The following is a 144179-nucleotide window of genomic DNA, read 5'->3' as shown; positions in this document are numbered from 1 at the left end:
CTCCCATGGAATGTTGCGGGTTTTGCCATCTAGGACTTTCCGCGTCTGCCACGTAACGGAAGTGTCCTGGCCGTTTCCCACTTAGGATCGACCGGAATTGTTTGGTCATTTACTAGCAACAACTAGCGTCAGACCCGAGCGAACTACTTTACGCAGAAACGCCAGGTCTGAAGCGGATTCATGCTGCACTTGGTTCAAGGAGAATGGGAAACGAGAGGGATGCAAGGCTCGACCTCTCTGCCATAAGGCATAGTCCCATTCCGTTCCCCTAAAACAGCGTGAATCGGGTAATAGTTAATTCCAAGTCATCGTTCTCCTTACTTGCTTTAGGGATGACGATCGTTCTCTGTTCGTCGAAGACTTTGAGAAAAGTTCCCGGCTAACCGGGACCACCCATCCGTAGGACGGACCCATGGTCCATCCTCCGCACTTTCCTCGGTTTGTTTTAGTTATGTAATTACCTACCACATTAGTTTGACATATAACAAACAGCTTCCTTGATTAACCCTGTTAAGCACTGGTTCCTTCACGTAATCTTATCACAGGACATAAAGAAAACAATGCCAAACAACTTCTTTATTATCATTTTATCCTTTTATCTTTGCAATACAAGGAGTTCCCGCCCGTAGGCGTATTCATAATCCGCCCGAAGGCTATCCAGTAATCCACCAGGGATCACTAATCCAAGTTTCCGCCCGTAGACTAGTATGCGGGCCTCGAGATCCAATCCCGAGTCACGTTAGTCTCTTGTGCAGGGCCCGGAAGGCGAGGGATTTACAGCCAGAGCCCCCCCTGGCACCCAAGCGTCCTCCTGATCCAAGTAGAACTCAACGGAGAGACCTCTCGCGGCGGGTTCGGTCCACGTTCCCGGTGCGGCTAACAACCCCCTTGGTTAGGGTCAGGCAGGCAGTTGGGGGTAACTGAAGCTGCCTCTCCCTTTAGGCTTCAACCTGAAGTATTTAGATATGTTTTTGCCCTTTAGTTCATTGAGCAAACAATGCAAATAGTGCTTCCTAAACTGTTACAAGCACAATCAAATTCCAGTGGTCGTTTAGCTGGCAAACTGTTAAGGAGTGACTCCTTTTCTCCGAATGCAACCCGCATTCGATCCGGAATCAATTGCAACTTGGCAAGATTCCAAGTATTCTTGGGTTAGGGTCATACCCTACCAATACTTTAGGTTTTGTTGTGATAGGTTCCAGCGACCGTGTCGCTTTAGTTTATTGTCTGGTCATTTGCTCCAAGGCAAATACCTAACCTTCCTTTTCCTTGGTAATTATCCCCCAAGAAAAGTGAGTAACAGGATGATTACTCATCCTCTTGTAAGTTAAATTCTTTCAATAACTTGCCAACCTCATTTCGAGAGATGATAAAACTCTCTTGTGGACAAATCTTAAGTCTATACAATATTGCAGCTTTTTGCACATGTATTGCATCTATTCCACGGGATCATTCTACCCATTGCTTAGCGTTTTCCGGTCACGGAATTTACCTCCAGCCGAATAGCAGGGTTTTAGGGTATCCTCCAATCCATTCCTAATTATGTTGGCCCATGGTCTTAGAAGTTTGCAACTCCGTCGGAGTTTCGACATTTTGAACGAATGATCCTTAGGATAAAACCTTAGATCATTTCATGCATGAACATCCAATTGATTCGACATTTCGTGAATAAGTGTAAGATCTTTGGGTTTGCGGGTTTTGACTTGGCAACAAGTGTAAAACTAGGTCGAATTCTTATTGCACTTGGCACTTGGGATACCTATCATATCGACTGAGCCATGCCCATATGAATCCCTTGTGTTTTAGGTTACTTAGACAACTCAATAGACTTGTCTTGCATCAAGGATGATCCTTTCCTCAAGGTAATAAACTAAATCTAATGGAGAACAATGGTTACAACTACACCAATACACGTAAACATGCGATTTATTGCTTCTATGCAACACATGATTCACGATAACTTTATCTTTCCTTGGTGCGTGATAATCTGGATACTAACTTTTCCTAGGACCTACTAGGCCTTACATCAATAATCATACCTACAACCTTGTTATCTACACTTTGGCATCTTATGCTTTGATTCCTAAATGCGGCTCTTAATGAATGACATTTTTCGCATGACGACTACGCAATACACAACATTCTCCTAGCTACGAAGTAGTCAATGAAACTCATACAAGGCTAGTGTTAACTTATTCCATCTTACATGCTATTTGCAAGTCCATAAGATCATTTTCGTACTCTATTATTACTTTTCGGATAATATCTTATGGTGTTAACCTTGCCTCATGAAATCATTACGAGAAGGATGTTGCCTAACATGCGGCACACGCTTATTCCTACCATGTCTAAGACGAAAGAGAATGCACTTATGAATTCCATTTCTTTGCCTAAGTTTAGACTCATTACTTTGATAATGTACCAAAAAAACTACATGCGACTAGTCTTCTAAGGTGGATAACTCGTTCAAATTCATGATATATTTCCAATCTTGCCTAATGTTTCAAGAGATGCTTTATCAAATGTATTTTTTTCCAATTTCCATATGCATTAAGCGTAAAATGCAATTCCCTTCATGAACTAAGCGCGCCTAATCATTTCTTTATGCGGAAATAACTCGAAAGAACCTGGACTTGAGGGCTCGGGGAGATGTCCACTTGTATATTCGGAGATGAGCCTCCCGCGGTCGCACCTTGTGATCTTTTGGGGGCCATCGTAGGCGTAGATTCGGCTTCTGATTTGCCTTTGTGGTTTACGGATTGTCTTGCCTTGGCATGCAACCTTCCGACCTTTGCCTTTCCTCGTATGCGGAAGACTTCTTTGCGGGATGGCGCTTGCGGAAAAGGCTTTAGAAGATCTTTAGGGAAAACCCCGGGTTGGCACGGAGTTGATTCTTGGATGGCTTGCGTCTTTAATGTCTTTTTACGAAAGCCTTTTCACTAGGTCTAGTGGGGGTCTTTACGGCTTCACCTTCCCCTCTTCAAAGTCCCGGGGAGGGTATGAATGGGCCTTTGGGAAATGTGGTGGGAAGGGGCCTTAAGGAAGCCCCCTCCTTAGAAGCTTCTAAAGAAGCTTGTGAGAAGCTTCTGCTTCTACAGAACACGTGGGGGGGGGTCGTGATCAGCGTGGCGGCGGACTGAAGGCCTGGTGACTGGCGGACTGGGCGGCTGCAGCGGACTGGGCGGCAGAGCGACCGGTGGACTGGGCGGCAGCGCGGCGCTCCACGGCGACCTCCTTCTCCTCTCAACCGGCCTCCTCCCTTCACGTCGGCACCTCCTCCAGCTCCTCTAGCTCTCCCTCTCTCTGCACGGCCCGTCCTCCTCCCAGCTCCTCTAGCTCTCCCTCTCTCTGCACGGCCCGTCCTCCTCCCAGCTCCTCCAACTCTCCCTCTCTCTGCACGGCCCGTCCTCCTCCCAGCTCCTCTAGCTCTCCCTCTCTCTGCACGGCCCGTCCTCCTCCCAGCTCCTCTAGCACACCCCCTTGCTAGGGGGTGTTTATATAGGTATGGGGGGTGGGGAAGAGGGCCTCCACACACGTGGAGGACTCCCCCTCATGCAGACCTGACATCACTTCCCCTTGGCCATTTCCCCCCACACTCCCTCTCCTCCAGCCATGCATCGGCTGGGGGAAGGGATAATAATAAAAAAATTTGCCTTGAATTTATCCATTTGCCCTTCCCAAGCGGTCGTTTCCTCGCGGTTTTACGGTCTTTAACCCCGGCCTTTAATTCTCGACGTGGAGACCTCATTTTCGAGCGTGCATGGTGTGGATTAGGTTACCAATAATCTCGAAGTAGGGAATACTCTTGCACAGGGTTTACACGGCGTGCGGGAAGTTAATATTTGCGGTACGGGGTACGCGGAAATATTACACACAGAGAGCGGATGAGACTAAGATTGGGCTCTACTTCAACTTCAACAACTCCATTGATGGAGATTGTTCCACCTTCAAAATCCCCTATTCCTTTGACTAATCAACCAACTCTTTCTTCTTCTGTTCCTTCTAAAAATGATGTCATGGATGAACTCATTTAAAGCATGCGTGACCTTCATCTGAATCTTACAGAAATTATTGATGGAGCTACTTATGGGCTACAAATTGAGCTAACTAAATCAAATTTGAAAGCATGTAAAGCTAATGTGCAATCTAAAGTATGAATGCATGCATTAGATCAAATGGAACGCGGAAAAGTAGCCAAAGATGATTTGACTAACGCCAGTCAGAGCATTCGAGGAATAACTAGTTGAAAAGAACGGGTAGATTCTTTTGCTTCCTTTGCACATTTGACTGACGTCAATCATAAAGAAGTCTTGATTGAAAAAAAGAGAAGATGAACTAAGGCCTTCCTCTTCTAGCCCTCCAAAACGGGTAACTAGAAGAACACCTGAACAACCAAAGCTTGCTAAAAATATAACCCCAAATTAAGACATGGAAGATGCACCACAAACAAAGAAGACCGAAGGAAACAAGAAAGGCAAGCAGCCAAGCTACAAATTGCACTCTGACATAGAATGTGCAACCGATCTCAAACGAGTTCTAGAAGAATGAACTCTAGGAAGTAAAATTGAGTTCACCTTAGGTGAAATTCTCAGAATAGCCAAACATGAATTTCATGATGTAATTATTAATGTAATCAAAAGAAAAAGACAATATGTTGGTGATGATGCTGAAGAAATAGTGCATGCTTTTTTACAAGCTCTTTGAGTTTTTGTGCAAGATGAAGAGAAGCTGACTGCATAAGGAATTCAGCTTGAAGTAGCTAAAGAGTTAATTGCAGCAATTGAAGCTGAAGATAAAGAAATCATGGATGCAAAAATTAAAGAAGTGAAGGCTGAAAATGTAATGGTTGGCTAGTCCAAACCAATTGGGCAACCCACCTCTAAAAAAGAAGGTCGTCTACAACACATGCATGATGAGGAAGAAGCCCGATTCATTCCAAGCAGTCACTACTCCCGTACACATTGGGCAAGAGCAACAACAAAGACAGTCGTAAAAATTGGAGAAAAAGAAACACCATGTATTGCACTCTTAAACTATGGTTCTGAGATAAACGTCATGGCAAGGAGTCTCTATAAAAGCGGCGGATGACCCATAGATGTTGATCCAGGTTGGCGAATGAGAGCTGTGAACAACTCTTCTGGAGAGTTATATGCTATATGTTGTCCTAATGTGTAGGTAACTATTGGAGATATAAAATTGGCACATGCCAGGGGATGTGCAGGTTAAGAGGGGGTGGATGTCGTACCGCTATGCACACATCATGTGAAAAACTCTAGAGTGTGGCTTCCTTATAAATCTAGAGAGCCAATGCCACTTTAGGCATTAGTATTAGTGTCCATGGTTCAAAAATATTAGATTTTTGGACAAGTTTTAGGCATTTTTGATATTTTAGATATTATCTCTTGTAAAAATTCATAAAACTATAGATAACTTCTAGATTAGGATGACATGCAAAAGAAAGCATGTAGATTTCAGCCAATTTGAGAGGATTTTATGTAAAAAGAGAGATTGATGAGATCGTGTCGTTGTTTTCAAGTAGTGAACAACACTTCAAAGTGGGAGATGAAGGCGTGATCTGGCAGAATTCTGGTTAGGTGTCCTAGTGTTTAACCCCCCTTTCAAAGCCAATGGAAGCAGCAGATTGGCGATATCTGAGCAACATAGAGAAAGGTATTATTTAATACACATTTTTGTCTACAAGAGTTTTATCTTCTCATAATGGAGGACTAAACTAACAGGCTTCATCTCTGTTAGTATTCTTCTACTTTTTTTTTTGGAGTATTCTTCTACGTCTTCTATTTCTTCGAACCCCTTCTACGTCTTCTACTCCTCTCCCTAAATCTCCCTTCACCCTGATGTCTCTTATCCCCATGGTAGACTTTCGACACCAAACGCGCCGACATCGTGTTAGGGGAAGTTTATGCTATCATTAGAGGTGAATTTTGGAAGATATTTGGGCTGATTTGGGGCTCATATCTTTAGCCATATTTAGAGAATTAGCTAGAATAGTGTTCTTTTAATTCATTTCTTACTCTACAGAAGACATATTGTCAAAATATGCATTTATTATGTGTCCCTATGGTAGAGCAATGTTTGTAGATCATTCATAGATGCTTGTGTCAAAATAAGAGGAGATTTTTCTATTATTTCTTGGCTATGGTAACTTATCCTTATCAGGAACTCAATTTGAAGCTCTCTTGAAGCAAGTCTCTTTGCCCTACAAGCCTTGTAATTAACTCATAAGCTTTTGTCCCTAACAGTCTACATTGAATGTAGTCATGCAAAGTTGATTCATGCTATGGCATCATGTATGAATGATGGGATGCACAGTTGTTTATGATACATGCTAGCATATTGTACTTGATTTTATAATTTGTGATTGCTCTTATAGTCAAGAAAACAAGCTTGATTTGAGTTAGAACTTATGAGATAATACTCTTGTGATCTTTGCTAAGAATATGCAATTGGAATCTCTATTAACATTTTCAAGAACTTGGCTTGAAACCTTCAACCCTTCTCTTATCTCTTCCATTTCTAGAGTCTAAGCTCTTGAACCCCCATACATTCTTCTCTCTCAAACCCTGTGATTGACTGTGAAGTACCTCTCGAACCTTTAAAAATTCATTGTAATCTACTTATCTCTTGAAGACACATCTCTATCTATCTTGTCCAATTTTCTTGCCAAACCCCTATGGTGACCTTTAACCCTATGAACTGCAACACCGTCTAACCTAGCCTAGAGAAAATTCCACACTAGGCGGTGAAGCTGAACTATAGAGGACGAGGAGAAGTACCAACACAAGGCGATGTACCAAGCCGTTGCTAGAAGGACCTGGTTGACCACCAGGGATCGGGCCACTAGGGAAAGGCGGCCAATAGGTCAGCTTCAGTCTGATAGAGTCAAGGACTGAAAGAAACTGCTGGGGGAGGAGTGATGTCAAGTCCAACCTGGAACCCTAGGTAATGAATGGTCTATTCTCTGCATACCCATTTGAATCCCAAGTGAATGCCCAACCCCATGCTAGAGTTAGGTTCCGTAAGGAAACCAACTGACTTTTACCGAGTGGATTTTTGCTCCTAGTGTAGTGCGCAAATCACCTCCAGAGCTAGTCTCACTCTCACCAACATCAACTCATCGTCCTCTATATAAAGTGTAATATCATCTGCATACTTTGAGTCTAACAGCGTCTCCTCTTTCATCGGAAGTTAGACTCAGATACGGACTTCTCTCCAGCCAAAACTCCTCCCCCCTGCTACCACCTATGAGAACCATGCTAGTAGTTGATCTGTAAAGTGTAGAGACCCCACGGATCCATGCCTAGGGGAAGCCCAACCTCACCATGGCGCCCTCTAAGAAGTCCCAGTCAACCTTATCATAGGCTTTCTCAAAGCCCAATAGAAGTACAGCCATTCCCTGACCACTGTGCTAGGCCCACTCAGTCACCTCTAAGAAGGTGAAGACATTGTCTAGGATGCTCCTATCCTGGACAAAACCTATTTGTGTGTCATGAATGATGTCTGGAAGCACCGAGAAAAGATGCCTACCAATCATCTTTGCCATTGCCTTATAGGCCACTGACAACAAGGTGATCAATCTCCATTGGGATAGCTCCATTGGGATAGCTCCAATCATCTTTGCCATTGCCTTATAGGCCACTGACAATAGGGTGATCAATCTCCATTAGGATAGCTCCAACCAGTCTCTCCCTTTTGGGAGGAGATTGATAAGACCTGCTAATAGGCTCCTTGGCATCCGTCTGGAGCTAAAAAACTCCTAAAAGGCCACAACAATAGAGAGTCCTTCACCACCTCCCAATAGGTAGTGAAGAAGGCCTTAGAAAGACCGTCCTCTCTTGGGCATTTTTGCATGTCCTGTGCATGGAAAGCCTCCTCTAGTCTCTTCTTTGTGAAGGGGTCTAGGAGGGAGCATCCCATCTCCTCTATGACAAGGGACAGGATGTGGTCCCAGACCTACTGTCTACAGTGATGTCCTCTGGTTGAGACTGTCTGCTACTGGAAAAAATGTCTATAATAGTTAGTGGCAATCTCCATCACCTCATCTAAGCTAGAGTGAATCCTCCCATACTAATCCCAGAGACTGCATATTTGCTCTCCTAAGCTGCGAGGTTGATGCACCTTGAAAAACTCCCTACACATCGTGTCCCCCTTTTGCTCTCAAAAGGCTGTTGAGGTGCGGAAGGAAAACTATGAGCGCCTATCCTCACGGCTCACAAGTGCTGCCCATGCACGCACCTCCAGTGCATGGAGAGTGGGATCCCCTAGTGCCTCTTGGAGTAGTCTCTGTGTGACTGCTAGGTCTCTCCGTTGGAGTGCTCTATCCTCCTCCTAGCTTTTCTACCTCACCTGTAGGGTTGCCTCCCGACAAATACTGCTCGACTTGGCTATAGGACCTCTGCAACCTCCTCTGCGATCAGGTCCCTCCTATCCCACTCGCTAGTCCAAAGCTGTTCAATCAATCTCTTAACCTCCTCCCTCCTCTAGATCGAGTCAATGATCCAACAAGATTGTGTGTCTAGGGGGTAGAGGCTAGGGCATCAAGTGTCAGAAGAAGTGGATGGTGATCAACAAACAAAGTGGTACCCGCCAACTGCCCTACCTAGCCTTCGCAAGAGCATCCCCACTCTCCCACATAAAACATGTTCAACTTCTCTAGCAAAACTCTACCCAACCACTTGTATCCCTAAGAGAAGTTCAATGACATCTCCCTCCCATGGAAACGTGGGTGTCTCCAAGTGTCCCGTACTCATACTACAAGGAGGAAGACCTCCCATGCCTCGTACTCCTCCCCACCCATACCCTGGTAGTTTTTTCCTTTGCCCTACTAGTCCTCTACAACCTCCAAGGTGTTGAAGTCGCGTCCAACAATCTAGAAGTCCACCTCTGGGAGTCTTGCTATCACCTCCACCCAAAACCTACTACGTGCCCTAACCTCAGAAGGGGCATAGACATTAAGGACTCCAAGGAACAAGTCCCCAATATCAAATCTAATCCATAGAACCCTCCCTGCCACAATCGTCCCATGGTCACGTACATAGGCGGTGAGGCTTGGGCCAATAGAGGTTCATACACCTCCACTCCTACCGTGGGCACCGATGGCGTACTCACAGTAAGTGTGTGAACTGCGTGCGAGTACCTTCCCTACCCGATGGGCCTAGGCGGTGGTGAGCTTGTGCTCCTATAGAAGTAAGATGTTGATCTGTCTTGTGAGGGTAGGCTGCAACTCCTACCGAAAAATCAACTTCATGGAACCAAGCGCCCCACTATAGTGGAGGCTATTCACGTTCCAAGATGCAAGATGTAAACTCATGATAGAGAAACTTGTGATGACTGACCAAACATGCATCTATTTAGTGTGGAAGTTGTTGATGAAGAAGAAGAGTTATGGGGCATGTGAATCCACTTTGCTGTAGGCATGCATAGTGAACTCCATTTTCCATGGTACCATGGGGGTGATAGATGCCCCTGGTGGTACCACCACGGCATCTATTAGCTAGGTTGAGAGGCATGACTCTGTACACTGGTAGAAATGGGTTGCCTATGCCAGAGGAAACTTGATCACATCCATCGATGCAATCCACTATGGAGGGGCTCGAAAGATAATGCATAGATGTGGGACCTCGACATCAGCCCACCAGTTAATATCCATCATGCAAGGTAGCCACTGTTGGGAAAAGAGTGCTAGTTCTCCTTCTCGTATCCACTAGGAGATGTGGTCTGCCACCTAACTCTTCACCTCCTCCTCTATCTATGTCATCATCTAGTCTCCTGTGTGAGAGGTTTGAGGGAAGAAAGCATAGTTTGGTCCATCTGGTGGTGCTAGTAGATGGAATTTACTGCTCCTTGACTTGCATACCATGAAGATCCCCACCTCCAAAGGTAGTGGGAATCCTCTATGCTTTGCAACTCTCAAGTAGGACCATACTGCCAAAGAGCTCTTGTGGTAGCAGCTACGCCTATCTTGGGAAAGTGTGACAAGTGGTAGGGACATATGAGCTGGTGGCTATGTGGGGAAGGGGGGCAAGTCTACTCATGAGTGGAGGATGTCATCGTATGGAGCTCCTCATCTCCTATGGGAAGGAGGGGATGGGTGGGGTCACCTCTACTAGCTAGGTGGGGGTCAGGGGGACTAATCAGCGAGGGAGATGGTGGGGGGAGGAAGATTGAGGGATGATGGTTGGATGCAAGAGGTAGGTGTGGGGATAGGGGGCACTTGGGTGAGGTATCCTATGATGCCTACATGGATAGTGGATATGGAGGCCTGTGGTCTTGCCAAGTGGGACAAGGAGGGGGGCTGCGAGGTGCTCTATGGAGGGGATGAACGCTCGCCCTCCTACTCCTTATTGTCATGGCTGTGTTTGAGGGGTTGATTGTGGCCCTCCTTGCTATCTCCCTCTCTCTCGCCCTTTGGATCCATGTAAAACCATCAACATCCACTTGCGGGCTTGTTGAAAGAGCTTTCTTTCTACTAGCTGATGCCCAAAGTCATGGCAATGCAAGCATTGCCTAGCTGCCCAGTCACAATAAACTACTACTTGAAAGAGTGTATGCCTACCTCAATCTCTAGAAACTTTGCTATATTCTTTGTATCTTTCACTACCACCAGTACCTTTGGGACTCCTACGGCTATCACTGTGTCCATGAAGGAGGTGGGAAGGACTGTGCCATGAACAGCTGTCCAAAGTCCTCCACTAACTGGCAATACTCTACCACAAATTTGAGGAAGAGTAAGGTGACCGGATATCTAAGAAATGTGTTATGGAGTGCAAATGCCTCCACTGTGAAGCCAGTGTACTAGGGAACCATGTAGATGACCACCTTTGTGGAAGCATAGGGTGAGCTATCCACTAGCTCACAGGCTACGTTGTAGAGGTGAGTCAAACCATGAAGTTCCTAAAGGGATTTCCCTACGACCTACTAACCAAAGATTGTTGATTTAGCTCCAGCTTTGTGGCACAGACGGCTAAGGCATTTTCCTCAGAGAGAACAATGCGCAAGGTGTTTGACTAGGGGGCACTCATCACAGAATGCAGTAGCATCTAGTAAGAGGTTTCCATTGTGTGTCCATGCTGAGAACTTACCAATCATGCCACTATGCTACCGGGGGGAGTTTTTGTAGAGGGAGGGAGCAACTGGAGGGGAGAAAGGGGGGGCCAATGGCAAGGAGGGGGGGAAATGCTATTTTTTGATGATGGGGGAGGTGTTGGACACCACTGAAGGCAGGCTCGCCACAGGCACAGCACGGGTGGTGGGTCTGTCGGACGGGGCCGAGACTGCAAGGAGCAAAAGGCAAGATCAAGCAAGGGGGTCAGGCAGAGGAGGCAAGGGATCAAAGCAAGGGACAGAGCTAGCGAGGGATTAGGGAGGGGGGATCAGGCGGGGGAGACTGGTAGAGGGGATAGCAGGTAGGGGTGGATGAGGCGGGGCAGCACAAGGGGTGGCGCTCAAGAGCAATGCTCCACAAGGGGTAGGTGCACCATGGGGGAGGGGGAAACTAGGCATGGGAGCAGCATGCCACAGGACAATAAGTAAGGCGTGCTGGTTTGATGGTGGGGGAGCAGCGCAGTGCTATGATAGGAGCTCTTTTATTTTGTTCAATCTTTGTTAATATGGGTTTACTTTATGCATGAGAAAAGAAGGTGTTCACTCACTTTAAAATCTTTAATGCTTTGGTTGAGAAGAAGACAAGTTTGCATATTAAATGCCTAAGATTGGATGGAGGTGAAGAATATCTCTCCAATGAGTTTTCTACTTTTTTACATTAAAAAGGTATATAGAGGTGAAATACATGTAGATATACTCTGGATCAAAATGGAGTTGCTAGTGAAAATACAAGCATATTGCAAAGGTGGCTCATGCATTAATGTCAAAACAAAACTTGCCTCATTACTATTGGACTAAAGAAATTGCTACTATTGTATACATTATGAATAAGACATCCACTAGTATTGTACATCATAAGATACCCGAAGAGAAGTTTATAGGTAAAAAGCCAAATCTATTCCATCTAAAAGTATTTGGATGTATTTCTAATGTGCATATTCTTGATGAGATGCATAATAAATTGGATCCCAAAGCAAAAAATTGTATATTTGTTTATATTCTCTTCAGCAAGAGCCATATATATGTTATAACCATGTTATACATGAGCTAAGAATTAGCATGGTTGTTGTTTTTTATGAAATAAGTAGGTGATACAGTAATGTGCAAAATGCAAAGGGGGTTGATGAGCATGAGAGTGTGACTTTGAAAAAAACATATCAATAGTCACAAACATTGAGTGGACCACAAGAGTCTCCTAGCCATGATTTTTTTGTTGATAGACCTTGGAGTGGCTAATTGAGATCAAAGGTCACTCCGCCAAGTACATCACTGATGTCAAGAAAAGGTAAAGAGAAAGTTGGGGACTCACCTATTATGATAAATATATCATCAAGTTTCTCTCATGTTGATACTGATTCAAATGGCTCTGAGAAAAGCTTTGATGAGGAGTTTGGGATTCCATCTATTAAAATGCATGGTATGCAGAAGGCACAAGAGGATACTAAAACACCTGGTAGTGATCCAAATCCATCCAAGTCAAGTAGAATAAGAAAGCCAAGATAGTGATTAACATATGATAGCTATAAAGCTCAACACTATGCATACATAGGTAAAGTTATGTAGGATGTGAAACCCACTTATTTTGAGGATGCCGTGAGGGGTAATTAAGAGTATTGGGATCATGCTATGGATGAAAAAAGGGTTGCACTTATGGATAATGGCACATGGGAGTTGGTGTCTTTACCTAAATGCAAGAAATCTATTGGCTGCAAATTGATGGCTCTATTGAGCATTATAAGGCACGACTTGTTGCTAAAGGATATGTGCAGACTCATGGCATTGATTATGAGGAGACTTTTTCTCTAGTGGCTAAAATGACCACTATAAGGAATGTCATAGAAGTGGCTACATCAAAAGGTTGGATCATCCATCAAATAGATGTTAAGAATGCCTTCTTGCAAGGGGAGTTAAAAGAGGAAGTTATGTGGAGCAACCACCTGGTTATATGGATAAGAATTATGCATGTTATGTATGCCGACTTTAGAAGTCCTTGTATAGCTTGAAGAAATCACCTAGGGCATGGAGCTATAGGATTGCAAAATACCTTGTCAGCATTGGATTTCCAGAGCAGCACGAGTTGATCAGTCACTTTGTGTATATGAGAGTGATGCAAGTATTATGGTTATTATTATATATATGGATGATTTGATAACATGGATGATAGTGAGACAGAGATTCAGGATGTAAAGGGTCTTCTCAAGACTAAAATTGAGATTAATGATTTGGGAGAGCTATGCTATTTTCTCGACATAGAGATAATTAGGACTCCATAGGGTATATGGTTGTCATAGAGACAATATGCATTCGGTATATTGAAGAAGTATGTTATGGCTAATTGAAAGCCTATTTCTATACCTTTGGATGTTAATGCTAAGCTTAGTACACATTAGGGTGACTTGATTTAGGATGTTACTTTATCAAAAGATTATGGGCAGCCTTATCTATTTGATGATCACTAGGCCAAACCTAGACTACATAGTTGGTTTGGAGATTTAGTTTATGGAGCTTCCACAAAAGCCACATTTGGATATAGTGTGGTGCACATTTCACTATATCAAGTCCACATTGGATTATACCTTATTATATGATGTGGGTTTATCATTGGACTTACATGGCTACACAGATACATATTGGACTAGTAGCATTTCAGATTGGAGGTCTAGCAATGGTTTTATATTTTCCTTTGGGAGTGTTGATGTTACTTGGAGCAGTAGAAACAGCCAACAATTGCATTGTCTAGTATAAAAGGTAGAGTACAAAAGTGCTACAATTACAACATGTGAGGTAGCTTGGTTATGCAAGCTACTTGGTGATTTGGGGATATAGGTGGACAAGAAGACTACACCTATTGTGATGACTTTATTAGGATTCAATTGGCTAGAAACTTGGTGTATCATGCCCAAACCAAACACATAGAGGTCCATTACTATTTCATTTGGAAGCCAATTCTGGTAGAGGTGATATTGATTTTGTTTATGTTAGCATAGAGGATTGAGCTACTAACATTTTTACCAAGGCCTTCGGAGTTGAGAAACTTCAATACTTCAGAACTATGCTTGGAATTCATGATCTCATGCTGAGTTATGTTAGAATATCAAGCTCCAATTACTCTGCAGTCAATCTATCTTTATGTGTGACAGAAATTACCTGGATACAATTGTACATGTGTGTGACATTTAATGAGTTGGTGTAGTCAGTGACTTAACCACAGTTAGTCTTGGTTGGTCATACCTATGTGTGTAAGTCTCTTTTAGTTTGTATGATGGAAGAATAATGGAAGAAGAACAACAATAAGCTGAGGCTCATCTTCTGCTCCACTGTGTCTCTCTCCCTCTCTTCCAACATGGTATCAGAGCTTGAATGCCTAAAGCCTGAAGTCTTGGCAGTGGCCATTTGATATCAAGGCATAAGATCTAAAGAAAACGTCATCAAAGAAGATTGTGCCTACCGCCCCTTTTTTTGTAGAAGCTATATCTTGCTATAGAAATGGTTTTTGGAGAAACAACCCTCTACTCTTGACCATTTTGACATGATCTACAACTTTGCAAAAGAGAGCTTTTTCAAATTCCTCACAAATTTTGAGATATTTAGCACAGACCTCTGCACACTGGCTGTTTACTATAATAAACAGTAGGTGATTCCAAGCACTGGTGGCTTTCATCCTAACAATGTATATGCCCTTATTATCATGCATTTGAATATGATATTGGAGTGTTAAATGCTCATTTTTGGAGCTTATTTGCAGGCTAGAGCTGGTTGTTGTCCTGAATTTGGAAACAATATACCTACAGTGATGAAGTATCTGTGATGCTTATTTGCTAATGACAAATGCTTGGATCATACCACTTGAGTGGTAGATGCTTTTTGGGATATTATGAGTGCTGAAAGTCCAAAGTTTGGACTGATTTTTTGCTGGTTATACCAGGGTATTGACTAGTTATTGTCTGCAGGAAGGATACCTATCATCTTCACTTGACATACATGCAATATATTCTGACCGGTTGGACATGTATCAACTCCTGCATAGAGTGGCAACTGAATGAGATGTTTTGGGACTGTTTTGAGGTCTGAATACTCTTGTTTTAACAGATAAAATATTGCTAGTTATAGTACTGGGCTGGCTATATTTGGTATTGCTACTTGCATACAGTACAAACATTGATACGTGTATGGACATAGTTTGTTCCTGGGATGTTTTGCCACTACCATACAATGTTTTGAACTCATTTGAGCTTGGTTTATGCTCAATTAACTTTGTTTTTTCATTGTTGGAATATAGTTTACAACAAGTAGGTTGTCAAGAAAATTGTCCTGAATAGCAGGAAACTGGTCTTGAACTGTAGGAAAAGGAGTCAGATACTGACAGGTTGTATACATCACTGAATACCTAAGCTGCAACTATGGCAAATGCTCAAGGCACTGACAATATCACTCAAATTGTGGGAGAAAAGTTGGACAACAAAAATTTTTCTTTATGGAAGTTGCATATGAAGAATTTTTTGGTTGGCATAGGTTATTGGGACTTATGTACAGGTGATGAGGTTGAACCTGAAATATATGAAAGGAATCCAAAAAATGATCAGAAAAGGGCTCATAAGCCATGGATTGAGAGAGCATGCAAGGTGTTACATTGATTTTCCTTATGTATATCAGATGATATGGTTATACAAATTATTGGATGCAGTACTCCAAAGGATGCATGGGACATACTCATGAAGAATTATGGAAATGTAACATATGCAAGAAAGATTTAGCTAAAGCAACAGTTCAAAAACATGTCTAGGAATGCAAAAAGGTCTACACTACAGAGATCAAGAACATAGCGGATCAGCTTGCTACCATTGGATCTTCAGTGTCTAAGGATGATATGATTGCAGTGACATTGAATGGACTTGGTAAGGAGTATAAAGCATTTGATACATCTATTTATATGAGAGTTGAATCCCCTGATTTGGATGAGTTGATTACTTTGCTACTTCATGAGGAAGTTAAGCTTGGGCTGAATACGGTTCTAGTACATCTCAAAGTAGAGACACTAATCTTTACTCTAGCTAGCATGGTAGAGGCAGCAGAGGCAGTGGCTCTTTTTGAGGTCAATGAGACACCCAAAACACTTATGGACAACATCAATAGAGTGCTTGGCATGGCACAAATACATAGGGCCAGCATGGATCTAGCGGCTTTAGAGGCAGGGGAGATCACCCCATTGTAGAGGTGGTGGATCTAGTTTATGGCAATCAAATGATTAGTCAAACAGAGATAAAAACTGTTACTACTATGGTAGATATGGACACATTGCAAAGGATTGTTACAAGAAGCATGGAGATATGAAGGCAAAGGGAAAACAGCATGGGCACTATGCATCTTCTAGCGATGCTTATGATGAGCAGGTTGACAGATTGTTTGCCATGCAACACGTGTCTATGAATACATCTAGGCAGAACAGAGATGAGAGATGGTACATTGATTCAGGGGCTTCAAATCATATGACACCCCATGGATAATGGCTTGATGAGATGGTTCCAAGTTCACATGGCTATGTGTGTACTGGGTATAACACCCAACATGACATTCAGCACATAGAAATTATTCCGTTGTTGATGTGTGATGGCAAGAAAAAGAGCCTACATGATGTACTACATGTACCTACAATAACCAAGAATCTTTTGTAAGTTGGAAAGACAGCAAAATAGAATCTGTAGGTGAGATTTAATAGAGATGGATGCTTTGTTGAAGAATATGATAATGGCTACAAATTGATTGCTAGAGGCCGAAGAGATGGAAGAATTTTACTCTTGATGCGTCAATTCCAGAATTGAAAGTAGCCATGTTTGCACATGATGATGGTGCTATACAAGATGTTGAGATATGGCATAAGTGGATTGGCCATGTGAATGTACAAAAGATAAAATCTGGGCAACAGAAGGAGATTGTGCTTGGACTATGTAAGTTCAAGTATCATGACTTTGGACATGTATGTGATGCATGTCAGTTTGGAAAGCAAGCACGGTTTCCATTTATGAGACATATATGGAATAGCTCACGATCCTTGCAATTGGTACATTCAGATGTATAGAGTCTGTCTCATAATGCTTCGTTTGGTGGTGCTCGTTACTATGTATCATTCATTGATGATTTCAGTTAGGTATACTTGGCTTTACATACTGAAACATAAGAATGATGTGTTTGATGCATTCAAGGACTTCAATAAGCATGCTGAAAATGAGTTGAGCTGTAAAATTTCATGTCTTAGATCAGATAGAGGTGGAGAATATGCCTCTAATTACTCTGACATGTACCTTACTAAACATGGGATCAGAAGACATTTAACTTACAACTATACACCGCAGCAAAATGGTGTAGCAGTAGAAAGGAAAAATAGGGTACTAATGGAATTGGCAAGAGCTATGCTGAATGAGAAGAGTTTGCCAGATGGTTATTGGACTGAAGCAGTAGTGACTATTGTCTATGTGCTGAATAGAACCCCTACATCAGGGATTCATGATGTAACTCCATATGACAAGTTGTATAGTCATAAGCCTGATATTTCACACTCGAAGGTATTTGGCAGCATTGCATATGTGCATGTTCCTGATGAAAAGAGAAAGAAATTGGATCCTAAAGCAATCAAGAGTGTCTTTCTTGGTTATGCACAAGACCTGAAAGCTTACAAGCGTTATGTACCATCTATACATTGTTAGCTATATATAGTCTGTCTATATATAGCGCCCCAGGTCCCCTCTATACATTCCTATCATGTGTGCTCAGTTGACACACTTCTGGGGTTCCACTTCCGGTGTCTCATATCTCTCTTCTCTCCTCTCTTCCTTTTGTCTCTTGTCTTCCTCGTAGTTTCCAACATGGTATCAGAGCGAGGTTCTACAGCATCACAAAGATAAGTTTTCTTTATTGTTTTATTTCTTTGCTCATGTTTCTACTCCAGGTGACTTGGATCTCTGCAATTTGCACCTCTGCCTGCGTCTGCGAGAAACCCTAATTTGGAATCAGGCTCACGCTCACCCTTTCCTGGACCGCGCACCACTGCCCACGGGAGAGTCGGAGCGAATTGTGCATACAGGGGACGCCACAGATTTTTTTAATTTTTTTTTCCTCTTTTCCTACTTTGTGCGGCCGATGAGGGAGATTTGTGGTGTCCATAAACAGAGCAACGAGCAGCAACACAGCTTTGGATCTGCGCCTGAACATTCCTATGTTCTGTCAAAATTCTGTCTTTTCATCTTCCAGAAAAGCATCGTCACTAGAAGGCCTCAAAATTTTGTGCAATTGTAGCGAACAGCAAGTGCCATTTCAGTGCAAAGCCTCAATTACAAGCCTTTGGAGCATCAAACAACATTGTTTAACTCGAGCTGGAACAGAGTGTGCTCTTTCAAAGGATGTTCTAGACTACTTGCAAATGCTTTTGGATGAGCTTTCACAACATGGATCAGTAGCTTTTACTTCTTTCCCAAGGGAGAGTTCTTCGTTGTTGCCACATGTTAGTGCCAACCAACAAGTTGGGGATTTTACACAGTCTGGCCTTGACAGTGAAGACCCTCCACTTAAAAAGAAATGGCAGTACATGTCTCGGCTTGTGCAGCTTCACTTCTCAAAGGGTCTACTTCACAGGCAGCAAGTTGTGGAATGGCTTATCAAGCAGTTACAGGAAAGAGATGCTCTAGATGCTATGGAGGCACTTTTCCCTCGTGTCCTAGATCTTATAGATGAGATTTCAACCTGCCAAACCCACATTCACATGCTTGTAGATGTCTTTCTTCATAAGCTTGGAAAGCTTTGTCCAACTGGACAGATGCCAGATGTCACACAGCAACCTCGGCATAATTATGTTGCAGCATCCTTTGTTGAACTGCTCTATTATCTTTTGACAATAGTTCCGAATAGTTTTGTGGCCTTAGATTGATTTCCTCTTCCACTTTATGTATATGGATGCATCAACAATAGAAACTCCCCTTTGAGTGGAAACAATGAAGTCGGAGTACAAGTTGTTGCAAGAGAGGGGATTCCCTGTTCAGGTGATCAGGGTTCTAGCCATCTTAGAAATCTTGGAGAATATTCTCGCAGTGTCACAGTCAAGCATGTGGCTGCTGTTATACAAAAGCGTGCTGCCTCACTTGCGAAGGCAATCAATCCAGCAAGCCTGCAGAAAAATGAGGGAAGTGTGATTCAAAACTTGGACAAGGCTCTGTTAATAGGGGATATTCGTGCAGCTTATGATTGCATCTTTGTTGAAGTTCATTCAATGCTTTGGTATGTTGGTATTGCAATGCTTCATGATGCCTTCCCTCATTCATTATTCCATTGATGCTTCATTCCCTAATTTTGGATGTTGATATTGCCATGCTTCATGATCATCATCCTCATTTGTTATTCCATTGATGAGTGTCTATATTCTAGCTGATGATACATTGTTTCATTTATATTCTTTCTAGCTGATGAGGGTCTATATTCCAGCTGATGACACATTGTTTCGTTTATATTATTTCCTAATGAGCATCTAAATTCCAACTGATGACATATTATTTCGTTTATATTCTTTCCAGCTAATGAGCATCTATATTCCAGCTAATGACAAATTGTTTTATTTGTATTCTATTCATGGGGCCCCACATGTGTTATGTTGTCTATAGAGCAGCGTCGCGAACCGTCTCTATAGACCTTGTGTTGTTCTAATGTCACTGTAACGTTTTTTTTTAACTTTTGATGTGATAGATATACTGCTTACATCCCAAGTTCAGTTGAAGGAATTTCTTGGAGATTTTATCTTTTGCAGTGATGTCGCTTATCCTTATTTTACATGTTGTATATTTAGGAGTGATAAAACTCTTTTGATGCCTCTGAATAAGCTGTTGTAATTCAGGAGTGATGTAGCTCCTTCTCCGTTGATGTTGTAATTCACGAGTGATGTAGCTCCTTTGATGCCTATGAATAGGCTCTTGTAAGTTCAACTTTGTAATTTTATATTTTGAATATTAATATAACGGTAGGCCTATATAGAGCTGTGGGTTTTTCCCTTGAGCCCCCAAGGGTTTTTTCATCCATAGTAAGGGACCTTTATTTGAGCGGGGGATGTTAGCTATATATAGTCTGTCTATATATAGCGCCCCAGGTCCCCTCTATATATTCCTATCATGTGTGCTCAGTTGACACACTTCTGGGGTTCCACTTCCGGTGTCTCATATCTCTCTTCTCTCCTCTCTTCCTTTCGTCTCTCGTCTTCCTCGTAGTCTCCAACACACATGAGACATTGATAAAGCAGAGATGTTGTTTTTTATGAGCTGGCATCATGGTATGGTAATCCTATTGCACTGGCTACTAATGGATCAGCCAGCACTAGTAATGCTGAAAATACACCTATAGTGAGTACATCTATGAGTGGTCCTATAGGTGATGGGTCACCTACAGTAAGTCCTTGGTCAGGATGCTTGCGGAGTCGTACTCCTACGTCCACTAACACGGATATGTCAGTGAGGGGGAGATTGGATAAGGGAAAAGAAAAGATACTTGAGGATGTGATACATCCACTTACAGTAGGTTATGAGTCATCCAACTGTGATAGTTTGGATAGTGAGTTGGGCATTCCATCTGTTATGACGCCTGGAGCAAGGCAGAGTCGTTATGTACTGCCTCATGAGAGGCAAGCTCAAAGTAAGCCACAGTTATACGGAGATCTGAGAGAGTCAGAAAACCAACTGATAGGTTTACATACACTGGTTATTCAACCTACCATTATGCATATATGGCTAGTGTGACACGTTACAAAGAACCTACAAAGTTTGATGATGCAGTTACAGTTGATAACAGGCATGCTACCATGGATGAGGAGTATGCAACCCTGGCTAAAAATGAGACATGGAAATTGGTTCAGTTAGCTAAAGACAAAGTCCCCATTGGCTACAAATGGGTGTACAAGGTCAAGTGCAAGTCAAATGGTTTGTTAAAATGCTATAAGGCTAGGCTGGTTGCAAAAGGTTATGCACAGCAATATGGCCTTGACTATGAGGAGAATTTTATTCTGGTGGCTAAAATAGCAACAGTCAGAACTATCATTTCTTTGGCAGCATGCAAAGGCTAGAAATTATGGAAAATGGACGTCAAGAATGCTTTCTTGAACAGTGATTTGATTGAGGAAGTATATATGGAGCAGCTTGAAGGATATGTTCACCTAGAATTTCCTACACATGTATGTAAGCTGAAAAAGGCTTTATATGGACTGAAACAGGCACCTAGAGCATGGAATGCTCAGATTAGTAGTTATTTACAACAACAAAGATTTAGATTGGGCGATGCAGATCACAGTCTGTTCATGAAGAAGACAAATCATGGATATGTGTTTCTAATGGTTTATGTAGATGATGAAGAGGGCATTGCTAAAATGAAATCATGTTTACAGGCTGAATTCAAAGTCAAAGACCTTAGTGAACTAAAGTATTTTCTTGGGATTGAGGTAGTCTCTAAGCTTCAAGGTATATAGCTGCTATAGAAGCAGTATGCTCATGACATGTTACAAAAGTATGGTATGGCTAAATGCAAGCCTATGGAGACCCCTCTTAATTAGAATGTCAAGCTGTAGATTGATGTTGGGAATGACACAGAGAATGTGACCATGTATCGACAAATGGTGGGCAACTTGATATACTTGACTGTTGCCCATCCTAACTTATGTTATGCAGTGGGGTTGATTAGTTAGTTCATATGCAGAAGCCTCGCAAACCACATTTAGATGTAGTCAGGAGGATCATGAGATATGTAAAGGGTACTATAGATTATGGGTTGTTTTATGCATATGGAAAATCTCTTAACTTCACAGGATTTACTGATGCTGATCGGGCTGGTTGTGCCTACGACAGGAGGTCAACCAGTGGTTATGCATTTGGATTGGGCAGCAGTATGATCAATTGGTAGAGTAAGAAATAGCCAACTATTGCATTGTCTAGTATAGAAGTTGAGTATAGAGGAGCTGCCTTAGTAGCTTGCGAAGCAGTTTGGTTGATGAAATTGCTAAAAGACTTGGGAATACAACTGGAAAGCAAAGTGAGATTGCATTGTGATAACCTCAACATTGTTATGTTGGCTAGCAATCCTGTCTACCATTCTAGTGACTTGGTCTTGGTTAGTCATACCTATGTGTGTAAGTCTCTTTCAGTTTGTATGATGGAAGAATAATTGAAGAAGAACAACAATGAGCTGAGGCTCATCTTTCACTCCACTCTGTCTCTCTCCCTCTCTTCCAACAAGTTCAAGGCGGAGTGTTAATATGTCAAGAATACATGAGTTGGTATCCACTGTGTGTCTTACTGATGAGGCAAGATATTATTTGCTAGCATGTTAGGTGACTAACATGAGAATTGCTAGTGATTCTACTGCTAGACTACATCCACATAGTCCACCACCCTTGGTTATAGCACATTCATTATGCCACCTCTTCTTTCCTTAACCAGTTCACACTTAGTGACCACATATGCATATATTGTAGTGCTTTTATATTAGTCTTTTATCATGTTGTAGACTTAGTTCTTTTGTATGGAAGAAGAAGAAGATTTTATCCCTATCTCTCTATGTGCTCAAGTTTCCATTGCTTTTGTATGTGTACTTTTGGTCTCTTCATCTCTTTTCCCTCTTGTCTATTTTCATGGTATTAGAGCCATCCCACGGTTGCATGGAGCTTGATTGAAGGTTGAGGTAAAGGTATTGGAGCATGAGAGTAAGAAAACAAGCAATGGGTAAGAAGCTCTTCCACCTTGCTCAATTAACCTTGGGTTATAGTTGCAAGAGGCTCTTGAGGCCAGCAAGGTTGCAATCTCTGATTGCAATAAAACTTGGTAAGCATCAGGCATGGTGAAGCTCTTCTCTCTCTTCTTTCTCTCATTCTTTCCCTCTATCTTCTTCTCTCATTGTAGGCATACTTAGTGGTGGATGTGAAGGAGCGATGACATCAAATTTTGTTGCTTGAGTCATGCAACCATCTTTGAGCCTTCAAGATTTCATACTTCAATGCAATAAGATAAGTTGGTGAGTTTACTACACCTCAATGCTAGTCTTATATTCTTTCTTTCTTAAGTTAGAGAAAAGGATTCATGGTTAGAGCAGACAAAGTGAGAGATTGTATGTCTTGACTTCTATGAGTTTAGCCTAATATCTTGTTTCCATTATTGGTGGGATAAAGAATCATCCATTTGCTGAGTTTCTCACATTCCTACTATGTTGCAAAATATGAGGCTTATTCATGAGAGTTATAGATTCTAAAGAAATAGATGTCCATACAATGTCGCAAGTGTTATGTGTTTAGTCCAACATTGAGCCTATCCATCTTCTACTTCTGCTTTGATACAACTTGACGAAGGAAATTCGGTATGGCAGCCTCTATACTATGCCAAACTCCCTTCTGCCACAAAGTGAATGAGATAAGGACACCACCTTGTCATGGAAGAGCGGACTAGGACGCTATGCAAGAGGGAGAGGAGATTGTAAGGGAGAAGAGATGAAAACTAAGAGAGGAAGAGAAAGAGAGAGTGAGTGAGAATGAGAGAACTACGAAAAAATAGATGAATCAATAAACTTAAGAGATGGAGAACCCTCGGGACATAACCAATATACACAATATGGACACCAATATCCTGGGTTTATTACATTGTAGAGCATACATAAGCTATAGTAAGAGAAGGAATTCCATAAGCTCATGAAGGAGAATGGGGAAGGCTCAATAAGGCTGAAGGAGGCCTCTTTGCTCTCTCTCCTCTTACAAATTACAAAGGAGAAGGCCTCTTTATATAGGCCTTGAGGGTGTTTAGGGAGGAGGTTAAGATGTAATAGGAATTAACACCACCAAAGCTGCATTAAGGCAGTTCCACCAATATGGAAGCTCCATCTAGATGTTTTGTTGACCAATTTGTACTTAATCAAGCTCCATCATAGGTGAGTTGTCTCCATTCTCCCCCCCATAGCTTGAGTCCAAGAGCTCTCCTATAAAAAAATATAGAGAATCTTCATAAAATAAGATCATATCTAGCAATAATAGAGAGAGAGTAATGAGAGTTCATACATTACTACTACAACTAAGGATGATTTGAGGGTGATTTAGGAGGGGAGATCTAATGGTTTATCAGCTTGAGAGAGAGGATAAGAGAGGGGAAAGGGTTGGGGGTCTAATGAATGATGTTTTATGGAAGTGTTAAGTGTGGGGAAGAAAGTATGGATGTGTATTAAATTGGGAGGTGGTCTCCACTGCAGTTGGAAAAAGTTGGCATCCACCATTTTGGCCATATCTCCCGACTCGTAGCTCCAAAAAATTATAAAAAAATACCAGCCAAAACTTCAGCTCACGCGCTACAACTTTCATGTTGAAAAGTTTTTTTGGATCGGAGTGGAAGTATTTTTAAAAAATCTTACAAAATCATGTGCCTGATTTTTCTTCCACTAATGCTTCCAAGAAGGGTCCCATTTGGTTGAATTGTCATAAGGCTCCAAAGTCATGACATTATGAGCCTCACATGCCCTTTCGATGGATCCAAATCCATTTTATATCTTTCCTTTTCACATTATAAATTTTCCCTTCACCTTCCTCCATTGATCTTTACTCTTCACCCCCCCTTGGTAAACCGGTCCATGAAATATTTTCATCCAGTGATTTCTTGGATTTCCCAAGAGGTTGTTCCCACCCTCTTCTTTATTTCAAAGCTCCAAATGTACAAAAAATCAACAAAATGTTAGACAAATATTTTTTGTGATTTTCTCGGATCATATAGCCCCCCCCCAACCTGGCTAGAGGTATTTATGCCTCTAGACACTCTTTAGTATCTTGAGCTAACCCCACCCTGATGTGATAGGGTTTTAAGCGCCATCCATTTACACTGGTCTTGTGAACTTTTCCCTCAATGTCTTGAAGTTTGTAGGAGCCATTGTTGAATTTTTTTGTGACCCAAAATGGTCCCTCCCACCGGTAGAGAAACTTGCCATCCTTTCTTTTATCAAAGCGATTGTCATATCGAAGCACTAAAGATCCCTCCTTGATGTTTTTATCTGTTAGCTTCTTGTTGAAATTTTTTCTACGCTTCTCAGCTTCCTGGGAGTAGTGGTTGATGGCTTCTTCACGATCCAATTGTAGCCTCTCTAGGTCCAGTAATCTTTGATGTAACTTCTCCTTTTGAGAGCCTACTGTGCCACCTAATACTCGAAGGCTAGCTAATTTTACCTCAATAGGCAAAAGAGACTCTTGTCCATAAACTAGATGAAAAGGTGTGAACCCTAACATGGTTTTGAAGGAGGTTCTGTAAGCCCATAGAGCTCCACTAAGGTGCTTGTCCCAATCCCGGGGCCTTGAATGTACCTGTTTGCTGATGATTTTACAAATCATTCCATTTACCTTTTCGACCAATCCATTGCATTGAGGGTAGTAAGGGGTAGAGTGTCGTCGTTGAATATTTAGCTTTTGCATGAGTTCACCCACCACATTAGCTCTAAACCCTGGTCCTCTATCTGATAGTATTTCAAGAGGGGTACCAAACCTACAACAAATGTGGTCAAAGATGAATTTATTCACTTCCTTAGCAGTGATTCTTCTAGTTGGCATAGCCTCGGCCCATCTAGTCATGTAATCTACCCCCATGATAATATACTCTTTTCTTGATGGAGTGCGTGGTAGAGGCCCTATGGCATCAATTCCCCACTTCTCAAAGGGTCCATAGACCTTGATTGGGGTTTGGGGTTCTGCTATGAGCCGTCGTGGTCCTGATTTCTGACATTCTTCACATGTTTGACACCAATATTTGACATCTCGGTGTAGACTGGGCCAAGTAAAGCCGGCTTGTAGAACCTTTCTACTTGTGATGTCGTGTGCAAAGTGGCCTCCACACACATCATCATGGAAAGCTTTTAAGATTTCTTCAATTTCCCATTTTGACGGCACTTTCCTAAGCACACCATCCTTACCAAGACAATACAAACTGTCATTTACTATGCGATATCTTGTAGCCTTCCGAGCTATCCACTGTCTTTCTCCCTTAGTCAGGTGTTTGGGAGCTTCTCCTTGTTCTAAGAGATGTAGAATATCTTCTAAGTCTTCCTTGCCTTGTCGAAGTGGGGGTTTGATAGCCACTGCTCCCACCATTGACTCATTCAGCTTTGATGATGCTAGATGGTCGGCATCTTTGTTCTGGTCTCTTGGCACATGATGTACTTGTGCCTCCCTAAATCTTCTCATAAGAGATTTGGCCTCTCTCATTTTACTAGAGAGGTTTGTATTTTTGCATGCCCATGTACCTTGCATCTGCCTTACCAATAGCATGGAGTCTCCAAAAGCATTCAATCTCTCGATTGAATTACTAAGACACCAACAAAGACCATGAATTAAAGCTTGATATTCTGCCTCATTGTTAGAGTGGACACCTTCCAAGATGATTCCTTCACAATAGATTTTCTCTCCTAAAGGAGAGAAAACAACGATGCCTGCGGCTGCCTTATCCTTAGTTCTCTTGTATGCACCATCAAAGTAGAGGCTATAAGCATCTACAAGAGTTTTTATGGATGGGGGTGGTGGAAGGTTCTTTCTTTTCACCACGAGATTTTTCTCATAGCACCTATTTGTCAAAATATCAGCCAAGCATGCCCGAGTTGTTTTTTCAACCTGCACTGTATAGTCAAACTCTTGAAGTTGGACCACCCACTTTGCTATTTTGTCAGAGATTTCCATATGTTGTAGTGCGTAGGGAAACATATCCTCCACAGTGATGATCACAAACCTCTTTGGAAGTAAATATGGCCGAAATTTGGTTACTGCAAACATGAGGGCCAACACTAGTTTTTCCATGGAGGTGTAAGCCTTCTCTGAGGCTTTCATGAGGCGGCTGGCAAAATACACAGGCCTCATGAAGGATGTTTTTGGATCTTTTTGTAGTAGAGCAGCACCAATGGCCTCTTCTCCCACACTAGGGTTTACAAAGAATGTTTCTTCCCAACAAGGCTGGAGGATTATAGGAAGTGACCCCAACATTTTCTTTATCTCCTTAAAATGTCCTTCACTTTGTTCACTCCATACAAGTGTTTCTTGGCGTGTCAGTTGCTGTAGGGGGTATATGGCCTGAGAGAGTAAGTGTATAAATCTACCCAAATATCTTAGCTTTTGTAAGAAGGAGACCAATTGTTTGATGGAGGTTGGGGAAGGTAGAGCTAGCAATGTTTCTACCTTATTTGGATCTACCTCAATTCCTTCAATTGACACTACATGCCCTAGTAGTGTAACCTTGCTTTCCCCAATGTGACATTTATCCTTATTTAGTTGTCCACCCAACCTAGCTAAGCGAGTAAATCCTTCATCAACCTTGCGTAGATGTATGTTCCTTGAGCTGTAAATACAAAAGTCATCTATGAAAACCCTTATGGACTTACCAAAGTAAGGTTGGAAAACCATATTCATGAATCGTTGAAAGGTTGCTGGGGCATTTGTGAGACCAAAGGGCATGACCCGAAAGGCAAAACAGCCCCATGGTGTGATGAAAGTGGTCTTCTTTTGATCCTCCTCTGCAATGCGAATCTGGAAGTAGCCAGAGTAGCCATCACACACCGTATACCGCTCATGTCCCGCTACTTCATTCAAGATTTCATCCTGAAATGGGAGAGGGAAGTGGTCCCTCTTTGTTGCAGCATTTAGTGGCTTGTAATCTATGCATACTCACCACTTACCATTTTTCTTTGGCCTCACTACTACTTGGGAGACCCATTCTGAATCTTCCACTGGGTATATGAATCCTGCATTCAAGAGTCTCTTCAACTCCATCAACAGTGTATCCTGTTGCACAACTCCCAGTCTTCTCAATCTTTGTACTATAGGTTTGCTTCCTTCTTTGAGTTGGATGTGATGCTTCACTGCAGTGACACCTGTAATGTGAGTATAATCAGAAATAAACAATGATGCATGCTTCTTGAGAACATTCACATAACCCTCCCTTTCTTCATCCTTTATATCCTTGGATATCATCTTCTCTAGGCTAGCATCCCACACATCTTCTCCTTGGATTCTTGGGTTGTCTTCTGATAAGGTAGGTTCTTTTAAGGTGACGCCCATAACTTCGAGAGTGCTATCACTCTCTCCACTTGAACTCTCTTCCTCTTCTACTGATGAGGAACATCCACTTGAGCTCCACTCATCGACAGACGTTTCTAGTTCAAGGTTCTCTTGACGCCCACTCTTCAAGTTGTAAACCACCTTTTGATCGTGGCCACCCACTTTACGTGGCCTCAACTCCAGATTTCCTGTTGCCCAATCTTGCCTAGCTCCGATGCCCATAAGCCAAGGTCTCCCTAGGATGAGGGGATATCCTTCCCCCTTTACTGGCATCACATAAACATCCACTGCTGCAGTGATTCCAAAAACAGATACTCTCAAAGCTTTCACTACACCCACACATGTGACCGCATCATTGTTGGCCATCTTTGCCCTGAAGGTTGAGGATTCCATTACTTCTAAACCTAATTGATGCATAAGTTTTTCTGTCATGACACAAACCTCTGCTCCACTATCAATGTATGTTTTTCGAATCCGTTGACCTTTAATTTGAGCCTCCACTATAGGCACTATATCTTTGAGTCCATATGCCTTGATTGCACTAACCATTTTACCTTGCCTTGCCCTTGTGCTTACCATTTTTTACCATTGTCGTCATAGCTTTGGAGAGGCATGAAGTAGTTGTGGCCAAGTAATTTTTGGCCCTTGAGAGCTCACGTCTGCTACCAGATCATAAGGTTGTGTCCGAGAACCCAAAGGGAAATCAGAGATATCAGTTTTAGACCTAGTTCGAGTCTTTCTCTTCTTCCCTTCATCTCCAGGTGCCCGTGATGTACTTGCCTCATTGGTTGCTTCCTTACTTGCCTCAGTCTGGACACGTACCCGCTTGATAGGAATGGTCTCTACTACATCTACCTTCATCTTACCTCTTGCTATTTCTTCTTGGAGCCTTCTATCCCTGACCACCTCCTCTATTTTTATGACATTAACATTTGGTTGAACAACAGGGGTTTCAGCTTGAACATAAGGTGGTTGTAAAATTGCAGGTCGTGACTGCTCTTGCTCTTGAGTCCTAGCACGAGGAGGGCTTACTTGTTGTCGAGGACCTCTGGCAGGGTGATCATATCTTCTAGGGTGAGGACAATTGTATATGCCATGTCCATTTTCTCCACAGTTGTAACACAACATCTCCCTTGCTTGTCGCCGCATTTGTGGTCGATTCCCACCATTCCCCTCGATAGGTCTTCTTGCACCTTGCACAAGATTCACTCTCAAACCCTCTAGTTGATTAGTAAGATTGTTTATTTGTTGGATCATGTCTTCTTGACCTCTAACAAGGCCTGGTGCATTAGATACATTTGGGGAAACTTGAGAGGCCTCCATAGTTGTGATGTTGTTTCCCAAACCTGTTTGGCTAGCTTGGGCTTGGTATAGAATCTTTCGATTCTTTTCCCTAGTGATTCTCAAAGCATCTTCAAAAGTGTTTGGAAATTTCACCTTTACCTTCTCCCTAAGCAAGGAATACAAACCTGAAATAAATCGATCCTTTTGAAGGCAGTTTGGAGCTCTCTCTCCAGGGTTTAGTGAGTCTGACCACTGCCCCCAAAGCTTCAAAAACCCTTCCTCATAAGTTGCATAACCATAAGGATCACTTTGATGGAGGGCCAAAAGCCGTTGCCATAACTCTTCAGCTGAGTTAGTTTGTTGAAATCTCTGCAAGAAAGCTGCCTTCAATCCTTCCCATTCAGCTCTTTGGGCCGGATTTAGAGTTTGGAACCACATTCTAGCTTCTTCCTTGAGCACCAAAGGAAAAGCCCTCAACTTTAATGCTTCATCATCCCTCCCAGAGACAAGGAAGGCCATCTCAAGGTTGTCCAAAAAATCCAATGCATTTTCTCCATTGCGCCCAAAGAAGCTTGGAAATGCCATGTTGCCTTAGTAGAGTACAAAGATGAACACGTCTAGACTTAAGTTGTATTTTATGAGGGGAAGGATGAATGGGTTTACAGATGCATTGATTTCAGTAAGACGTCTAGGCCCCAATATGCTTCTAATAATGCCTTGGAATCTAAGCTTTGTGCTAGCTACAATATGCACAGTTTGCATAGCAAGTGGACGGATAGGTCCATACAACTCGTTGTGATTCATGAGAAACTATTATAATAGGATAAAGACATGTACATTGAAGGATGCATTGTAGTCTAGCATTGGGAAGATTATAGGTTCTGGTGATACAAGAATCTCCCTTAATCTTTCAGATCCAAAGTACATGACAAGACGTTGTTGGAAGAAAATCTTCCTACTGATGCATACATTAACTTGGATGTTTTGTACAGAGTGGAAGGTGTAGAAATTCGGGCCATTATTATTATTCATGAGTAGAAACTACTTAAGGGAGTAGAGGGAATGCACTTTCTTGAATTATGAAGGATTTTTCCCAGAATGTTTCTTTTTGGATCCCACCAACTTTGCTATACGGAGAATTTGCTCACCAGTGATTATTCTTGCCTTAGTGTGTCCATCCTCGGCGACATATATTTCATAAGGTGTGATGGCCACCTTTTCAACCACACCCAACCTTCGAGCTAACAACAGTTGAAGGTAGTCTTCATACTTTGCACTTCTACAAAACTCCACACCGTTCATGCATAATTGTCCTCCTTTGATGTGGATTAGGCCAGAGAGAGAGAGGGATTTGATGATTTGGAGACGAGGACCTTCCGGAAGAGCCTTTACTTTGTTTGCAAAACACTCACCACAATTATGAGAACCTAGCAATTGATGGCAACATGATTTTTTCCATTGTGAGAGAATGGAATTTCTAAGGTGAACACCTTTTACCCGCATACGTGCCGTCATCCGATAGGCATACTTCCTTTCTTGGGCTTCCTTGGGAGACCATTGTGGGAGTCGTGGACTTCGATCATCTTCAAAAAGAGTTGGTGAAGGCGTTGGAGAAGAGCCACTTGGAGTACTTGTTTTAGAGGATGCACCACCATGTATTGTATCGTCCCGCATGGATGAGAATGTCCTCAGCGGGGGCACCAATTTATGACGAAGGAAATTCGGTATGGCAGCCTCTATACTATACCAAACTCCCTTCTGCCACAAAGTGAATGAGATAAGGGCACCACCTAGTCATGGAAGAGCGGACTAGGATGCTATGCAAGAGGGAGAGGAGATTGTAAGGGAGAAGAGATGAAAACTAAGAGAGGAAGAGAAAGAGAGAGTGAGTGAGAATGAGAGAACTACAAAAAAATAGATGAATCAATAAACTTAAGAGATGGAGAACCCTCGGGACATAACCAATATACACAATATGGACACCAATATCCTGGGTTTATTACATTGTAGAGCATACATAAGCTATAGTAAGAGAAGGAATTCCATAAGCTCATGAAGGAGAATGGGGAAGGCTCAATAGGGCTGAAGGAGGCCTCTTTGCTCTCTCTCCTCTTACAAATTACAAAGGAGAAGGCCTCTTTATATAGGCCTTGAGGGTGTTTAGGGAGGAGGTTAAGATGTAATAGGAATTAACACCACCAAAGCTGCATTAAGGCGGTTCCACCAATATGGAAGCTCCATCTAGATGTTTTGTTGACCAATTTGTACTTAATCAATCTCCATCATAGGTGAGTTGTCTCCATTCTCCCCCCCATAGCTTGAGTCCAAGAGCTCTCCTATAAAAAAATATAGAGAATCTTCATAAAATAAGATCATATCTAGCAATAATAGAGAGAGAGTAATGAGAGTTCATACATTACTACTACAACTAAGGATGATTTGAGGGTGATTTAGGAGGGGAGATCTAATGGTTTATTAGCTTGAGAGAGAGGATAAGAGAGGGGAAAGGGTTGGGGGTCTAATGAATGATGTTTTATGGAAGTGTTAAGTGTGGGGAAGAAAGTATGGATGTGTATTAAATTGGGAGGTGGTCTCCACTGCAGTTGGAAAAAGTTGGCATCCACCATTTTGGCCATATCTCCCGACTCGTAGCTCCAAAAAATTATAAAAAAATACCAGCCAAAACTTCAGCTCACGCGCTACAACTTTCATGTTGAAAAGTTTTTTTGGATCGGAGTGGAAGTATTTTTAAAAAATCTTACAAAATCATGTGCCTGATTTTTCTTCCACTAATGCTTCCAAGAAGGGTCCCATTTGGTTGAATTGTCATAAGGCTCCAAAGTCATGACATTATGAGCCTCACATGCCCTTTGGATGGATCCAAATCCATTTCATATCTTTCCTTTTCACATTATACATTTTCCCTTCACCTTCCTCCATTGATCTTTACTCTTCACCCCCCCTTGGTAAACCGGTCCATGAAATATTTTCATCCAGTGATTTCTTGGATTTCCCAAGAGGTTGTTCCCACCCTCTTCTTTATTTCAAAGCTCCAAATGTACAAAAAATCAACAAAATGTTAGACAAATATTTTTTGTGATTTTCTCGGATCACAACTCACATCCCCATCTAGTGATGCAAAGTGTAGTGATTTATCCAAAACCTCTCCTCACATGGAAATAGGAAAATATGTGAGTTACTATCTATTGAGTTAATGGAATTTCTTATTTTAGAGCTCTCATTAGGAAATGTTGTATAAAACTCACATCCCTAATAGTAACTCACATTATGACATGTTGTATACAAGTCCTACGTGCATTATTTGTAGCCCGCATCATCCATCCATGCTCCATATCTGTTAACCATTTTTTTCTTTCATAAAGACTCCTAACCACAACATTGATTCAAGGAGATACCCATCTCCTAGATAGCCACTTATGTATATCCCCACTTGTGGAAATTCCCCTCTTCTTCATAGTCGCTCAAGGGAGATATACATATCCTTGAGAGCCACTCAAGCAAATCCACCACCTTGATTGCCACTCAAGGAGATCCATCTCCTTAACAATCACTCAAGGAGATCCATCTCCCTTAACAATCACTCAGGGAAATCCATGTCATTCACCACTTCTCTACCCCTCAAAGTGACCTAGATATATTCCACATATAGCATTTAGACATAGACAATCCACTCAAGGTGGCCAAAATACCTTGGTTGACCCTCCAAAACTATCTTAGGATCCCACTCAAGGTTCAGCTCATCTCCTTGATTGCAACATCTCAATTGCAAACGCACACTAATCTCTACAAGCAACATATGTAAGAAAGTACTTGAATCTATGTTGTGTATTGACTTAGTCTTTCTACCTAGCCATGGCATTTGGAAGGAGCATCTATTCGAGTCCTTCCAAACATTGAGCAAGATTTTTCCAATGACCTATAAACTTTGAGTGAAACACTAAAACTTGTGATTAATCATATCCAAATAAATGGAATCAAGGAAGAAATTACTGCAAATATAAGTATAGTTTGGATCAACTAATGAAAGAGTATCTCTACATTAATAGAGTTCAAAACAATAAATGTGATTAAGTAGAACTAAAAATACAAGGATGTTACTATTTCAACCCTATGATGTGAATAATTTTGACAACTCATCCATGCAAAAAAAAATTTAAGACAAGTGAAAAGGATTTCAAGGAGTTCACTAGTTAATCAATGAAGAAATTTTCAAGTTCACCAAGCTCACTATTTATCAAATCAAGAGATCCTCTATATCACCTAAATGTCAATCTATGTAGGCTATGTTGTAACTGTAGCCTACTTACTCTTAGCCTATGTTGGGACAAATTATGTAGTAATTTGTGTGTCAAAAACTTTTAATTTTTTCAATTAGTACCTTACCTTACTTGATTTTAGAAGGATTTTGACTCAGAAGCTCTTCTAATATCCAATTATCCTATCTATTGTGACATGGAATTGTGCTTCCTCATCACAATGTTGGGTCATGACACTCACGATCCTCGATTGCATATGTTGCATCTACACCCCTTAAGCAATGCATCCCATCAATGGAAAGTTATATACAGCTCATAATATTTGGCATGTACTAGTAAGTGTTAGTAGCTTCATTGTCAGAATTCTTATAATTTCCAATGGTCAAGTAGTAGCACAATCTAGGCTATAGATTAAACTCTTACTTCTTATTTATTGTTGTTGGTAGTAGAATTCACATACTCATGTACCCTTTGCAAAAGTGCAACACTATACTCATCGTAAAACCTAGCTAGAATGCACCACACTAAATTGCATCATATGAACAAGATATTATGGTTTGGATAGTGCTTCATGTGACACATAGTGAGGAAATATCAATCACTCAATGATTCTCTCACTCTCTCTCTCTCTTTCTCTCTATATATATATATATGCACTAAAACCTAGCTAGAATGCACCACACTAAATTTCATCATATGAACAAGATATTATGGTTTGGATAAAACCTAGCTAGAATGCACCATACTAAATTGCATCATATGAACAAGATATTATGGTTTGGATAGTGCTTCATGTGACACATAGTGAGGAAATATCAATCACTCAATGATTCTCTCTCTCTCTCTCTCTCTCTCTGTCTCTCTCTCTCTCTCTCTCTCTCTATGTGTGTGTGTGTGTGTGTGTGTGTGTATGTGATGCTAATATAAGGTAACACTCCTAAACCAACCATAATCAAGTAAGGTAAGGTACTAGTATGAGGACATTCACTTTAAAATATATGCCCATCTTGAGTCAAAATCCTCCTAATCAAGTAAGATAAGGTAGATTCTCCTCTAAAACAGGGCACAATGCCATGCACTATTTGAGAGAGAGAGAGAGAGAGAGAGAGAGAGAGTAAAGACTACCTCACAAAACAAGTGTTGAAGGTGCCAAATGAAGAGAATCTTGTCATACAATGATATTTGCAATTGCAATTTCTATTGAACTGAGTTTGTAAAGATGATACCTTTAAACCCAAAAAAATGTACCTTACAAAACATTTGAGAGGGCCATTTGCTCAATTGCTACATCAATTTTAGACATCATTTAGTGATGGTTGGAAACCATGTCATTATGCCTCTCCATGTGACAAATCTCACATATAAGTTGCAAGAAATTTTTAGAGAATGACATTAGTGGGTACTAAATTAGTGGTGGATGAGTTCTGAGGAGAGACAGAGACAACAAACTGAAGCTTGAGATCAATGTGCAAGGGAACGAGCAGCTCGATAGGAGGCTTGGCTTGCTGCTAGAGAGACTAGAAAGGGTGAATGCTTTGCCAAATTTGGGAATAGACATTGCGTCAAAATCTCAAATGTGGAGATGCTTGGTCCTAACATACCGTTGGATAGAAGCCCATCACAAGAAAGTGAAGAAGATTTATATCAACAAAACTAAGCAGTTTCAAGTATTGGTAGTCCCGCTAGAGAAAGGAGTAGACAAAGTAGCAAAAGTATAAAAAGTGAAGCTAATGCTACAGTAGGAAGTCATGAACCATCCATTGATTGTGGGACTTAGAGTCATATTTTGGATTTTGCCAATTATTTAGAGGGCTAATGGAGGCTTCGTGGATACAGCGAGTAGCAAATTTTGGATTACGATTCTTATTTAGGATTCCTCACCAAGAAGATTCATTTCAAGGCATACCTAATCTAGGGTTGAGATCCGTATTTAGGGAGTCTAAGGAAATTGCATGGGTTGACTCTACTCAAGATTTCAGGCTAAGGGAACCATTTAAAGAGACAATGGCTCGTAGTCCTAAAAGGCTAGCTAGTTTTACCCCATTGAGGGGATTGTGGGATGAAGATCCTGATGCTTACATACAAAGGTTTGAGGTGACTTGCGTAGTGAATGGGATAGTAGATGATGATCAAAAGTTGCATATTTTTCCAGTTACGCTAAAAGATGAAGTAGCTACATGGTATGATAACCTCAATGCTCAAAATAAAGAGACCTATGATGCCTTATCAAGAGCTATCTTAGAAAAGTATTGATGGCAAGGTTTCCAAGATTGGTTAGCTCTTCAATTGGACTATTTGTCCCAAGGGGTAGCCAAAAGCGTTAAGCATTACATTGAGCATATGGAAACAATTATCCAAAAGATGAATTCAGCCCCTGATGAGCTTAGACAAAAGCATAAATTTATCGACGAGCTAAATCCCGAAGTCCATCAGTATGTTAGCCTACAAAGGCCAACTACACTAGCGGATGCTAAAACACATGCTAGATGGTGGGAAGAAGTGCAACTCAGTCACCAACAATGGCTGAAGAATCTATTCAAAGAACCTCGAATGGGATACCCTGCTACCAATATCTCAAGCAGGGTGCCTAAGAATGTGTCTTATGTGACCATTCCCTTGAATCCATCCACAATGACAAGTTCAAATGTGGCAAGTCTGCCTTTAAATCCATATACCTCAATTCCAACTTACATGATGCAAACAAGCATTCCTTTTATGCATCAGACTCAATCCAATTTAGATGAGAGCAAAGTAGCAAAAACTATTGCAAAGTCTCTAGGAAAATTAAAAAAGGAAATCATGGGTGTGGTCCAAGCACCCTTAAAAGAAATTTATTCAATAACAACACAAGCTACTAATGCACAAACGCCTTCAAGCAACTTGACCTCAAACCCACCTAGATCAAATATCTCATGTGGTAAGTGCCATGGTTATGGCCATGTGGCTATTGAATGTGCAAGACGCCTTCATGATTAATTACCTATCATTCTATACTTTTTGTCTTCAAACATGGCATTTAGACACAAATTGTTGGAAAAAGATCGGCCAAAAACAACAACAAGATCATGCGATCCAAACAAGTTATAATTATATGGATCATAATAATATTACTTACAAGATTGGGCCACCCACTCACCTCTTTAGGCCACGTGAATTTCCTACCCAAGGCAAACCTCCGCTGCCATGAAACAATTACAATAGTAATGGAAATCAAGGAAGAAATTCTCCTTTTAGAAGAAACAATGGTAATTTTTGTAATCTAATGGGGCAAGGTGGACAACAGAGGCCTAGAGGACCAGTAATTTGCTATTGATGTCAACAAGAAGGTCATATAGATACATACTATACAAACACCTGTAAAAATCTACACTCTACCCCTCTTTGTAGGAGGTACTGTAGTGGCAAAGGGCATTACAAAGAGAACTGTCCTAATGAGAGGAAAACAAAACTGATGACAAAGGTAAACAAGTCTCCAATGAACCTTCAACATCTGCTACAAATTTAGTTGAAGTAGATACGAAAGAGCAAGAGAGTAACGTTAAGTCAAAAATTTTGCCCCATAGGGTGACTTTTAAGACTAGCCCCATGATTGGTATGGTTACTAGAGCACAAAAGTAGCAACAAAAGGAGCAAGGTATAAAGGAAGAGAATTCACAATCAAAAGAAGCCGTGAAGGATAAATCTAAGGACATAGATCCTAACATAGAGCTACTTGAGTCGGATTCTCCTCAACACTCTTCTAATCATCCATTATTTCCCGTGCCCTTGGCAAATCCTAAGATTTAGGTGGGGATAGCTCATTTTCCTAAACGACTCCAAAAGAAAATAGCAAAGAGCAAGTGGAAGCAGTGAATAAGGCCTATAATACTTGGGAAACATTAGAGGAAATAAACTTAAAAATTAACCTGAGGCAACTACTTCAAATAGCTCCTATATGTCGAAGGTAGATTTATCATAAGCTAGTTCGACATAGGAGGAAAAGGATCGAGACTAACACTCCTAAAGTAATTGCAAATGCATCCAAAAAGGAAAAAAACTAAGGAAGTAAAAATTGTATATTTATTTGTGGATCTAGGAGCACTAGTTATAGACACTACCATCAATGGGAATTTGTTGAATGAAGTACAATTGGATGGTGGTTCATCAGTCAATATAACGACAAACCAAATGATGCAAGAATTAGGGTTGAAGAATCTAGAACCTACCCATATATGTTTGTGTGTGGCTGATCAAAGGAAAGTGACACCTTTGAGGTTACTTTGCAATATTGTAAAATCTATAATTGATGGGCTAAAATTTCATGTGAAGTACCTAGTAGTTCACTCATTGTCAAATATCTCTTCATATTCTATGTGTTTCTAGCTCGATCTTGGTTATATCAACCTAGGTGCACTCAGGATTGGTATAAAGGTTCAATTGTGATTGGTTCTCAAAACGATAGGGTCAAGATTCAAGTTATTGCAAAAGGGTTTTTCAGTGAGTCAGGAGATGTAGTTAGTGGGATGGATGAAAAATCCAATAGTGAATTTTATGATTCAGAAGTAGAGAGGACCAATAACAAAGGGCCTTACGCATGGTTATTTAAAGCACAATGACCAGTAAGAGCAAAAAAAGTAGAGGTGAATATTGTGCATCAACCTAAAAAAGTAGAACAAGTGGATATTGGTGAATATGTTGTTAATTTCTCATCAAATAATGACTATGATAGCAATAGTACTCACTGGTAATCCACTTCAGAAGATACCACAGTAGACTGTTTAATGGTTTTAACAGAGGATAAATATCTTGAGGATGTAATCCATGAATTCAATAATTCTTTTTTCAAAGCAACATGTCCTAGATTTTGTAAAGATGAGGAAGAAGGTGACCTTGGGGATGCATTTTTAGCATATAACAAGTCAGAAATGTTTTCCCATAATGACTTAGAAGAGGAGGAGGATGAAGGAGGATATCAAACCTAGATAAAATTTCAATAAACTCCTCCATAACTATGGAGGAAGTCGATACTATTGAGAATGATCATGATGAACCTAAGGAGAGTTTATTTACAACATTTCCTTATGAGGTAGATATTCTGCCTTTTGGGTTTGAACAACTTCCACTTACTGCTAAAAGATCTTACTATTGTTAGCTACAAAAGAAAGAAAGAGAGAGAAGAAATAGGGATAGTTGCAAACCTTTACAACAGCCGATATTACATGATGATAAAGATGACTCATCTCTGGCTTTTAATAGATTTGCACAGACTTTTAATGAATGTCATGGTAATTATGCTAGGATAATCAGACAATTAAACGAGGCTTTGGAAATAGAACATGAGGCAACAGTGACAAATGTGAATGAAGCAATGAAGAAAATTGCCGAGTTACAAAAGGAAAAGTCAGAATTCCAATTTAGGGAGAGGCACTATCTAGAAGAAATTTCACTTCTAGAGATTTAGAAGAGCAAGAATCTAAATTAAATAATGATGTGCAACAAATGGAACAAATATCACATATTCCTAGGAAATTCTCAATTGAATGTGAGCAAACAAATGAATTTTATAAAAGAAGTAAATCTCTGTCTACTTTTGGAATTGAATTGCAAGAGAAAAACTCTACTACCACTCCTTGGCTATATCATTCCCTTAAGCATTCTATGAGCAGTAGGTAAAATCTGTATTATTATTCTAAAGGGCAGTTAGGGGGATATCATAGAAGGAAATTCAAATCAAGAAAAGATTGCCTACAAAGTATATGTGAGGTAGTATTACCCCATCCCAAAGAAAGAGTAATGGATTTTATTGTCTATGGGGATGGAGTTGAACCAAAGCTTAGATGGTTTGAACCTTTGGCACCTAAGAACTTTCTAGAGTTAAAACGGGTTACACACTATTTAGGGTGTCAGATCCAAGGTGAGAAAGATGAAGATTTACACTCATTAATCCTTAATCTTAGCAGTACTCAATGGTCTTGGGATTTGAATGACCAACAATGTTTGGAAAAGCAAAATAGAATTTTATGTCATTATCGTCGAACATTACATGCTCAATTTCCATGTGATCAAGAGAAGATTTCTCATATAATAGGTTCTATAAATAGCTTATTCACAATAAAGTATAACAAAAATTTGAAGCCTATTTTGCATGGCTTAAGCAAAAGACAAGTGATACTGGTAAGTTATTATGTGATATACTGGATCTCTATATGATAGAAATGGTTGATGATATTCGGGATAATCTAGCTATTCTCCCTTATAGGGCTTTACCCTTGGTACACTCTATGAATGCAACCAGAACCTAGTACCATGCATAGTCTACTTGAAAATGTGTCAATGGAAATATCAAAAGATGTGCCTATGGTCAAGCCTCGGAAAATAGCCTTTTTGTTTATTGAAGCCTGAAATGGAGGTAGTTAAAATAGAAATGGTAGAAGGGAAAGATATAAATATAGGATCTTAATTGGAATCCCAAGATCGAGAGAGGTTTGAAAAAGCATTTCAAGTGTATCTTGGGGGATTTGGTTGGTCTTATACTAACCTTAGAGGTATTAAAGCTAAACTTTTTCAGCATTATATTGATTTGGAACCCAATACAAAACCCGTATGCCAACGTTAATGAAGAAAAAATCCTGTGTATGAAAAACTTGTCAAAGCTGAGAATACTAAGCTTCTTGATACAGGATTTATATATCTTGACACATATGCTGAATGGGTATCTCCTATTGTGGTAGTACCAAATAGGAATAGTGGGAAAATTTGCATTCGTGTTGATTATAGTAAGCTTAATAGTAAGAAAGATCATTTTCCTTTGCCATTTACAGATCAAGTACTGGATAACATTGCAAGCTATGAGCTATATTCTTTTATGGACGGGTTCAATGGCTACAATCAAGTGTTAATTCATCATGAAGATCAATCTAAAACTACTTTTACTACAGAATGGGGTACATTCGCTTATAAAGTAATGCCTTTTGGCTTGTGCAATGTACCCACAACATTCCAAAGGGTTATGATTGTAGCTCACCAAGACTTTCTTCAATAGTGGTGGATGGAAGTTTCTCTAGATGACTTTTGTGTCTATATGGGATAGCAAAAGAAATTATTGGTCAATTGGCACAAGCGTTTGAATGTAGTGATGAGGTAGGTATATTGTAAGATTTTGATAAACATGTGTTTGGAGTTCCAAAAGGAGCATTGTTGGGGCATATAGTTTCTAAGGAAGGATTTGCTATGGATTTGGCTAAAATTGCCAAGATTTCTACACTTCGTCCACCAACAAATATTAAGCAATTACATGGATTTTTAGAACATCTAAATTATTCTCGATGGTTTATTTCAAATTTTGCTAAGGTGGCATCACCTTTAACAAATTTGCTACGAAAGGATACTCCTTTCAATTAGAAATATGTCTGCCAGAAAGCATTTGAATTTCTTAAGAAGAAAATTAATTCAAGAGCCAGTATTGGCACTCCCAAATTGGAAGAAGGAATTCCATATACATGCAGATGCATCTATGTATGATGTGGGAGTTGTTTTATGTCAAGCATATGACAATAAGGTGGATCATCTGATTTATTACGCAAGTCGTAACCTAAGTGATACAAAAAGAAATTATACCACCACTAAGAAAGAATGCTTATCAATGGTTTTGGCAGTGGAGAAATTTTGACATTATTTATTAGGGAATAAATTTTCCATTTATGTTGGTCATGAAGCATTAAAGTACTTGCTTAATAAAGCAAAACTTTCAAGATGATGCATAATTCATTGGATGTTATTATTTCAAGAGTTTGTTTTTCAAATAGCTACTTGTCCTGATAGAGCTCATATTTTAGTAGCTCATCTTTCTCGATTATTAGCAGTAGGAGGAAGGTGTGGAAGATGATTTGTTGGATGCATCACTTTTTATTGTCGAGACACAAGTTCTATTGTTTGTTGATATTGTAAATTTTTGCTACACCTTTGATCCCTGTCTTGGCATAAGCACCTTTTGAGAAATGCGGAATTGATTTTGTGGGCCCAATTGATCCTCCCACACAGTATCAATCTAATCGATATATTTTAGTTTGTACTGATTATATCACCAAGTGGGTGGAAGTAAGAGTGCTTAACACAGATAAAGCCATTGAGGTAGCTAAGTTTATGTATGAGAACATCATAAAACATTTTGGTTGCTCACTTGAATAAGTGATCGAGGTTTCCATTTCTTGAATGGTTTAATTAGCGAGTTAACAGAACTATATCAGATCAAGCATCGCAAATCAACACCTTATTACCCCAGAGCTAATGAGCATCTGTATAAGAGGCATTATGGGCCTACAGAACTACCTACAAGGTGACAATGCAAAATACACCATTCAACTTAGTTTATGAAACTAATACTATATTCCCTATTGAGAAATATTTGCCTACTCTACAAGTAGCTCTATCATTACAATTAGGGGAAGCCGAATTGTTGAAGCAAAGGATTTTATAATTAGTGAAGTTAGATAAGGAATGATTGTTAGCTTTACAAAGTTTAGAAGCAATGCAAAAACGATGAAAAGCTTGGCATGATCAAAATATCAAAGGATGAGAGTTTAAGGAGAATGATTTAGTTTTACTTTATGTCTGTCGTTATTATAAATTTTTGAGGAAGCTTTAAATTTGCTAGTTAGGACCTTTTAAGGTTATTAAAGTTTATGATAATGGTTCTCTAGATGTACAAGATATTACTGCTAAAGATGAGATATTTAGGGTCAATGGCCTCTGCCTTAAACATTTTGTGATTTATGATAGCTAGTTATAGTTAGGTTAGTGGTTAGAATGACCCCTGACTAGTCTCCATTTGGGTTTCTTTTCTTTTGGGGAGGGGGGTTTAATGGGATGTAGGTATGGCTTTTCTGTGGATGGATGCGCTTTACCCTTGTCTTGATACTGATAGTTCTAATCCTATTCATGTCGGTCCTTATAGTATTCCGCGTTTTTAGAACCATGCCAGGTTTTTATATGCATCCCGGGAAGAGGCCTATTGTGGTTCTTCTTTTGTGATCATTTTTGTTAGCAATACCATCTACCCTTTGGTTGTAGACAGTTTCACAGCATCTTTATGTGCATGCATAGCTCCTATGTTGGCAATATTGCACTTACTTTCGACGTTATGGTACCATTGTTATGCAAGATGCTATTGGTTACACGTATCACTACCATGATTATGATAGTATATTCTCACTTGAGCATGGTGTTGCTCAGTATAGGGTGGGTAAAGAGCAGAAAGATTTTTCATGATATCAAGGTATTGTTTGCTATCTTACTCCATCATATCTTGATGATCAAGTAAATGTCTATTGTCCCTATTGGGATTATATATGTTGGTATATGGATGCGACCAAGGGCTAATCTTTAGGTTATTTACCATGGCACCTATGCCTTATTATGATGATGCAGCCGCAGCTTCGCTCCATGATGTGATGGAGGTTTTTAGCGATGCACCTCATAGTGAGTCACTAACCTCTAATGTCCCTATGCTAGAGGCTATTCATGAGCATCCTATATCTGATAGTTTAGTTGATAGGTTTGACTTAGATAGTGTAGATGATTTTGGGTTGACTTTATTGTTTGTGTTTGAATATTTTCAAGAGTGTGAGGATTTTAGTTTAGATCTTTTGTTTTCTTAGCTTCTTTTGTGTTTATTTTATCCTATCTCAACAAAAAAAACTAGATAAACCCTTTGAAAAAAAACATCAAGACTTGTTTTTGCCTTTTTTAGGTTCTAGCGCACTTTATTTTAGTTAATTTCCACATAACTAGGTAGTTAGTTGCACTCATGATTAGGGTATTCCTTTCTGTGCTAGGAGTTAGTGATACCTAAGTTTAGCTAGGTGGACGGTTCTATATGGGGGAATAGTTATCAAGTGGAGATATGCAATGCTATTAACAAATAGACAGTGGAAGAATTAGGATAAATCCATTAATCGAGATTGTGACATGAGCATATGAAGAGTATTTTGTGCATGGGAGTCTCAATACTTATTTATCTAACCATTTAATAGTGTATTGGTTAATGTACCATTTATTTGTAGATTTGGTTATCGTTTTTATTTAAATTTTGTTGCATACTTATATTGACAAATATTAGAGTTGCAATATCCACATACATAACAGGTTATTTCATATCTAATCTATCTATATGTATTCATTTGAAATAAAGGAAAGTAACAAATATAAATTGATTGAAATAATTTAGAGATTCAAAAGCCTAAGTAATTATATAAGTAACACAAAACAAAACTTTTAAACCAAAAATAAACAAAAGAAACATAAAAAATTCAGTCTATATGAAAGTCCACCCACATGGGATGGGACATTAGCACTAGGAAGTGATTTCAAGGGATGGTGTGTGTGTGCATGAATGGTGAATCTCAATGTATGTGGTGACTACCTTGGAATCCAATAGAGTTTACTCACATAAATCTGTCACTTTCTTAGTGATGTAGGGTAGTTGAGTAACAAGGTTCTCTCCACAAAATTTTGACTAGGGGTAGTGTTGATGAGAGATGTTGAGCTGGTGGGTATCGTTGTCTTTTCATTTGCCTAGGCAAGGTGACTGATATTATGTGCTAGATTAGATTTCTCGAGCAAAGATGTTGAGCTGAAATATTTGAAAGTTCAATTTAGTGATGAATTCCTAGCCTTTTGGTCATTCCTATAAGTTAAGAGACTCAAAACTAAAATAACAATAAATTAAGTTCAAGAGAGTATATCTATTTATTCTTCTAGGAAGAAAAAGAAAAAGAAAACCTAGAGACTACAGGGGACCAAATGAAAAAAATAATAAAACAAAACCAAAATAAGATTACCATCACCTCTGAGGTCTTGGTAGGTTGTAGGGATTTCCTTGATGGGTATCATGCATCCGATACCTTGCATCTCTTTGGGGTGGGACCTTTTGGGAAAGAACAATAAATATATATATACTCTTTTAACTAAAAGTTATAAAGGAAAAGCTTCTCCAAAAAAAAAAGGAAAGTTGGGAGTTATGGACCATTGACTGGTTATTCTAGTAGAACTTGAAGGGTTAGCAATTAAACTATATGAGTCCTATTTGGTATTGTAGTATTAGATTGCCTTATAAGGGTTCCTTGATAGGCATGGACCTTATCACTATCGCTATTTCAAGAAGCAATATTTCTAGTAGGGAAGTAGTGTTGCATTTTGTTGCCTAGAGAGATTATTGTTGCTTAACGACTCTAGAATACTTCCTAGTTTTGGTATGCTCCATGCATTGGATGCAACTATGTTATGCACTTAAGTCGGGAGAGTGAGTAAGGTGAAATGCTAGTTTGCACAAGTTTTTATACAACTTACCTGCAAGATTTTTCTTGTTTAATTTATAATAAGACACAAGTCAGTATTTTTATATCTTTTTAGTGTGTACTAGTCTTCTATGTGCAATTTTGCAAATCGTGTAGCTGTGCTCTGAGGACGCTTCCCAATTAAGTAGGGGAGAATATATTTTCTTTTTTGAAGATGTGTACGGGTGCTTGTGATAGTTATGATGTTGATGTCCATGGTGTTCTTGTAGCTATGCTTATTGTGAGGACACTTTGCAATTAAGTGGGGGAGAATGACAACACATAGAAACATGCTAAAAATTGCCCAAAATTTTCAATAAAATTGTATACATTTGATACACTATTACCATATTTTTATATTAATTCAATGCAAATGCAGTCATAGTTATTGTCTTCAGAGGACCGATTCAGTAGTCCAATGTAATATTTCCACTCAAAAAAAAAATATTATTAAACCTGACTCCCCACACGCCGCGTAAAACCTGTGCAAGGTTATCTCCCGCATCATAATTACCAGCAGCTTAATCCGTACCCCGCATGCGCAAAAATTAGGCCTCCGCGTTGTGAAATCAAGGCTAGGGTTTAAGACCGTGAAAGCCGCGGGGAAACACCCTTTTTGAAGGGGGCAAAATAGATAATGATGCAAATTAAGCACATTTTTTTAATTCCCCCAGCCGATGCATGGCTGGAGGAGAGGGAGTGTGGGAAGGAATGGGAGCTTGTAGAGGTGGAGATGCATGGGAGAAGAGGGAAGCATGGGGGGATTCACGTGGTGGAGCTTCCCTTTCCCCTCTAAGGCTATAAGAACACCCCTTAGTAGGGGATAAGGAGGGGATGAACGGCTGCCACCACAAAACGCCACCGCCTGCCAGAGCTGCTGCACTGCCTGTAAACGGTGTTGCTGCAGCTCCATGATCGTGGAGAGGAGGGATTGTTGCCATTGCCAACGCTATTCCACCGCCACCTCTCGCCTACAGCCGCCGTCGCTGCGTTGCTGCCGCCCGTGGCTCCATGTTTGCCACAGCAAGTCAATCTTCCCCCATTCATCGTCATCCTTCCACCTTTTTATTACCCCCCAATCATTACCTTTTCCTCACCTGGTTCTTGGGGAAGCAGAAGCTTCTTAGAAGCTTCTAAAGGCAAGGCCTTAAGGCCTTGTGCACACGGATTGACCCCGAGGAAAAAAAATCGCAGCCTCCTTAGGCCTTGTGCATACATCTCATTCCTCCCAGGGTTGAAGATCCAAGCTTCCAAGGGTCTGAATCCGCACAGGAGAGAAAATTTGCAGACCGTAAGTCTTCAGGACACGCATATAACTGAAGGGAAGCCGCTGCAACAAAAGTACGCTGCATAACGATGGCTCCCAAGAATACGCAAGGTGCACTTGCAGGAGGTTCTTCCCCGAACTTACACGTGGATATCACCGCGGATCCACAAACCCAAGTTCCACGAATTTATTTTCCACATAAAGAAATGCTTTAAAGCACTTATGCATGTTTCTAATTCACCTAGCATAGGGATAATGCATTTCTCGCTTATCGTTAGTTCAAGTAATAGTGATAAAAGTACATTCGATAAATTATCTCTTTGAACGATAGATAAGGATTGGTGCATGTCATGAAATTGGATCGTTTGCATTTCCAGAGTTGTCCGTCTTAAGAGATTAGCTGCATGTTGCTATTTTGGTGCATTTCCAAAGTAATGAGTCTAAACGCCTATTGCTTAGGGCAAAGGGATGAAATTGTTAAGTGCATTTTTTATTGGACATGGAAAGAATAAGCGTATGTTGCATTTTAGGAAATATCTTCCTTGTAATGATTCGCATGAGGAAAAGTCGTTAACACCCGTAGGATGTTATCCGAAAAGGAATTACAGAGCATGAAAACGAATCTATGGATTTGCGTGTGGCATATGCTTGTAAAATGGAATAAGTTAACACTAGCCTTAGTTTTGCATGAACTTCATTAACTACATTGTAACTAGGAGAAGGTTGCTTGTTGCATATTCGTCATGTGAAAAATTCATTCATCAAGAGTTGCATTTAGGAAAGGTTGCATGGTTTATCAAAACATGAGATTATAAAGCGTAGATAAAAGGGTTGTAGGCATGATTCTTTGATGTAAATCCTAGTAGGTCCTAGGTAAGTTTTCTTCAAATTATCATGTGTTTTGACTTTACCAAGGAAAAGATAGGGTTATTGCGAACCTTGTAGTGCGTGAAAGCAATGATTCGCATGTTTACATGTATTGTGACGTCTTGCAAACTAGTTTAGCATCTCTAGGAGAGAATCGTCCTTGACGCAAGACAAGTAGGTCAATCTACCCAAATCACTTGTAATATTATAACTAGTTGACACGATAAACACCTCAAGTACTAGCTAGGGCTTGTCACGTCAGAAATACAGCCTAGTATCGTACTTGGACGACAAGTGGAATCCCTCAAACCCAAAGGTCCTACCCACATTCACGGAATGTTTGGGTCAATTGGACACTCATGCAAACAACGATCTAGGGTTTCTACCCTAAGGATCGTTCAACCCAATGCTAAAACTTGGATTGAGTTTGGAAACCCTAGGACCGAACATTGTCGGCCTAGTACCATTAGGGTTGGGCAAGAAGACACCCCAAACCCTGCATCTTGTCTAAACAAAATTCCTTGACCAAGAAACGCCGCTCAATGGGTGAAATGATCCCATGGGTAGATGCGATACTTGTGCAACAAGTTGCAACGTCGCACGGCTTTGTGTTTTATTCACAAGATGGATTCGCCATTCCTTGGAATGAGGTTGGCAGGTTCTAGCACAAGTATAACTTGCAAGAGGATGAGTAGTCATCCTGTTACATCACCTTCTTAGTGTAATTTGCCAAGATAAGGGAAGTTATGTATTGCTTGGTAAGCAAATGATCAATCAAGTTAGAGCGACATGGTCGCCATGACTTACTGTTAATTTATGAAACGTGAGGTGTTGGTTAAGTTGGGTTAACAGGGTATGGCCCTAACCCAAGGACAAAGGGTGAACAAACAAACCCTTGGTGGATCTTGCCAAGTCACAATTGATCCCGGATCGAATAATGGTTGCATTTGAAGAGAAGGATTCACTCCTTAGCAGTTGGCCAAATAAACGACCACTGGATTGATTGTGCTTGTAACAGTTTAGGAGCACTGTTTTCATTGTTTGCTTAAAGAACTAAAAGATGGAAAGTTAATTAATGCTTCAGGTTGAAGGCCTGAAGGGAGAGGCAGCATCAGTTACCCCCGACTGTCTGCCTGACCCTAACCAAGGGGGTTGTTAGCCGCGCCGGGAACGTGGACCGAACCTGCCGCGAGAGGTCTCTCCGTTGGGCACTACTTGGAGCAAGAGGATGCTTGGGTACCAAGGGGGGATCTGGCTGTAAATCCCTTGCCCTCCAGGCCCTGCTTGCACAAGAGGCCAATGCGACTCGAGATTGGATCTCAAGGCCCGCATACTAGTCTATGAATGGAATCTTGGAATAGCGATCCTTGAGGATTGCTGGATTGCCTTCGGACGGATTATGGATTGCCTTCAGGCAGATTATGGAATAGCCTTCAGGCTGGATTATATGTTGTATTCCAAAGATAAATAAGATCAATTATTGAAAAGGAACTTGCTTGACATTGTTTTTCTATCTCAGTGCTTAAGTTACGTGAAGGAAATGGCGACTAATTGGCTAATTAAGGAAGTTGTTTTTGCGTGTCAAACTAAATGTGGTATGTAATTAGACAACTAAAGCAACCCTGAGGAAAGTGCGGTGGATGTGGCCATGGGTCCCGTCCTACGGATGGGTAGTCCCGATTGGCCGGGAACTTTTCTCAAATGAAATCGACAGCAGCCAGCAGGAAACTTCTCTTGAAGGAAATGAACCACAAGGAACGTTGACCTAGAATCTAGGTTACTAGAACCCCGATTTATGTTGTTTTAGGGGAACAGAATGGGACTATGTCTTATGGGCAAAGAGGTCAAGCTGCATCCCTCTCGTTTCCCATTCTCCTTAAACCAAGTGCAGCATGAATCCGCTTCGATCCTGGCATTTCTGCGTAAAGTAGTTCGCATGGGTTCGACGCTAGCTACCGTTCTAGGAGTTTGGCCACTTGAAAAACCCTGATTCAGGTCGGTCCTAAGTGTGAACGGCCGGAATACTTCCGCTATGTGGCAGGCTTGGAAAGACCTAGATTGCAAACCCCGTAACATTCCATGGGAGTGCCGCACGGAGCTTTCTAGACCCTCTTCCTGATGGGCTACTAAGACGTGTCTCGCAAGGAAACAGGTGGACACGTTACATCCAACAAGATGGAAAAGAAGGATGCTACATCAAGCATAGTGTTCTAGGACTTCTTCGTAGAAGTGATAAGCGGCAAGGCAAGTTACAGGTGGAGAGAGGGATTAAAGCTTTGCTAGGGATAGTAAGGTCAAGACATTCAGAGGCCTTGCCTCAAATAGCTAGGGGTGTAGCAAGTTTTGCAAGATGGGAGTCCAAAGCGGTACATTGGGAGGGGAAAGTATTGACAATTAGTTGCCACATAAAGATTGCTCTTTGTCATCTTACTCATCATGAAGAAGTAAATGTTAAAAATATGGTTGTTTGTTTGAAGTAATTTTATATTATAGTCATGTTGAGCTCATTGCTTGTAATCTTATTAACAAAGCTGCCAATGCACAACAACAAGAAAGACATGGATTTTGGGAATATTTGAGAAGATTTTATGCGTGTCTTGGAATGCTTGCCATCACATGTGTACCATCGTCGAATTACTGTATGTTGCCTCGTAACTCTGGGATTAATCATAGGAAGAGTTTAACCTTAAATGGTTTAAAGGAAATAAAAAGAAATGGATAATGGAAAGAAAAAAGGAAAAAAATGGTTGCAACCATGATAGAGATGGCATGCCTTCTTGGCAAGGGATTTATAGGGGAGAGAGGGAGAGACAACAATGATGATCAGATTTAACAAAAACAACCTGCTCAATGTTTGAAATCAATCAATGACATCATCCTGTTCATCAATCTGGTGATTTTTTCCTTTATGATTATCACCATGATCTTGGTTTGGATCTTGTTTAGAGAGAAAATATCAAACAGAATTATCAGCACATGAAGAGAAAAGGGCGCCTTCTGGAAGTGTTTATCAAAGAGCAAGGGAGAAAGGGTGCCATCAAGGGAATCAATGATTTGAACAGGGAAGGAAAAATAGAGTTTTAGAGAACATGGATAATACATAGGGACACTACTAGAACCAAATCCAATGCTAATTTCTCATTTTATTCTCCATCACTCTCTCTTTTCTATAATTGTCAACTTGGAGCTGCAATGTACTTGGGTAAACTGAAGCTGCAAACCTGTAGAAGAATTTTCTAGCTTCTAATCGCCTGGCTTTGCACATGATTCCGTACACAGATGGCTCAGATCTTGAAACAGTCTCATCTCCCTTCATTCATCGTCGCCTATCTTCTAAGAGAAGCCATGGTTTATTTCTTCCATCAAGTTTTTACTTAAAGCTTAAGTTTTAGTTCATAAGGGATATTCTCAGTATGACGAGTCAATTAGCAAGTGGGGAGTCTCACGGAAGGGGAAAGTGGAGAGCTTGTTGTTTGAAACGACTGGGTGGACAAAATCTCTTAGCTAGATTGTGGGACACACGCTTCCACCAAGGACGTGATTACGACCTGCATGTTACCACAAGTAAGTGCTTCATTTCGTTTAACAAAAATTAGTATAATGTTCCAATTTTCTCATGTTGGAATTTTTATATAATGTCTTAGAGCCTGACTTCTCAATTTGAATGGTTGCTAATGTTTGTTGATGTTTGGTTTAATTTTTAAAAATCAAAAAATACTAAAAATGTTTTAAAAATACTCTAAAACTGCATGTGAAATTTTTTATAGAACTTTTGAGTGAATATTTATCAAATATGATATTTTTAGAATAAATTTTAAACCATGTCAAGTTTAGTAAATATTTTTAGAATTTTCAAAGATGGTTTAGTATGCTTTAAAATTCAAAAAATAACTTTTTAAAGTAAAAATAAGAGTTTTTATTGATAAAAATTTATGTTTTTATTGATTTTAAAAAAAATATCAAAAAAGCATGATATTATATGGAAAAGTTAAAAATACTCTTTTTTATGTTTAGTGAATTTTGTAAAATTTTAAAGAAATAAAAAAAATTAATGATATTTTCTAAAAAATACTCACATGAAACATTATGTTTATGAATTTATACAAAACAAGAATATATGAATTACATAGATTTGTGCCACATGGGGACAAGAAAAGTGTATGGTATTCTTGGTCAACATTACTATTGGAAAATTTGCTATGATTTATCAAAAATAATTAATAGGGAATAAATTACTATTGAAGGATTAAATATAAAAATTCTTAAACAACAGTAAAATTCACAGTAGTTGGTCAACTTGATGGCATGAGGGAAAGCCTCAGCATAATATCATAATTTTGTACATGAAAGTGAGTGGAGATAGTTGATGAAGGTTTCCTATGTGTGCATGAATATGCTCCTAAGAAGATGTGTGTGTGCTTGGGTGAATTAAGGTGACTACGTGTAGTGGACTGCAACTGGGTTATGTATGGGTAAGTTCCCTAAGATAACCTAAGGTGGGGTGTACTACTGTACATGTGCATTAGCTGTCGTGCACTATGTACATGCACTATCCATGAGTATAAGGGTTACTCTATTATAGTGCATTAGGGTGTAGTGACTCTAATTGGGTGATAGAATATGTGTATGTACTAGTGTGTATGTACTAGGTAGGTTGGTGTGAGGTGTATACCTATGCACTATGCACCTGTGTGTACATGTGCACTATGCACTGTGCATTGTGCACTATGCCCTAGTTCATGTACTAATGCACTATGTAATACATTGTGATGGTACACGTACAAGATGTTCTAATCATGGTTTATATTAACCTAGATGCAATGCAAAAGAATTAATGAGTTGTTTATGTTGATGGATGCTTGTGCATTGTACACTATGTGATGTGCACTAGGCAACACTGGCCCATGCACTATGGTTGTATACCTATAGTGTGTCCTAATTGTGGTGTGGATTAGCCTATGTACAAGGTGGGTTAATTATTTGGCCTAACACAATGATCGGTGCTAGTTCGCTCTACACGTATGCATTGTGTCATTATGTAGGATGCTTGTGCACAAAGTTTATATACAAATAAGAAAATATTCTAATGAGCTATAGTGCAGGTGTAGTGTTCTAGGAAGGAGATAAGCACATGCACTAGTGGTTACTTGTGAGTTGGTGCACTAGTGCACGTATATACTAATCTATGTGTATTGTGCACCATATATTGTGTGTTATACATGTGCATCATGCACTGTACAAGGGTATAGTGCAATAGGATAGGGGTGGACAAGTGCACAAATGGTTGCTTGAGGGTGTGTTTGCTATGTCCACTAGTGCATGTGTGCTAGTCTTTGTGCACTATGTCTTGTGTACCATGCACTAGTATGTGTGCATTGTGTACCATGCACCATGTGTGTGTGTGTGTGTGTGTGTGTGTGTGTGTGTGTGTGTGTGTGTGTGTGTGTGTGTGTGTGTGTGTGTGCACGCGTGTGTGTGCGTACTCACTCCAAGGTATCACCTTCTTGCCTCCTTCTCCCTCCCCTTGCAAATAGGGTGGATGTCACAAAATTGAGCAAGTAAAGAAAGAGAAACCCAAAGAACACACAAATGCGTTGTTGCTCTAGATGCAAGGTGTTATGTATGAAATGTAAGAGAGGGTCAATATATGGTGGTGTATACTAAAGTGCATGTAAGATATGGAATGTGCATTGTGTAGTACTATACTAGTGTGCATGTACGAGTGCCTTGCCGAGGGGGGGAGATTGTGTCAAGCCATACTCGCGGCGGTTCTCAAGAATAAACAAGGTGGAAGACAAGTTATGACAAATAAAAATCCAATATATTTATACTAAATAAATAAAGCATGTATAATCTTCATACATTGTGAAATACTTCTTGGAAATCATGAACCTATCTCAAATTATTAGCTTGAGCTCAACTCTCAATGACCCATCCCCTTTGTGAATCCGAATATACAACCAAACTCAAACAAAATAATCCAATTTAAGTCACTATCGAGAAAGCCTTTCTAATCCAAGGCACCCAACTATTGCTTATTCAATTCTGATGATCAATTCTCGATTTGCCGAGTTCTCTTATTTTCCCAAACCTTCTCTTTCATCCAAGCTTATTCATACAACTCTATCCCTTGTTTATGAACTCAAAATCTTGCATCCCAAACAAATAAGTTTTATTTTGTCTTCCTTGCCTTTGTTTTTTGCTTTTGCTATTTTTATTTTTATGCAAGCCCTAAGTCTAATTATAATTTGATTCAATCATAAAGTATGGTATTTTCAAGTGGTAATATATATGATACTTTAGCAACTTGAAAAAAAAATCATAAAATACCTTGAAAATGCACAATTATTTTTTATAATGAAGCCAAAAAAATATATGGAGCGTACGTAGAATGTACGTGAACAACTCGGTCACACTTGCATTGCTCCACCCGTATTTTGCATGCACACTTAGGAGTGCAAGAAACATCTTCAGGTGAGATACTTAGCACCCATCATATAATGGTATGGATGCTTCCTCTCTTAGTGGATCAAATGACTTAGCATCCATGGGCATCAATGCATCAATGCATCAATGCATCAATCATTGCCTCCATCTCAAGCTCCAAGATTGGAGGAAGGTTTAAAAGGATGCATGTCTCCTCTGGTATTGAGGGTATAGACTAACTCGTGCCTTCTAAGTGGTAGATTGGCTCAAGCACTCCATCCATCATACGCCCACAAACTCTTCTAATTAGCCGCAATAGGTGCATTCCTCCTTGGGGTGAGATGTCAACTCCCTATATAAATTTTAAGGTCACGTCTAATATTTTTGTATATGATATTCAATTAGTTTGTGAATCTAAGGCATGATTGATACACACTTTTCTTACCATTCCCTCAAAGTCTAAGATCACTTGATCAATGATCTCCGATTGGAACTTGCTGAAGTATCATATGTATTCTATAGACAAGCGACACTTTCGTCTGATTGCCATCTTGCATTGAGAGCAAAGACATGGGACATGCTAATTAAGATACACCTCCCGATCTTGGACATCACAACCATCATCGTTTTTCATTTTTTCTACATTACAACAAACAATAGGTTTTTGTTCTCATTCTCTTTTTCTTTTTTTATTTGAGTCCCTTTGTCCTTCTTTGCTTCTTTCTCCCCCTCTATTTCTATAAATGTTTCTTTATCCCCCATCTTCCCTCTCCACTCTCACTTCTTCTCTCTTTTCCTTTCCCTCCCTTCTTTTCTCTATGTCTTTCTCTTGTTTCTTCTTCATTCGCACTCAATGCATCTTGCTACAATCAAAATCAAATATCAAAAATAAAAAACTCATAAAACAAGGCATTGAAAGACTCTCTCTCCCCGCCCCTCTTTGTGCCTCTCTTCCCCCTCAACCATTCTCTTTCTATAATTTTTTCTCTCTAATTCTCTCGTTGTTTCTATTTTTCTCTCTCTTTCTCTCGTTCTCTATTTATTGTTTTTTCTATCACTCTTTTTGTCTCCTTTTTTCCAATTCTCTTTCTAGCTTTCTTCTTTTTCTCACCACTGTCCTTCCTCTCATTACTTCACCCTTTTATCCACCTCTCCCTTCAATACTCATGGTTTCATGTTCTCTCCCTCCTCTCTTTCTTTCTCTCTTTCTCTTTTTTTGTTGCCCCTCTCTTTGTTTCTCTTTACCCCCTCGTTTTTTTCTCACTTATTCTCCTCCCTCCATCCCTTTCTCTCTCTCTTTCTCTCTCTCTCTCTCTCTCTCTCTCTCTCTCTCTCTCTCTCTCTTTCACTATCATTCTCTTTATTTCACCCTTTTATCCACCTCTCCCTTCACTCTCCATTTTGTCTTCTCTCCCCCCTCTCTTTGTTTTTCTCTGCCCCCTCGTTGTTTTCTCACTCATACTCCTCTCTCCCTCCCTTTCTCTCTCTCTTTCTCTCTTTCTTTGTTATCTTTCATCTTTATTCTCTCTCTCTCATTCTCTCTATCTTTTCCCTTCTTCTTCTCCCTCTCTCATTTCCTCTCTTTCTCTCTCAATGCATTTCATTCTAAAAAAAAACAAACAAAAGAAAATAATAAAGCACAAGAGCAAACCAAGGGGAGGCAATGTACTTACCACAAAGGCCCGAGGATGGATTCTTCATCTCCTCTTCGCAACATCCCCACTTTCTTCTTCGTGCACTTCTTCCTCTTCTTTGCATACAGCGATGGCAGAAGTGGCGATGAGTATCTCTCTTTCTCTCTTTTTCTCTTCCTCTCCATCTCCCTCCCAAAGCCACAATCTCTTTCGCTCTCTCTCAAACTCTTTGTGGCAAAATGACGTGCTCGAGTTTTCACTACTTTTTTTTCTCAAAGAGACGTTGCTATTGGTGTCGCTATTTGCATCATATTTGCGATGCAAATAGTGACGCCACTATTTTGCATCAAAAACGACCGTCGCTATACCCCCATTCCCTTGTAATGAATGTCATATTTGGTCTAAATGTCATAAAATGTGTGATGTCAAGTGCAAAAGAAAGGAAAAATGTAAAGTGTAAGGAAAAGAATGGTGATCGCATCATTGCCCCTACCAAGTTCAGTGTTAAGATTGAACAGATTAATGTCATGCAGACTAATTCTAATTATTATTACACACTTGCAATTTCTTCTCATAATGTTTCATAGTTGATCGATGCTCCATCTATGCTTAGTCTTGGGCTCATTGATACAGGGGCTTCATTTCATATTATCTCTCATTCAGAGTGGTTCCACTACTATCATAGCATGACAAGATTTATTAGATTGGATAATGACTTGGCATTGGATATTGTTGGCATTAGAGATATCCAACTATAGTTTCCTTCAAATAGTATGTTTATTTTGCATAATATATACTATGTTTTGGCTTTGACTAAAAGCCTCCTTTTGGCTAGACAGTTGGATGATGCAAGTTATGTTGTATCTTTTGGTGATTCCTCATGGAAGCTTACCCATGGGAATCTTAACCTGGCACAAGGTGCCAAGTCTAGCACTCTTTATCCCTTACTTGTATCTGGGTCTATCAACCATGTTTTGGCAATGGTTGTGGTATCACATGTATTTTTATGGCATTGTTACCTTAGACACATGTTGTGAAAGGAAACGTAAATACTTAATTGTTTATAGTATCTTCCACCACTTCACTACAAGTGTTTTGATTCTTGTAATCGTTATTTTTATGGTAGGCAGAGACTCGTACTTTGCATAAGAATTTTGGCATTACATGCATGGATGAGCCCTTGAATTCTAATGTTTGTGGACCTATGCCTTGAAAATCATTAGGTGGCATAAAGTATTTTGTTACTTTCATTGATGATTACTCACATAAGCTCTAGGCATACCCTATCAAGTAGAAGTTAGAAGTCTTGGCTACCTTTCAGTATTCTCTTGCTTTTGTTAAGAACCAGTCTAGGTATAGGCTAAAATGCCTACAATCTGACAATGGGGGAGAGTGTGCATCTAAAGCCTTTGAGCAGTTTTATGACTAGAGGGGTAGTGTCAGTCGACCACCCCGTACACCCCACCCCAAAATGGCATGACTGAGCTCATGAATAGGAAAATTCATGAGTGAGTTCATTGTATGCCCAGCCAGCAGGCTTACAACATCACTTTTAAATTGAGGTAGTTACTACTACCATATATTTGATTAATTGATCCTCATGCACTACTCTTGACTATTGGGTTGGAGAGGAGGTATGGTTTGAAAAACCTCCATCATATGTTCATTTTCATATCTTTGGTTGTATTGTGAAACTTTTTGGCATGTTCCCAAGGACAAGCACAATAAGCTGGATCCCACTAACTTCGTGAAATGCATCTTTCTTGGTTATGGGGATGTAGGTGAAATGGGCTATTGCCTATGGGATCCACATGCTCAAAAGCTCATTCGCAGCAGCTATGATGTTGTTTTCCATTACGAAAAAATGCATAAGCAACTTGAGCAAGTCGTTGAGGTACACAAGGTGATATTTCACGAGGAGTCTTATGTTATAGTATAGCCCACTAGACAGTGTGCAGAGTAGCTGATGCTTAGTGGCCTAGGACCATGATGTTAGACAAGAGGTATATGCCCCATAACTTGTTTTACGGTTGTCTATTAGAGATAGATATCTGATTGATCTATTTATCTCCTCTATGGAATATGTTATGGTAATAGATGCTAGTGAGTTTCTTATCTATGATGAGGCCATGCACAAAGGTGATAGTCACTCCTAGGAGAGGGCCATGCGGTCAGAGTATGACTCACTATATAAAATTCATTCGTGGGATTTAGCTTCTTTTCTTAGTGGAAAGCATGCTTTGCCATGCAAGTGGGTGTACAAGTTGAAAAGTACCCCTGGGCATCCCAAGCTAGCCCATAAGGCCAAATTGGTTTCCTAAGGGTTTTAGCTTTGGTTGCACAACTAGAGATGGACCTATATCAGATGGATGTTAAGATGGCTTTCTTACATGGGGACTTGCACGATGAGATTTGTATGTATCGACCTAAGGGCTTTGAGGAAAAAGGTAGGGAACACCTAGTGTGCAAGTTGAGAGAAAGAGCCTTCATCTAGGGAATAGTACCACAAGTTTGATGCTTTCATCCATTCATAGAGATATATCCGCAATGTTATGGATCCCCATTTATACATGAAAAATCCCCATGATGAGGCAGCCTTACAATTTTGGTACTCTATGTCAATAATATGATGATTACTGGGAGCACTTGTGTTGATGAGCTAGATACCTTGAAAGGTCTGATCAAGAAGAGCTTTGAGATGAAGGGCATGGGACATGCCTCACATATTCTTAGGATGTACATCATGCACGATCTCTCTAAGTGTTTCCTTTACTTATCACAGAAGGGGTACATCTATAAGGTTCTTAAGAAGTTTCATATGTAGGATGTTAATCATTGGTTATCCTTTATCTTCCCATGTGAACATTAGTCAAGCCAATTGTCTGTAGTTTGATTAGTAGAAGGCCGAGATGGCTCAGATCCTTTTATGCATCCATAGTGGGTAATTTGATGTATGCCATCACTCGTCTTAACATAGCATTTGCACTAGGAGTTGTGGCATGCTATATGTCTACACCTAGGAAGCGACATTGGGATGTTGTGGAGGGTATCATGAGGTACCTTAAGGCACTACAGAAATGAGTATATGTTATGGTGGCTAGGACACAGTAGTCACAAGATACATTGACTCTTATTCTACAAGACATGCAGTCAGTAGAAAGTCCACCTCTAGCTATGTCTTCATTTATGCTAGAGATGCTATTTTTGGGACATTCAAGGTGTAGAAATGCATACCCTTATTCACTACAGAGGTAAAGTATGATACAATCACCAAGACTTCCAAGAAGACTCTCTAGTTAGGCTATGTCTAATTGTAGACCTTGGTATTATTGATGTAGTCCCTATAGTAAGCACATTTGGATTTTGTGAGTGTTATTCAGTTGGCCAAGAATCTAGTCTTCCATGAAAAGATAAAGCACATAAAGTTTTATTACCACTTCATGAGATTTCATTCCCATCGCGTTTATCAAGGTCTCACAACTAATCAAAATCTTGCACATATACTCGCTAAAAGTCTCTCAGCAGAGTATTTTGCCTTCCTTAGGAAGCTGATGAAGCATTGGATGAGATAATGCCTTTCCTCATCCTATTGTACTTTCTATACATTTATAATTTGTCACTTTTTTTCTTGTTCTCTCCACATTAGGGATACATTTGTCTAGGCATAAAGACACCTATACATAACTGCATGTATATTCATTACATTGATAGTACTCACACACCTGTACAGGTGCCCATCATTGTCACTTCATTATTTATTCTTTTAGTGGCATTCAAATAAGGGAAGGCAAGTCACACATTGTGAAAGTTTGAGTTTCCACATCTTGTGTCTCTTGCTCTCAGTCTCTTGCTCCTTCCACCATAGCTCTTGATTCTACATGTGTGCTTTCACTCATGGCTCAACCCTTCAAAAAGTACAAGCAACCCTATGCTCCTAAAATCTTGTCCAATTCATCCTAAACCTCTTGCCATGCTAAACCCCAAAGAAATGGTATGAACCTTGGAGGAGCTTGCAATAGAGAAAGCTCACTTAGAAAATAGGAATTCCACTAAGTGTCTCATAGAATTGGATGCTAGGTTGAAATTGCTCGCATGTATCTACATCCACGGGTGACATGGGTACATTGCCTAAAAAACATGAGGAATACCAATCATATTGGCTAAGTTAGAAGGAGAAATAACATCTTAGTGAGCACTATGATGGGCTTCTAGACAATCTTCTACAACATATCTCAAATGAGGAAGCCCGAAGAGCACTACTTAACAGTTACATTTAACGAAATGCTTTATTAGTATGATGTATCTGAGATTTAGGGGCTTGAACAATAAGGGGGGAAAGCCAATTTTAGAAATATTGGTTTGATAATTGAGCTTTGATGGTTGAACTTAGAGGCCAACTATGGAGGAGTGACAAGCCATATGACAGTCTCAAAGAGACCCAACCTATATAGCCCCCATTTCCTTCCACATACTAGCTAGTGTCCATTGTCTGTTGGCCCTAGTGGGACCAATCCTAGACTATCCCATGCTTGACAAAGTTCTAAGAGAAGCAGAATTGCATGTTGCTAGTAGCCTAGGATAAGGAATAATACTACTCGATGTTGCACAATACTTGTCCTTCCTAGTAGAGTTCCCACAACTCCTTAATGCTTGTGTTGCACTAAAGTATAGTCTCAAGTTTCACAATGGGCTTGTTACATCTCGGACTAACATGGATTCATAGCTATAAACATGTAATAAGTTAAATATTCTTACAATGATTGTGTATAGATCAAATAATGTTGTAATTGTTTGTGTTTTTTTTAAAACCCACACCCCCTATAAACAATGATTGTCAAGTAGAGATAACCACAATCAAGGTCAACACAACTAGACTCAAGTGAAGTGCACTGTTTTTAACAGAATCAACTGCATGTACTCTCATATTTTTATCTAGTGACTACAAGATAGTTAGATGGTTACATGGGAAAATCAAATACTTGAAGCTACCAAGAACTACCATCCCTTGAAAGAATTATCCAAAAACACTACAAATTACTCATGACATAACTAGAATATATCACTAGGAGATTCTTTAAAGACCACATTTGCAAGATCATGCTCCATACACAATTATTTAGTCTTTCCAAGAACAAGGGGCAATACCAACAACGAGAAAAAAATCTCCTGTCAATAGCAAAAGCTCCATCATCAACCAAGCTATAATTTCAATAACATCTAGCCTTGATTCCCATGACCCACTCTATCCTCTCTTCTTCTCAATAGTGATCCTGTTATCTGAGTGTTATCCCTCCTTATTAAGAGCCTCCTTAAGTCTCTTAAATCTTATTGTATTCTTCTTATTGAGGCTAGAAAGTCCTTCTATACTGTTGAGGGCTGAAATGATGAACGGGTTGCCTCTTACCCATCCAACCTCCAATCCTCACTAAGAGAACTAAAGAGGGGCACCACCTAGCCAAAGGGAGGATGGGCTAGGACATCCATTTTCTCAAAGAGAATCAAGAGAACCAAGACACAAATTTACAAGAGAGAATATATGTACTAGACACCATATTGAGATATAAGAGAGAGAGAGATGAGAGGAGAGGGAGACAAGAGGAGAAGAGGTAGAAGAAGCTTGCCATTATGCTACATGGGATGAGAAGATGAGAAGAGAGGGAGATAATAGGAGAAGAGGTAGAAGAAGCTTGCCTTATGCTACATAATAAAAGAACTCACTCATAGCTTCCCTCAAAGAGATGAGGGTATTCTAGAATGCTCTCATGGACTTGTCATTGTCCTCTCTTCCCCTTCTCCATTCTCCATGGGCTCTTTATATAGCCTCCATGAGGGATTAGATTAAGCTAATCTTCTTGATTAACATAATCCTAGATGATGTATGGCATCTTTGAAAATATGGAGCATAGTGAATGGGACAAGTCTCCACCTTGGTCATCATGCAAGAAGCCAAGGGTGGTGGTAGACAACATAGAGAAATGGAGCTAGATTACAAGAGGTGGGTGTCCAAAGCACATTATTATAATATATTTACAAGAAGGATAGAGTGAAAAGTTGGTGTGGTGAAAGAGAGAAGAAAATTGCATGTAGCCAGCAGTCTGCGCCTTCGCAACTTCAAATCCGTGAGGAATTTGAAAAAAGTTTCTTCTGCAACTTTGTAGACTAGGTCGAAACCGATCAGGCTTCGCGGGAATTTTCTTGAAATTCGCTTTTTCTTGGGAGTTATTGAGATTATAGAAAACGGCTTCTAAAAGCTGCTTTGACTTTAGTCTCCCATGTGTATATAAATACATATAAGCATGTGACAAAAGGGGTCCATGCTTGTAAGCTTTTGTGCAAGATCCAAATGACACCATGATGTGGATATTGACTTGTGTGCAAGGGTGAGGTGTCCTCTAATGATGGTGATAGATTTCAAATCTTAGTGATGCAGACGGAGCCCATGTGTAGTTGGAGGCTAGTCCTTTGAAAAATCTATGCATTCACTCAACTCCTAGGTGTAATCCATTTTCATCTTCACTAAGATAACCATCCCTTTTACTCTTTACATTGACATGCCTTCTAAGAACTTGTTCCCCCCATTTGCTAGAGTTATCATAATCGAGAAGTAATGTAGCATACCTAGTGGTTGAAGAGTAAACCCAAAGTGATATGGTAAGCTCTTGATAGGGGCTTTGGCCAAATTTTGTGGTAATAATCCGGGTTGTAAAAAACCCGGATCATTAGCCCTCCCCTTAGGCTAGAGGTATTCATGCCTCTAGCTTGATAATGATGGTCCAATAGAGCAAGGAGGACTGCACCCCCTCATTGGTGGCTCTTCATTGAATGACTGCTCCAAAGTGTTCATATTTCTTTGAAAATAAGGCTTCAGTCGCCATCCATTTACCCTTGTCTTGTGAACCTTCCCATCCATGTTACCTAGCTTATAGCTGCCATTTGGATATCTCCTTATGACCATGAATGGCCCTTCCCACTTGAACACAAGTTTAGCATCCTTTCTGTTATCAAAGCGGTTATCATAGCGTAGCACAAGTGATTCTTCCCTTATGTGTTTGCTAGCCAGCTTCTTATTAAATGTCTTCCTTCTCTCTTCAGCCTGCATGGAATAGTGTTGGACTGCTACTTCTCTGTCTAACTCCAGCCTCTCTAGATCCAAGATCCTTTCCTCTAACTTCTTATCTTGATTCTTCTCTCGACTGGCTACTAAAACACGCAAACTGGCCAATTCCACCTCTATAGGAAGCAAAGCCTCTTGGCCATAAACGAGGTGAAATGGAGTATAGCCAAGTGAGGTTCTGAATGAAGTCCTGTAGGCCCAAAGAGCTGCACTCAATTTTTTATCCCAGTGCTTGGGGTGCATGTGTACCTGCTTGGTAATTATTTTACAAATTAGCCCATTTACTTTTTCAACCAAACCATTACACTGTGGATAGTAGGGAGTAGAATGCCTGTGCTTGATTTTTAGCCTTTCCATTAGCTCCCCTACTAGGTTTGCCCTAAAACCAAGACCCCGATCAGAGATAATTTCCAAAGGTGTGCCAAACCTGCAACAAATATTTTCAAACACAAATTTTCCCACTTCTTGGGCTGTGATCCTACTAGTTGCTGAAGCCTCTGCCCACCTCGTCATGTAGTCCACACCCATTATGATGTATTCCTTGCCAGATTGAGTTCGTGGGAATGGCCCTATTGCATCAATCCCCCATTTCTCAAATGGGCCATATGTAGTTATGGGATTTTGTTCCTCATGCACTAGCTTCCTTAGTCCGGCCTTTTGGCAATCGTCACAAGTGTGGCACCAATGTTGCACATCTCGATGTAGACTAGGCCACACAAAACCGGCTTGGAGAATCTTCCTACTGGTTATTTCTTGAGCAAAATGTCCGCCACAAACCCCTTCATGGCAGCTCTTAATCACATCTATAATCTCCTTTGCTGTTGGCACCCTTCTAAGCACTGCATCCTTTCCTTTGCAATACAACACATCATTTATCAAGCGGTATTTAGTGGCCTTAGTAGCCAGCCACCTTTTCTCACTTTTACTCATATGTGTAGGTGCCTCACCTTGCTCGAGAAAATAAAGCACATCTTGTAATTGAAACTTACCCTGAAACAAGGGAAGCTTTACTGTAATGATTCCCACCATTACCTCTTTCAATTTTTCAGCTGCTAGAGCATCTGCTTCGCCATTTGTGCGCCTTGGCACAAAATAGATTTGAGCTTTCTGTAGCTTTCTCATGAGATTTTTAGCTTCTCTCATTTTCACTACTAAGTTATCATTTTTACAAGCCCAGATTCCTTTCATTTGCTTAACAATTAGCATAGAATCCCCAAAAACATTAAGTCGAGTGACACCATGTGAGAGACACCACCTCAAACCTAAAAGCAAGGCTTGATATTCTGCCTCATTGTTAGAATGGACATCCTCCAAGCTGATACCTTCTCCATAAATTTTGTCACCTTCGGGACTGAACACCATTATTCCTGCTGCCGCTCTGTCTTTAATACGCTTGTAGGCCCCATCAAAGTAGAGGGCATGGGCATTCTCCACCCGTGGCGGCTCCTCAAGAGGAGGTGTCTCCTCTTTTACCTTTCCCTTCTCCTTTTCCTTCTTTTGATGGCATCTATGGATCAACAAATCAGCTAGGCAAGCTCGAGTAGAATCCTCCACCTTGAAGGTGTAGTCAAACTCTTGGAGTTGTATCACCCACTTAGCGATTCTAGCTGAAACATCCATGTGCTGTAAGGCATAGGGAAAATGCTCTTCTGTCGTGATCACTGTGAATGGCCTAGGGAGAAGATAAGGACGAAACTTTCTTATAGCAAACATTAGATACAAAACCATCACCTCGACCATCTTGTACCCTCGTTCTGATGTTGTCATTACTCTACTAGAAAAGTAAACCGGTCTCATTAGTCCAGTTTTAGCATCCTTTTGTATTAGTGCTGCCCCTAGAGTATCTTCCCCAAAACTCGGATTGACAAAAAACTCTTGATTCCAACAAGGTTGTAAAATTATAGGAAGGGTGCTAAGAGCCTTCTTCACCTCGTGAAAGCACCTTTCGCTTTCGTCACTCCACAGGAGCTCCTCGGAGTGGGTTAACTGTTGCAGTGGAAATATTAATTGGGAGAGGAGATGAATGAACCGCCCCATATATCGCACCTTCTGAATGAAAGAGGTTAGTTGCTTCACAGAAGATGGTGATGGCACCACCAATAGGGCCTTAACTTTGTTTGGATCTGCTTCAATGCCCCTCTCACTTACGACATGCCCTAACAAAGTTACACTGCTTTCGCCAATGCGACACTTCTCATGGTTTAATTGCCCCCCCATTTGTGTAAGGTGGTTGAAAGCTTCATCCACCTTTCCTAGATGTAAAGCCTTAGAACTATAAATACAAAAATCATCAATAAAGACCCTGATGGATTTCCCAAAATATGGCTGGAAGACATAATTCATGAATCGCTGGAAGGTAGCTGGGGCATTTGTTAATCCAAATGGCATTACTTTGTAAGCAAAACAACCCCAAGGTGTAATGAAGGTGGTCTTCTGTTGATCCTCCTCAGCTATTCGAATTTGGAAATAACCTGAATACCCATCACAAACCGTGTATCTCTCATGCCCGGCCACCTCGTTGAGTATTTCATCCTGAAAGGGAAGAGGAAAGTGATCTCTCTTAGTTGCAGCATTTAGCGGCTTGTAATCCACACAAATCCTCCATTTTCCATTCTTCTTGGGTATCACCACCACAGGTGAAACCCACTTTGAATCCCCTATTGGATAGATAAAGCCTGCCTTTAAAAGTCGTTGCACCTCAGTGACTAGAGTGTTTTGTTGAACTACTCCCAATCGTCGTAGTCGCTGCACCACTGGCCGTGCTCCCTCTTTTAGATTAATGTGATGTTGTACTGCTGTCACACCTGTGATGTGTTCATAATCAGAAATAAAAAGTGCAGAGTGTTTTATGACCACTTCCATGTAGGCTACCTTCTCCTCAACTGATAGATCCTTAGCCAACATTTTTTCTAACCCCTCCTTCTCGACCTTTGGAAGCTGCTGTGGAATTTCACTACTAGAAGGCCCTTTTAATGTAATCCCCATCACTTCTAGAGAGCTTTCTTCCTCCTCATTAGAAGACTCTCCCTCTGTCATAGATGACCAACCCTCGCTGGAACTCCATTCATCAGCGGTGGTTTCTAACACAAGATCCTCCTGTCGGCCCTCCTTCATGTTGTAGATAGTGCTCTTCCATTTTTTATGCAGCCCCTTTTGTGGCCATAGCTCTAAAGCCCCTGTCTCCCAATCTTGTCTGGCTTTCATTCCCATTAGCCATGGTCGCCCAAGAATGAGCGGATAGCCATCCCCCTTCACTGGCATCACATACATGTCAAGCTCCAATTGCACTCCACACACCTTTACCTTGACTTTGTTTATAACTCCCAAACAATTTACTACTACATTGTTAGCCATTTTGGCCCCAAATTTAGTAGTTTCATTTACCTCTAATCCCAAACGATGCATCAACTTTTCCGTCATGACACAAATCTCTGCACCTCCATCCACATATGTCTTTGACACTCTCTGTCCATTGATTTCCGCTTCCACTAGAGGCACAATATCTTCCATCTTTCTAGCCTGGATTGCATTCACATGTCTATTCTTCATGGGTCTAATGCTTACCATCTTTGACCATTGTCGCCGCACTGTTGGAGATAGATGTAGTAATTGTGGCCATGAAATTTTTGGCCCTTGATTCCTCACATCAGCAAGCAAATCATAAGCTCTAGTACCTTTACCCAAGGGAAAATCATCTGGCTCAATGTGTCGGCGTGAGCGAGCCCTCCTCTTTTTACTGTTCCGTGTCTTTGCAGCCATTGATGACTCTACCTCCTCTTCCATGTTTTCAACCTCCTTTGGTGGTGTAGGCTCCATTTTCTCAATTCTCCGAGCTTTCTTCACCGGCATTGCTTCAACCTCTACTACTTTGTCCTTCCCTTTGACATCACTCTCATCTAAACTAATTATCCTAACATCATGATTCTCTGACGGTTGAACAGGCAAGGGCGGCACCTCTGCAAGTGGTCGAGGATGCTGGAGAACTTGAACCGGTGGTGGAGGCCTTGGATTCGGTGGAACAAACCTTTCCCTAGGTGGTATCACTTGTTGTCCCCTCCTTGGTTGGAACCCATTTCCTGGAAAACGCCTGGGATGAGGGCAAAAGTACATACCATGGCCAGTCTCCCCACAATTATAGCAAACATACTCTCTTTCTTGTCTTCTTGGACCTCGATTGCCTTCATTTATGAGGGGAGGGGGCCGCACTCCTTGCACCAAATTTAATGAAAGGCTTTCAAGTTGATTAGTAATGCGTTGTAGGAGCTCTTGCTGTGGTATCTCTGGTTCAGGTGGGGCCTCTGCTATTTCTCTAGGCCTTGGCATGGTTGGTAAAACCTGCATGGGCTCAACTCCCCCCTTCAACTGGGCTTGATACTTCAATTTTCTATCTTTCTCCCTCGCATAAGTGATTGATTCTTCATAGGATGTGGGAAACTTTCCTTTGACCTTCTCCCTTAGTAGAGGATGGAGTTCGGCCAGAAAACAATCTTTCTTAAGACAATCAGGTACTCTTTCTCCCTCGGCTAAAGTTGCTGTCCATTTATCCCACAATTTTATAAACATGCATTCATATGCTTGGTACTCCCCTGCTATAGTTTGACGAAGATCTAAGAGTTGTCTCCAAATATCTTCAGGTGGCTCTATATCTTGGTACTTGTGCATGAATGCGGTCTTGAGATCCTCCCAATTACCCTTTGTAGCCTCTGAGAGAGCTTGATACCACACTCGAGCATCACCCTTTAGAACTAAATGAAAGGCCCGTACTTTGGTTGCTTCATCATCCCGGCCTGTGACTAGGAATGCCATTTCTAAGTCATCCAAAAAGTCTAGAGCTTTCTCCCCTTTGTGCCCAAAAAAACATGGAAATGCCATGTTGCCTTAGTAGAGTATGAAGATGAAAACGTCTAGACTTAAGTTGTATTTTATAAGGGGAAGGATGAATGGGTTCACAGATGCATTGATTTCAGCAAGACGTCTAGGCCCCAGTAAGACCCTTATAACATTTTGAAATCTGAGCTTTGTGCTAACAATTATATGCACGGTTTGTCTAGCAAGTGGACGGATAGGTCCATACAAGTCCCTATGGTTCATGGGATACACTTAGAGTAGAATAAATATGTGTACATTAAAGGAGATGTTATAATCCAAAATAGGGAGTATTATGGGATCAGGAGACAATAAGATCTCTCTCAACCTCTCAGCTCCAAAATAGAAGACCAACCTTTGCTGAAAATGTATCTTTCTACTAATGCACATATCCACCCACATGTTTTGAACCGATTGAAAGTTGTAGAAAGTAGGAGTAGTCATTTATGCATTAACTACAAATTTACACTACAAACTTTCATGAAGTGTGTCGTTGAAGCTATGGCCTCTTAGAGCCCACCATTCGAGAGATGCGAAGGATTTGCTCACCACTGATTAGCGTAGCTTTTGTGTGACCATCATCAGCCTTGTAAAGTTCATAGGCTTCGATAGCTATCTTTTCAATTACTTTGAGTCTTCTTGCTAGTAGTAGTTGAAGCGCATCACCATATGTAGCCTCTCGCCAATACCGCACACCATTGATGTGTAACTCACCCTCCAAAAACTTGTTAATCCCCGAATTTGAAAGCGCCTTCACCACTTGAAGACGAAGCTCCGTAGGGAGTGTCTTTACACTAGACACCAAGCACTCAACACAATGCCTTGACCTAGAGACTTGATGAGAGCAAGATTTCCCATGAATCAAAGAAGGGTGTATGTAATTAACTTGCTTTACCCGCATACGTGCCGTTTGTCGATAAAGATCCTTCTTCTCTTGAGCTTCTTTTGGAGACCATTGCGGTACTCTTGAGCGGCGAATCCCTTGAATAGGGTTTGATGAAGATTCCTCCTTAGTGATTTCTTGACAAACACTCGTTGAAGAAGAGGACAACTCCTTAGATGTTTCTTTCTTCATGGAAGTTGTAGAGCATAGCTTGAGAACTCAGTGGGGGCACCAAAAATGAGGGCTGAAATGATGAACGGGTTGCCTCTTACCCATCCAACCTCCAATCCTCACTAAGAGAACTAAAGAGGGGCACCACCTAGCCAAAGGGAGGATGGGCTAGGACATCCATTTTCTCAAAGAGAATCAAGAGAACCAAGACACAAATTTACAAGAGAGAATATATGTACTAGACACCATATTGAGATATAAGAGAGAGAGAGATGAGAGGAGAGGGAGACAAGAGGAGAAGAGGTAGAAGAAGCTTGCCATTATGCTACATGGGATGAGAAGATGAGAAGAGAGGGAGATAATAGGAGAAGAGGTAGAAGAAGCTTGCCTTATGCTACATAATAAAAGAACTCACTCATAGCTTCCCTCAAAGAGATGAGGGTATTCTAGAATGCTCTCATGGACTTGTCCTTGTCCTCCTCTTCTTTCCTTTTCTCAAAGAGAATCAAGAGAACCAAGACACAAATTTACAAGAGAGAATATATGTACTAGACACCATATTGAAATATAAGAGAGAGAGAGATGAGAGGAGAGGGAGACAAGAGGAGAAGAGGTAGAAGAAGCTTGCCATTATGCTACATGGAATGAGAAGATGAGAAGAGAGGGAGATAATAGGAGAAGAGATAGAGGAAGCTTGCCATTATACTACATAATAAAAGAACTTACTCATAGCTTACCTCAAAGAGATGAGGATATTCTAGAATGCTCTCATGGACTTGTCATTGTCCTCTCCCCCCCCTTTTCTCAAAGAGAATCAAGAGAACCAAGACACAAATTTACAAGAGAGAATATATGTACTAGACACCATATTGAAATATAAGAGAGAGAGAGATGAGAGGAGAGGGAGACAAGAGGAGAAGAGGTAGAAGAAGCTTGCCTTATGCTACATAATAAAAGAACTCACTCATAGCTTCTCTCAAAGAGATGAGGGTATTCTAGAATGCTCTCGTGGACTTGTCATTCTCCCTCTTCCCCATGGGCTCTTTATATAGCCTCCATGAGGGATTAGATTAAGCTAATCTTCTTGATTAACATAATCCTAGATGATGTATGGCATCTTTGAAAATATGGAGCATAGTGAATGGGACAAGTCCCCACCTTGGTCATCATGCAAGAAGCCAAGGGTGGTGGTAGACAACATAGAGAAATGGAGCTAGATTACCAGAGGTGGGTGCCCAAAGCACATTATTATAATATATTTACAAGAAGGATAGAGTGGAAAGTTGGTGTGGTGAAAGAGAGAAGAAAATTGCATGTAGCCAGTAGTCTGCGCCTTCGTAACTTCAAATCCATAAGGAATTTGAGAAGAGTTTCTTCTGCAACTTTGTAGACCAGGTCGAAACCGATCGGCCCTTCGCGGGAATTTTCTTGAAATTCGCTTTTTCTTGGGAGTTATTGAGATTATAAAAAAAGGCTTCCAAAAGCTGCTTTGACTTTAGTATCCCATATGTATATAAATATATATAAGCATGTGACAAAAGGGGTCCATGCTTGTAAGCTTTTATGCAAGATCCAAATGACACCATGATGTGGATATTGACTTGTGTGCAAGGGTGAGGTGTCCTCTAATGATGGTGATAGATTTCAAATCTTAGTGATGCAGACGGAGCCCATGTGTAGTTGGAGGCTAGTCCTTTGAAAAATCTATGCATTCACTCAACTCCTAGGTGTAATCCATTTTCATCTTCACTAAGATAACCATCCCTTTTACTCTTTACATTGACATGCCTTCTAAGAACTTGTTCCCCCCATTTGCTAGAGTTATCATAATCGAGAAGCAATGTAGCATACCTAGTGGTTGAAGAGTAAACCCAAAGTGATATGGTAAGCTCTTGATAAGGGCTTTGGCCAAATTTTGTGGTAATAATCCGGGTTGTAAAAAACCCGGATCACTGTATTGTATTTCAAAAAAAAAAAGAAAAATATGAAGGGACTTAGTCATGAAGTGGAAGTACAAAGCAAAAGCAAGAGCTATGGTGGAATGAGCAATAGCAAGAGAGAGACATACACACAATGTGAAAACTCCAATAGTCACAATGTGTGACCGTCCTTCTCTTTATTCAAATGTCACTGAAAAATAAAGAATGAAGTGATAGTGATGGGTGCCTCCCACCTATAGTGTATAAGTGTGCAGGTATATATGTGTTGTTAGTGTAACTAATACACAAGTGGCTAGGCACATACACCTTTATCCCCAACAACCTCCCAATTAAAGGTAAATGTGTCCCTAGTGAGGAGAGAACAAGAAAAGTGTGACAAAGTACAAATGTACATAGGTACAATAGGATGAGGAAATATGTCATCTCATCCAATGCCCATTAACTTCCTAACGAAGGCAAAATGCTCCGTTCAAAGACTTTTACTGAGAAAATCTATAGGATTTTAGTCAATTGAGATCTTAACAAGGTCAATCGACCTATCCTCAATGACCTCTTTGAAGAAGTGGTAACACATCTCAATGTGTTTCGTCTTCACATGGAAGACCGGATTCTTGGCCAAATGAATAGCACTCATAGAATCCAATGCAGTATAGGGACCACATCACTAATGCCAAGGTCTAGGCCTAGCGCTAGAGAGCCTCCTTACAAACCTCAGTGATGATTACAACGTATTCTACCTCTACAGTAGATAGGGCCATGTATTTGTGCACCCTAGACATCCAAGAAACAACACCTCCAGCAAAAGTAAAATATTAGCTAGAGGTGGGGGACTTCCCATTGTCTACATATCCTACACAGTCAAAGTCAGTGTACTTGATGACTCCTATGTCCTGCCACCATAACATATGCATATAGCTATTATGCATTTCAAGTACCTCATGATACCCTTGACAGCATCCCAATGTTGTGTGCCAAGTGTAGCCATTTAGTGTGCCACAACTCCGACTGCAAGTGCTATGTCAGGAGGAGTGGCTATCATGGCATACATCAAACTGCCCACTATGGATGTATAGGGGATCTTGGCTATCTTGGCCTTCTACTCATCAAACTATAGACAATGAGCTTGACTAACCTTCACATGAGAAGGTAAAGAATAGACAATAGACTTAACATCCTATAGATGAAACCGCTCAAGGACTTTTTGAATGTACTCCTTCTCTGACAATGAGGAGCCCCTTAGAGCAGTCAGGTGTAATGCACATCCCAAGATTATGTGACGTCTGTCCCATGTCCTTCATCTCAAAGCTCTTCTTGAGCTGACTTTTCAAAGGCATCCAACTCATCATGAGCACTCCCAGTAGTCAACATATCATCCACATGGAGTATCAAAATCATAAGGCTGTTATCACAAGCCTTCTTCATGTATAAACATGGATCCATATCACTACAAGAATAACTATGTGAATGCATAAAGGCATCAAACTTGTGATACCATTCTCTAGGTGCCTTCTTAAGGCCATTAAGGCTCTTCCTCAATTTGTATAAAGGCATTAAACTTGTGATACCATTCTCTAGGTGCCTGCTTAAGGCCATTAAGGCTCTTCCTCAATTTGTATACTAGATGGTTCGTGCTAGGTTCTGCAAAGCCCTTAGACTGCTCCATGTAAATCTCATCATGCAAGTCCCCATGAAGAAAAGCCATCTTGACATCCATCTAATAAAAATCTAGTTCAAGTTGAGCAACCAAATCCAATACCAAGTGTAGAGTATTCATCTTCATAATAAGAGAAAATAATTCATCAAAGTCCACATTATGTTCCTACTTGAAGCCCTTAGCAATGTGTTTGGCCTTATATCCTGGCTTGGCACATCCAAGGGTACTTTTCAACTTGTACATCCACTTGCATGGCAAGGCATGCTTTCCACTAGACAAAGGAACCAAATCCCACATATTATTTTTTTGTAGTGAGTTATACTCTGACTGCATGGCCCTCTCCCACCAAGACTGATGATCACCTCTACGCATGGCCTCATCATAAGTAAGAGACTCACTAGCATCTGTCACCATAACATAATCCATAAAGGGCTCAAATGGCGCAGGTTGTCGTTTATCTCTTGTAGACCCGCCACCTCAAGGCTAGCTATGGAGCCTATACATCCTATGGAGTATTAGGGACTTGGGCCACTATAGCATCAACCACTACTATAAGTTGTCTAGCTGGTTGTATAGTAACAAGAGGCTCCTCTTGAAATATCACTATGCATACCTCAATGACATGCTCATGCTACTTATGTAATTTCTCCTCATGGAAAACAACATCATGGCTGAGGATAACCTTCCAAGCCTGTGGATCCCATAGGTGATAGCCCGTCTCACCTGCATCCCCTTAACCAAGAAAGATACATTTCTTAGATTTCGGATCTAGCTTATTGTGCTTGTCCTTGGGTACATGGTAGAAAGCCTCATAACTAAAGACACACAAATGAGCATATGAGGGAGATTTTCTAGACCATACCTCTTCTATAACATGATAGGCAAGATCAGTACATGTGAGGACCAATTTATCCCTTGTACGGTAGTAGTAATTGCCTCAGTCCAAAAATATTGTGGTAAGCCTACCTCACTAAGCATATTGTGAACTTGCTTCTAAATTGTCCTACTTATGCACTTAGCCATACCATTCTAGGGTGGGGTGTATGGGGCAATCAAGTGATGCTTAACACCCCTCTCATCACAAAACTACTCAAAGGATTTAGAGAAATACTTACCCCCATTATTTGACCTTAGGCATTTCAGCCTATACCCAAATTGGTTCTCAATCAAAGCAAGCCAACTGGAGCCCTAAGAGAGACACCAAGAAAACGGGGTTTTTACTACAAGAAAATCTATCTTATACTATCAACAACCATCTTTTTCATGTTTGATATGATCACAATAAAGAAAAATAAAACCACGAACAAGAAATTTTCACGTAGCTTCATAGAAAAAAATTCTCCCATAGCTTTAGCTTTAACAAAATCCATCATGCTCTTCATATTCTTCATAGAATTCTTTGATAGACTACAAAAACACAAAAGAATAATCCACTTTGAATGAAAAACTATCACATATGATTCATCTTCAAAGATTACATGGCTTTCTCTCACAATCTCTCATAGATAGATACATTATTTGGCATAGAATTGGCTATATATATATATATATATATATATATATATATATCAATAGTACATCATATCCTTACTACAATACTCAATAATCACTCGCAATAACCATTCATTGGTCATAAATACCCCTCCCAAGAGGTGTGTCTGATTTGAAAGATCACCAGAGCCACTACAGTGACTCTTCACAGCTCACTATTGTCACTTCACTCCAATCTTCTCTTAAGTCTTCAACAGCTACTTCTTCTACTTCCTTGAGCTCTTTTGAACTTGTATTCATCTCTTTTTAAGACTAGAAAGCTTTCCCAAAATCACACCCTCTTCCAACATAACATTTTTGGAAGCATGCAGAATAGAACAGAACAAGAATAGAGGCTCTACACACAGAAGCTCATTAGAGGGTTACAGAAGGTCAAGAAAAAGCATCTATCTCAACTAAAACCAAACATAACAAAACATAAGGAAAACAAAAGCTATCAGGACCAAACAAAATCTCAACAGAATCTAATAGAACATCATAGAACCTCACATATCTACTGAAAAAATCATGAACTTATCAAAATCATTCCATTCTATCTACAAGACTCTCAAACCACTTCTAAATCAATCAATCATTATGTAAAATCAACCATTCAACCCTCAAAAACAACAAAAATCAACCAAAAAACACATATCATTTTAGCAGTCAACATATTCCCACACTTTATAAGGGAGAATCCTCGCAACCTAGGAAAACATTCAGATCCTTCTCATCAGGAATTTGCAGATGTCCCGTGAGATACATAAAAGATAATAACTGGGTTTCATGTGAAACTAGCTCATCCACGAATCTATCAAAGGCACCTCTCGGCAAATTTGCAGACCATAAATTTGACCACCCATCTTCTAGAGGTTCCAAATCCACATTTCTTAAGAAAATGTACAAGAAGGTAAACCTCTATTGATTATACTTAATCCAAAAGGAGGGGGGAGGTGACACCAATTCAGCATAATGAGTAGAGTCATCCTACACATAGTTTATTCACTCTACTGAAGGCATTCTACCTTAGCAAAAAACCCATGACACAGCTTAGCCTTTTATTGCAACTCGTCAAGCTCCTCTTTAGAAGATAAGATAGAAGAAACTACAAGAGCTAGAGGAGGAATAGAGAGAGTAGCAATTTTCTGGTTAAGCTCTTCAATAAGCTTCTTCTGGGATTCAACAGTGTCTTGGAAATATTGCAATTGACCCTCACAAGTACCCAACTTACGAGTTGACTCTATCATGTCCTCAAGAGCTGCATTCTTTTCTTTGGTTAAAGACACATTCTTAGCTTCCAAGGTAGCTACTTTAGTTTCAATCTCTTTGATTTGGGGTGTTTGGAAATCCATCAAAGCAGTAGCTTCAGTCATCTGTTTATTGCAATGAAGTATAAACCCCCATGTAAATAGACTAAAGATAGGAATTAAGGGAAGTCTCCAATGTAGACTGAACACTAGAAATCAACTAGAAAAGCAGAGATCTAGTGAGCGTCATGTATAAAGAAGAGGAATTCTACTTATATAGTTGTCCATCCGAGTGGGCAGCAAATAAATTAGGACAAGGCAAGAAGGAAGGGAGGGAACTGCTCAAAAGAGGATGGGTAGTGTCCTGGATAGGAGGATCTACAACAACTAAGATTGAAGAGGGACTAGACAGTCCTATGGTACATCTACGTTTAGTTAGAAAAAATCCGGAAGAGGGGAATCATCCTCTGAATCTGTCTTTGCTTTTCTTATGGGGTCAAGGGCTAAAATTTGGTAGTATCTATTTTCATTAGTTTCGGGTTGGTTTCTTCTTTGATTGGGGCAGGGTTTCATTGGCAAAGCCTTAATTCTTCTCGATTTTCTTACTTCCTCCCAAATAATCTATTATCACACTAGATGACTTGCATAATATAATCATTGAGTGTGTTTGCCTCAGGCATAGTGAGCATGAGATCCATGATGTCATCTCGAAGACCCCATCTCAATTGGCTGATAAAGTACTCCTCATGCCAAGTGAGGTCATAGATTAATTGCCTAAATTTAGATGCATACAGAGGTAGGGTGGTTACCTTGTTGTAGCTTCCCAAGTTTTGTTTCTATTAGTTGACGAATGTTTGCATCTCCAAATGTGAAAGTAAGGGAAGAGGAGATGGAACAGAAGAGGCAGAGGCTACTTTAGAAGAGGCAGAGGCTACTTTAGCATCTGGCATGCCACCAATAAGAGAGAAAAAAGTAATAATTTTTTGAAGAAAGACACCATAAGAAACATTAGTTTCTTGACCCTTTCTGAATCTCTAAAAATATTGATCCATCTTGGCCAACATGAATGCAGCCCAATTAAACTTGGCTCCCTCAAGGATCCGAGCAAACGTAGTGAAAAGCTCCTTGGATAGACATTTGGAAGCCGACTTTCCAGACATTAAACTATCTTGGAGGAACTGGCATAGTTGCTTCCACATCGGAGAGGAGATATGAGCAATAAAAACCCCATAACTTGTAATAACTCTGTTGGACACCAAAGGGGTAGATGTCTCCTTCTGAAGAAGTGAAAGGATCTTCTTGGTGGTCAACAACTGATTGCCACTAGGTAAAAAGGAAGTTGAAAGAGGAAAGCATAACGCTTCACTAATATTGGCCGTGGATAGGCAGAAGCAACAACGGTCATAGACCAAACTAGACTGTTTTTTGTATGACGCCATGAAAGAGTAGCAAAGCTTGTTATCCACTAGTGGAAACTTAAGCACTAAAAATTAATGGAGACCAACACAACAAATAAAATCTGCCTCCAAGAGAAGGGAACAGTCATGCAATAGAGGAGTTTCATTAATGGGTTGAATCGAGACAAGCTATAGAGAGTGGGTCATGGTGGAGAGGGAACCACAAAGATTGGAAGCTCTTTGGCAAGATACGGAGGAAGCATGTCAATCCTCCTAGCCCCAACCACCTCCCCTTCCAATGATAACCCCAAGGACAACCTAGCCACCCTCACGAACAACCTAGTTGCACTTTTACAGCTAAGCCCAGTCTTGAAAATTTGGCCCCTATCCTTGAGGAGACCCTTGAACCTGGCCTTTTGGATTCTAATTTTTTAATTCTCATTTGCCACTTTGTAAATGGAAATGAAAATGCAACAAGAAGAAAAAAAGAAAGATTCTCATATGTATTGCTATACTTGTTGACACTTAATTGATGGTATGGTCTTTCTTGAGTACAAAAGCCTCTAAAACATTTTCCTTTCTTTTGAGAAAAATATCTATGTCTATAATTGTGAAAAGGCTAGCATTTTGATTATAATTGAAGTGTTTATCATGTGCTATGAACCCCATGAAGGTCACCATCAAAAGAAGAAGGCACCTCCCTCGGCCGAAGGGCCCCACTTTTCTTGGTATTGACCTTTGTGTGCATTGAATATCATATGGGTCACCACCGAGTGAGAGAGGCAGTTCCCTCCTAGAACAATGATCCCCATATCCCTTTGTCATGACCCTTCAAGTGCAGGTTAGTTTATTTTGTCTATAATTGAAATATCTATCATATGTGGTGAATCCCATGAGGGTGATCACCAAGCAAAGGAGGCCTCTTCCTAGACTGAAGGACCTGTAATGTGTCCCCTAGTATCATCCAGGACACGTCTTAGCAGTCCATCGAAAAGGATGTCTAGAAAACTCTGCCCGACACTCCCATGGAATGTTACGGGTTTTGCGATCTAGGTCTTTCCGCATCTGCCACGTAGCGGAAGTATCCTGGCCGTTCCCACTTAGGATCGATCGAAATTAGGGTTTTTCTGATTGGTCATTAGCTAACGGCAACTAGCGTCAGACCCGAGCGAACTACTTTACGCAGAAACGCCAGGCCCGAAGTGGATTCACACTGCACTTGGTTCAAGGAGAATGGGAAACGAGAGGGATACAAAGCTCAACCTCACTGCCATAAGGCATAGTCCCATTCTGTTCCCCTAAAACAGCGTAAATCGGGTAAGACATAACTCTAGGTCATCATTCTCGTTATTCGTTTTGATGATGATGATCATCCCGCTGTTCTTCAAGATTTTTGAGAAACGTTCCCGGCTAACCAGGACCACCCAACCGTAGGACGGTTGAGGATGGACCCATGGTCCATCCTCCGCACTTTCCTCGGTTTGTTTTAGTTATGTAATTATCTAACACATTAATTTGACATATAACAATCAGCTTCTTTAATTAACCCTGTTAAGCATTGGTTCCTTCACGTAATCTTATCACGTGACATAGAAAAACAATATCAAGAAAGTTCTTTTAACATTTCATCATTTTATCTTTGAAATACAAGGAGTTCCGCCCGTAGGCTTGTCCATAATCCACCCGAAGGCTATCCAGTAATCCCCAGGGATCACTATTCCAAGCTTCCGCCCGTCAACTAATATGCGGGCCTCGAGATCCAATCCCGAGTCACGTTAGCCTCTTGTGCAGGACCCGGAAGGCGAGGGATTTACGGCCAGAGCCCCCTAGCACCCAAGCGTCCTCCTGCTCCAAGTAGAGCTCAACGGAGAGACCTCTCGCAGCGGGTTTGGTCCACGTTTTCAGCGCGGTTAACAACCCCCTTGGTTAGAGTCAAGCAGGCAGTCGGGGGTAACTGAAGCTGCCTGTCCCTTCAGGCCTTTAACCTGAAGTATAGGTACTCATTTAATTTGTAATTCATAATTCAAACAGAGCCCTAAAATCTCTAGCAAGCACAAACATTTCGGTTAATCAACCGAGTTGTTTGGCAAACTGCTAAGGAAGTGTTCTTTCCTTTTGAGTGTATCAGCACTCGTTCCCAAGGTGTCTTGTAAATTGGCAAGATCTTTTACATTCCGGTCTAGGCCATACCCAACTTGGTTAACCCTAAAGTTCCTTAGATATGCTAGTTTCTGGTTTACAACTTTCCTTATTTAGAAGGATATCCAAAGATACGTCTTTTTGCAAGATAACTTGCGTAGGGATCTGCCATCCTTGATGAGGGTTTTTACCCTTTCTCCTTGTGAATCAATCACAAGACTAAATGATTTCGTGCTTGTTGTGCAAGTCCTGCGATGGAATAATCCGTTTAGATCCTTTAAGCTGACGTATGTCAAGCCTAGGGTTTCTTCTTTTAAGAACCTTAGGGACAAACCCTAGTTCCTTATCTTTATGAATTTATTGTCCCTACAGTAAGGAAAGTAGTCAAATGTTTAGGGTATGAATGTTTCTATGTTTAGATTGGTTCAGTTATCTTTTGGAAGGTAATATTAATCGTCTTGTCACGGTTTTGCTATCCTTGTGACAATTTACTTTCCAGTCAATACAGTTTAATTTAACTTCCGTTTTCCTTAAAGATGAACTCATGCCAAATAACAACATTTGCCTTGCTAAGATGTGCAATTAGCAAAGATAACTTCCTAGTAATTTGAGCATCGAAAGAAACCCTTCATGAATTTAACCATTTACAATGATTTGTTGCGAAAGGAAAAAGACTAATGGTGCAAGATATAATTTCTACACCTTAGGATTTAACTAAAATATACTATTAGCTCGTAATTTATAATGCTTGATGCAATTTGAAGAAAACTAAGTTCTATACATTATCATTCATAAGCTAAACTCCTTCGTTACAAATAACTCGAACAAATATATCCTATCCTTAACAATTTCTCTTTGCATGATTGACTTCAAACAGAATTAAAGCCAAGAAGAAAAACCTGGTTTTGGGGTGAGATATCCACATGAATACCGGGAGATGACCCTCCCACGGCTACGCCTTGGACTTTCTTAGGAGGCATCGCAATTGTAGTCCTTCAAACCTAGAAGAAGCTTTACAACTTCTCCTTAGAATTCCACCGTCGCTCCCTTGCACCATTCGTCAAAGTAGTTTTGGAAGGCTCCCCCCTTGAATTTGAGAATTCGAAAGGGTGTTTTAGAAGCTTTTACAACTAAGACCCATTGAAGCCATGGGGAAGGCTTAATGGCCTTTGTAAGCTCGCATGAACAGGAATAAAAAGGTGTGGAAAAGACACATGGTGTGGAAGCGAACTCCAAGGAAATATAGTAACCGCAAGGATTATAAGTGAGGTCGAAAGACCTTGGGTTAACTTGGAGGGAAGGGGTTTCAATACGCCATAAGGTAAGGGCTAGGGAAGGATCTAACACGGAGGTGTTGTAGGCTTAAGGGATAAGAGGGTTGATAAGACACGGGGAAAAAAAGTAATAAGACCCTTAAGGTCTTCGTGCTTTTAGGGGGAGTGACTTCAAAGTGAAGGTAAGGGGTTTTTAGTACGAGGGTGAAATGGGGCTTAAAGGTTTTTAAAACCCGGGGGGGGGGGGGAAAAGAGGGCTTAGAGGGATTAAATCGGGGGAAAAAGGGGGTTTAGAGGGATTAAAACCTGGGGCAAAAGGGGGATTAGAGGGATTAAAACCGGGGGGGAAAAAGGGGGCTTAGGGGGCCCTAAGGGGAAATTTTTGGAGGGGGGAAAATAGGCAAAGGTGTGGAAAAGGGGGCTTAAGAAGGCCCCTTGGAAGCTTCCAAGGGCCTTCTAGAAGGCTTACGAAGGGCACGTGGGGGGTGGAGGCCGTCGACAGATGGCGACAAGGATAAGGTGGCTGGCGGCGATGTGGGCAGAGTCAGCTGGCGCAGCGCGGCTCTCTCCCCCTTCCTCCACACGGCACGGCACGTCACAGTCCTCCTTCCTCCACACGGTGATCTTCCACAGTCTGCCAGCCTCTTCTCTTCCCTCACCCCCTCACTTTTGGCATAGTGTCATGGCAGCAGCCTTCCGTCCTTCTCCTCATCTCTGGTCCCTCATTTAAATAGTGGTGGGGAGGGGGATCTTCTCTCCCCCACGTGTCATCACGCATGTTTCCCCCCCTCATTCCAAGCTCCACCAAGGAGCTTAATTGCTCCTTCTATTTCCCTCCCCTTCCAGCTTGTCAATCGGCTGGGGGGATAGGGGGGAATTTTAAAAAATTTTCATTTATCCAATTCGTTTTTTATTTGAGACAGTTCACGCGGAATATTACATTCTCTCCCCCTTGGAGGAATCGAGATGTCCTCATCTCGAGATAAACTGGGGATATTGATGGTTGAGAGAGCTTTCATCTATCCAAGTGGCATCCTCTTCGGGATAATCTTTCCACTGGACGAGGCATTCTCTCAGGGTTCTAGATCTTAACTGTCTCTCCCTAACGTCTAAGATTCTATCCGGCCTTAGTTCAAGGACTCCTTGACTAGGCATTACAATTTGTTGGTCATCAAGTACATGATTAGGGTTGGGTACATATTTTTTTAAGAGGCTGATATGGAATACATTATGAACCTTTAGGTTCTCAGGGAGTTGCAATCTATAAGCATTGGGTCCTAGGCATTTGAGGATTTTGTACGCGCCACAATACCTTGGACTTAGCTTCTTGCATTCTCCTAGGGATAGAGAACTCTTTTTAGGGCATACACGAATGAAGACCATGTCTCCTTCTTCGAAGACTCTATCTTGATGTTTCAAATCTACGTATGCCTTTTGTCTATCCTTGGCCGCTTGTATGTCTTGTCTTATTGACTTTATTTGATCATCCATGTCTTCCAACATCTGTCTTGACGCTTCAACTCTTAGGGTTGGATCAGAAAAGTTTAGGGGACTTCTGCAATCATGACCATATAATGCTTGAAAAGGGGTCATTTGAATGCTCTGCTGGTAAGAAGCATTGTAGGCAAATTCAACCAAAGGCAAGTATTGAATCCACCTCTTCGGCTCTCGATAGCAGTATGCCCTAAGCATATCCTCGATGATTTGATTTACTCGCTCTGTTTGGCCATATGTTTGGGGATGGTAAGCGGTGCTAAAACAGAGTTGAGTCCCAATAGCTTCAAAGATAGCTCTCCAAAAGTGTGATGTGAAGAGAGAATCTCGATCACTAATGATTCTTCTAGGTAACCCATGTAGCTTGAATATCTCCTTGATAAACAATCTTGCAATGTCGGAGGCTTTATAATTTGTCTTTACTGGAATCAGGTGTGCAACCTTGGTAAGCATGTCAACCACAACCATAATGGAATTGTATCCTCCTTAGACTTGGGGTAAGCCCACAACAAAATCCATACTGATGAATTCTCATTTCATTTGGGGAATGTCAAGCGGTTGCAGTTTCCCTGGCATCATGACATGTTCGGCTTTGATACGTTGGCAAGACAAACACTCAGTGACATACTTGAGAACGTCACCTTTAAGCCTCTCCCAATGATAGCTCTTCCTAATTGCATTATGAGTCTTAGCATAGCCAGGATGTCCTGCGAAAGGAGAATCATGAGCTTCCCATAATATCTTCTGCTTAAGTGACTGGCTTGTTGGTATACACAGCCTTGTTCTGTAGTAGACAAGTCCATTATCAATGGAAAATTCCTGATACTTAGCTTGCAACTTCTGATTCTGCTCCTTGGTAGATATTTCCTTTATCATTGTTTGGTAGGCCAAATCATGGCATGCTTCCTCTCTAGCTAGTTCAAGTATAGGGTTGTTTGGCATAGATACCTTTGTAGCCAGAGATCTGGCCGTTGATGGATTCTGAAAGATTAGGGAATTTAGAAATGCCTTGCGACGACTGAGTGCATCGGAAACTACATTCTCCTTTCCTGGTTGGTACTTGATTTCAAAATCATATTCCTCCAATACTTCAATCCACCGACCTTGTCTCATGTTGAGCTCGTTCTGGGTAAAAATCCATTTGAGAGTCTTATGATCGGTTACGAGAGTAAACTTGTTACCCAACAGGTAGTGTCTCCAAATCTTTAGAGCATGGATGACAGCTAGTAATTCCAGATCATGCGTGGCATAATTCTTTTCATGGCTCTTCAATTTTCTTGAAGAGTATGCTACTGGATGACCTTCCTGCATAAGTACACACCCCAAGACAAGAATGCTAGCATCAGTTACTACCTCGAATTCCATATTGAGGTCAGGAAGTTTTAGAATGGGTGTTGATACCAAACTTCACTTCAATTTGTCGAAGCTATTTTGTTCGGAAGTTGACCATGTAATGGAAGTCTGCTTCTTTAGTAAGTCTGTAAGAGGTGCTGCAATCAAAGCATAGTTTTTTATAAAGACCCTATACCATCCTGTCAATCCAAGAAAGCTACGTATCTCTTTGACAGATACTGGTATTGGCCATTCAAGCACATCTGTGACCTTAGCTGGGTCTACTGATATTCCTTCTCATGATACTATGAATCCCAGATATTCAATCTGAGGCTTGAAGAATGCACACTTCTTCATTTTTGCATACAGCTTATGAGACCTCATTGTCTCAAGGACAATCCGAAGTTGAGGTTCATGATCTTCTTCCTGTTTAGAATAGACTAAAGTGTCATCGAAGAAGACAAGCACAAAATCATCAAGATATGGTCTAAAGATATCTTGCATTAATCTATTGAAGGTGGCAGGTGCATTTGTAAGCCCGAATGACATAACCAGGAATTCAAAGTGCCCATATCTCGTATTCAAAGTGTGATGATAATCCAATCATTACATTCAGTTTGGGGAGAACAACGTTGTATTGCTTTTGTCTACAGGAACTGTGTAATAGTAGGGTTTTGGGTCATGAATCTTTAGGAATCGATAATTCATTGGAAGTTCAGGATACCCTTTTCGTTGGAATCCATACTTCTCATGGCGGCCCAACACTTTAATCCTGTCGGTTGGGATTACACGGGTTACTTCCTCATATACATATGAGTTCATTTCAACCCTCCGACCTTGAATATGTAAAGTCGAATTTACGTGAGCTTCCACAAAAATGAACAGCTTCACGACTTTCAAGTCTTCCAACCACTTGATCCTTTTTAGGTTGGTCTGTAGATAAGCAAACCGGTGGGCGGCTATATAGTAGATTCCTAAAGACCCCGTCCATCTTCGTTCTATGTATAAAGGTGATGGATTATAAATCTGCTCCAGGATGTTCATCATCCCAATTCTTTGTCTATAAAGCGGAGAATGCATTGCAGTCATAAACATGACCCGAAATACCAAAAACTTGTTCCACGCTTCATAATTCTGCAAGACAGCATTGAAGGTGAGAAAATGTTTGGACAGCAACAATTTCTTTACTTCATTTTATTGAGATCTCATAAAAACAATTCCGTTGTTGGTCAGCTCTGATACCAACTGTAACGTGTCCCCTAGTATCATCCAGGACACGTCTTAGCAGTCCATCGAAAAGGATGTCTAGAAAACTCCGCCCGACACTCCCATGGAATGTTACGGGTTTTGCGATCTAGGTCTTTCCGCGTCTGCCACGTAGCGGAAGTATCTTGGCCGTTCCCACTTAGGATCGACCGGAATTAGGGTTTTTCTGATTGGTCATTAGCTAACAGCAACTAGTGTCAGACCTGAGCGAACTACTTTACGCAGAAACGCCAGGTCCGAAGCGGATTCACGCTGCACTTGGTTCAAGGAGAATGGGAAACGAGAGGGATACAAAGCTCAACCTCTCTGCCATAAGGCATAGTCCCATTCCATTCCCCTAAAACAGCGTAAATTGGGTAAGACATAACTCTAGGTCATCATTCTCGTTATTTGTTTTGATGATGATGATCATCCCGCTGTTCTTCGAGATTTTTGAGAAAAGTTCCCGGCTAACCGGGACCACCCAACCGTAGGACGGACCCATGGTCCATCCTCTGCACTTTCCTCGGTTTGTTTTAGTTATGTAATTATCTAACACATTAATTTGACATATAACAATCAGCTTCTTTAATTAACCATGTTAAGCACTGGTTCCTTTATGTAATCTTATCACGTGACATAGAAAAACAATATCAAGCAAGTTCTTTTAACATTTCATCATTTTATCTTTGAAATACAAGGAGTTCCGCCCGTAGGCTTGTCCATAATCCACCCGAAGGCTATCCAGTAATACCCAAGGATCACTATTCCAAGCTTTCGCCCGTCAACTAGTATGCGGGCCTCGAGATCCAATCCCGAGTCACGTTAGCCTCTTCTGCAGGACCCAGAAGGCGAGGGATTTACGGCCAGAGCCCCCCCTGGCACCCAAGTGTCCTCCTGCTCCAAGTAGAGCTCAACGGAGAGACCTCTCGCGGTGGATTCGGTCCACGTTCGCGGCGCGGTCAACAACCCCCTTGGTTAGGGTCAGGCAGGCAGTCGGGGGTAACTGAAGCTGCCTCTCCCTTCAGGCCTTTAACCTGAAGTATAGGTACTCATTTAATTTGTAATTCATAATTCAAACAGAGCCCTAAAATCTCTAGCAAGCACAAACATTTCCGTTAATCAACCGAGTTGTTTGGCAAACTGCTAAGGAAGTGTTCTTTCCTTTTGAGTGTATCAGCACTCGTTCCCAAGGTGTCTTGTAAATTGGCAACATCTTTTACATTCCGGTGTAGGCCATACCCAACTTGGTTAACCCTAAAGTTCCTTAGATATGCTAGTTTCCGGTTTACAACTTTCCTTATTTAGAAGGATATCCAAAAATGCGTCTTTTTGCAAGATAACTTGCGTAGGGATCTGCCATCCTTGATGAGGGTTTTTATCCTTTCTCCTTGTGAATCAATCACAAGACTAAATGATTTCGTACTTGTTGCGCAAGTCCTGCGATGGAATAATCCGTTTAGATCCTTTAAGCTGACGTATGTCAGGCCTAGGGTTTATTCTTTTAAGAACCTTAGGGACAAACCCTAGTTCCTTATCTTTACGAATTTATTGTCCCTACAATAAGGAAAGTAGTCAAGTGTTTAGGGTATGAATGTTTCTATGTTTAGATTGGTTCAGTTATCTTTTGGAAAGTAATATTAATCGTCTTGTCACGGTTTTGCTATCCTTGTGACAATTTACTTTCCAGTCTCAATACAGTTTAATTTAACTTTCGTTTTCCTTAAAGATGAACTCATGCCAAATAACAACATTTGCCTTGCTAAGATGTGCAATTAGCAAAGATAACTTCCTAGTAATTTGAGCATCGAAAGAAACCCTTCATGAATTTAACCATTTACAATGATTCGTTGGCGAAAGGAATAAAAATAATGGTGCAAGATATAATTTCTACACCTTAGGATTTAACTAAAATATACTATTATAGTAAATGGATAATCTTGCTCGTAGTTTATAATGCTTGATGCAATTTGAAGAAAACTAAGTTCTATACATTATCATTCATAAGCTAGACTCCTTCGTTACAAATAACGCGAACAAATATATCCTATCCTTAACAATTTCTCTTTGCATGATCGACTTAAAACAGAATTAAAGCCAAGAAGAAAAACCTGGTTTTGGGGTGAGATATCCACATGAATACCGGGAGATGACCCTCCCGCGGCTACGCCTTGGACTTTCTTAGGAGGCATCGCAATTGTAGTCCTTCAGACGTAGAAGAAGCTTTACAACTTCTCCTTAGAATTCCACCGTCGCTCCCTTGCACCGTTCGTCAAAGTAGTTTTTGGAAGGCTCCCCCCTTGAATTCGAGAATTCGAAAGGGTGTTTTAGAATCTTTTACAACTAAGACTCATTGAAGCCATGGGGAAGGCTTAATGGCCTTTGTAAGCTCCCAGGAACGGGAATAAAAAGGTGTGGGAAAGACACAAGGTGTGGAAGCGAACTCCAAGGAAATATAGTAAATGCAAGGATTATAAGTGAGGTCGAAAGACCTTGGGTTAACTTGGAGGGAAGAGGTTTCAATACGCCATAAGGGAAGGGCTAGGGAAGGATCTAACACGGAGGTGTTGTAGGCTTAAGGGATAAGAGGGGTGATAAGACACGGGGAAAAAAAGTAATAAGACCCTTAAGGTCTTCGTGCTTTTAGGGGAAGTGACTTCAAAGTGAAGGTAAGGGGTTTTTAGTACGAGGGTGAAGTGGGGCTTAAAGGTTTTTAAAACCCAGGGGGGGAAAAAGAGGGCTTAGAGGGATTAAACCGGGGAAAAAAGGGGGTTTAGAGGGATTAAAACCGGGGGGAAAAGGGGGCTTAGAGGGATTAAAACCGGGGGGGAAAAAGGGGGCTTAGGGGGTCCTAAGGGGAAATTTTTGGAGGGGGAAAAATAGGCAAAGGTGTGGAAAAGGGGGCTTAAGAAGGCCCCTTGGAAGCTTCCAAGGGCCTTCTAAAAGGCTTACGAAGGGCACGTGGGGGGTGGAGGCCGTCGACAGATGGTGACAAGGATAAGGCGGCTGGCGGCGATGTGGGCAGAGTCAGCTGGCACAGCGGGGCTCTCTCCCCCTTCCTCCACACGGCACGGCACGTCACAGTCCTCCTTCCTCCACACGGTGATCTTCCACAGTCTGCCAGCCTCTTCTCTTCCCTCACGCCCTCACTTTTGGCATAGCGTCATGGCAGCAGCCTTCCGCCCTTCTCCTCATCTCTGGCCCGTCATTTAAATAGTGGAGGGGAGGGGGATCTTCCCTCCCCTGCGTGTCATCACGCATGTTTCCCCCCCTCATTCCAAGCTCCATCAAGGAGCTTAATTGCTCCTTCTATTTCCCTCCCCCTCCAGCTCATCAGTCGGCTGGGGGGATAGGGGGGAATTTTAAAAAATTTTCATTTATCCAATTTGGTTTTTATTTGAGACAGTTCACGCGGAATATTACATTATTTGAGACAGTTCATGCGGAATATTACATTCTCTCCCCCTTGGAGGAATCGAGATGTCCTCATCTCGAGATAAACTGGGGATATTGATGGTTGAGAGAGTTTTCATCTATCCAAGTGGCATCCTCTTCGGGATAATCTTTCCACTGGACGAGGCATTCTCTCAGGGTTCTAGATCTTAACTGTCTCTCCCTAACGTCTAAGATTCTATCCGGCCTTAGTTCAAGGACTCCTTGACTAGGCATTACAATTTGTTGGTCATCAAGTATATGATTAGGGTTGGGTACATATTTTTTTAAGAGGCTGATATGGAATACATTGTGAACCTTTAGGTTCTCAGGGAGTTGCAATCTATAAGCATTGGGTCCTAGGCATTTGAGGATTTTGTACGCGCCACAATACCTTGGACTTAGCTTCTTGCATTCTCCTAGGGATAGAGAACTCTTTTTGGGGTGTACACGAATGAAGACCATGTCTCCTTCTTCGAAGACTCTATCTTGACGTTTCAAATCTGCGTATGCCTTTTGTCTATCCTTGGCCGCTTGTATGTCTTGTCTTATTGACTTTATTTAATCATCCATGTCTTCCAACATCTATCTTGACGCTTCAACTCTTAGGGTTGGATCAGAAAAGTTTAGGGGACTTCTGCAATCATGACCATATAATGCTTGAAAAGGGGTCATTTGAATGCTCTGCTGGTAAGAAGCATTGTAGGCAAATTCAACCAAAGGCAAGTATTGAATCCACCTCTTCGGCTCTCGATAGCAGTATGCCCTAAGCATATCCTCGATGATTTGATTTACTCGCTCTGTTTGGCCATCTGTTTGGGGATGGTAAGCGGTGCTAAAACAGAGTTGAGTCCCAATAGCTTCAAAGATAGCTCTCCAGAAGTGTGATGTGAAGAGAGAATCTCGATCACTAATGATTCTTCTAGGTAACCCATGTAGCTTGAATATCTCCTTGATAAACAATCTTGCAATGTCAGAGGCTTTATAATTTGTCTTTACTGGAATCAGGTGTGCAACCTTGGTAAGCATGTCAACCACAACCATAATGGAATTGTATCCTCCTTGGACTTGGGGTAAGCCCACAACAAAATCCATACTGATGAATTCCCATTTCATTTGGGGAATGTCAAGCAGTTGCAGTTTCCCTGGCATCATGACATGTTCGGCTTTGATACGTTTGCAAGACAAACACTCAGTGACATACTTGAGAACGTCACCTTTAAGCCTCTCCCAATGATAGCTCTTCCTAATTGCATTATGAGTCTTAGCATAGCCAAGATGTCCTGCGAAAGGAGAATCATGAGCTTCCCATAATATCTTCTGCTTAAGTGACTGGCTTGTTGGTATACACAGCCTTGTTCTGTAGTAGACAAGTCCATTATCAATGGAAAATTCCTGATACTTAGCTTGCAACTTCTGATTCTGCTCCTTGGTAGATATTTCCTTTATCATTGTTTGGTAGGCCAAATCATGGCATGCTTCCTCTCTAGCTAGTTCAAGTATAGGGTTGTTTGGCATAGATACCTTTGTAGCCAGAGATCTGGCCGTTGATGGATTCTGCAAGATTAGGGAATTTAGGAATGCCTTGCGACGACTGAGTGCATCGGCAACTAAATTCTCCTTTCCTGGTCGGTACTTGATTTCAAAATCATATTCTTCCAATACTTCAATCCACCGACCTTGTCTCATGTTGAGCTCGTTCTGGGTAAAAATCCATTTGAGACTCTTATGATCGGTTACTAGAGTAAACTTGTTACCCAACAGGTAGTGTCTCCAAAGCTTTAGAGCATGGATGACAGCTAGTAATTCCAGATCATGCGTGGCATAATTCTTTTCATGGCTCTTCAATTTTCTTGAAGAGTATGCTACTGGATGACCTTCCTGCATAAGTACACACCCCAAGACAAGAATGCTAGCATCAGTTACTACCTCGAATTCCTTATTGAGGTCAGGAAGTTTTAGAATGGGTGTTGATACCAAACTTTGCTTCAATTTGTCGAAGCTATTTTGTTCGAAAGTTGACCATGTAATGGAAGTCTGCTTCTTTAGTAAGTGTGTAAGAGGTGCTGCAATCAAAGCATAGTTTTTGATGAAGACCCTATACCATCCTGTCAATCCAAGAAAGCTATGTATCTCTTTGACGGATACTGGTATTGGCCATTCAAGCACATCTTTGACCTTGGCTGGGTCTACTAATATTACTTCTCATGATACTATGAATCCCAGATATTCAATCTGACGCTTGAAGAATGCACACTTCTTCATTTTTGCATATAGCTTATGAGACCTCATTGTCTCAAGGACAATCCGAAGTTGAGGTTCATGATCTTCTTCCTGTTTAGAATAGACTAAAGTGTCATCGAAGAAGACAAGCACGAAATCATCAAGATATGATCTAAAGATATCTTGCATTAATCTATTGAAGGTGGCAGGTGCATTTGTAAGCCCGAATGACATAACCAAGAATTCAATGTGCCCATATCTCGTATTGAAGGCCGTCTTTGGAATATCTTCTTCCTTGATCCTTATCTGATAGTAACCTGACCTGAGATCAATCTTGGAGAAGAACTTTGCACCTTGAAGACAATCAAGAAGCTCATCTATTCTAGGAATAGGATACTTGTTCTTGACTGTTGATTGATTCAACCCTCGGTAATCAATACATAATCGAAGTGTCCCATCTTTCTTTTTCTGGAATAGTACTGGAGCTCCCCACGGTGAGTTGCTAGGCCAGATGTAACCCTAATCTAACAGTTTCTTGAGTTGTTCCTTCAACTCAATTGCTTCCGGTATGGACATTCTATAAGGTCTCTTTGCAATTGGTGCAGCTCCAGGCACTAGCCTAATCTCATGATCTACTTCTCTTTGAGGCGGAAGTTCGGTTAACGTCAACGTATTCCTTTAGCCAAGACGGTTCTTCATGAAACTCTTGCTTTTGATCTAACTTGTTGAGTTTGATCATGTAAATGGGTAATCCTTTTCTGACTCCTTTTATGATCCGAGATACTTTGGCTAATTGGATTCTTGGCACTCCTGCCTCACCTTGAGTTGTGACCAATTCCCTTTCGGAGTTTCGAAAGGAAACTTGATCCTTTCCACAGTGGATGTGGGCGTCGTTGGGCTTAAGCCAATCCATCCCGAGTAGACACTCATGGATACCTAAATTCATGACTCTGAATTTGACTGAAGTCTTCTTTCCTCCCAGAAAGAATTCCACCTTAGTAGTTTGCCTGGTACAAGTTACCTCACGACCGTTTGCCAATTCCACAAGCAGGGTAGGTGCTTCTACTGTGGCTATTCCTAATCTTTTTGCGCATGCTGGTGAGATAAAGGAATGTGTACTGCCACAATCAATCAAGGTTTTGAAATCTTTACCTTGATAGTCCGACGGTGTCTGAATCACCGAAAACTGGCGATTCTGCCCTTTTTTGTGTAAAGCGGCACGGACTGTCGCTTTTTCGAATTCAGCTTCCATAGTCGGATCTTCCTCTTCTTCTTCTTCGCATCTTTGCCTATTGGCAATGCAAGCGGTTCTTCCTCTTCCACGGGAAACGGCTCCTTGACCGCGGCTTGCACCTTGAAAAGGCGTTTGACGATGTCCTCCACTGAGCTTGGGACATTGCCTCTTGAAGTGACCAGGTTCGTTGCAGTGGAAACAACGGAGGTTTCGGCCATTACTTTGAGTAGGAACAAAGTTGTTGACGCTATTTGTCCTTGCTTTCTTCCTTTGTCCCTGATTGTGACCCTGAAGCCTCTTCATTTGAGGTCTGAATGCTCCTCTGTTCGGGTCACTATAGGACCAAGTTTTGTTACCCCTTGGTCTAGCTTGCACCTCCTGAATTATAGGCGCCGCTCGAATGAGTGCATCCTGAAGATCTGATGGACGCATAGATTCGAGATGGGTATTTACAGGTGGATTTAAGCCCGCACAAAATTTGGACACCTGTTGTGTCATGTCCATCTGTGGCGCATACTTTAAAAGTGAGACGAATTTAGAGTAGTATGCGTCAAGAGTGAGTCCTAGCTGTTTTAGCTCGTAGAACTCATTCATTTTCTGAGTACGATATGCATGTGGTAAATATCTTCCCTACACGGCTTTCTTCAACATCTCCCAGGTAACGGACCCCTCTGAAATCCCTTGATCCCTGCACCATTGCTTCCACCAAATTCTGGCTTTGCCGGTGAGCTTTAACTTGGCGACCATGGCCTGATTGTCAAGAATTGCGTGGTGGAGGGGGTTGCTCAAGATGCTGCGCCGAACACACACAGAATGCACAAGGAGAAGCTCACTCAAGAGACAAGAAGAGAGATGGAGGTCAAAACGTTTTCTTGCTGATTTCTTCTTCTTCCACACACTTTACAATGTACACAAAGTATAGATAAGATACAACATAAAAGGAAAGTGGCCTACTAAGTCAAACAATGCATAACCGACTACACTAGTCGACTGGCGCTATAACTATGCCAGCTGTAAATAGGTGTAACAACCTGAATATAATAAGTAATGAGTCAGTGGCCATGTGAGAGTCATAATGATCACCGACGTGCTAAGTGTAGATGTGTGGACCCATCTAACCAGGCGGTCCATCATCCATGTCCACATGTGTTGAGCTTGCCATCTCAACACTCCCCCTCAAGCTCAACTGTATCTCTACAACTCCAAGTAAGCTTCGAAACTTTTGAAGCTTCTCTGTACCCAATGCCTTCGTGAAGATATCAGCTATCTGATCCTGTGTGCTGACATACACCAAGTCAATCTCACGTGCTAGTACCTTCTCTCTCACAAAGTGGTAGTGTACCTCAATATGTTTTGTCCTGGCATGGAACACAAGGTTCCTAGCCAACTGTATACTGCTCATGTTGTCACAATAAATGACAACTGGACCTTCCACCTGCACATCCAAATCAGCCAGTAACTTTTGCAGCCATACTACCTCACATGCTGCAACAGCAGCACCTCTATACTCAGCCTCTGTACTCGACAAAGCAACTGTAGATTGCTTTTTGCTGCTCCAAGCAACTGCTGCACTACCAAGAGAGAACATGTATCCGCTGGTAGATCGTCTATCAGACATACTACCAGCTCAATCTGCATCTGTGTATCCAAACATCTGTACATCTGTACCTGCCTCATAGAAAAGCCCATAATGTAATGTGGACTTCACATATCTCAATATGCGTCTCACTGCATCCAAATGTGGCTTTCTAGGTACTTGCATAAACTGACTCACAAGACCAACAGCATAGCTCAAGTCTGGCCTTGTAATGGTCATGTAGATCAAACTCCCCACTATCCTCCTGAACATAGTAGGGTCTTATATCTCATCCCCAACATCAGCACTCAGCTTTACATTCTGCTCCAACGGGACTGAAAGTGGTTTGCATGCAGTCATACCATACTTGGACAACATATCCAAGCCATACTGTCTTTGGAACAGCCATATACCATCATCACATCTGATCACCTCAATGCCAAGGAAGTACCTTAGCTCACGTAAATCCTTCATCTCAAACTTCATCTTCAAATAGCCCTTGACTTCAGCAATCCCACTATCACTATCACCTGTAATAATCAAGTCATCCACATAGATGACTATGATGACCAAACCTGCATCTCCCTTTCTCACATAAAGTGAGTGATCAGCATCAGAAACATAAAAGCCAATATTGACAAGATACTCTCTGATCTTGTCAGACCATGCTCTTGGTGCTTTCTTGAGCCCATAGAGTGCCTTCTTCAACCTGCACACATACGTGGGATGCTCTAAATCTTCATAACCTGTTGGCTGATCCATATACACTTCTTCCTGCAAATCACCATGCAAGAAGGCATTCTTTACATCCATTTGCTGCAACCTCCAACCTTTGGCTGCTGCCAAAGCAATCACACATCTGACAGTTGCCATCCTAGCAACTGGACTGAAGGTTTCATCATAATCTATGCCATATGTTTGGGCATAGCCTTTTGCAACCAGCCTAGCTTTGTACCTGCTAATAGAACCATCTGCATTGTGATTAATCTTATAAACCCACTTACATGCAATATCTTTCTTTCCCTTTGGCAATGATACTAGATCCCAAGCCTTATTGGCCTCTAATGCAGCCATCTCCTCATCCATTGCTGCATCCCAATGAGCATGACCAACAGCCTCCTCAAAACATGTGGGCTCAACATCCTCGACTAGTTTCACCATATAAGCATAATGGTGAGCTGCATAATCCTCAAAACCAAATCTTTTAACAGGGTATCTCACCCTGCTAGACTTGCGTACCACTGGATCACTCAATGGAGTCTTTGCATTAACACGTGCTCTCTGCACACCTGGAGTCCTCACTGAAGGAATGCCAAGCTCATCATCCAAGCTCTCTGAGCCACTGGAGTCTCCATCAAGAACTGCATCAATGCCTTTTGACACTTTATTCTTTCCTTTGTCTTTACCTGTAGTGCTACTAGATGCACTCGAAGATGTAGAGGTACTCCTTAGTCTCCCAGACCAAGGACTACCAGATGATGTCTCTAGTCCACTAAGAGTCCGTGATTCTTGCCTTTCAGCCTGCACATGAGTGTCATGATCATCATCAACATCCAATGCATCACCACTAGATGCATACCAACTGCTCATTTCATCAAAGATGACATCCCTGCTCACTCTGAACTTACATGTGATAGGGTTGTAACAGCGATACCCTTTTTGCTCTAAAGAGTATCCAATAAAGATACACTTTTCAGCCTTTGGATCCAGTTTCTTCCGCAACTCATCTGGTACATGAACATACGCAATGCAGCCAAACACTTTCAAGTGTGAAACATCAGGCTTCTTACCTGTAAAACATTCTTCGGGGGTCATACCATGAACTGCAGCTGTGGGAGTTCTGTTCATAATATAAACAGCAGTATGAACAGCCTCAGACCAAAAATGCTTAGGCATATTCTTTTCAGCCATCAAGGCGCGTGCAACTTCTGCAATATGCCTGTTTTTCGTTTCTGCAACCCCATTTTGCTGTGGGGTATACCTGCATGTGAACTGTCTCTTTATCCCATGAGACCTCAGAAAATCACTGAACTCATTTGAGAGGTACTCTCCCCCTCCATCTGACCTCAGGCACTTTACTTTCAAGCCTGTTTCTCTTTCAGCTGCAGCCTTGAAAGTTCTAAAGTGCTCAAAATCTTCACTCTTTTCCTTCATAAAATATACCCACAGCTTTCTAGAACAATCATCAATGAATGTGACAAAGTATGAACTGCCTCCAAGAGATACATTTTGTGTAGGCCCCCAAATGTCTGTATGCACAACATCAAGGATATTTCTGCTTACATCTCTGTCATGTGAAAAGGGTTGTCTTGCCTGCTTACCAAACTGACATGCTTCACATACCTTGTGAAATTCTACAACTTTAAATGTAGGCAAACCTGTAACCAACCCTTTGGACTGCATTAATTTCAGCCTTTGTACATTGGCATGTCCAATGCGTTTGTGCCAAATTTCAATGTCTGCAACAACACCTTTTCCTTTGGCATACATAGCCGCATTCATAGTAGGAATTCCAGCATCTAGAGTGAACATACATCCAACTCTACTTCCCTTTGCTACCAACCTGCACTTGTCATTGAAGTCTTCTACAAAGCAGCCCTTTGCATTAAATCTGACTTGCAGCCCTTGCTCTACCATTTGACCGACTAACACCAAGTTCTTTGTAATAGATGGTACATGTAATACATCTGAAAGACTCTTTGTCTTACCATCATGCAAGGACAAGGGAACTTTTCCAATGTGTGAAATTGGGTGGCATGAGTCATCACCCGTCTGCACATAACCTGCATTCTGCAAATCCTGCATCTCTCCAAACCATTCTGCATGGCTGGTCATATGATTGGATGCACCTGAATCAACATATCAAACATCTTCATGTGTTCCCTTTCCTGTAACAGCATTCAGCATATGCTGCATAACGAACAAACGTTCATTTTTGTCTTCATTCTGTCGTGAAGACGATGCATAGTTTCCTTGCTGCAACTTACCACTGCGGATATCATCTCTCTTAGCATAACATTGGGCTGCAATATGACCTGTTTTGCCACAGTAGTGGCACACAATACCAGAGTTGTTAAAACCTCTGTTCTGCCATCCACCTCTTCCTCTAAATCTCCCCCTGCCTCTAAAGTTACCACGACCTCCCGAAACCTGCATATTGCCAAATTGCTGATTCAATCTGTTTTGCTGGTTGTCACTACCACGTCATGTACCACGGCCTCTTGAAGAGAACCTGCCACGTCCCCTTCTAGAACTGGAGTAGAAAGCTTGGACCTGTTCACCACTTCTTTCAGATGTCTCACTCTGCACGTTGATCTCTTCAGTGATCATAAGGGAGACCAATTCATCGAAATCTGGAAATGGCTTTCTGACATATACGGAAGTTACAAAAGACTTCCAAGCCTTTTCATTGTTAAGTCCACCCAAGGTAGACGACACCAAATCATCATCATCGGGCATTGCATCAATCGCTGCCAATGCATCTGCAATGCTTCTTACTTTCAGTGCATACTCATTGATAGACATCTTCCCTTTCTTCAATGTATTCAACTCTTGCTTGAGTTGAATCTTTCGTGCCTTTGTATTTACAGAAAACATACTTTCAAGTATGGTCCAAGCTGCATATGCATTCTCTGCATTTCTAATGTGTCCCAGCATGTTATTGTCAATTACTGCAGACAACCAATACATGACCTTCTTGTCTTTTGCATTCCATTCCTTTCGTGCCTTTGTCTCTTCTACAGTTGGAGGATCACTCACCTCCGGCTCCTTTTCTTCACCTGAAACGAACTCGTAGAGGCCTTTTCCAATAAGGAAGTTCGTGACACGAAACTTCCATGATGGGTAGTTGTTCTTGTCGAGCTTCTCAATGATGGGGCTTCCACTGTTCTCTGCCATTATCACAAAACTAATACCAAACAGCAAGCAAATCTTCTGCAACCCTTGACCTGTAGTGCACAGCAATACACCAGACAGCCTTTTTTACTGTCTGCTCAACAATACATGCAATCTGCAACCAGTTTGCAGATAAACCTTGTGTTTACTCACTGATAAACACCTTTGAACTTACAGATCTGAAATCTGTAACCTGCACACCCACGTTCGGTCAATACAGTCGAAGTCACAGTGTACCCCGAAACTGCTGTCCGCAACCTTGCGGCTCTAAAACGGGCCCTGAAACGGCCTCAAATGCCCAAAATCTCTGTAGGAATGCCCTAAAGGGCTCATCTGCAGAATACACAGCGCTCTTCGCGCACACCAAATCTCACTGCAATCTGAGATTTTTGCTCTGCCCTGCTTCCGGTGCCTCCACAGGCACTATCCAAGAGGAGTGGAAGAATGGGAGAGATTCTTACCCGTAGCTTGCTTGCTCAAACCTTGCTTCTTCTCCTTCACTTCAACCTTCGAAATCAGCCTCTCTCAATGGCGCGGCTCTGATACCATGTCAAGAATCGCATGGTGGAGGGGGTTGCTCAAGATGCTGCGCCGAACACACACAGAATGCACAAGGAGAAGCTCACTCAAGAGACAAGAAGAGAGATGGAGGTCAAAACGTTTTCTTGCTGATTTCTTCTTCTTCTTCCACACACTTTACAATGTACACAAAGTATATATAAGATACAACATAAAAGGAAAGTGGCCTACTAAGTCAAACAATGCATAACCGACTACACTAGTCGACTGGCGCTATAACTATGCCAGCTGTAAATAGGTGTAACAACCTGAATATAATAAGTAATGAGTCAGTGGCCATGTGAGAGTCATAATGACCACCGACGTGCTAAGTGTAGACGTGTGGACCCATCTAACCAGGCGGTCCATCATCCATGTCCACATGTGTTGAGCTTGCCATCTCAACACTGATTGGTAGGTGCAGTACCAGCTGCTTCAAAGTAATCCTCCATGGACTCAATCCAAATTTCAGCATCAGCCTGGACGAATCTGCCTCTCCCGTCAAACTCGGGTAGCTTTATCTGCTTGAGGAGGAACTTCTTCTCCTGGGTCACAGCAGTACTTGATGTAGGAGGCGAATTTGGAACCTGTACCTGGGGTTGTGCCTGGATAAAAGTTTTCTTAACGTTATTATATGATAATCGATGATAGCTTATCTTTCATTTTTAGTTCAGCTATCTCGTAAATAATGAAGCTACTTAACTTTTTAACAACTCTTATGCACAGCAAGGTATTGATAAAAAGAAGTCTTTATTTGTATTTACATGGGCATAGCCTTATACAATCTTTCGTGTGATGATAATCCAATCATTACATTCAGTTTGGGGAGAATAACGTTGTATTGCTTTTGTCTACAAGAACTGTGTAATAGTAGGGTTTTGGGTCATGAATCTTTAGGAATCGATAATTCATTGGAAGTTCAGGAAACCCTTTTCATTGGAATCCATACTTCTCATGGCGGCCCAACACTTTAATCCTGTCGGCTGGGATTACACGGGTTACTTCCTCATATACATATGAGTTCATTTCAACCCTCCGACCTTGAATATGTAAAGTCGAATTTACGTGAGCTTCCACAAAAATGAACAGCTTCACGACTTTCAAGTCTTCCAACCACTTGATCCTTTTTAGGTTGGTCTGTAGATAAGCAAACCGGTGGGCGGCTATATAGTAGATTCCTAAAGACCCCGTCCATCTTCGTTCTATGTATAAAGGTGATGGATTATAAATCTGCTCCAGGATGTTCATCATCCCAATTCTTTGTCTATAAAGCGGAGAATGCATTGCAGTCATAAACATGACCCGAAATACCAAAAACTTGTTCCACGCTTCATAATTCTGCAAGACAGCATTGAAGGTGAGAAAATGTTTGGACAGCAACAATTTCTTTACTTCATTTTATTGAGATCTCATAAAAACAATTCCGTTGTTGGTCAGCTCTGATACCAACTGTAACGTGTCCCCTAGTATCATCCAGGACACGTCTTAGCAGTCCATCGAAAAGGATGTCTAGAAAACTCCGCCCGACACTCCCATGGAATGTTACGGGTTTTGCGATCTAGGTCTTTCCGCGTCTGCCACGTAGCGGAAGTATCTTGGCCGTTCCCACTTAGGATCGACCGCAATTAGGGTTTTCCTGATTGGTCATTAGCTAACAACAACTAGCGTCAGACCTGAGCGAACTACTTTACGCAGAAACTCCAGGTCCGAAGCGGATTCACGCTGCACTTGGTTCAAGCAGAATGGAAAACGAGAGGAATACAAAGCTCAACCTCTCTGCCATAAGGCATAGTCCCATTCCGTTCCCCTAAAACAGCGTAAATCGGGTAAGACATAACTCTAGGTCATCATTCTCGTTATTCGTTTTGATGATGATGATCATCCCGCTGTTCTTCGAGATTTTTGAGAAAAGTTCCCGGCTAACCGGGACCACCCAACCGTAGGACGGACCCATGGTCCATCCTTCGCACTTTCCTCGGTTTGTTTTAGTTATGTAATTATCTAATACATTAATTTGACATATAACAATCAGCTTCTTTAATTAACCCTGTTAAGCACTGGGTCCTTCACGTAATCTTATCACGTGACATAGAAAAATAATATCAAGCAAGTTCTTTTAACATTTCATCATTTTATCTTTGAAATACAAGAAGTTCCGCCCGTAGGCTTGTCCATAATCCACCCGAAGGCTATCCAGTAATCCCCAGGGATCACTATTCCAAGCTTCCGCCCGTCAACTAGTATGCGGGCCTCGAGATCCAATCCCGAGTCACGTTAGCCTCTTGTGCAGGACCCAGAAGACGAGGGATTTATGGCCAGAGCCCCCCCTGGCACCCAAGCGTCCTCCTGCTCCAAGTAGAGCTCAACGGAGAGACCTCTTGCGGCGGGTTCGGTCCACGTTCCCGGCGCGGTCAACAACCCCCTTGGTTAGGGTCAGGCAGGCAGTCAGGGGTAACTGAAGCTGCCTCTCCCTTCAAGCCTTTAACCTGAAGTATAGGTACTCATTTAATTTGTAATTCATAATTCATACAGAGCCCTAAAATCTCTAGCAAGCACAAACATTTTCGTTAATCAACCGAGTTGTTTGGCAAACTGCTAAGGAAGTGTTCTTTCCTTTTGAGTGTATCAGCACTCGTTCCCAAGGTGTCTTGTAAATTGGCAAGATCTTTTACATTCTGGTATAGGCCATACCCAACTTGGTTAACCCTAAAGTTCCTTAGATATGCTAGTTTCCGGTTTACAACTTTCCTTATTTAGTAGAATATCCAAAAATACGTCTTTTTGCAAGATAACTTGTGTAGGGATCTGCCATCCTTGATGAGGGTTTTTACCCTTTCTCCTTGTGAATAAATTACAAGACTAAATGATTCCGTACTTGTTGTGCAAGTCCTGCGATGGAATAATCCGTTTAGATCCTTTAAGCTAACGTATGTCAGGCCTAGGGTTTCTTCTTTTAAGAACCTTAGGGACAAACCCTAGTTCCTTATCTTTACGAATTTATTGTCCCTACAGTAAGGAAAGTAGTCAAGTGTTTAGGATATGAATGTTTCTATGTTTAGATTGGTTCAGTTATCTTTTGGAAGATAATATTAATCGTCTTGTCACGGTTTTGCTATCCTTGTGACAATTTACTTTCGAGTCTCAATACAGTTTAATTTAACTTCCGTTTTCCTTAAAGATGAACTCATGCCAAATAACAACATTTGCCTTGCTAAGATGTGCAATTAGCAAAGATAACTTCCTATAATTTGAGCATCGAAAGAAACCCTTCATGAATTTAACCATTTACAATGATTCGTTGCGAAAGGAATAAGACTAATGGTGCAAGATATAATTTCTACACCTTAGGATTTAACTAAAATATACTATTATAGTAAATGGATAATCTTGCTCGTAATTTATAATGCTTGATGCAATTTGAAGAAAACTAAGTTCTATACATTATCATTCATAAGCTAGACTCCTTCGTTACAAATAACTCGAACAAATATATCCTATCCTTAACAACTTCTCTTTGCATGATCGACTTAAAACAAAATTAAAGCCAAGAAGAAAAACCTGGTTTTGGGGTGAGATATCCACATGAATACCGGGAGATGACCCTCCCGCGGCTACGCCTTGGACTTTCTTAGGAGGCATCGCAATTGTAGTCCTTCAGACGTAGAAGAAGCTTTACAACTTCTCCTTAGAATTCCACCATCGCTCCCTTGCACCGTTCGTCAAAGTAGTTTTTGGAAGGCTCCCCCCTTGAATTCGAGAATTCGAAAGGGTGTTTTAGAAGCTTTTACAACTAAGACCCATTGAAGCCATGGGGAAGGCTTAATGGCCTTTGTAAGCTCGCACGAACGGGAATAAAAAGGTGTGGGAAAGACACAAGGTGTGGAAGCGAACTCCAAGGAAATATAGTAACCGCAAGGATTATAAGTGAGGTTGAAAGACCTTGGGTTAACTTGGAGGGAAGAGGTTTCAATACGCCATAAGGGAAGGGCTAGGGAAGGATCTAACACGGAGGTGTTGTAGGCTTAAGGGATAAGAGGGGTGATAAGACACGGGGAAAAAAAGTAATAAGACCCTTAAGGTCTTCGTGCTTTTAGGGGAAGTGACTTCAAAGTGAAGGTAAGGGGTTTTTAGTACGAGGGTGAAATGGGGCTTAAAGGTTTTTAAAACCCGGGGGGGGAAAAAAGAGGGCTTAGAGGGATTAAACCGAGGGAAAAAGGGGGTTTAGAGGGATTAAAATTGGGGGGAAAAGGGGGCTTAGAGGGATTAAAACCGGGGGGGAAAAAGGGGGCTTAGGGGGCCCTAAGGGGAAATTTTTGGAGGGGGGGAAATAGGCAAAGGTGTGGAAAAGGGGGCTTAAGAAGGCCCCTTGGAAGCTTCCAAGGGACTTCTAGAAGGCTTACGAAGGGCACGTGGGGGTGGAGGCCGTCAACAGATGGCGACAAGGATAAGGCGGCTGGCGGCGATGTGCGCAGAGTCAGCTGGCGCAGCGCGGCTCTCTCCCCCTTCCTCCACACGGCACGGCACGTCTGATGCCAGGAGGCCTATTTCACGGTGGATTCCGTGAGGTTTTACGGTGGATTCCGTAAACTTAGATGACCGGGGCTCATACACAAAGAGGATTCTTTGTGCGAGAAGTTGATGGGGATGCCTGTCCTTTTCGGGCATTTCATTAATTTAGTGTGTACATGGGTGATTCCATAGCGGGTGATTCCGCAAAATACATATTAAATTAATAAACGTTTATGAGTTTAGAGTGCGCACTCGTAATAAATTAAGGTTAGGATTTATTTCTAACCAGTTGATTTATTTATATAGCTGAAGACTGCTAGGTATTCACTTTTGTCGGTTTAATTGTATTATTTTACTAACGGTTGTGAATGCTTCAGTTGATGTGTAGAGATAGCAGCAGTGGCGGAGGAAAGCATTGGAGTCTAGCGAGTATTCAATCTTTGGATTATATTTTGATAGGCGCCACGCCTATATTTTGTCATGTCTATCGAGACATCGATTATTTATTATTATTTTGTATGCGCCTATGCGCATGGATATGTTATTTCTATTTGGACATTGAGATTGGGCGTGCCAGACTCTATGGGCACCGTCCATTAGCTTTATTTCCTATTTTTGTAGAAAGCAAACTCAAAAGCTAAAAGCTTGTCATATTTTTGTAAATTGGGCTATTATTGAGCATGAAGATGGAAATATACATAAAATACATGCTTTGTGAAGTGCTCACATAAGGCATGGGGGGAGATTGAACCCAATTGGTCTCTTGCTTCTTGTCGTTCATGCTTTTACATTGTTTTTTGTGCAAAAAGGTAGAGTTCATTGTTCTTGGGGACCTTCGGGGATTCACTACGTGAGCATACTGCGACCGATCTTCGCACCAGTGGTATCAGAGCGGAGCTGAGATCAAGAGCTTCCAATCGCTACCCATCTCAAGCAAAGGCGGAGCTCCTGGAATGATCGGGCTCTACAGTCAATCTCATCGCAAACCGTCGATACAGGCAGACTTCTGGCAATCAAGAACCCCTGTTTCTACTCTCAGATCGTGAAGGACCAGGCTGTACAGGCGGAGGACCACGCATTCATCTCCTTCATCAAGTCTTCAAAAACCAGTGAGCAAACTCATAAACCAACTTTTTTCAAAGCTTAATTGTTAAGCTTATAAGCTTTAAAAGAAGCTTGAAGCTTCAAATTCCTCATCGTGGTACAAGAGGAGGTCTCCGCGTTTTTCGCGACGTCAAAAAACGCCCCCCCCCCACGATTGTGCCGTTTACTGATTGCAAAGCCCCCCCTTATTAAGCTTAATCTATTAAGCTTAATTCATTAAGCTTAATCAAGTTCCATAAGGCAAGCAAATCACCAAACTCCGGGTCCTACGCACCAAAAATCAAGTCCTGCAAGTCGACTGGAATCAAGTCCTACAAGTTCATCAAGTCGGCCTAAGTTCTGCAAGTCTGCAACTCTGCAAGTCGGCTAAGTCTACAACTCTGCAAGTCATACTAGTCAACCGGAGTCAGAACTGACTAGTGCTCAAAACTCCTAGAAGGGTTGTTCCTGCGCAGAAACTCTGAACTGCAAAGTTGTTCGTGGCAAGGTATTCTACCCATCCACAGGTCCGCTGAAGTATTTTCAGCAAACGAAGAAGAAAATATCGTAGATTTTCTGAAATTTTGAGAAAGAAATACCCAAAAACACATAGCCTTGTAACCCCGAATTTGAGCTACGCTCATCCCGCTAACCTGATTTTGAGTGAGAAAGGTCTATTGAGTTTTACAGGATGACGACCCCACATATGGATGATCCTATGGCTGAAGACGACCTACCTGAGCCTACCATGGAACAAAAGCTGGATCTAATCATGCTGCAATTGGAAGAAGAACGAAGGGCTAGGAAAGCATTGCAAGCGCAATTGACAAAATTACAAAGAGAGTCTACCGACAAAGAAGAACCTCAAGCTGAAGATTTGATTCGACGTACCATCGACGCCACTCTTGAAGCTCAAACTATTTGCAAGGAATCAAAGATAAGTAAACGAAGTTTCAAATTTCGCACTTTCAATGGCATACGAGAAGGAAAGACTGTTTTATCATTCATTAGCCAGTTTGATGACTATTTCCATGAGGAAACCTATCCAGAAAAAGATAAAATCAAGTGTGTTACTAATCATTTGGTAGACAGAGCATCACTTTGGTGGACTGTAGTACGCAAGAGCATAGAATGTCCTGTTACTTGGGAAGATTTCAAAAAGAAGTTCATGCAGAATTTCCTTCCACCGCAATTTCATGAGAAGGCTATCAAGCAATGGGATTTACTTCAACAACGGGATCGTGAGCCTATTCCACAGTATACAGAGCATTTTTGGAATGCACTCCTACAGCTACGCATGCTTGAAGACGTACCAGAGATGACACATAAGCGGAAGTATATGTCTGGACTTCTTGGACATTACTACGCTGAAGTGAACATGTTCAAGCCTGCTACCCTTGAAGACGCCATCTCACTAGCTCACGACACTGAAGATAAGTTACGCGGTAGAGACAGACGACCACAGCAATTCCAAGCCAATGGTAATTATGGATCTAAACAATTCAATTCCAATTTTAGAAGGTTTAATCCAGGTCGTTTCTCTTCACCATCTTTCCGCAAGAATTGGCCTAAACCTCCTGCATTACCATCTAATGTCAATCCAAATCCTAAGCCTATTCCACAAGCAAATCCAAATGTACCCAGACTTCCAGCCATTGCAAATAATGTAACCAAAGCCAAGCCAATAGTATGCTATAAGTGTCACCAGCCTGGGCATCTCGCAGCAAATTGTCATTCAAAGAAGCCACCAGCACATATCAACTATCTTGGAGCCATGGATGAAGACGAGCATGAGGATATGCCTGATTTCACTGAAGATGAGGACGACACTACTACTATTTCCGACACATTACCAGGTATGCCTACTCCACATTCATTATTGACTATGAAATGTTTGGTGCATGGAAAGGAAAAGACTATCTTGCATGATGACAGTAGTACTCATGACTTTATTTCAGCAAAATTGGTAAAGGAATTAAAATTAGAGACTGTACCTACGCATTATCGCATAAAAGCTGCATTTTTAGGTACTAGGTATAATGGCACACAAGAAGTACAAGATTTAGAGATTCAAATTGGTTCATACATTGAAAGAAGAAATTTCTTAGTTGTTCCACTACAGTCAAGTGACATTATTCTAGGAATGCCTTGGCGACACCAGCATAATCCAAATATAGATTATTCCACGCACACAATGAATATTAATTTTCAAGGAAAATCTATTACATTATATGGTATGCATGCATCTAATATTTTTCCACTGCTTTCGCATACTCAAGAAAAACGTGCATTACGCAAGAGTACTAAATCATATCTCATTTGGGTGAATGAATTGCAAGCAAAGAAAAATCATATGCACCCTAGGCGTAAGGAATTTCTTGCATATTTTAAGGACTATTTTGCAGAAGACCTACCACCAGGTTTACCACCTTCATGTCCAGAAGACCATAAGATTGATTTGGTCCCTGGCACACAACCACCTTGCAAAGCACCATATAGGCACAATCAAATAGAGCAAAAAGAAATCCAGAGTCAAATTGAAGAATTACTAAATAGAGGTTTAATTCGACCTAGCAGTTCTCCATTCGGTGCACCTGTACTCTTAGTCAAGAAAAAGGATAATACCTATCGTATGTGTATTGACTACCGAGCTTTAAATAAGATCACTGTAAAGAATAGGTATCCTATACCTAGAGTTGATGACCTTATGGACAAACTGCAAGGATCTTCTATATTTAGTAAAATTGACCTTAAGTCTGGATATCATCAGGTGAGGCTAGATAAATCTGACATTTTTAAGACTGCATTCAGAACACAGTTTGGCCATTACGAATTCTTAGTCATGCCATTCGGATTGACTAATGCACCTGCCACCTTCAGTAGAATGATGAACCGTATCTTTTTGAAATATCAGTACTGTGTGATTGTTTTCTTTGATGATATTTTGGTGTTTAGTCAAAGTGAAAAAGAGCATTATGAGCATTTATCATTAGTTTTTCAATTACTGAAAGAAAATCAATTGTTTGCAAATCCTGAAAAAAGTGAATTCTTTAAGACATAAATTGAGTATTTAGGTCATATTGTATCATCTGAAGGAATTAAAGTTGATCCTAAGAAAATTGATCCAATATTGCATTGGCCTGTTCCTAAAAACGTGCATGAGTTACGCTCATTCCTTGGTCTTGCTAGTTTCTATAGGAAGTTTGTACGTAATTTTTCATTACTTGCTTTACCATTAACAAAACTTCTCAAGAAAGGAATTGTTTATCAATGGACTGAAACTCAACAGAAATCCTTTGACTTACTGAAACGTGCATTAACCAATGCCCCTGTTCTACAGTTGCCTGACTTTAATAGACCATTCTTTCTAGTTGTGACCGATGCTAGCGGATCAGGAATAGGAGCCATACTAATGCAAGACAATCATCCAATAGCATATTCTAGTTGTAAGCTGAAACCCTCTGAGCTGAAATATTCCACTTATGACAAAGAACTATTAGCAGTTGTACAAGCATTAAGACAATGGAAACACTACTTAATGGGTTCAGAATTCATGATAAAGACCGACCAGCAAAGCATTAGACATTTACTTAGCCAACCCCAAATTTATGACCGTCATATCAAATGGGCTTCCTTCATTCAAAGTTTTCATCCTATCATTCAATACCAACCTGGAAAAGAAAATGTAGTTGCTGATGCATTGAGTAGAAGACCTGCAATTCATAATATTTCTGTCATATCTTTTGATTCTTTGATTGCTATGAAAGATACATATCACCAGGATATTACTTTTCATTCTGATTGGCAAAAATTAGTTCAAAATAATTTCATTCCTGTTGATTCATTGTCATATAATGATGGATTTATGTTTTATGAAAAGAGACTATGTGTTACTATTCCATTCCGATCTTTTGTTTTGAATGAAATTCATTGTCCCCCATATCAAGGTCATAGAGGTATCATATCTACATTACGCATGTTAACTGAAGATTTTTATTGGCCGCATATGGATGCAGATGTATCTAATTTCGTTTCTGAATGTTTGATTTGTCAAAGAATAAAGAGACATCATGGTAAACAGTATGGATTACTAATGCCTTTGTCTATTCCATCTAAACCTTGGGAACATATTTCTATGGATTTCATTACTAGTTTACCAAATACTAAATCTAACCATGACATGATTTGGACAATTGTAGATAGATTTAGTAAGCAAGCATATTTCATTGCATGTAAAAAAACTTTAACAACATCACAAGCAGCACAGTTATTTTTGAAAACTGTTTTTACTAACCATGGATTGCCAAAAGTGATTATTTCATATCGTGATTCTAGATTTTGTAACAATTTTTGGATTACACTGTTTGCAAATCTAGGCACAAAGATTGATTTCTCATCTGCATTTCAACTAGAAACTAATGGACAAACAGAAGCCACAAACAGCACCATGCTAGATCTTTTACGTGCATATACTATCTCTAAACCTCAGACATGGGACACTCATTTGCATTTATTACAGTTTGCATATAACAATACACCGCACACATCTACAAAGAAAGCACCTTTTAAAGTCATTTATGGATATAGATTATCTACACCTGTTGCATCTTTGTCTAATAGAATTCAGAGTGCTGATGATATTGCTAGTATACATAATAGTATTTTTGATGAGGTTAAGGATATGATTGCTAAAGCCCAACAATCATATACCAAACAAGCCAACAAGCAAAGACAAGCCATGAATTTCAAAGTTAATGATTATGTTTGGCTGAGAATAGAAAAACGTAGACTGCAAAGTATAGATAGACATCCAGTTGTCAAATTAGCTCCTAGATTCTATGGACCATTTAGAATCATTCATAAAATTAATGATAATGCATTCAAGTTAGAATTACCATCTCATTGGAAAATTCTTAATACATTTCACATTAGTTTATTGAGACCATTTAGAGGCCAATTACCTGTCCACCCTGTTTATGAAAACCCACCTTTATTAGAGGAAGAGACTGAAATACTTGAACCAGAAGCCATCATAGACACTGACTACATGACCACTAGAACTGGCCGAAGGTATTCTAGATATCTAGTAAAATTTAAGAACCATCCTGTAGACGAAGCAAAATGGATGCATGCTAGAGACTTAAATGCTTTCCCCACTCTGTTAGCTCCACATTGAGCTAATAGCAATTGAGGTCAATTGCTATCCCACCCCGGGGGTATGATGCCAGGAGGCATATTTCACGGTGGATTCCGTGCCACGGTGGATTCCGTGAGGTTTTACGGTGGATTCCGTAAACTTAGATGATCGGGGCTCATACACAAAGAGGATTCTTTGTGCGAGAAGTTGATGGGGACGCCTGTCCTTTTCGGGCGTTTCATTAATTTAGTGTGTACATGGGTGATTCCATAGCGGGTGATTCCGCAAAATACATATTAAATTAATAAACGTTTATGAGTTTAGAGTGCGTACTCGTAATAAATTAAGGTTAGAATTTATTTCTAACCAGTTGATTTATTTATATAGCTGAAGACTGCTAGGTATTCACTTTTGTCGGTTTAATTGTATTATTTTACTAACGATTGTGAATGCTTCAGTTGATGTGTAGAGATAGTAGCAGTGGCGGAGGAAAGCATTGGAGTCTAGCGAGTATTCGACCTTTGGATTATATTTTGATAGGTGCCACGCCTATATTTTGTCATGTCTATCGAGACATCGATTATTTATTATTATTTTGTATGCGCCTATGCGCATGGATATGTTATTTCTATTTGGACATTGAGATTGGGCGTGCCAGACTCTATGGGCACCGTCCATTAGCTTTATTTCCTATTTTTGTAGAAAGCAAACTCAAAAGCTAAAAGCTTGTCATATTTTTGTAAATTGGGCTATTATTGAGCATGAAGATGGAAATATACATAAAATACATGCTTTGTGAAACGCTCACACAAGGCATGGGGGGAGATTGAACCCAATTGGTCTCTTGCTTCTTGTCGTTCACGCTTTTACATTGTTTTTTGTGCAAAAAGGTAGAGTTCATTGTTCTTGGGGACCTTCCGGGATTCACTACGTGAGCATACTGCGACCGATCTGCGCACCAACGTCACAGTCCTCCTTCCTCCACACGGTGATCTTCCACAGTATGCCAGCCTCTTCTCTTCCCTCACGCCCTCAGTTTTGGCATAGCGTCATGGCAGCAGCCTTCCTTCCTTCTCCTCATCTCTGGCCTGTCATTTAAATAGTGGAGGGGAGTGGGATCTTCCCTCCCCTGCGTGTCATCACGCATGTTTCCCCCCCTCATTCCAAGCTCCACCAAGGAGCTTAATTGCTCCTTCTATTTCCCTCCCCCTCCAGCTCGTCAGTCGGCTGGGGGGATAGAGGGAATTTTTTAAAAAATTCATTTATCCAATTCTTTTTTTATTTGAGATAGTTCACGCGGAATATTACATTATTTGAGACAATCCACGCGGAGTATTACATTCTCTCCCCCTTGGAGGAATCGAGATGTCCTCATCTCGAGATAAACTGGGGATATTGATGGTTGAGAGAGCTTTCATCTATCCAAGTGGAATCCTCTTCGGGATAATCTTTCCACTGGACAAGGCATTCTCTCAGGGTTCTAGATCTTAACTGTCTCTCCCTAACGTCTAAGATTCTATCCGACCTTAGTTCAAGGACTCCTTGACTAGGCATTACAATTTGTTGGTCATCAAGTACATGATTAGGGTTGGGTACATATTTTTTTAAGAGGCTGATATGGAATACATTGTAAACCTTTAGGTTCTCAGGGAGTTGCAATCTATAAGCGTTCGGTCCTAGGCATTTGAGGATTTTGTACGGCCCACAATACCTTGGACTTAGCTTCTTGCATTCTCCTAGGGATAGAGAACTCTTTTTAGGGCGTACACGAATGAAGACCATGTCTCCTTCTTCGAAGACTCTATCTTAACGTTTCAAATCTGCGTATGCCTTTTGTCTATCCTTGGCCGCTTGTATGTCTTGTCTTATTGACTTTATTTGATCATCCATGTCTTCCAACATCTGTCTTGACGCTTCAACTCTTAGGGTTGGATTAGAAAAGTTTAGGGGACTTCTGCAATCATGACCATATAATGCTTGAAAAGGGGTCATTTGAATGCTCTGCTGGTAAGAAGCATTGTAGGCAAATTCAACCAAAGGCAAGTATTGAATCCACCTCTTCGGCTCTCGATAACAGTATGCCCTAAGCATATCCTCGATGATTTGATTTACTCGCTCTGTTTGGCCATCCGTTTGGGGATGGTAAGTGGTGCTAAAATAGAGTTGAGTCCCAATAGCTTCAAAGATAGCTCTCCAGAAGTGTGATGTGAAGAGAGAATCTCGATCACTAATGATTCTTCTAGGTAACCCATGTAGCTTGAATATCTCCTTGATAAACAATCTTGCAATGTCGGAGGCTTTATAATTTGTCTTTACTGGAATCAGGTGTGCAACCTTGGTAAGCATGTCAACCACAACCATAATGGAATTGTATCCTCCTTGGACTTGAGGTAAGCCTACAACAAAATCCATACTGATGAATTCCCATTTCATTTGGGGAATGTCAAGCAGTTGCAGTTTCCCTGGCATCATGACATGTTCGGCTTTTATATGTTTGCAAGACAAACACTCAGTGACATACTTGAGAACGTCACCTTTAAGCCTCTCCCAATGATAGCTCTTCCTAACTGCATTAAGAGTCTTAGCATAGCCAGGATGTCCTGCGAAAGGAGAATCATGAGCTTCCCATAATATCTTCTGCTTAAGTGACTGGCTTGCTGGTATACACAGCCTTGTTCTGTAGTAGACAAGTCCATTATCAATGGAAAATTCCTGATACTTAGCTTGCAACTTCTGATTCTGCTCCTTGGTAGATATTTCCTTTATCATTGTTTGGTAGGCCAAATCATGGCATGCTTCCTCTCTAGCTAGTTCAAATATAGGGTTGTTTGGCATAGATACCTTTGTAGCCAGAGATCTGGCCGTTGATGGATTCTGCAAGATTAGGGAATTTAGGAATGCCTTGCGACGACTGAGTGCATCGGCAACTACATTCTCCTTTCCTGGTCGGTCCTTAATTTCAAAATCATATTCCTCCAATACTTCAATCCACCGACGTTGTCTCATGTTGAGCTCGTTCTGGGTAAAAATTCCATTTGAGACTCTTATGATCGGTTACTAGAGTAAACTTGTTACCCAACAGGTAGTGTCTCCAAAGCTTTAGAGCATGGATGACAGCTAGTAATTCCAGATCATGCGTGGCATAATTCTTTTCATGGCTCTTCAATTTTCTTGAAGAGTATGCTACTGGATGACCTTCCTGCATAAGTACACACCCCAAGACAAGAATGCTAGCATCAGTTACTACCTCGAATTCCTTATTGAGGTCAGGAAGTTTTAGAATGGGTGCTGATACCAAACTTTGCTTCAATTTGTCGAAGCTATTTTGTTCGAAAGTTGACCATGTAATGGAAGTCTGCTTCTTTAGTAAGTCTGTAAGAGGTGCTGCAATCAAAGCATAGTTTTTGATGAAGACCCTATACCATCCTGTCAATCCAAGAAAGCTACGTATCTCTTTGACGGATACTGGTATTGGCCATTCAAGCACATCTCTGACCTTGGCTGGGTCTACTGATATTCCTTCTAATGATACCATGAATCCCAGATATTCAATCTGACGCTTGAAGAATGCACACTTCTTCATTTTTGCATACAGCTTATGAGACCTCATTGCCTCAAGGACAATCCGAAGTTGAGGTTCATGATCTTCTTCCTGTTTAGAATAGACTAAAGTGTCATCGAAGAAGACAAGCACGAAATCATCAAGATATGGTCTAAAGATATCTTGCATTAATCTATTGAAGGTGGCAGGTGCATTTGTAAGTCCGAATGACATAACCAGGAATTCAAAGTGCCCATATCTCGTATTGAAGGCCGTCTTTGGAATATCTTCTTCCTTGATCCCTATCTGATAGTAACCTGACCTGAGATCAATCTTGGAGAAGATCTTTGCACCTTGAAGACGATCAAGAAGCTCATCTATTCTAGGAATAGGATACTTGTTCTTGACTGTTGACTGATTCAACCCTCGGTAATCAATACATAATCGAAGTGTCCCATCTTTCTTTTTCTGGAATAGTACTGGAGCTCCCCACGGTGAGTTGCTAGGCCGGATGTAACCCTAATCTAACAGTTGCTTGAGTTGTTCCTTCAACTCAATTGCTTCCGGTATGGACATTCTATAAGGTCTCTTTGCAATTGGTGCAGCTCCAGGCACTAGCCTAATCTCATGATCTACTTCTCTTTGAGGCGGAAGTTCAGTTAATTCCTCAGGGAATACGTCAACGTATTCCTTTAGCCAAGACGGTCCTTCATGAAACTCTTGCTTTTGATCTAACTTGTTGAGTTTGATCAGGTAAATGGGTAATCCTTTTCTGACTCCTCTTATGATTCGAGATACTTTGGCTAATTGGATTCTTGGCACTCCTGCCTCACCTTGAGTTGTGATGGATGTGGGCGTCGTTGGGCTTAAGCCAATCCATCCCGAGTAGACACTCATGGATACCTAAATTCATGACTCTGAATTTGACTGAAGTCTTCTTTCCTCCCAGAAAGAATTCCACCTTAGTAGTTTGCCTGGTACAAGTTACCTCACGACCGTTTGCCAATTCCACAAGCAGGGTAGGTGCTTCTACTGTGGCTATTCCTAATCTTTTTGCGCATGCTGGTGAGATAAAGGAATGTGTACTGCCACAATCAATCAAGGTTTTGAAATCTTTACCTTGATAGTCCGACGGTGTCTGAATCACCGAAAACTGGCGATTCTGCCCTTTTTTGTGTAAAGCGGCACGGACTGTCGCTTTTTCGAATTCAGCTTCCATAGTCGGATCTTCCTCTTCTTCTTCTTCGCATCTTTGCCTATTGGCAATGCAAGCGGTTCTTCCTCTTCCACGGGAAACGGCTCCTTGACCGCGGCTTGCACCTTGAAAAGGCGTTTGACGATGTCCTCCACTGAGCTTGGGACATTGCCTCTTGAAGTGACCAGGTTCGTTGCAGTGGAAACAATGGAGGTTTCGGCCATTACTTTGAGTAGGAACAAAGTTGTTGACGCTATTTGTCCTTGCTTTCTTCCTTTGTCCCTGATTGTGACCCTGAAGCCTCTTCATTTGAGGTCTGAATGCTCCTCTGTTCGGGTCACTATAGGACCAAGTTTTGTTACCCCTTGGTCTAGCTTGCACCTCCTGAATTATAGGCGCCGCTCGAATGAGTGCATCCTGAAGATCTAATAGATGCATAGATTCGAGACGGGTATTTACGGGTGGATTTAAGCCCGCACAAAATTTGGACACCTGCTGTGTCATGTCCATCTGTGGCGCATACTTTAAAAGTGAGACGAATTTAGAGTAGTATGCGTCAAGAGTGAGTTCTAGCTGTTTTAGCTCGTAGAACTCATTCATTTTCTGAGTACGATATGCAGGTGGTAAATATCTTCCCTACACGGCTTTCTTCAACTTCTCCCAGGTAACGGACCCCTCTGAAATCCCTTGATCCCTGCACCATTGCTTCCACCAAAGTCTGGCTTCGCCGGTGAGCTTTAACTTGGCGACCATGGCCTGATTGGTAGGAGCAGTACCAGCTGCTTCAAAGTAATCCTCCATGGACTCAATCCAAATTTCAGCATCAGCCTGGACGAATCTGCCTCTCCCATCAAACTCGGGTGGCTTTATCTGCATGAGGAGGAACTTCTTCTCCTGGGTCACAGCAGTACTTGATATAGGAGGCGAATTTGGAACCTATACCTGGGGTTGTGCCTGGATAAAAGTTTTCTTAACGTTATTATATGATAATCGATGATAGCTTATCTTTCATTTTTAGTTCAGCTATCTTGTAAATAATGAAGCTACTTAACTTTTTAACAACTCTTATGCACAGCCAGGTATTGATAAAAAGAAGTCTTTATTTGTATTTACATGGGCATAGCCTTATACAACATTTCATGTGATGATAATCCAATCATTACATTCAGTTTGGGGAGAACAACGTTGTATTTCTTTTGTCTAGAGGAACTGTGTAATAGTAGGGTTTTGGGTCATGAATCTTTAGGAATCGATAATTCATTGGAAGTTCAAGATACCCTTTTCGTTGGAATCCATACTTCTCATGGCGGTCCAACACTTTAATCCTGTCGGCTGGGATTACACGGGTTACTTCCTCATATACATATGAGTTCATTTCAACCCTCCGACCTTGAATATGTAAAGTCGAATTTACGTGAGCTTCCACAAAAATGAACAACTTCACGACTTTCAAGTCTTCCAACCACTTGATCCTTTTGAGGTTGGTCTGTACATAAGCAAACCAGTGGGCGGCTATATAGTAGATTCCTCAAGTCCCCGTCCATCTTCGTTCTATGTATAAAGGTGATGGATTATAAATCTGCTCCAGGATGTTTATCATCCCAATTCTTTGTCTATAAAGCGGAGAATGCATTGCAGTCATAAACATGACCCGAAATACCAAAAACTTGTTCCACACTTCATAATTTTGCAAGACAGCATTGAAGGTGAGAAAATGTTTGGACAGTAACAATTTCTTTACTTCATTTTATTGAGATCTCATAAAAACAATTCCGTTGTTGATCGGCTCTGATAGCAACTGTAACGTGTCCCCTAGTATCATCCAGGACACGTCTTAGCAGTCCACCGGAAAGGATGTCTAGAAAACTCCGCCCGACACTCCCATGGAATGTTACGGGTTTTGCGATCTAGGTCTTTCCGTGTCTGCCATGTAGCGGAAGTATCTTGGTCGTTCCCACTTAGGATCGACCGGAATTAGGGTTTTCCTGATTGGTCATTAGCTAACAGCAACTAGCGTCAGACCTGAGCAAACTACTGTACGCAGAAACGCAAGGTCCGAAGCAGATTCACGCTGCACTTGGTTCAAGGAGAATGGGAAACGAGAGGGATACAAAGCTCAACCTCTCTGCCATAAGGCATAGTCCCATTCCGTTCCCCTAAAACAGCGTAAATCGGGTAAGACATAACTCTAGGTCATCATTCTCGTCATTCGTTTTGATGATAATGATCATCCCGCTGTTCTTCGAGATTTTTGAGAAAAGTTCCCGGCTAACTGGGACCACCCAACCGTAGGATGGACCCATGGTCCATCCCCCGCACTTTCCTCAGTTTGTTTTAGTTATGTAATTATCTAACACATTAATTTGACATATAACAATCAACTTCTTGAATTAACCCTGTTAAGCACTGGTTCCTTCACGTAATCTTATCACGTGACATAGAAAAACAATATCAAGCAAGTTCTTTTAACATTTCATCATTTTATCTTTGAAATACAAGGAGTTCCGCCCGTAGGCTTGTCCATAATCCACCCGAAGGCTATCCAGTAATCCCCAGGGATCACTATTCCAAGCTTCCGCCCGTCAACTAGTATGCGGGCCTCGAGATCCAATCCTGAGTCACGTTAGCCTCTTGTGCAGGACCCAGAAGGCGAGGGATTTACGGCCAGAGCCCCCCCTGGCACCCAAGCATCCTCCTGCTCCAAGAAGAGCTCAACGGAGAGACCTCTCGCGGCGGGTTCGGTCCATGTTCCCGGCGCGGTCAACAACCCCCTTGGTTAGGGTCAGGCAGGCAGTCGGGGGTAACTGAAGCTGCCTCTCCCTTCAGGCATTTAACCTGAAGTATAGGTACTCATTTAATTTGTAATTCATAATTCAAACAGATCCCTAAAATCTCTAGCAAGCACAAACATTTCCGTTAATCAACCGAGTTGTTTGGCAAACTGCTAAGGAAGTGTTCTTTCCTTTTGAGTGTATCAGCACTCGTTCCCAAGGTGTCTTGTAAATTGGCAAGATCTTTTACATTCCGGTGTAGGCCATACCCAACTTGGTTAACCCTAAAGTTCCTTAGATATGCTAGTTTCCGGTTTACAACTTTCCTTATTTAGAAGGATATCCAAAAATACATCTTTTTGCAAGATAACTTGCGTAGGGATCTGCCATCCTTGATGAGGGTTTTTACCCTTTCTCCTTGTGAATCAATCACAAGACTAAATGATTTCGTACTTGTTGCACAAGTCCTGCGATGGAATAATCCGTTTAGATCCTTTAAGCTGACGTATGTCAGGCCTAGGGTTTCTTCTTTTAAGAACCTTAGGGACAAACCCTAGTTCCTTATCTTTTCGAATTTATTGTCCCTACAGTAAGAAAAGTAGTCAAGTGTTTAGGGTATGAATGTTTCTATGTTTAGATTGGTTCAGTTATCTTTTGGAAGGTAATATTAATCGTCTTGTCACGGTTTTGCTATCCTTGTGACAATTTACTTTCCAGTCAATACAGTTTAATTTAACTTCCGTTTTCCTTAAAGATGAACTCATGCCAAATAACAACATTTGCCTTGCTAAGATGTGCAATTAGCAAAGATAACTTCCTAGTAATTTGAGCATCGAAAGAAACCCTTCATGAATTTAACCATTTACAATGATTCGTTGCGAAAGGAATAAGACTGGTGGTGCAAGATATAATTTCTACACCTTAGGATTTAACTAAAATATACTATTATAGTAAATGGATAATCTTGCTCGTAATTTATAATGCTTGATGCAATTTGAAGAAAACTAAGTTCTATACATTATCATTCATAAGCTAAGCTCCTTCGTTACAAATAACTCGAACAAATATATCATATCCTTAACAATTTCTCTTTGCATGATCGACTTAAAATCGAATTAAAGCCAAGAAGAAAAACCTGGTTTTGGGGTGAGATATCCACACGAATACCGGGAGATGACCCTCCCGTGGCTACGCCTTGGACTTTCTTAGGAGGCATCGCAATTGTAGTCCTTCAAACCTAGAAGAAGCTTTACAACTTCTCCTTAGAATTCCACCGTCGCTCCCTTGCACCGTTCGTCAAAGTAGTTTTTGGAAGGCTCCCCCCTTGAATTCGAGAATTCGAAAGGGTGTTTTAGAAGCTTTTACAACTAAGACCCATTGAAGCCATGGGGAAGGCTGAATGGCCTTTGTAAGCTCGCACGAACGGGAATAAAAAGGTGTGGAAAAGACACAAGGTGTGGAAGCGAACTCCAAGGAAATATAGTAACCGCAAGGATTATAAGTGAGGTCGAAAGACCTTGGGTTAACTTGGAGGGAAGGGGTTTCAATACGCCATAAGGGAAGGGCTAGGGAAGGATCTAACACGGAGGTGTTGTAGGCTTAAGGGATAAGAGGGGTGATAAGACACGGGGAAAAAAAGTAATAAGACCCTTAAGGTCTTCGTACTTTTAGGGGGAGTGACTTCAAAGTGAAGGTAAGGGGTTTTTAGTACGAGGGTGAAATGGGGCTTAAAGGTTTTTAAAACCCGGGGGGGGGGGGGGGGGGGGGGGGGGGGGGGAAGAGGGCTTAGAGGGATTAAACCGGGGGAAAAAGGGGGTTTAGAGGGATTAAAACCGGGGGGAAAAGGGGGCTTAGAGGGATTAAAACCGGGGGGGAAAAGGGGGCTTAGGGGGCCCTAAGGGGAAATTTTTGGAGGGGGGAAAATAGGCAAAGGTGTGGAAAAGGGGGCTTAAGAAGGCCCCTTGGAAGCTTCCAAGGGCCTTCTAGAAGGCTTACGAAGGGCACGTGGGGGGTGGAGGCCGTCGACAGATGGCGACAAGGATAAGGCGGCTGGCGGCGATGTGGGCAGAGTCAGCTGGCGCAGCGCGGCTCTCTCCCCCTTCCTCCACACGGCACGGCACGTCACAGTCCTTCCTCCACACGGTGATCTTCCACAGTCTGCCAGCCTCTTCTCTTCCCTCACGCCCTCACTTTTGGCATAGTGTCATGGCAGCAGCCTTCCGTCCTTCTCCTCATCTCTGGCCCGTCATTTAAATAGTGGAGGGGAGGGGGATCTTCCCCCCCCTGCGTGTCATCACGCATGTTTCCCCCCCTCATTCCAAGCTCCACCAAGGAGCTTAATTGCTCCTTCTATTTCCCTCCCCCTCCAGCTCGTCAGTCGGCTGGGGGGATAGGGGGGAATTTTAAAAAAATTTCATTTATCCAATTCGTTTTTTATTTGAGACAGTTCACGCGGAATATTACATTCTTTGAGACAGTTCACGCGGAATATTACAGGACCCCACTTTGCTTGGCATTGACCCTCATGTGCACTGAATGTTGTATGGGTCACCATTGAGTTAGAGAGGCATCTCCCTAGGGTGAGGACCCCCATATCGCTTGGTCATGACCCTCCAAGTGTAGGCCATTCAAATTTGGTGCCATTCTCAATGATAATTAGCTCTAATATGATTTGATCATGGCCCAAAGTAGATTAGTACACACTTATATGAGATACTACTCAAATGAGAAACAAGAAACCTCCATTTATGAACCAATTTACTATGTACAAAAAGTACCTAGATGCCACAAAAAGGTACTGTGGAACTACCAAATTTGGTACTTAGAAGTATCAAGACTACCAATAATGGTACAATGAGACAAATAGTAATGGTACTAAGTACAAAAACCTACCAATTTTGGTACCTTGGGATAGAGAAAACCATTGATAAAGATAATCTTAGACAGAAGTATGGAATGATTCCAGATACAAAATAAGTATTGAGAGCTAGGAAATGTGTTATCCAAATGCATATTGTGATGCTTAAAATTCAGCCTATTCTACTTTATGTCTGTACAACTTATGTTCTATTTTTGTGTTCTCACTCTATGCCTCTATTTATCTTTGACTCATTGTAGCAATTGTATCTCTTTATAGGAGTGAGTCTACCTTCACTTTGTGGTTGCTGAGTGTAGATGGACTTCTTAGGCGATGATGACATGTATCTCTCTTTCATAGTCCAAGACTTGATTTTAGGTGTATCTCCTTCAATCTTGTAAGTAGGGACATGCTATCTTGTAACTGCGCAGTCCTTGGAGGTAGCTCTAGGTTAGACACATCAAATAATCTTACCTCTTGGGGAAGTTCAGAGCTTGATAGCCAGTATAACTTGACGTACAAGTAATCTTTACCATGCTTGGTTCATCCCATCGAATCCCATATAATACCTTGAAGCTATCTTCTCCAATGGCACGATTGGCAATGGAGAGATACTTGTAGCCACAGTCTTTTAACTGTTCTTCCTCAATTCTTATGGCAACTTCAATCTTTTTTTGTGTTTCATGTTCTAGCAATCCTTGTTCCTTGATTTTTACAGTTTCTTTGGAATGAATGAATTAGACTCTTCCTGAATTCAAGTAGCACATGATTATGAAAACATGAACATGATAAAAATAACGAAGATCTTGAAAACACTGAATTGTACAAAATTGGATACAGACTCATTTTATTTGGAGCATTTCTTCAAAAAAAAATCTCATTTCTTCAAGAGGATTTTATTGTGAATTAAGGGTATCAATGGACTTGTAATTATAAATAAATGATTTAAAAACACAAACATGACAAACATAAAAAACATTATGAAAATGCATGGATTTAGGGTTAAATTAGAGAGAGGCTCCTTTTTATTTGGAGCTTTTTTTTTTAACACTATCTCTTCAAGAGGCTTCCACATGGAATTTAAAGTCAACACTATTAATGTGCAATCATGTGGGTGAATACCTTCCAAACAAGCTAAGATATTAGAATACACTGTGTGTTGAACGATGGTGGAGTATAATGGTAGAATCTCATCTCAATGGACATCTCCACCTCAGTCCACTTTTGTTGTTTAAGTGTGAGGCTAGCCAATATGCTCTCTTTGTTGGCAATTTCAAAATTTTAAAACATGTAAACTTCATGGCCAATGTTTGTTTGGGGTGACATAGGCTCTTGTAATTCTACATTGGAGGGAGAGATTTATTCAAGAAACCAAATAATAGAGATCTTACACAACAAATTGAGGGATAAGAAGAGCCCTAATGCATTAGTTGTATCCAAGGCTAGAAGGGCCAAATTTCAGAGGAGGCTTGCAATGGCATACAAAGCTAGGGTGGTACTTCAATCATTCTTATTTGTGAGGAATGGATTCCTCTTTGACCTCATCCCAACCGCCGTGGGTTTGAATGTTGAACAAAGATAGATCTTAGGTATGGAATGAGATATAAACAAAATTTGGTCCATGCAATATCTTGGTCACCAAATTTATCCCTTAGGAAATATTTCTCCATAAGTCCTGGCTTGAGTCACATTGCCATCACTCCTTGATTGGCTTTAGGTGTAACCTATGCTTTAGTAGAGACATTAGGTAGATTCATATATATTCTTAGGGTTGCAAATAGATTTCTAAGAGGTGAAAAGAAGGCCTCTACCTACCTACTATTTGTGTTGTAAAGGCATTTTCATTAAGTAGAGTGGTAGTAGGTAGAGGCATTATGTAGAGTCCTATCTTCAATTTGTGTTGCCAAACATGGATGATATGAATATAGATAATGTAATTGAACAAGGGATTGAAGAGATATATCCATTGTGTTTGAGATAAGAGGTCTATAAGTTGAGATATTGAGTGTAACCATGAGGGATGAATAGGATAAGTTGAGACAATGATGACATGAAAGGAGAACTTATATTTGGAGTATTGCACAATGAATGGGAAAAAGAGTAAGAGATACAAGGACATGAGAAACATTTTGATCTGCAAAGGAAATTGTAGCATGAAGACCTTGGTGATGAGTTCTTGTGTAGCAAGACATGGGTGTGCAAGAGTAATTGTAGCATGAAGAATTTGTGATGAGAGATTTTGTAGCAATACATGGGTGTGCAAGGGCAATTGTAGCATAAAGACCTTTGGGATGAATGCTTGCGTAGAGCAAGACATGGGTGATGCTCTATAAGAGTTTGAAGGCTTTGTCTCTTAGGAGACTAGTGTACCTAGCTATTATTAACAACATGTATATAGCTTCATAATAATTTTGTATTAATTTGGGGCTTGATGCTACAGAATTTGGTTGGTCTCTCATGTGAAATCATGGAAATATTTAGAGGAGAGGAGTGTGAAGTGATGATACAAGACTATGTGAAAAGGATTAGATGGACATTACAATTTTAGAACTAAGATAGATATGTAAAGAGAGTGTGTCCAAAGTAAAGACACTTGGTATTGATGCTTGTGTAACTAATATAGATAAGAACACTCTACTCACATATAAGAGATGATTAGAAGACTATATTTTATGAAATGCAACATGTACTTTATCCTTTATGCCCAAAAAATCCTTTCTAGTCAATCTATTTGGGATGGCCAGTCATTCCATCATAGAAAGAGCTAGAAATCTTGAGTAATCATGCAAGATGTTACTGCGGCCCTACAAGATGATACTCTAATCACACCATAAGAGAACCTTTCATTAGAAAAAAATCCCTCCTTCCATCTCTTTGAGTTGTTTTTTAGCATCATTCATATGATTTGGGTTGGTGGTGGAGCCATGAAAGATTAATTTAATTGGTTTTTTTCCCTACTACGATGTGTCAATGGATCCTTGATAGCTTCTAATGAACCTTAGTGTGTAGAAAACAAGGGGGTGGTAGCCCCCCCATCATCTAACTGTACTTCGATGATAGGAAGCTGCCACCCCTCTCTTTTTGCACTCAAATGATGGGGGACCCACCACCCCTCTTTTTTCCTACACACCTTGATAGCTTCTAATGAACCTTAGTGTGTAGAAAAAAAGGGTGATGGCAGCCCCCCATCATCCGAGTGCACTCGGATCATGGTGGGCTTGCCACCCCCCTTTTTTCCTACATACATTGATAACTTCTAATGAACCTTAGTGTGTAGAAAAAAAGTGGGGGGACTACCAGCACCTTTTTTTCTACACACCTTGATAGCTTCACACCTTGATAGCTTACCTTCATAGCTTCTAAGGAACCTTAATGTGTAAAAATAAGGGGGGGTGACACCCCGCATCATCCAGATGCACTAGGATGATGGGGGGCTTCCATCCCCCTTCTTTTTTACACACCTTAGTAGCTTCTAACAAACCTTAAGGTGTAGAAAAAAGGGTATGGCAACCCCCCCATCATCCGTGTGCACCCGGATGATTTGAGGGGGCTACCACACCCCTTTTTTTCTACACATCCTCATAGCTTTCCTATCATCCATGTGCATGCGGATGATGGGGGGGCTGCCACACCCCTTTTTTTCTACACGCCTTGATAGCTTCTAATGAGCGTTGTGTAGAGAAAAGGGGTTTGGACACCCTAATAGTTTCTAATGAGTGGTGTGTAGATAATGGGGGTTGCTACCACACCCCTTTTTTTCTACACCTTGATAGCTTCTAACAAGCGGTGCCACACCCCTTTTTTTCTACACACTCTGATAGCTTCTAATGATCATCCGAGTGCACACGACGATGGGGGGGTTGCAACCCCCCTTTTTGTTCTACACACTTAGGTTCATTACAAGCTATCAGGGTAAGCTATCAAGGTGTATTGGAGTGCAGGTTTCCAACCCCCCTTTTTCTTACACACTACGGCTCATTAGAAGCTATCAAGGTGTGTAGAAAAATAGGGGGTGGCAGCCCCTCCATCATCTGAGTGCACTGCAATGATGGGAGGACTACCACTCCCCTTTTTTTCTATACACTAAGATTCATTAGAATCTATCAAGGTGTGTAGAAAAAAGGGAGGTGGCAACCCCCAATTATTTGAGTACAGTCGAATAATGGGGGGGTTGCCACCCCTCTTTCTTTCTACACACTAAGGTTCATTAGAAGCTATTAAGGTAAGATATCAAGGTGTGTAGAAAAAAAGGAATGTGGTAGCCCCTTGGTCATCCAAGTGTAATCAAATGATAGGGGATTTGCCACTCCCTTTTTTTCTACACACACTAAGGCTCATTAGAAGTTATCAAGGTGTGTAGAAAAAAAGGGGGTGGCAATCCCCCCATCCTCCGAGTGCACTCAAACAATGGGGGGGCTACCACCCCCTTTTTTTTACATATACTAAGGTTCATTCGAAGCTATCAAGGTGTGTAGAAAAAAAGGGGGGTGGCGACCCCCGATCATCCGAGTCCGCCCCCACTTTTTGTGCACATTAAGATTCATTAGAAGCTATCAAGGTGTGTAGAAAAAAAGGGCATGGCATTGGCCTCCTCGTCTGAGCCCCCCATCACCCGAGTGCACTCGAATGATGGGGGGGACTACCACCCCCCTTTTTTTATACACACTAAGGTTCATTAAAAGCTATCAAGGTGTGTAGAAAAAAAGGAGGTTTGTAGCCCTCCATCAACTGAGTCGATCGAATGATGGGGGGTTGCCGCCCCTTTTTTTCTACATAGTAAGGTTCATTAGAAGCTATCAAGGTGTATAAAAAAGGGGTGGTAGTCCCCCGCATCATCCAAGTGCACTCGGACGATGGGGGGCTACCACCCCCCTTTTTTCTACATATACTAAGGTTCATTCGAAGCTATCAAGGTATGTAGAAAAAAAGGGGGCGGCGACCCCCCATTATCTGAGTCTGATTGCATGATGGGGGTTGCCATCCCCTCTTTTTGTACACATTAAGATTCATTAAAAGCTATCAAGGTGTGTAGAAAAAAAGGGGGGTGGCAGTGGCCTCATCGTCTAAGTCCCCCCATCATCCAAGTGCACTCAAACAATGGGGGACTGCCACCCCCCCTTTTTTTTTACACACTAAGGTTCATTAGAAGCTATCAAGGTGTGTAGAAAAAAAGGGTGTTTACAGCCCTTCATCAACTGAGTCGATCGAATGATGGGGGTTGCCACCCCCTTTTTTTCCACATACTAAGGTTCATTAGAAACTATTAAGGTGTGTAAAAAAAAGGGGGGGTGGCAGCCCCCATCATCGGAGTGCACTCGGATGATGGGGGGACAACCACCCCCCTTTCATTCTACACACTAAGGCTCATTAGAAGGTTTCAAGGTGTGTAGAAAAACAGGGGGTGGTAGTCCCCCCAACATCTGAGTGTGATTGGATGATGGGGGCTTTCCACCCCTTTTTTTCTACACATTAAGGTTCATTAGATGCTACCAATATGTATAGAAAAAAAGAGGGGTGGCAGCCTCTCATCATCTGAGTGCACTCGCACAATGGACCCCCCATCATCCGCGTACACTCGCACAATGGGGTCCCCCCCATCGTCTGAGTGCAATGAGGGGACTGCAACCCCCCTTTTTTTATACACACTAAGGTTCACTAAAAGCTATCAAGATGTGTAGAAGAAAAGGCGGGTGGAAACCCCACCATCATCCGAGCGAGATTAGATGATGGGGGGGTTTCCACCCCCTTTTTTCACACACTAAGGTTCATTGGAAGCTATCAAGATGTGTAGTAAAAAACGGGGGTGGTAGGCCCTCCATCATTTGAGCCCACTGCACATTAAGATTCATTAGAAGCCGTCAAGGTAAGCTATCAAGGTGTGTAAAAAAAAAAGGAGGGTGGTAGTCCCCCATCATTGGAGTGTGATCGGATGATGGGGAGAGGGGGGGATTGTGACCCCTCTTTTTCTACACACTAAGGTTCATTAGAAGCTGTGAAGGTAAGTAGGAAAAACAGGGGGTGGGAGTCCCACATCATCCCAGTCTCCCCATTGTCTGAGTGCATTCGAACGATGGGGGGGCTACCATCCTCCTTTTTTCCACTCACTAAGGCTCATTAGAAGCTATGAAGGTGTGTAGAAAAAAAGGGGGGTGGCATCATCCTCATCATTCGAGCAACCCCCATCATCCGAGTGCACTTGAACAATGGGGGTTGCTACTCCCCTTTGTTTCTATATGTTAAGGTTCATTAGAACCTATCAAGGTAAGCTATCAAGGTGTGTAGAAAAAAAGGGGGGTGGCAGCTTGGGTAGTTCACTATATGTATATCGTCTATATCATGTGCATTCATGGCCTATTTATAACTATCCTTATCTTTTAATTTTTCCCTAATAAAAAATATCCCTCTTCTATTTGATCTGTAAGTAACCCCTTTATATGGGATCCTTCTATATGTAAAAAATGTGTAAAAATTGTATTTTAAAAATCCCTTATGTTGAACCCATGTGATATATATATATATTTATGATTGACCTTCCTGGGCAGCTGGCAACTCCCCCATTGTCCGAGTAGGAGGGTTTCCACCCCCTTTTCTTCCACACACCAAGGTTGATTAGAAGCTATCAAGGTAAGCTATCAAGTTGTGTAGAAAAAAAGGCGGTGCCAGCCCCCCCATCATCCGAGTACAATCGGATGATGGGAGGGGTTTCCATCCCCCTTTTTTTCTACACACTAAGGTTCATTAGAAGCTATCAAGGTGTGTAGAAAAAAAGAGGGGTGGCAACCCCCCATCATCCAAGTGCACTCGGATGATGGGGGGGCTACCACCCCTCTTTTTTTCTACACACTAAGGTTCATTAGAAGTTATCAAGGTGTATAGAAAAAAAGGGGGGTGGTAACCCCCCCCCCCCCCCAATCTGTCAAGAATCATGTGGTGGGGGAACTTGATGTAGCTGCTGTGCCAAACACACACTATATACACAAGAGGAATCTCACTTAAGAACACAAGAAGAGAGATGGAGGCCAAAACGTTTTCTTGCAGATTTCTTCTTCTTCTTCCACACACTATACAATGTACACATAGTATAGATAAGATACGACATAAAGGAAAGTGGGCTACTAAGTCAAACAGTGCATAACAGACTATACTAATTGACTGGTGCTATATCTTTGCCAATATAGGTAGGTGTAACAAACTAAATATAATAAGTGGTAAGTCGGTAGCCATGTGAGTATCATAATGACCACCAATGTGCTAAGTGTAGACGTGTGGACTCATCTAGCTCGACGCTCCATCATCAATGTCTGCACATGTTGAGCTTGTCATCTCAGCACCATCGGCCGAGTGGACATGGATGATGGGAGGGCTGCCACCCCCCTTTTTTCCTACGCACTAAGGTTTTTCCTAAGGGGATATAATACCCTCGAGGTTTTTCCTAAGGGCATCAGCAACCCCCCCTTGATATTTTTCCTAAGGGGATATAATACCCAAAATTGTGAGCATGTTGTTATCATCCAACCATAGAATTTGTTCCATGTGAGTTCTATCACTTGTAAGGACATAGTAGAAGATTATAAGATATAAGACCATGAGAAAGAAAAGGCATAATAGGTTCAAACTTATGTGCATTGTGTCATATATAATTAGGTTTTTTACAAATTGTTACATGATATAAAGAGGAGAAATTGTAGTATGGCCTGGTGGTTGAGTGAGAAACTTAATGATATAGCTAAACACTCAAGCCCATAAGGTTAGAATGGTACCATAATGTATAAATGGGTGCTATAGCTACACATTGGGTCCCTAGCTTAAAATTCTAGCATAATGTCCATGATAGGTGATATATCTAGAAATTAGAGGCCCTAGGTTAGACTGTTATCATAATGTTACGTAACACATAGAGGAGAGATGGTATGATATTGTGATCGAGTGAGAAACTTGGTGATATAGCTAGACATTAGAGCACCTAGGCTAGAATATTGCTAGCATAACATACGTGAGAGGTGATATAGGACAACATTGGAGGCTCCGTGATAGAATGCAAGCATAATGTACATTATTTTGGCAATTAATGACACTTGGGATGCTAGGATAAGGCACATCATTTTGATAATTCAATACATTAGAGGCCTAAAAAGGATGCTAAAATACATGGGATCCATAGATGTGGAATATAATTAAATAAGTAATAAAATTGGAATAAAAATAAAATTCAATTGATAACAAACACTCATAGTATTGATTCACACCGATCAATCATTGTAACTAAAATCATTACAAACAATGATAATGATAATCAAGAAAAGCCACACTATTACATGTGAGTCATATCTACAATTGATTGAGTAGTTTTTTTACCATTGTCCCAGTAGTAGAGAGAAGATGTGTTTGCAATTTCCATTGCAATTGCAACAAGCTCCCTCACAAGCTACATTCATAAAATTATACCACCCACATCTAAGACTTGTACTTTGTATCTTCAAGATCAAAAACTTTGCATGATATTTTGATCTAGCATTGGCTTGCATCACAAAGTCCATGACCACATTAAGGTGTTGAAGTTTTTATTGAGATAGATTTATGATCGTGTCAAAATTTTTAGGTCAAAATACATTTGTAAAAGAACTCACAAAATCCAAGCTCTCATATGTATGTCAACCATGGGGCATACGATAAAGCTAATGATAGTTAATTACTTCTACAATAGATTTGTGGCACATCTCCCCTTGCTTTTCTCGATGATTCTATTGAGCATAGATCAATTTTGTACACCATCCCTTACATTCTATGTAACCCTATATATCACATATTACCATTACATTTTAACCCTATGGCATTTGCTAACATCATTATTCTTACACCATACATTTCATCCTCATACCTTTATAGTGTGCATGTTGAGTGATGTGGGCATGTGACCGACTCTCCTTTGAGGGTAAAACTTGTCATGTATCCTAAATAATAAAAAACTTGCAAGAAGCATGCATGAATCAGTTGATCTCGGTCTTGGACATCCTACTTTACACAGAGATGCCCAAGCCAAAGCAGATCCATGCCGCACTTGGTTCAAAGAGAATGGGAAACAAGAGGGATGCGCTGCTCAACCTCTCTAACCATTGGGCATAGTCCCATTTCGGTCCCCTAAAATGGCATGGATCAAGGTTCGAACCTAACAATTTATAAGGGTAGCTAGAATGCCTATCTGAGACTCATCTCATTGCCTATGCTCTAGTCTATGAAAAGGCATGACATAAGAGTTTGTTTGACAAACACGTCAAAAATCAAGACTTTAGACAAGAAAACCTAGTCTTGTTGTACTTTGTTAAGGGGCACAAGTAGAAGATGAAATTCAGAGGATTGGGACCTTTAAACGTTTACAATATCAGTAGAATGAGGAATGTGAGACTTGAAACCTTAGAAGGAGAGAGCATAGGTTTTTTCAATGAAAATCACATCAAAAAGTATTACTCTCTGTCACATCCACTTCATGAACCTCCAATGATAGAACCACTGACATGTGAGGGTTACAACCATCATTGAACTAGAGGAGGAGGATAAGGAAGCAATAGCACTAGCCTACCTACTATGAATAATCGTAACTTCCCAAAATACATACACCCTTGATGCACTAATTCATGAGGAAGCCAACTCAAATATCTTAACACATGAACATTGGACAACCATGGATCAATCCTAGTTGCAACCAACCAATGAGAAACTTGGCTTGTTTGGGGAGCAGTCCTATCCACTCTTGTGAAATGCAAACTAATGGTTTTTATTGAGACTGAGAGCCTACCCATCATATTTTACATGTTACCTAACAAGAAAAGTGCTAGTAAGGAATCATTATTGGGATGCGTGTTCAAAAAAATCTCATTATAATGTTGACTACAACTCATAGTACATCTCCCTTGACATCGGTGATGTTAGAATAGTAATAGCTTTCAGCAAGAGCACCATAGCCATCCAAAAGTCTATAGTGCCACCAATAGCAAAACCTAGTGTCAACCCCAAGGAGGGGAGCAATATACCACAATGTATGCCCATTCCAAAGTGCTACCACCCTCTAGAACCCACACCCAAATCTATGGGACAAACATTCAAGTGGGTCCCCAAGAACTGGCCACAATTTCCCAAATGGAAATCATCAAGAAGGCATAGTCTTCATGCCTCAAACTCTAGGCCAAAATGACGGAGTTTTCACTCCTATATTTCACACATGACAGAGTAGTGCTCGATTCCAAAATCCTTTCTGCAAGCCTAGGGCTACTATGAAGATAACACCTTGATGTGGTTGCATAAATCCTCAAGTTCCATGTATAATGCTTAATCTCATACCCCAAAATCCAAAGTTCAAAAATGTCAATCAAAACAGGGGAGCGAAACAACCCAAAGGAAGGGTGCTCAATCCTTGGGTGCTCAAATGGTCTATTGACCGAAAGCTCAACCATGAGTCCATGAGCAATTGCTCATGAATGAGATCTTGCCTAATGACTCTAAAGTGACCACACCACTACAAGACATGACAGCACAATATCAATCGAACTCCAAACCTCTCAAACCAATCTTGCAACACCCCCGCTGAGAATCCCCAAGAGGAATGACACGCATCAACTTGTCCAATTCAACTAAACCCAAACCAACAATAGCCCTTAGGCAATCACATCCATGACAATCTATTCTTGAAGTAGCTTCCAACCTAGCCATGGACATAGGGGATGACTTAGTGATGTGCATTGGACAACTAGACTCCACTTTCATGTTGTTTACTAGAAGTTATGAACGTTTAGACTTAGGCCTACTTGGCAAACCCATAGCAAACGAGGTATCTTACTTTTCCGTGTTCTTGGGAAGAATATGAATTCATTTTAGCTAAATCTTCCACTATTGTAAATGAAATGATTGGCAATGAAATTTTGCAAGAAGAGGCCTTGAGCCAATGCTTAATCGCCTCCTACAAGAAGAGCATAATTTCCATGCCACCATATGAACTTTCTAAACTCCAACGATTACTTGAATCTGAGTCTAATTTCTTACACAAGTGGTATATGGGCTCAAGAAGGTTACCAAATCATGACCAATGTGGAGCAATGATGTGTCATCAAGACTTCTGAGTATGACCATACCTATGTGGCCCCAACCTCATTTAGAGTGTTAGCCATAACAAGGAATCAACCAATAGAAGAAAATATCATGCTCCACACCCATACTTGGATAGGATCTTAATAGATGAGGAACTCCACATTGCAAGCTGACTCAATTTCGATGACCTCTTGACAAATATTGTATTAACTTATATCATGCAAGTGGACATTCATCCACAAGATATGGACATTCATCCACAAGATATGGACCATTATGTGACTAAAGTATTAACTTATATCATGCAAGTGGGCATTCATCCACAAGATATGGACATTCATCCACAAGATACAGACCATTATGTGACTAAAGTATAACCCCAAGTTTTATGACTGGCTCTTGAAAAAGTAAGACACACCACAAACACATTGAATGCAATGTACCTTGATTCCCACAATCCTAGGAAGGATTTTCATGCTTTCCAAGGGGGAGGGGGAAAAGTGGAAAATGGATGGAGACTTAAAATAGATATTAAAGTTTACAAGAAAGAATGAATGTGTGAAAATGTATGGATTGATTGACATGAGAATTCTCATTTTCTAGATTATATCATTCATCATTAGACACTAATCTTTCTAGTCACTTTATCTTCCATGCAAGAGATGCCCTCTAAGGAGAACTAATCGTGGGCTATTGTGTAGCAACATGAATCTAAATGGCAAAAAAATATGATAAAGCCAATAGGCTTCCCTTCTTGTAGGAGGAGCATAGAAGATATGGATTTGCTATGGAGATACGAGTGTTCAACCAACTAAAATACCATAGCATCCACAATTTGGAAGGAGTAGCAACATTTGAAGTGACAGTAACTACAAGATATAGGCCTTATACAGACGTTAAAAGCAACGAAAATGTAAATAACAAAATTTTCCCCCGTCATCGCAAAAAGCATCGTTATTGGCAATGCCATAGAACAGTCAGTATCAGCATCGTTATCAGTGTTGCTATTTGCATCGGTATCAGCATCGTGATATAGACGCTAATAACGACGCTCTGCGATGCTAATAACGATGCAAATAACGATGCGTGCAAGTAAATTTGCAACACTAATAGGGACAGTAACAGGGGGAAAAAAATTTGTGGCACGGCAGCAAGCTGCCTTGCCACATATAGCACTGTGTGCTTTATTTGGGCCATACAAAATAGTTTCTGCACTGTGTACAATGCTCGTGTAAACAAAAACAAAGTATACTTAAATCATAACACTGATACATGAAATAAATACATGATCGCATAATGAAAGCGACTGGTACAATCATGACAAGATATCACTACTACATAGAAAATGTCTACACAGATCAGGCGACCAAAAAAGAAGGGTGTGTGAGCTCTAGGGATCCAAGGGCGAGCTATATATCCTCGCCATCGAAAAGCTCGTCCCGTCGCAAAGGAGTGATCCGGGTTTTTTACAACCTGGATTATTACCACAAAATTTGGTCAAAGCCCCTATCAAGAGCTTACCATATCACTTTGGGTTTACTCTTCAACCACTAGGTATGCTACATTGCTTCTCGATTATGATAACTCTAGCAAATGGGGGGAACAAGTTCTTAGAAGGCATGTCAATGTAAAGAGTAAAAGGGATGGTTATCTTAGTGAAGATGAAAATGGATTACACCTAGGAGTTGAGTGAATGCATAGATTTTTCAAAGGACTAGCCTCCAACTACACATGGGCTCCGTCTGCATCACTAAGATTTGAAATCTATCACCATCATTAGAGGACACCTCACCCTTGCACACAAGTCAATATCCACATCATGGTGTCATTTGGATCTTGCACAAAAGCTTACAAGCATGGACCCCTTTTGTCACATGCTTATATGTATTTATATACATATGGGAGACTAAAGTCAAAGCAGCTTTTAGAAGCCGTTTTTTATAATCTCAATAACTCCCAAGAAAAAGCGAATTTCAAGAAAATTCCCGCGAAACCCGATCGGTTTTGACCTAGTCTACAAAGTTGCAGAAGAAACTTTTTTCAAATTCCTCACGGATTTGAAGTTACGAAGGCGCAGACTGCTGGCTACATGCAATTTTCTTCTCTCTTTCACCACACCAACTTTTCACTCTATCCTTCTTGTAAATATATTATAATAATGTGCTTTGGGCACCCACCTCTTGTAATCTAGCTCCATTTCTCTATGTTGTCTACCATCACCCTTGGCTTCTTGCATGATGACCAAGGTGGAGACTTGTCCCATTCACTATGCTCCATATTTTCAAAGATGCCATACATCATCTAGGATTATGTTAATCAAGAAGATTAGCTTAATCTAATCCCTCATGGAGGCTATATAAAGAGCCCATGGAGAATGGAGAAGGGGAAGAGAGGACAATGACAAGTCCATGAGAGCATTCTAGAATACCCTCATCTCTTTGAGGGAAGCTATGAGTGAGTTCTTTTATTATGTAGCATAAGGCAAGCTTCTTCTACCTCTTCTCCTCTTGTCTCCCTCTCCTCTCATCTCTCTCTCTTATATTCCAATATGGTGTCTAGTACATATATTCTCTCTTGTAAATTTGTGTCTTGGTTCTCTTGATTCTCTTTGAGAAAAGGAAAGAAGAAGGACAATGACAAGTCCATGAGAGCATTCTAGAATACCCTCATCTCTTTGAGGGAAGCTATGAGTGAGTTCTTTTATTATGTAGCATAAGGCAAGCTTCCTCTACCTCTTCTCCTATTATCTCTCTCTCTTCTCATCTTCTCATTCCATGTAGCATAATGGCAAGATTCCTCTACCTCTCTACAGGGCCACCGCGTCTATACAATCGGTCGATCAATGCAGTGAGACCGTGCCTCTCTACATATCGAGTCTCAAGGCCGATCGGATCGCGATTTGTAATGAAGTGCTGTAAAGAAAATAAAATACTAACTGTTAGAAACATGATTGTCAGTACAAAGGATATTGTAAAAAAATAAGCAAGCAAAACAAAAGAAAAACTTACAAAGTCCTCCAGATATGTCCTGTAGCTGCCACTCCCAAGATGATGGACCACTCCAACCTCTAGTTGTGCCCTCACCACCTCGCGCTGCTGACTCCAACATCCTAGAGAATCGGTAGCATCCTCCCTCAGTCGGTGCCAGTCGTCCGCATCTAGCCACTTAGGCTTTGTAGCCCCACTCTTGAGTGCCTTGCATGCGTCCGATCATCTATGTGACATATATGCACGCATGCAGTCCATCATCCAGCCCGTAGAAAATCTATCTGCTGTGGTTGGAACCATAACTCCTCATGTAAGGATGCTACTACGTAGTCCTTGCTCCCCTCCGATATGTTTTTCCAATGATCTAAGACGTTGTGCTAAAAAATTGGCACAACTCTCTCATGCGAGCCATCACCCTCCTCCCCTCATCATTCATGATGATGGCTCCTAACCTATCATCGACAAGATAGGCATATCCCTTTGGGGTATGCCTAAGATGGGTTCTCTCCCACCTGTGTCCACGCTCTTGGGCATATCCAAGAGACTCCTATACATCCGGTGTACCGATCGGGGTAGTATCTATCGGTGTAGCACCCATAGAGGTGTCACCCTGCAGACAGCTGAGCAAAAGCTGGAGTAATTGGAGTAGATGTCCCCATAGGTGTTACAAATCCTAGAGGTAATGCAACTCTAGCAGAACGACAAGACGGAGACACCGCGTCCGTGCCCCCATAGCAACCACCTGAGCCACGCTCCCTGAAACCACCACGAGAGCAAGGAGTGGCACATATATCCCATACCAACCACGGGCTCACTGCCTCTGTATCTCTACAGCATCCCCCTGACCCTGAAGCACTCCCTTCCTCTGGCCCAAATCTGGAGCGTTGACCTCGTCTCCTCGAAGCTGAAGCATCTGATCGCACCGAAGTAGATCTAATAGAGCGTCCTGACGATGTCTAAGATAGCTCCTGGTCTGCCATGTCTCTGAATCTCGCCATCTGATCTGGAGACATGCGTATGAAGATATCTTGTAATTTCTCATCACTCATCCCTTGACTCATCCTGAAAATGTCACCTCCACAGACAAAAAATGATATTAGCATAATCAATTTAAATCATACATAGTAATATAAATCCTAAAAAAATGATCTCACTTAAATTGTATATATTATGTACCCTTATAAGCGATTAATCAACGAATTGAGTAAGTGGATGCTCTAAGTATGAAGTATCCTATGGTCCCATATCAATCTCCTCACACAACTCTGCATACACTGGAAGGTCGATAGACATGTCACCACAAAAGAATGAGTCCACCTCGTTCTCAATTGGACTCATGTATTTCCATCATTGTTAGCCGATGTTGGCTCCTCTACATGCTCCAAGCTTTCAGTGGCCTCCACCCCTTGCAATAGCGACCCCTCTATTTGCATATTGTCCTCAACTATGCTCAGAACATCTCTTTGATCATATACTCTTGCACTTCGAGGAGCTGAAGGTATAACATATCACCATCGAGGTTGTCGGGGGTTTGGATAGAAGATTACCTGTTCACAAACACGTATAAGAGAGATTAAACTATTGTGACATGTACCATGTCGTAATACAATTAACAAACAAATGAGTTCATGCACCCTGTTCACAATGGGCCAGCAACACAAAGGTGTCGCACAAATCCATTCTTTTTTTTTCAGAATCTATTTCGAGAAATCCAAATGGACCTTGTCGAACTATTGCTCCGTCGAATAGTATCATGAAGAAGCTACGGTAATCCATTGTAACAATACTTTGTAAGTTCCCAAAATACTCCATCTTATCTATAACCGTGTTTGGATCTGCTGCTCGTCATCGGCTCTCCTGCTCGAACCTTGCCATGATACCATAGTCCATTGTGAAGCGTATTTTGTCAATATGCTCCATGCCAAAATGCCGTTTACGTGACTATGCTGCACTATATATTTTGTATTGTACATTGAAACACTCAAATTAGTTATCGCATATAAAATATAGATACAACAAATCCTAAATACGTCATCACCTTTGGACTACATGCCCTCGAGAATTCCCACTCCTCAATTGAGATCTCTGCCCCTTCGTGAGATGCTGTGGTCAAAGCTCCATGCAACCATTGCGTTGACATGAACCGCGGCATCTCCTCCATGCCCTCAGGATATCGAATTGGTTGATGGCACGTACTATGTCGAAATTCAGATCGCGCTTCCTCTCGATCCTGCCTAGCGATCTGGTACCTAGCGAGCCACGTCTCCATAGAGGCATGGTGCAATACCCGGGGGGTCACTCATGAATATATGTATATATAACGTGAGTTCAAAATAAGGGGTTTTTAAAACACTAATTTTATACATTTTTTACATACACTACAAGGATTTAAGCTTATAGCGACGGCACGTAGCGACGGCGGGTAGCGGCGTCGCTATTTGCGCGATGCAAATAACAACGCAAGTAGCGACGCTCCACAAGGAAAAAAAACAGGCTGAAACCGAGCGCGGCTTTATTTTGCGTTTTTGCATTTTGTATTTTGAGAGCGAGAGCGATGGAGAGAGCGACCGTCGTGAGAGAAGGAGAGGAAGAAGACTTACCGTCACCACTGCCACTGCCGCTGCCGCCATTGTTCGCAAAGGAGAGGAGGAGCTTTCATCACGAAGAGGAGCCACCCCACAGTCACCATATCTCATCGGTGAGTCTCCCTCTCTCCTTCTTTTTCTTGTTTAAGGTTTAAATGACTTTCTCTTTTGCTTGTTTAGGAGAGGAAATGAGAGAGAAAGAGAGGGAGAGAGAGGGAGAGGGAGAGAAAGAGAGAGAGAGAGGGAGAGAAAGAGAAAGAGAAAGAGAAAGAGAAAGAGAGGGAGAGGGAGAGGGAGAGGGAGAGGGAGAGGGAGAGGGAGAGGGAGGAAATGAGAGAGGGAGAGAAAGAGAAAGAGAGGGAGAGGGAGGGAGAGTGCATTTTCTCTCTCCCTCTTCCTTTTGCTTTTGGAGAGTGTTAGGATATATTGTGAGAGGGAGAGGAAATGAGAGAGAAAGAGAGGGAGAGGGAGAGGGAGGGAGAGAAAGAGAGAGAGAGAGGGAGAAAGAGAGGGAGAGGGAGAGCAAGAGGGAGGGGGAGGAAATGAGAGAGGGAGAGAAAGAGAAAGAGAGGGAGAGGAAGAGGGAGAGGGAGAGGGAGGGAGAGTGCATTCTCTCTCTCCCTCTCCCTTTTGCTTTTGGAGAGTGTTAGGATATATTGTGAGAGGGAGAGGAAATGAGAGAGAAAGAGAGGGAGAGGGAGAGAGAGAGGAAGGAAATGAGAGAGGGAGAGAAAGAGAGAGATGTATACTCAAATGGATAGCTTTATGGAGATGTATGTTTACTCAAATGGATAGCTTTTGTCTACTCAAGATGTAGTCCACCTGTGTGTGTATATATTGGGATGATAACATATCCATGATTATGGTAATGGTATGCACTTTGCTTTTTTTATGGGTACCATTACATCGACTCCTTAAGAGGGCTAAAAATTAGTCATACACTTTATAAAGTCTAATTAGGAGATTTAAGATGCACGATAATAGACTTATCGATAATGGTATGCAATGTGCTTTACCATGGGCCACGTACATTGGTGACTCTTTAAGATGGCTTAAAATTGGTCATATCCTTCATAATGTCCAAGTAGGGGATCTAATTGTGATATGCATAATTCCTTGTTTTTGTATTAACTTTATAGGCATAACAAATTAGTAATCATGCCAACTAGTCAATGGAAGGACTAAAAGAAAATGATCCCCTAGCTAATGGTCATTATGGTACTTCATCAAAATGAACCCAAAAGTATTGCCATAGAAGAAGAATCCCTTAAATTGAGCATAGGATATTTTCTTCAAATGTTATGACTATGAGTATAATTGATTGGAACAAATTTTATAACTATGGTATACACACATACACCCTCACACAGGCACAAACATTTTTACTATTTGATATTGTCTTTGATATGGTAACCTTGTATTACATTGTTGCATTTGATGTCTTCCAATCATTACAATAAAAGTTGATAAATTTCATAGATGGCATTAATTTTTATACATGGACCTAGGACAAAAAAACCGCATTACTAAGATGCTTTTTGTTGAGACTGATTTATTATTAGACTAAGAGATCCTCAATGATACTCATAAATTTTGTTGACTAGGATTACTTATACTCAAAGCCCTCTAGTCCAGTTGTACAAGTAATCCTAGTAGAGCCCCTCTAAGATACTCAAAGTACATAACCTAGAGACCGTAGCTAGGTATATAAGGTATAATGGCCATACAAGAAGACACCTCAATAATTGATTGATCACCACTAAATCCCAAAGAAGAATCGTGTTCCATCCCCTTCAACTCTATATTCACCTCGTGAAGAACTTCATTAATCATAGCATCCTTGTCACCAATCTTTTTATTGCAATGATGAAGTAACATATTCATCACTTTTCCTTTTAGCATCTAAGGCATTATCCAATCTTTTAGTCAAGTCCAAACATTTAGTCTTCAACTCATGAACCTTATGAACCAATGCTTTTTTTTTCTACAATAACGAATAATTATCTACCGAGACAAACAAATCCTTGAGCATGGTATATGGCCTAGATATAACATCAATAAATCTCTCAACTACTATGTCCCATGCATTTCTTATATCTTGAAGTTTAGATTTCAACACCATGGATGCATCAATATCAACCTCAATGTTTTTCAAAATTTGCTTCTTAACCTCTTGCAGAGGCTAAAACCTCTCAAGCAAGAGCTTATGGTCAACTTGCAACTTGACATATATCTCCATAAAGCTATCCATTTGAGCCTCATTTTTTCAAATTGTATTACAAGTCAATAAATTGTTTGTTGCAACGTAGACAAGATGGAAAACAAAGAAGGTCTTGTTGTTCAAGATCGCGAGGCGTATCTTAATTAGCGTGTCCCATGTCCTTGCTCTCAATGCAAGTTGGCAATTAGACAAAAATGCCGATCGTCTATAGAACACATACGACGATTTGGCGAGTTTCAATCTGAGATCATTGATCAGGCGATTGCAGATTTTCAGCAAACGGTAATTTGAAGTTAATATCAATCATGCATTGTACTCGCAAGCTAATTGCATGCCATATACAATAAGATTGGGTCTTGCTGGCAAATTTTCTATCCAAGGAGGTGATGTCTCGTCCCAAGGGGGGGTGCACCTTTTGTGGCCAATTAGAAGAGTTCGTGGGCATGCGATGGATGGAGTGCAGGAGCCAATACATCACTCGCAAGGCCAATCTATACCGTCAATGCTAGAGGAGACAGACAACCTTCCAGACCTACCTACAATCTTGGAGCCTGAGATGGAGGCAATGAGATCGATGCATTGATTCCCATGGATGTGGAAAATTCTAATCCGCTTAGAGAGGAAGCATCCATACCATTATATGATGGGTGCCGAGTATCTCGGTTGAAGACACTGCTTGCACTCTTAAGTGTGCAAGCAAAATACGGGTGAAGCGATACGAGTGTGACCGAGTTATTCAGGTACCTTGCACATAGGCTTCATTGAATATATTTTTTGACACTATTATTACAAACATTTGTGCTTTTTCAAGATGTTTTATGATTTTTTTCAAGTTATTGAAATATCATATATTACCACCTGTAAATACCATGCCTGAGTCTCGTGATGATGCACGACATGTTTTACGAAAGCTTGGCATGGACTACAATAACATCCATGCATGTATCAACGATTGTATACTATTTCGAGGAGAATACGAGACTATGGAGACATGTCCAAAGTGTGGTGCTCACAGGTATTGACAGGACTTGCAAGGACAAACCATCCCTCAAAAAGTTCTCAGACACTTTCCATTCATCCCCCGCATAAACCACATGTTTCGTACGTCAGGCATGGCGAGCTTGACAACGTGGCATGCGCAGAATAGGTCCACGGATGGAGTTCAACGAATATCAACGAATTCGCGCACATGGAGCCACATTGAATCTACCTTCCCAGGCTTTGCACGAGAGCCAAGGAATCTTCAGCTCGGTCTTGCAATGGATGGCATGAACCCATTCGGTCTGCGCTCAACTTCTTACAGTGTGTGGGCTATAGTCCTTGTCAACTACAACATCCCTCCATGGCTTTCTACGAAGAAATGACATCTCATCCTTAGCTTACTCGTCCCAGGCCGCTACAAAGTAAAAAATATGGACGTGTATCTTCGTCCATTAGTCGATGAGCTTAAGATTTTGTGGGAGGAGGGGGTCACCGTGCAAGATATGAGCAGGTGCGATGGTCGGCGGTCAGAGCCATTCTCATGTGGACAATGCATGACTTTCCGGGATTGGGAGAGTGCTCAGGTGACCAGGCCTCCGTTCTCGCTGGTAATATCTATATTTTATCTCGTTCAATCAAGTATTCACTAGGTTGTGGTGTTGGAATAGGTCTAGTTACCTTAGGTTATCATGCATGTCCATTGTGCGAGCCACAGTTAGACTCTCGAAGGTCACGAACCATGAAGAAGATGGTATATCAAGGACACGCTGCTTTCTTGCCGGAGGATCATGAACTCAGGGAAGGTACCAACGGTGGAACCAGACAATGAAATAGCTACCAACGGTGGAACCAGACAATGAAATGCTATGGTCGTTGAAGGACGATGATAGATTGACTGGAGATGTGGTGGTTGGAAATGGGGTAGAAAAAAGAATGGATGCCTCAATGGAAGAGAAGGTGAATCACTTTTGTATGTTGCACCATGCCTCCATGGAGACAAGGCTCGCCAAGTACCAGATTGCAAGGCAAGATCGAGAGGAAGTGCGAGCTGAATTTCGACGTAGTACGCGTCATCGACCGATTCGATATCCCGAAGGCATGGAGGAGATGCCGCGGTTTATGTCAACGCGATGGTTGCATGGAGCCTTGACCACAACATCTCGCGAAGGGACAGAGGTCTCAATGGAGGAGTGGGAATTCTCGAGGGGATGTAGTCCAAAGGTGATGAGGGGTTTAGAATCTGTCGTATCTAAATTTTATATGCGATATCTAATTTGAGTGTTTCAATGTACAGTCATATATAGTGCAACGTGGTCGTGCGGACGGCATTTTTGCATAGAGCGTATTGACAAAATGCGCTCCACAATGGACTATGGTGTCATGGCAAGGTTCGAGCAAGAGAGCCGGCGACGAGCAACGGATCCAAGCACGGTTGTGGATGAGATGGAGTATTTTGGGAACTTGCAAAGTATTATTATGGTGGATTACCGTAACTTCTCCATGATACTATTCGATGTGCAGTGGTTCAAAGTGGTACTTGGAGGAGCTGGAGCAACAGTTCGACGAGGTCCATCTGGATTTCTCGAAATAGATTCTGAAAAAAAATGGACGGATTTACGCGACACCTTTGTGTTGCCAGCCCATTGTGAACAGGTGCATGGAGTCATTTGCTTGCTAATTGTATTACGACATGGTTTATGTCACAATGGTTTGAACTCTCTTGTACGTGTTTGTGAATAGGTAATCTTCTATCCAAACCCCCGACAACCTCGATAGTGGTATGTTATACCTTCAACTCCCCGAAGTGCGAGAGTATATGATCAAAGCGATGTTCCGAGCATAGATGAAGATAATATGCAAATAGAGGGGTCAATATTGCAAGGGGTGGAAGCCGTCGAAAGCTTGGAGTCAGCATGGGCTAACAATGATGGAAATACAGGAGTCCAAGAATTTTTTGAGAACGAGGCAGACTCATTCTTTTGTGGTGACATGTCTATCGACCTTCCAGTGTATGCAGAGTTGTGTCAGGAGATTAACATGGGACCATAGGATACTTCATACTTGGAGCATCCACTTACTCAATTCATTGACCAATCTCTTATAAAGGTACATAAGATATGCATTTTAAGCAAGATTTTTTTTAAAATGATTTATATTACTGTGCTTTGTATGATTTAAATTGATTATTTTAACATCATTCTTATCTGCGCAAGTGATATTTTCAGGATGAGTTGAGGGATGAGCGATGAGGAGTTGCAGGACATCTTCGCACGCATGTCTTTAGACCAGCTCGCAAGATTCAGAGAGATGGCAGACCAGGAGCTATCTCGTTCTTCGTCAGGGCGCTCTGCTAGATCTGCTTCAGCACGATCGGATTCTTCGGCTTCGAGCAGACGATCTCGACGCTCACGACTTGGGCCAAAGAGAGGGAGTGCATCGGGATTAGGGGGATGCTGATGTGGAGACACGGATGTGGTGTCTCCGTCTCGTCGTTCAGCTGGAGCTGCATCACCTCTAGGATTTGTCACACCTGTGGGGACGTCTACTCTAGTTACTCCGGCTTTTGTGCAGCCGTCAAGCAGGTGGCACCCCTTTGGGTGCCACTTCGAGACAGATTACCCCCGTCGGTACACCGAATGCAGAGGGGTGTCTTGGATATACCCAGGAGCGTGGACGCAGATGGAAGAGGACCCATCTTAGGCCAACTCCTAGGGGTTATGGATATCTAGTTGATAGAAGGTCAGGAGCCATCATCATGAATGATGAGGGGAGGAGGGTGATGGCTCGCATGAGAGAGTTGTGCCAACATGTTTTTCGGCACAACGTCATAGTAGCATCCTTGCAGGAGGAGTTTCTGGTGCCAGTCGCAGTAGATAGATTATCTACGAGCTGGATGATGGATTTCATGCGTACATACATGTCACATAGACGATTCGACGCACGCAAGGCAATCAAGAGTGGGGCTGCAAAGGCCGAGTGGTTAGATGTAGACGACTGGCGCCGACTGAGGGAGGAGGCTATAGATTCTCCAAGACGTTAGTGCGAGGCGGCGAGGGCACGACTCAAGGCCGGAGTGGTCCATCATCTTGGGAGTAGCAGCCACAAGACATATTTGAAGGACTTTGTAAGTTTTTCTTTTGTTTTGCTTGTTTGTTTTTTTGAAATATTCTTTGTACTGACAATCATGTTTCTAACAGTTAGCATTTTGTTTTCTTTGCAGCACTCCATTACAATTCGCGATCCGACCGGCCTTGAGACTCAATATGTAGAGAGGCACGGTCTCAATGCATTGATCGACCGATTGTATAGACGCGGCGGCCATGTAAGTCACTCATCTTTCTTGTCCGTAGTTACCATGAGATATTTGAATGCATTATTGTATGGTGGATTGATGTGTTGTTTCTTTTTCTGCAGATTCTGTTCGATGCTCCTTTGCGGCGGGACGAGCTTTCGGGGGACGAGGATTTGTAGCTCGCCCTTGGATCCCTGGAGCTCACACACCTTTATTTTTGAGTCGCCTGATCTATGTAGACATTTTCTATGTATTAGTGATATCCTGTCATGATTGTACCAATCGCTTTTTATGCGATCATGTATTTATTTCATGTATCAGTTTTATAATTTCAGTATACATTCTTTTTGTTTGCAAGCGCTTTGTACACAGTAGTGCAGAGCCATACAAGCTGCCCTGCCACAAAAAAAATTTAATCCCTGTTACCTCGCTATTAGCATCACAAATTTTACTGCTCGCGTCGCTATTTCCGTTGCTATGCGCGTCGCAAAACGTCGATATTAGCATCGCTATTGGCATCGCAAATGCAACGCTAATAGCGATGCCAATACCGACATTTCTATGGCATCGTTAATAACGACGCTTTTTGCGACGATGGGGGCAAATTTTGTTGTTTGTATTTTCGTCGCTTTAAACGTCGGTATAAGGCCTATATCTTGTAGTGATACAGAAGGGTGTCATATAAATGGGTTACTTACAGATTGAATAGAAAAGGGTTATGTTTTATTTAAGAAAAATTTATAGATTAGGATATTTATAAATAGGCCATGAACGCACGTTATATAGAGAATATATATATAGTGAACCCCCCGAGGTGCAATATACAAAAGCGATTCACCTTCTCCTCCATTGCAGCATCCATTCTTTTTTCTACCCCATTTCCAACCACCACATCTCCGGTCAGTCTATCATCGTCCTTCAGCGACCATAGCATTTTATTCTCTGGATCCACTATTGATAGCCATTGTGAAATATGCACTAGCGTCTCAGACACCAACCAACCTTCAGCCATGCTACCTTCTGGCCGAGCTCATTGTTGCACAAAGCCTTTCACGGTTTTCATGAAGCGCTCCAAGAAGAACATACATCGCATATAGACAGGTTCAGCAATCTACTTCATCTACAAGATGCACAAGAAGGTGGATCTATATCATGAGCATGCTGATAGGCAGGTATTTCTCAAAGAGACAGACCGTCTCTACTGCTTCCCGCCTCACGAATTCAATAGAGGACATCTTAATCTCCTTCTATGAGATCCATTGCACTAAAGTCGACAACCTATAAATGGCCCCGCGTATTTCTGGAGTTAGGCATCCTACAATCGTGATCGGTAGTACAAACTGCCACAAATGAGAAAGCATTATGAACAATGGCTACACTCCAAATAGCAAAATGCGCATGCCAATTACAATCCATTCATAGTACAAACCTGATTTATCTTATGCCAGTCATAGGATTTTAGCCCTGATAATTGGTCATCTTTAGAAAATACAGACCTGAGAGAACGCATCATACCCGTCGGAGTGCGGATAGACTTGACTACTTGCTTCACAATGCACTCTTCTCTCTAGTGGACAAAACCCAAGGAGCGCTAAGGATGAGATGTCCTTTCTTCGTAGAAAGCTATGGAGGGATATTGTAGTTGACAAGGACTATAGGCCACACACTGTAAGAAGTTGAGCGCAGACCGAATGGGTTCACGCCATCCATTGCAAGACTGAGCCGAAGATTCCTTAGCTCTCGGGCAAAGCCTAGGAAGGTAGAGTCAATGTGGCTCCATGCGCGTGAATCCACTGATATTCGTTGAACTCCATCTATGGACCTATTCTGCGCATGCCACATTGTCAAGCTCGCCATGCCGAATGTAAAAAACATGTGGTTTATGCGAGGGATAAGCGAAAAGTGTCTAAAAACTTTTTAAGGAATGGTTTGCCCTTGCAAGTCTTGTCGATACCTATGAGCACTACACTTTGGGCATATCTACATAGTCTCGTATTCTTCTCGAAACAGTATGCAATCGTTGATACATGCATGGATGCTATTGTAGTCCATGCCAAGCTTTCGTAAAACATATCGTGCATCATCACGAGACTCAGGCATGGCATTTGCAGATGGTAATATATGATATTTCAGTAACCTAAAAAAAATCATAAAACATCTTGAAAAAGCACAAATGTTTTTAATGATAGTACCGAAAAAAAATCAACGAAGCGTACGTACAAGGTACCTGAACAACTCGGTCACACTCGCATCGCTCCACCCGTATTTTGCTTGCACACTTAGGAGTGCAAGCAGTGTCTTCAGGCGAGATACTCGGCACCCATCATATAATGGTATGGATGCTTCCTCTCTAAATGGATCAAAAGTCTCGACATCCATGGGAATCAATGCATCGATCATTGCCTCCATCTTAGGCTCCAAGATTGTAGGTAGGTCTAGAAGGCTGCCTGTCTCCTCTGGTATTGACGGTATAGATTGGGTAGTACCTTCCAAGTGGTGGATTGGCTCAGGCACTCCATCCATCGCATGCCCACAAACTCTTCTAATTGGCCGCAAAGAATGCACTCCTCCTTGAAACGAGATGTCACCTCCCTCGATAGAAAATTTGCCAGTCACAACCCATCTTCTTGTATATGGTATTCAATTAGCTTGCGAGTACAATGCACGATTGATATTAACTTTTCTTATCGTTTGCTGAAAATCCAAGTTCGCCTGATCAATTATCTCAGATTGAAACTCACCGAAGCATCATACGTGTTCTATAGACAATCGATGTTTTCGTCTAATTGCCAGCTTGCATTGAGAGCAAGGATATAGGACACGTTGATTAAGATATGCCTCGCGATCTTGAACAATAAGACCTTCATCGTTTTCCATTTTGTCTACTTTACGATAAACAATTTGTTTTTGTTATCATTCTTTTTTCTTTCTTAAATTGTTTGAGAAGGGATTTTTTCTCTTGTAACTCAGCAAAAATTAACGTATGTAAATTCTCCACCCACCCACCCACAGATTAACATATATATGTCGGAGTATTTTCCGTCTCGTGGTGTTACACCGGACCTCGCCACCACTCTCTCTTTGTTTTTTTTCCATTCATTATCTCCTCTCCTTCCATCTCTCTCTCTTTTTTCCTTTCTTTATTATGCTATATGTTTATTCCCTCTCTCTCGTTCCTTCTTCTTTTTTCTCTTCCTCCCCCTCTCTCATTTTCTTTAACAATCACGACTATGACTACGATGAAGACCACGACCACGACCATGACTACGACCACCGCGACCACGACCACGACTACGACTACGACCACGACTACGACCACGACCACGACTACCACTACCACTACCACTACCACTACCACTACCACTACCACTACCACTACCACTACCACTACCACGACTATGACCACGACTACGACCACCACATCTACCACTACCACTACCACTATCACGACTACGACTACTATAATAAATAAGAAA

Source organism: Lygodium microphyllum, chromosome 6 (genome assembly GCF_053477565.2).
Source record: "Lygodium microphyllum isolate KBCC chromosome 6, Lygodium_microphyllum_v1.1.10, whole genome shotgun sequence".
In the NCBI taxonomy this organism is placed as follows: Eukaryota; Viridiplantae; Streptophyta; class Polypodiopsida; order Schizaeales; family Lygodiaceae; genus Lygodium; species Lygodium microphyllum.
This window is presented reverse-complemented; position numbering follows the sequence as displayed.